At 46.6% G+C, this 141,750-nt stretch overlaps 4 protein-coding genes across 7 annotated transcripts; 1 reads left to right on the top strand and 3 right to left on the bottom strand.

Moving 5' to 3' along the window:
* Positions 1-417: 417 nt before the first annotated feature.
* Positions 418-23,842, bottom strand: FAM83C (family with sequence similarity 83 member C). Its single transcript, XM_032127269.1, has 4 exons — positions 23,009-23,842; positions 15,822-15,989; positions 11,377-11,501; positions 418-1,784 (listed from the first exon to the last, which is right to left on the bottom strand). The coding sequence occupies exons 1-4, from the start codon at positions 23,561-23,563 to the stop codon at positions 854-856; spliced, it is 1,779 nt and encodes a 592-aa protein (XP_031983160.1). The 5' UTR covers positions 23,564-23,842; the 3' UTR covers positions 418-853.
* A 7,583-nt stretch (positions 23,843-31,425) lies between these two features.
* On the bottom strand, positions 31,426-78,708 carry LOC116452385 (ubiquinol-cytochrome-c reductase complex assembly factor 1). 2 transcript variants are annotated; one of them, XM_032126828.1, is made up of 10 exons: positions 78,625-78,708; positions 74,391-74,495; positions 72,729-72,833; positions 67,906-68,013; positions 65,559-65,631; positions 59,777-59,834; positions 53,778-53,886; positions 37,305-37,382; positions 35,823-35,936; positions 31,426-32,716 (listed from the first exon to the last, which is right to left on the bottom strand). In XM_032126828.1, exons 1-10 carry the CDS (start codon positions 78,646-78,648, stop codon positions 32,582-32,584), a joined length of 909 nt encoding a protein of 302 aa, XP_031982719.1. In that variant the 5' UTR covers positions 78,649-78,708; the 3' UTR covers positions 31,426-32,581. The 2 variants fall into 2 exon arrangements, with proteins under 2 accessions (XP_031982719.1, XP_031982721.1); XM_032126830.1 differs by lacking the exon at positions 72,729-72,833.
* A 17,603-nt stretch (positions 78,709-96,311) lies between these two features.
* Positions 96,312-100,977, bottom strand: GDF5 (growth differentiation factor 5). Its single transcript, XM_032127468.1, has 2 exons — positions 99,527-100,977; positions 96,312-97,968 (listed from the first exon to the last, which is right to left on the bottom strand). Exons 1-2 carry the CDS (start codon positions 100,158-100,160, stop codon positions 97,100-97,102), a joined length of 1,503 nt encoding a protein of 500 aa, XP_031983359.1. The 5' UTR covers positions 100,161-100,977; the 3' UTR covers positions 96,312-97,099.
* Positions 100,978-104,352: 3,375 nt separating this feature from the next.
* Positions 104,353-132,108, top strand: CEP250 (centrosomal protein 250). Of its 3 annotated transcripts, none has more exons than XM_032127459.1 (31): positions 104,353-104,481; positions 105,063-105,119; positions 105,803-105,885; positions 106,453-106,618; positions 107,307-107,413; positions 108,688-108,915; positions 109,502-109,598; positions 110,079-110,177; positions 110,928-111,089; positions 111,396-111,574; positions 112,043-112,225; positions 112,355-112,499; positions 112,776-112,922; positions 113,094-113,324; positions 114,764-114,936; positions 115,297-115,424; positions 115,615-115,784; positions 116,520-116,699; positions 117,309-117,443; positions 117,720-117,863; positions 118,320-118,600; positions 121,659-121,818; positions 122,395-122,707; positions 123,101-123,228; positions 123,483-123,603; positions 124,200-124,354; positions 125,303-127,819; positions 129,445-129,600; positions 129,991-130,104; positions 130,269-130,319; positions 131,331-132,108. In XM_032127459.1, exons 1-31 carry the CDS (start codon positions 104,365-104,367, stop codon positions 131,619-131,621), a joined length of 7,218 nt encoding a protein of 2,405 aa, XP_031983350.1. In that variant the 5' UTR covers positions 104,353-104,364; the 3' UTR covers positions 131,622-132,108. The 3 variants fall into 3 exon arrangements, with proteins under 3 accessions (XP_031983350.1, XP_031983351.1, XP_031983352.1); XM_032127460.1 differs by having other exon boundaries at positions 129,448-129,600; XM_032127461.1 differs by lacking the exons at positions 104,353-104,481; positions 105,063-105,119 and having other exon boundaries at positions 105,808-106,011.
* The last annotated feature ends 9,642 nt before the right edge of the window (positions 132,109-141,750 follow it).

Below are 141,750 nucleotides of genomic sequence, written 5' to 3' on the forward strand. Positions count from 1 at the left end.
GGGCCACCCCCATCTGTGAGCAGCCCCAGCCCATGCCCTGGTGCCCCCAGGTGCTGTCCCTGTCCCTGTCCCAGCACGAGCCGTGCCTGGGCATCCCCTCCGTGCTGTCACTCGTGGTGTAGGACAGCAGACGTGTCACCTGTGTGCTGACAGGCCACCCATGACCCAGGTGCCACCTGAGCGCCTCACTCCTTCTACACCAGGGCCACCTGTGTCAGCTGCCACCAGTGTTCAGGTGTGCCCAAGGAGCAGCCCCCATCCGTGTGCTGACACCACTGATGTGCCAATGTCAGCCGTGTGCAGATGCCAAACATGTGCCCAGACACGTCCCTGCCCCTCCTGGCCTGGCACAGCTCAGTATGGCAGGGCCCTGGCCATGCTCAGTGCTCACCCTCCCACCAGGACCCAACACGGCTTTTTCCAGCAGAACAACTCCTTTATTTTTCACATCCCCCTGCCTTTGGCCATTTCATTTTCACCATATGGATAAGAGGAGAGGAATTGCTCAGCATGGAGAGAACCAGGACTCGCCCTGAAGACCTCAGTGGCCAGTTTCTAGCTGTAGCAATGGCTTTGCTGTAAGTTTGAGGGGAAATGGTTCTTTCCCAAATGGGTAAAAAGATTGTGGATTATGTTTATGTGCTTTTCTCCCTCCTGCCACAATCATGTAATTGAAAATTTGAGCTGTTGTGCTAAGCTCGTCTGAATCAGTCATCTACATAGATTAGACACCTTTTAACAGGAACAAGACTAATTTGCCACCCGTGTTTTGATTCCAAGCCCCAGGTGTGATGATTGGGTGGGGAAAAGCACCCCCTGGAAAATCAGACCAGAGGCCAGCTCGAGGCCTAGGTCACAGTTCGAACCGACTGTGTATGTGTTTGGATTTTAGCTTGTTGTACTTGGTGATCAGGTCCAGCTTGCTGTGCCCCAGAGTCATTCTCTTCTCCGCCCCATACGCACTGTTCTTTTCCAGCAGCACGTCCTCCGGGAACTTGTCGTAGCAAGGCACTACGGACTTTTTATCCCGTTTGAGGTGGTTGTATGGGGAGAACAGGTCAAAATGGCCGTGTCCAGGGCTCTGTCTCTTTTCCACCCCATAAAACACATTCTCATTTTCAGCTGGCAGCTCCCCGGAGGTGGCCACAGGCCCTCTCTGCTTCAGGCTTGTCCCATTGCTCCCGGTACCCTCCGACAGGGACTGCAGCAGCTGCCCTGCTCTCGGTGGGGAGCAGTGGCTGCTGTCAGCCTTAGTGTCCCCCTGATAACCAGGTTTATTGGAGGAAGGCTCTGGCTGCAGGAATGTCCTTGCTGTTATGAGGTTTAATTTGGGATACGAGGCTGGGGTGGGTTTATTTGGAGGACTGTTTGCTGAGTCTGGTGGTTCTTCTTGCTGTTTAGGGCAAGTGGGCTTCAGGAATGTGTCTTCCTTCCCCTTTTTATTGCCAGAATCGGAGCTGGAATCTTGCTTTTCCTGGTGTGCACTGCAGCTGGAGTTTTTCATAAAGGGAGACACTTTTATGCTCCTGATGCTCACATTGGAAAGGCTGCTGGAGGGGCTTAGGGTCTCAGTATCATTCCCCTGAGTGGGTTTTAAAAGACAGTTGTCAACTTTTGAGGTATTCCAAGAAGAGAGACATGTCCCGGGATCTGGCACACAGAAGCTGGTCACTGCTCTGGACTCTGCATACAAGTACCGGAATTCCTTGTCAAACTCTGCAACAATTTGCCCACGGAAGTGGGTCACCAGGCCAGTGTGGACTTGGCTGCAAAGCCAGGTGAAACTGCAGGAAAAGAAACAAACACATGTAACTTTAGTTCACAGAGTGCCAAAATGCCTAGCATGGATTTTAACATCCCAGTGATGGATTGCTACCCAATTTGTCGTGTTAAAACTTTCTCTAAGTAGGCAGGTGTGAGACTGCTCATGGAGATGAACATGCTCATCACATAATTACAAAAGAGCAGCCCTAAAGTGGTTGTTTAATTTCAGCTTGGGGCCCCCTCGTCTTGGCAGGAGTCTCATGTCCTGACATCTGCAACACATGATGGGCTTGTAGGAGCTGCTTGGGCAGGCAGGAAGTGAGGAACGGAGCTCCTGGGCACTGCCTTGAGGAATGAAGGTCTCCAGAGACCACAGGAATACCTCAGAACCAGGAAGGCTGGTGATGTTTGCTATAAGCATTGCTGCGGGATTCCCAAATGCAATAGAAGTTCATTCTTGGCTCAACAGTCCCTGCCCTCACAGTTAAGTGTTTTGGGATCTTTTCTGGGAGCTTGTCATATTCTACCTTAAAACCAAAGTGGTTTTGCCCTAGCTGAGGAAAAACTTCCATTAATTGCCACTCTGCAAATTTTCCTTACGTGTTTAACCCTACCTCTTGTTTGTGCCCAAACTGTACCCTATTTAGCTCTTCCCCAGTATAGCTACAGACTGTAACCACATTCTCCTAATCTTCCTTTTCCTGATTAAACAGGGAAGTTCCTTCCAGAGGGGGATCCCCAGGCTTCTGGTCATCCCAGTCATCAGCTGATTTTTTATTCTTCCTGTAGTCAAACCAGACCAGCAGACTAAATGTGTCAAATAAACCAGAATTTTCAGAGGTGGCAGTACCAGCTGAGTGCTGTGTTATCGGCTGCTAAAGCAAGACACTGATTCTGAAGAGCAGGATAAAATGACAGGAGCTCCAGGATAGCAATTGCCATGGGAGATTACATTCTCAAGTAAATGTCATTTCAGGACAAGATACTGGCACTGTGTTTTGGGACCTTGTCAATGTTTAGCTCACAAGACAGCTATTTGGGAACTTGTAGTAGGAAATCCAGCTCTTGAGGCTTGTCCCTGAGCACTCGGCAGTTGTTATAGGTCGGACTGGTGTTGGTTATGTTTACACTCAGCAATCACACCCCAAAGAGAAGCATAAAATGAAAAAAATACTCTGCTGCTTCATATCAAACCAGGTACATTAGGTAAGAATGAAAAAGTAGTAAAAGAATGAAAAGATCTTTGTGGGTGGCATGAAGAGTACTCAGAAATACCATTCTGGAGGCTCAAAGCAAATGCATCCCTTCACAGAGATATTAGGGGAAAAAAACCAAACCAGAAACTAGCTGGGATGGCTAAATGACAGAGAAGAAGCTCCATAGCCCAGAGAGACCATCTTTGAAAAAGGTTGGGTCACACATTGCAAAAGGTGAAAGAAGAAATATTCAGCTCTTTTTGAGGCACATGGTCCGTGTGTAACAGGAGTGTTCAGATAATTCCTCTGCATCCCTTTATTGTACAGGATCTTGGGCTGCCCTGAGCCCCCCTTTGTACAGAACATAAGGGAGGATCAGTCTCCTGTTGAGATCTCTGTAGAAGAGTTTGGAAAACATCAACAGAGCAGATATCAGCCACTGGGCAGGAGTGGTGAACATCAACCCAAGAGCACCAAGGGAATGCCAGGATGCAATAGCTCAGCTCCTAACCAGGCTGTGCTATCTCCCACTTGAAAGGGCTCTGGCTATCAGGAGAATGGGAGGGTGCTAATGTGATATAATGTTTTTAATGTTCCAGACCATTAAGTCTCACAAATTAGATAGATATAAGTTGTGTAGATACAGAAATTACTAGAGACTCTTCTAAAGAATACAATTTATGGCCACATAGGAAACATGAGATAATAGGAAAGACAGCTTTGGCAAAGGAATGTTATCTCTCAAAAAGCCCTGAGAGTTCTTTGAAGAAATGCAGGAGTCCAGACAGGAGAGATTTCATGGATCGACACTGTCAAAGGCATCTGTCCCAGGGCACTTCCTGGCTCCCAAGAGTGCTGGTGGCTCTGGCCACATTGTCACAACATTGTCCCCAGTCCCAGTGCACCCAGCCATCTCCTCTCACCCATGTGAACTGCCCTTCCCCCTGTGAGGGGAGAGCACTTCCCCAGCCTTATGACTGTCCCTGTCCCTGGTGCCTCTTACAGCTCTTGCCCCAGTCCAGGCATTCCTGTGTCCCAGTTTCCCGTGCTGATCCAATGGGGTCCTGCTCACTCTGTGTCATGACAGGCTCTGGAAGGAATCATCCAAGTCCCCTGGTGGCACAGCCCTCCTTGCCACAGGACAGGTTTCCAGGGTGGGACAATGTGGGTCTCACCAGCCATGGCTATTCCCATCACTACAAACTGATAAAGGTCTTTTCTTCCCAGAATGGCCTGGAGGAAATAGCCAGGGAATGATTTCTGGTATAAAAGTGAGGCACTGGCTGAAGTTCACAGGTTACAAATCCAATACAGACAAGAAGAGGTACTTCTTTGCACAACAGAACACCCTCGTGGGCTGTGGAGCTCCTCCTCCTGCAGGCCACCCTGGATGCTAAAACTTCACGGGAGCGTCTGAGAGAGGTTGGATTTTCCTGACATTGTTTTTCCCCTATAAAAAACTGCTTCTCACAGCAGTTCTAGATCACCCTGGGACACAAAGGATTCTGAGAGAGGATGGCTGCAGGATAGGATCCCCTCCTCCCTACCCTGCCTTCGGACTCTCCGGGAGCGGTGCAGCTCAGCCCTTGGCCGGGAGATGGAGGTGCAGCATCACCTCCGGGCCGTGGGGGACCCCGGCCAGTCCTCGCAGCATCCCCTGCCCCGGGGCTCTGGCGTGGGCCGAGCAGGAGTGGGGAGAGCACCTGCGGTATTCCACAAGTCTCTGTCTCAGCAGCATTTTCGACACCCAGATTAGTTCCCTGCGTGCCCCCCTGTAGAGCCGTGCTCTGCTTTGGGGTCACGGTGGCCTTTGCCTTTCCTCAGCTGTTTGTACGGGTGACTCCAGATCTCCACACTCAGCCTCTCTGCTTCAGCTCTTTCCAACAGACGAGATACCAATTTGCAGCAGAAGGTTTTTTGCTTCTTTCAATAGTTTCTCAAACTCATCTTTATTGCTCTTGTGTCACTTGGGCTGTCACAAAGCCATTCTTTTCTTTCCATGTGCCAACACAAACTTCTTTGGGTTTTTTTTTGCTCATGGCTAAATGCATGTACCACATAACACTCATTACTAGATCTTCCATTTCAAGTGACATTTTCTTTGATAAGGTAACAACGACCTGCCTTTATTGCAGCAAGCTCTTTTAGCTTGCTCCCAACACACTTGAAATAATTTCCATTCCTTGATTTTCATCTTCCTTTTGATCCAAACCATGCAATGTATTCAACTAATTTGGGCACCCATGTCTGTTATCTCTTACTTCTTATTCATCCTTCCAGCAGCAGACCTTGTCTCTTTCTCCTGGATTCACTTTTTATTTACACACCTGAGGATTTGCTCCTCCCTGCTTTGGTGTGCCCAGCAAGGCTGTCCATAACTCATCTCCTGGTGATGTCACTGCACTGCTGTGTGTGTCACCTGGGCTTCCCTTGCTGATGCACTGTGCTTCCCACTCCTTACGCACTCACTTCCTGCTTAATTAGAATTTCTTTCTTGAGGTGACTCCTCATCAAGCTAGATCGGGAACTCCCCCTTCAAAGCTCTTTCCTTTTGCTTGGGCCATGGATACCTGCGAGTATAAGCACCTTTCTTTGAAAGAAATTCTAAGCTTCCTCCAGCTTCAAACCCATGTAGTTTATCTGTCCATTGCCAAACACTTCTGTACTTCAGATTTATTTCTCCTGAAGCCACGTGCAGAGCTTTTGTACTCCTGTAAACTTTTGCCTCTCATTTTTCAGTTTCAGCTGCTGTGTCAGCTTCAACCCCAGATCTTGAGTTTCCCACTACAGCAAACACTGAGCTCCTTCCTCTCTGTGCCCATGGCAAGGCACACCCTGATAGCGTGACCATCTTTCATTTTCAGCAGAGAAATTTAATCTCCTCTAAGACAACTCAAACAGCCACATAACTCCCTTTCAGGCTGACAATACCAGCTCTTTTCTCTGTTTCTAGCCTGGCAAGTGTTTACTCTTCTTTTCCTGTTCAAGATCCTGTTTAGCTCTAGCCCCTATTTGCCCTTGGGCTCCTCTCACCTGCTGAAACAGTAAATACCTTAAGTGCTCAAATAAACACCCTATTTCTTCTGGTGCCCAGAATAATCCTAAATAGCTAGATATATAATTACATTTAAGATTTTAGATTATTGCTTTGCCTAGATACCTCAATCTAGTTTTTTTTCCCCTTCATTTAGAAGAAATACAATGTTAAACATTTAATCAATGTACACGTAAGAGTTGAAGGGTCTAAACTAATTTGCCTACATTTGTTTAAGACAAGAGCAGTGAGCTTAGTTTCCATATTTAGAAAATGCTGCAAAAATATGCTTGATCTGTACCAATAGGCAGCAATAGATCAGAATAAGTTAAAGAATCATAGAATCACAGAACATCCTGAGTGGGAAGGGACCCACTGGGATGATCCACTCCAACCCCTGGCCCTGCACAGACATCCCAACAATCCCACCCTGTGCCTGAGAGCATTGTCCAAACGCTCCTGGAGCTCTGGCAGCCTCGGGGCTGTGCCCATTCCCTGGGGAGCCTGGGCAGTGCCCAGCACCCTCTGGGGGAAGAGCCTTTCCCTGATCTCCAGCCTAAACCCCCCTGACACAATTCCATGTTGTTCTTGTAGTATGCACGAATAAAACCTGTGGAAGCAGAAGGACAGTTGAAGTATTCCTGCATATTTGGGTCCTTTTCTTCATTGCTCATCTCCTCGTTGCAGAGCTGCCAGACTGGAGTAACCCAATGGACAGCAGGAAGCAGTGGATTGCTACAGACCAAAGCTGGGACATGTAGAAGGTCACACAGTTTGGGATCACATGCTTCACTTTAAAAATAAATGCAAGAAAACTGTATTCTGATAAAAGGACAGGATGGAAATCAGTGACACTTGGGTAAGGAACTAGAATCAATGGAGAACATCTGAACAAATAAAGCTGTGTTTAGAAAAGTGCACAGTGGCTGTAGTGGGAACTTTGCGAGCAGAGTGCTGCTGATGGTAAATAAGCCACGTTGAGGGGGTGCTGAGAGACTAAGAAGGCAGAAAGCAGAGGGATAAAGGGAGATCCTGCCAGGTTGAATGGGGGCCACTATAAGGAGAGTTGCCGAGACTGCATTTTAGACACTATAAATGACCACTTTTTGGAAAAACGAACCAGAAAGCCAACAGAAGGAGAAATAACATCAACAGTTCAGGGAGTTTCTTTGGGAAGGCCACTCAGCAAAAAATAACCATGACCTACCCATATCAAATATTCTTTCAGGACCAAAATAATCCACAACAGTAATGCTTAACTTCAAAGAGAAAGCAAGGAATGCTATTAAAAAGAAATTTAAAAGAGTAATCGAAAAGGTTAAATGCTTGAGGTGGCATGAAGATTGTTTAAAGATGCTATATTAGATCTCAGAGAAAATGTACCTATCAAAATAAAGACATTTTAAATCATTAAAAAAACTCACCATAGTTAAAAGGTGCATTAACCAAAAATATTAAAGCAAACAGCCTTCAAAAACTGGAAGTCAGCGATTTTCCAATTATGAACCAGGGAACAACCTATCATTTAATATTGAACATAGTAGCAGAGGAATGGAAAGTATTACATGGGAACCTTTTAAAGAGCTTCTGGAAAACTACAAACCAGCCAGTCTTATTTCCATACTGAACAAACTGGTAGAAGCAAATAGGGAGTAAAATGATTAGATGCATAAATAACTATAATCATAATGCTGTAGACTCAGCATGTTTTTGTGGAAGGAAGCCATGCCTCAAAAGCCTCTTACAGATCTTTGTAGGAGGCAGCAAGCACACAGATGTGCTTGATGTATCAAAATTGAACTTTCAAAGAGATTTTGACATGGTCATTCAGCAAAGACCATTTTTGTTGCTAGAAAAATTAAGTGATCATGGAGTACCTACAAAGGAAGGTCCTCTCAAGAAGTAGCAGTTGATTAAAGATACAAACATTTGCAATAGGTTTAATTTAGCCACTGGAAACCCACAGGTTTTGTGCTGGGATCAATGCTGTTCAACATATTGAGGCAAGTCCTAAAAAACTGTAGAAATTGTCCGTGTCAGAGCTCGTGGCAAAATTATTGTGGATCAAAAGAAAACTGGATAAACAGAAGCTACAAGAGGATCTTATTGTAAGGGGGGAATATGTGACAAAATGATGGACAATTAAATGTCAATAAATTCAAACTCTGGATACAAGAAATTACTAAAAAGCCAAGGATACTTCACCTGGAGAAGAGGTGATTCACATGAGGGATTATAATGGGGGAGGGTAAAATCGTGGATGCAGTCAAGAAAGTAAATAGGAAACACTGATTTTCTGTACCCACTGATTTTGTGGGACTTTGGGGACATCAAATATAATTGTCTAGCAGTAGGTCTACTGTAAACACCATGGATCACTTCTTCACACAAAACATAAATTAAACTGCATAAGCCATTGCCAGAGGGTATCATGGAGGCCAGACATGGTGGGAAAGAGTCTCTGATGGTAAACTGAACATAGAGAAGCACGTACAACATAAAACCCCAGAGTTCTGAAACCCCTGATCCTTGCACACTGCATTGGTGAACTGCAAAACCTGCTGCAGGGTAAGGACACTCTTACCCTCATTCCTGTATCCTCCCGAGACACCCCTGGTTCCACCCTGGATCTTTGGCTTTACTCGGTAACTGTTCTTATCCTTTGCATCTGGCTTTCCCATCTGCAGGGACAGTAATTGAAATATCTCCTATACAGGTTGCACTAACTCAGGAGCAGACATCCTGATTTTCTCCTGTGGAAGTGTTTCTGACAACTGTTGAACAAATTCCTTGAGAAGAGACTGTTTCTGTTAGTCCAGAACATCCTGTGCTTACTGGCACACCACAGAATCAGATGTAAGACCCTATTCAACTGAAATACTATCTTCCAGAATTCCAGAAGTTTCAGCTCTGCAGAGATCTATAGAAAGAGAGCACATGACAGCCCCCAGTCCCTGCCCTGAACAGCACGGGGAGGAACTGACCCAGAGAGCTGCACCTGCATTTTCAGCAATACCCTGACTCTGGGCCCCAGGGAAATCAGATATTCCTCCAGCTGTGCAGTTCAATCCAGCTGACACATGCTCAGCTTTAGCCATTCAAAACTGAGTGGTCCAGTTATGTGCTCCCTGCTCCTGCAGCCCATGGAGATGGATAGGGGGTTTAAAAGATGAGTAGATGTGACGTGGGTTAGTTGTGGGCTCAGCAGTGCTGAGGGAATGCTTGGACTCAAGGGTCTTAGAGGCCTTTTCCAACCTAACCAATTCTATGATTCCAGGATCCTGTGTTTCCAGGCAGTGATTCACTCCATTGTTTTTAAGTGTCTTAGGATGGTCAAAATGCTACCAGACACTGCTGTCCATGTTGCTTAGAGATTTGACACAACCATGTTCAACCATGTACTTCCATTTTTCATTCATTTTGCCAGAGTTTGATGAGATGAGACCTCCACTCTTGGAGATGATGAAGTCAACACCAGAGGAGAAAGTGCAGCTTGAAGTTACAGCACTGACAAGGACACTGGTAGCCTGAGGGTCCAGCACATGCTCACAGAGAGATGGAAAGAGAGAGAAAGGGAGAGGGAGAGCAGTGTGCAAGGAGATCCGGTGGAAGGAGAATAAAAGTATTGCCAGGACACCAAATTCACAGAAATATCAGAGCAGGCTGTCCTGAGGAGCTGCACTGTTCATGAAGGATAATATGATGCTCAACAGTGTGAAAATACTGTGGGAGAGATCTGCAGGTGGAAAAGTAACTAAAAAGAGTCTAGTAATAAAAATATAGCACCAGAACAGTAGTCCTGACCCTCTGATCAGAACTGTGATGGAGAACAATGTTAACTGAGATCACAGAGGCTGCAAAATTAGGATGGGCAGCAATAGTGGGAGATTTCACCCACTCATACACATACAGGTTAATGCTTCACTGGGATGAGCCATGGAGAAAACTTTTTGGAAGCAATAAATTATTACATGCTAGAATTAACTAGTCTAAATTGTTTGACCCACAAGAAAAGATGTGATTCAGGATGTGGTCTAGAATGGTGTGTAAGACTTGGTTCCAGAGGCAGAAGTGGAAGAACCCGTTTGTAAGAATGATCACAACACAATTTTAACTCTTTAGTGGAGAGCAAACTAAATAAATGCAGCATGTGGAGGTTCAATTTCAAGAAAGTCAACTATGTAAAAATGCAGCAATAGGTCAAAAAGAGTTGAAAGGGAGCAGACCAAAAATCCCCAGGATGACTGGGGCTGTAGGTTGCTCACAAGTGCTGTACTGGCAGCCAAGGAATCAGTGGGCTCATTTGAGGCCTGGGGGTCAAAAGGGTGATGGCAAGGCCATAGCTGAGAACCTCAATGAACTTCCTGCATCTATCCCTGGTGTCGGTGGCACTGAGATGTGTTTCACTCCTGTGTATCAGCACCACCAGAAAGGCCAAGGGCTGGGAGGTTTCCAGTATGACCACACCTACAGAGAGGCCTCTGAATGTGGTCTTGAGGCCCACACACCACTGGAGCTGCCCTCTACCCTGGGGCATGCAGAGTGTGCTGTGAAGAAAAAGATTCCTGCTAGCATGGAGAAGCACGGACAACAGGGCAAAGGCAAAGGCAAGCCCAGCCTCACGAACCTGCTGGAGCTTGGTGAGGGAACCAGTGAGCACATGGATGCCCTCAGGCATGGAGGGGTGCAGTGAAATCCCCAGGTTTGCAGAAGATGCTCAGTTCCTTCAGGTGGTTGGATACCTCACTGAAGGTGAGCGAATCCAGAAGGACCTCACAGAACTGAGCAAGTGGACAAATATGTGGCAGATGAACTTCAGTAAAGGAAAATGTGGTGTATCCATAGGGGAAAATGGTCTGTATGATGCTGAACCTGGAGCAGCTCAGAAAGGAGCTCGGAATCAGCAGCAGCAGTTGTCTGACATTATCAACTTGGAGTGCAATGGCAACTAAAACATGCAGTGAGTGTTGGCCCCTGCCAGCAAGGGCCGCAATCACAAACCAGAGTCTGGGCACCTTTTACCCCTCTCGAACACCTTGGTGCAGCGTATCAGGGGGACCACATGCAGTTCTGGTCTCTGCACCTCAAGAAGGAGGTAGTGAGGTCAGAGAGAGTGCAGAAAAACAGAATTAAAAAAGCTGAGGGATGCAGCAGCCGCTGTATGAGGAAAGACTGAAAAGTCTGAGGTCTTCAGCTAAGGAAAGGGCAGGGAGGGTGGATAAGATGGAGGCTTGGAAAACTGTGAAAGCACTGCCTGAGGTGAACGCAGGGCAGCTGCTGAACCAACATGCAGCACTAGGAGTTACATCATTCAGTATTTTGGTAAGGAATATTTCCTCAGTGACAACAGTCTCTGCCACAGTAGTTGCTGTATTTTCTTACCTGTATGTACCAGCAAGAACTTGGTCACAATCAACCAGGACAAACTTCTCCAGAACCTGGCCTGCAAATTTCTTGCCTGCTTTGCTGTAGTACGTGTCTCCACTCAGGCATCTTATGCGCATGTTCTGAAACCAAAGCAAGGAGAGTTGGTAAGGGGCCATGTACTGAACTAAACTGAGATGTTCCCTTGTGCATCACTGCTGGACTCCCTCGAGCTCGTGCCAAGAGGTAGAACTCAACAAGGCATTAAGTATTTCTTGGCTCCTACATACCAAATATTTTGTCACACTGCCGGCTTCTACAGGATAAAAACAACGGCAAAAATTAACAAGTTGCACTCAAGTGCAAATTCTAGTTTGAAAAAAACTTGGGAGAATCCTAAGAGCCTACAGATCACTTCTGAAGCATGTAAAACTATGCAATTTCTTCCAGATTATTAATAACATTCAACTCCCCACACTAGCTGATGGCTCTGCATTGAACTAAATTTTGGCCAAAACAGCCTACTAGTTTCTAATCAATAGAATGTCTGCTCTGATTTTATACAATGACAGGCTTAAAACTAAAACATCGCTCAATGAAAAAAAGACTTAGAGAGAGGAATATCTACATTTTAAGGATTTCCTTTTATCAAAATTTTAAATGATATTAACATTTTCAGGTGCTGTACTCAACTGATGCTCCACTGTTTGAAAACTGCAAATACTTGTCTGATACAGCTTTGGCCTGTAAAACCAACTGCCCAGAATAAACTGGGGAATATGGCTCTTGGTATCCATCAGGAGCCTTTTTCATAATGTGAGGTGTTTGCCCATAACGTTACTTGCACCTCGGGTGAGGGAGGCAGAAGAGCAGAACAGTCACCGGAAACTGTTACTGACCTGCTCTGTGTGATACAGTGCCAAACAAAACATCTGGCATGTAAATAAACATCCCTAAGGCTTACACCTACGCGGGGCTGCCAGGTCATCCCTTCCTGTCCTCCAGGCCACTCTTCCTGCCCTCCAGGCCAGCTCCCCTGACACCTGTAGCACCTCTGGAATCCCAGGAGCTGTCACAACCTGTCACCGGCTGCATTTGACCGGCAGATTCCTCTGTGGGCACCTCATCCCTGCGGAGCATCAGCCCAGCGACAGACAAAGCCCTACAGCAGCTGGTTCGGCGTCGGGGCCGATCTGCCCCTGGCAGAGGTGGGCGCTCGGGGAACGTGGCCGTGCCCCTCCGCCAACCCAGCAGATTTCTGGCCCGGCTCAGGCCGGGGACAAGCACCAGCAGCTGGGATTCGCCTGCAGATGTTCCCTGCTGCTCCCCTTCCACCCTTCCCGAGCCGGCCCTGGGCACCCCTGTGCCCCCTTCTCCTGCCCCCCTCGGGGCTCGGGGCAGCCTGGCACCCTCGGGTGAGGAGCAGGAGGCTCCTGGGCAGCGGCTCCCCCCGGGTGGCTTCCCTCTGCCACCTGAGTCCCCGCGGGCAGGAGCTGTGCTTCCCTCCGGGAACACCCGCCAGGTGGGAAAGGCTGGGCTCTCACATTGCAGTGAGGGTCTCCCAGCCCACCCAGGAGCACCATTGCCCTCCAGGGCTGCACAGCAGCAGCAAATCTGCTCCTCCAGACCAGAGCCTACCCAGCTCCCTCTTGCAGTGGGCCATGGCAGCTGGGAAGAGCAGGAAGAGGGCCATCATTTATGATGCTGCCCCTAATACTGCTGCTGCCCCTGTTTTCTGCTCAGGAGATTTCCTGAGCTTCTTGTGGTTTGTCTCAGTGGGAACCCCACCATGATCTCTCCTCCAAGTACTGGTTCAGTCTTCTTTCGAGTTCATGGAAACTTCTAGAAGGGACGGAGCTGAAACTTCACAATTTTCACACTGTGGCTCTCACTTGTTGGCTTTTTCTGTCCCAGAACATACCCTCATCTGCCACCTATGAGCAGGGAGAAACCTTTTCCCTGTAAGGACAGTTGTGCATTGGAACAAGTTATCCAGAGAGACTGTGCAGTCTCCATGCTTGGAGATCTGCAAGACGAGACCAGGTAAGGCCCTGACCTCACAGGCGACGCTGGTTTGAGTGGGAGGCTGGACTTGATGACATCCTAAGGTCCCTGCTGACTTGCATTAACCTGTGATCCTCTGAAATGACACCACAAGTTCCTGAATCAGACCAAGATAACGCTGGATACCTGGGGAGGGGTTCACCTTGTCCTGTGGCCAGTCAACACAGGGATTTTTTTCTTCCAGTGCCAAGGTTTTAGTAATACTGGTTCTCACTGGGAGGAGCTTCCTCCCCCCCTCCTTCCTGGGGAAATTAAAACAACTTCAGGTAAGGGACATTCTATAAATTTGTCACCACAGTATTTCTTCACTCCCTTTATCCCTTCCAAGGCTGGGTGAGTTTCTGATATTTGGTTGATTTTAATCATCCTCTTCTTCCTCTTGTCAACCCAGGCCCTGAATCAACCCAACAAGATGAGAATCCTGCAGTCTTGCAGGACTGCCAGGTACTACTCTTGCTCCATCCAGGCAGTAGTTCCAGATGCAGCAGATGGATGCTTGAAAACTCCAAGTTCAGGCTTCTTCTGTCACCGCTGCCCGATGCTCCACGTGGGATTTTCTGATGCTCAGCACTGGAATTTGCCACCAGCAGACTCACATGTTGTTGTCAGAAGTAAGACGCCAGAGGGGCAATTACCCCAAATTCCCCATTCAACCCCAAATTGTCACCAATTATTCCAAATGGAGATTTACCACCACATCCTGTCACAACTTAGAGGCAGGCATAAAATATGTACCCTCATTCCACTCAGATGTGTATCCAGCCTGTAGGTAATGGACTGCTTAGGTGCATCAGCATAAGAGACACTTCAGATGGAGAGCTGCTAGTGAGTCATGGAATGGGGAGGCAAGTGTTAATTACCCATTCAAGCACAAGACATGACATCAGGCCTAACAAAGACACATAGGCATCTCCATGGATATAAACTCCTTTTAATTTTAATTTTAATTTTAAAAATGGGCACCTCTTGGATAAGAAGCAATAAAATATATTTTGGAGAGATGGAATTCATCTGAACCCACCAGGTCACTTCAGTGAGGAAGCTATTTGTGGAAGCAAACATGCTCCAGCATGGAGCAGTTTTCCCTAAGAGCTGCCATCTCAAGAGGCAGGATGAAATGGGTCTGGCTTGTAAGAAGCAAGACACGACAGAGCTTCCCCAGCACAGTGGAAGAATCACAGAATCATTTAGGTTGGAAAAGATATTCAAGGTCATCAAGTCCAACCTTGTCAACTGGACCATAGCACTGAGTGCTTCTCTAAAGAAGCCTCTCTAAATTAACCTTTGTGTAGACAGGTTAAAAATGAGGGAAAATTAAGACATTTATGACTGCATCTATTTGGAATATGCTGTAAAACATTATTTTTGCATTGTCCCTAGCTTGTTTTTTAGCTAGGAATGCTTTTGAGCTAACTGGAAATTTTTCAACTGTTCCCCACAAAATTGAAGGGAAAACCTATCAAACTGGTGGCTGCAGTAGAGTCAGTGCTCCAGGGAATCCTCACACTCAGGGAAGGAGCATAGCCAGCACTGCTGGCTTTACAGGAATAACAAATGACAACAAAAGAACCAACTTCCATTGATGGGTGGTAGCCAGAAATGGGGAGAGCAGGATACTGGGGTGCATCTATGGGGCTGCAAGTTCCCAAGAGAGCTTGTGGCGCTGTCATGTTCATTTTTACTGTTTATCTGCTCTGGGCCCCACACGCTGGGGGATGGGCACCCACTGAGCAGGAATTGGGTTTTTCACAAATCCCTCATGGACTCACAACTGAATTGCAAAGCCTAAAAGCAGATCTTAATGTGAGATTTTTAACCTGTGGGTTCAGCAGAAGGAAGTGCTGGGGTTTGCAGCAGGACATCTGAGGGGACTCACTGCTTGCCCTCCCAGCTATTGCCCTGCAGCAGCTCTGGGGAGAATTTAAATCCCTGAGCTCAGCGATCTGAACTATGAGCAATTTAATTCTTGGAATTCTATGTCCTAGAGCAGAGGCTGTGCCCTCTCCTCCTGTGTCCAGATGATACAGGTTCACATAAACTAAATTTCCTGGCCTCCCTCTGCATCTCTGCACCAGCCCAGCAAAATGCTCAGCAACTCACTGCATCTCATTGGCCCCAACTTCCCATTCCCTGCATGGAAAACTGAAGTGAGGACCACAAAACATCAATATATGGGACTAGTAGGCTCCTGCACACCTTCCTCTTTATGTCCAGGCAGATCTCAATTTCCTAGAGCAAACAGCCATGGTCTCTTAGCCTGGGACAGTGAGAGAAGGGATAGATCCTAGGGAGAAGGGATGAGTCCTAGGGACCAGGCAGAGGGAACAGAACACAGGGTACATCATTTTTATCAATTCCGAGACCTGTTTATCATATCCAGTGTGTGACTGAAAACTTACTGGGAAGCTGTCCTGAGTAAGAGCCATTTTATTGCACATTTCCACAAAATGCTTCAAGTACTCTTCATCCAGGATCAGGTAAACGGGGATGTGCCGTCTGCTTGAGGCCTCCAGCAGGTCACACAGAATTTCCATGTCTGTAAACAGATCCATCACAATTGCTATCACCTGGCCAGGAGAAAAGAGGTGGGGGGGGTGGGGGGAGGAAAGAAACACAAGAGACTGTTGAAATCTCATGCCCAAGTTAATTGTGCTTTAAACTATGTGCTTTAAACTATTCAAACCTCCTGAGTTACTGAGCCTCTGTGGCCACCTGAGTGGAGATGATTCTGGACCTTTGTGTTTAACAGCTCTTACCCCACTGTGGCAGCTAAAATCAAATTTTAATAATTATGAAGACAATCCCCATCCAGGTACCTCCTGTCTCATCTGTTATTTGCAGAAAGGAAGAGCTGAAAGGGTAACATGTACACAAACTTTGAATGTCAGTGGTGCAACAAGTATGTGTTGCCTTAAGAAAATATGCCAAGAGCAAAGCATATAAACAAGAGCTGAGACTGAGCAAAATCATTGTTCAATCAGCAAGAGTGACTCTACATGACTGGCAGATTAATATGAAAAAGTACAACTTTTTTTCAGGACAGACACACTACCAGGTGAGGGAGAAGGTATCCTGATTAAGTATGCACAAGTCCTCGTTCCAAGATTAGATCCTAAGGGTGCCTAGACAAAATCAGAGAATAATGTGCATGGAAAGGATCCCTTCCCTTTCCCTGCTGGCAGAACTCCTGCTCATGCAGCCAGGGATGCAAGTGATGGGTATGAAACCTGACAGGAGAAAGAAGAAATAACGCTAAGATTATTGAAAAATAAAAATAAAAATAAAAATACATGTATCTCAGTAAAGTTAAGATAAAGTCTCCAAGGAAGGGGTCTTAAAAAGGAAAAGAATTTTAAAGAGAACTGCCAGTTCTTTAAAGAATAAGGTTGAAAAAGGCCATGGCAATCCATCCCACTGAGGAGATGGAGTGGGAGGCAGCAGACTGTCATGGCTACATGAATTATCCAAAAACTGGAATGAAAATACAGAAAACAAAAGGTAGGTCATGACAAGCAGCCACTACAAGTGAGTTGACCCAGGACTAGAAAATTCAAAGTACAGAATGACCTGCAACAAGAATAATGCATCAAGGGAAATCAGCCATAAATAGATTCAGATGGGATTGGAGACCCTGTTGCTCTGTTCCTCATGGAATGAAGTTGCCAGCAGACAATTGAGAGGGCCATTATTTGGATGAGGAAGTGACTGTTGGGATCCATCTGTTGTTGGCTGTCACCACCAGTGGTGGGAATCAGGGGGAAGGAAGGAACAGGCAGGAGAGCACTTGCTGAGCAGGATGATTTGTCACTGCACCTGAGGGTACAGAGCAACCTGGTCACAGATCTTGAACCATCAGCAGTTCACACTGAGAACTCATGAAATATGGGAACACACTGCAGGATGAAAAAATGTAGGGAAGGATTTACCATCAGGCAAACTTCTTTTCAAAAGCTGAAAAAAATAATGGAACTGCCCAAGTACTTTAGTCCCCATCTTTACCATATCATAGTGAATAAGGTAACTGCTGCTTGTAAATTGGGTGTATAACCCTGATTTGTGTTTCTGCACCTATCAGAGAATGCCCAAATACACGACTCAAAACCCACTAAAATTGGGAGTGAAGCTCCAACCGACTATTCTGCTTCTCAGTGTTCATGCCCTGGCACCACACGTGGCACACGAAATGCATCAGTCAGTCAGTCAGTCCTGCTGCCATCATGCCCCCGTGAGGAGGGAGCCTGTTTTCCAGCACCTCCCCTGCCTGTGTTACATGCATGGCCACAAATGCAACTCTCCATAGTTCAAATCACCCCGTGGATCTCACCCCTGCAGGGTGAGCCTTCCTCTGCCGCTGCTGCTCACCTGCTCCTCTTCAAACCATGAGCTAAATGCAGAGGATGGCAGTGAGGTCAGCTTTTACATGTGCAGTGATTCAAGCTTTAAATAGGAACAGGGGAAATTGAAGTCATGGCATGGATCTGATCTGGAATAGCTTCAGAAAAGAGGAGAGGAGCTCCAAGTTTAACTGTCCTTGGATTTCTGCTCCAGACTGCCACACTGGCCCAGACTGCTCAGTGCCCAGTAGCTCTTCTGCTCCGTTTTCATTAATAAACTGCCTCTTTCTAGGCTCACACTCGTGGCCTCAGTGCTGCCACAGGCAGAGCGGGGCCCCTGGGCTTCCCCGTGCTCTCCAGCCCAGTCTTCTGCCTGGGGAGCTGGCTGCTCTCAGACTGCACACGCCATGGAGAGACCTTTGCACAGAGCCACAGCAGAGAGGACAGCAATGGCACAAGGCTGATTCCTGCTCCCTTGGCGATTGAGCCCTTTTGCAGAGGGACAAGATTTCGTGGCTCTGTTTTGTCCCCAACACACTGTCATTGGTCCTCAACATCTTGCAAGAGGCCCGAGGCCCAGCTCACCACAGCAGGGTTTGGGGAAGAACCTTCCCAGGTGATTGTATGATCCCAGACATACACATGGGACACAAGGCAGCTGTCAAGAGCTAAAAATCATTCCTGCTGTCCAGGCCAAAACCACATCTCCACCCTCTCACCCTGGCCCTGGGAGATACAGGCTGCAGAACCTGACTCCCAAGGGCACCTCTTTTTGTAGCCCTTGTCAGTGTTGTCTTCCCAGAAGCCTTACAAGGGTTTGGCAAACTTCTCCCCTCTTGAAACGTGCCCATATCTCATGGAGAGCAGAGTACGCCCTGGAGGAGCTCTGCAAGCACTGAGAATCATCTTCAGCTTCCCAAATTAACGTTGCTGCTGGTCCATCAGCACAAGGTACCACTGAGACCCACAGTGTAAAAGGACTTTGCCACGTCTCTCCACACTGTCCCCCAGCCAAAGGCCAACTGCAATTTAGCCAAATTTCTTTGATGGGTCACACATCCTCTGATGATGAAGCACTGTGAAAAAACTATACCCCGACCTTGTGTAAAGCCTCAGGCAAGTTCCTCTCAGCCAGACTTCGCCTCGCGATATTCGAGCTCATCTCAAGCTTAAGTTTGAGGCAGGCTTTGTCCTGGGGACAATCTAAACTCTGCTTGGGAAGTCAGTGTGACGGAGTCAAGGAAGACCGATGCTCCTTTGTCCCCTGATCCCACATGTTATGGGGCCCTGCCTGCACCCAGGGTGCACAGGAGGTTCACACCATCTTGCTTTCCTCTTCCAGTGCGTGCAGGCTTTGGCAGGGCTGGTTGCCACAATTCAGGGCTGATCCTTGCCCAAAACTGGCACTGCCAGGGCCTCAGTGCTCACTGTGAGAGAGATGGGGCTGAGCAGACAGCAGCACAAGGCACAGTCCCCCGTGGCAGCCGATGCCCAGGCTGGATGCAGGTGGCTCCTGGCAGCCTGGTGGCCGGGCTGCGGCGTCAGCGAGAGCCCCAGGCAGCGGGGCCAGCTTGTGCAAGCTGGGTGGAGCCCTGGTAGTCACACCCAGGCTTTCCAGAGCGGGTCTTTACTTGGTCGGAGGTGGAGCAGGCTGCAGCTCTGCTCACACCTTCCTTCCCAGCGCTCCTGGTGTGCAGCACGGCCGATGCTGGGCAGGAAGGACGGCAGCCCTGTGTGTGCTGCTGTGCCCTCCCTGCACAGGGAGATGCCCGTGCCCGTGCGGGGCTGCTCATTCTAACTGAGGGTATCCATAAGGGCCCTCAGATCAGCACAACCTTTTTGAAAATCAAAGCAGGCAGCTCTTACAATAACATAAGATCAACCCCAAGAAATTTTGGGGGAAGAAGACCCTGGAAGGTTTTCCCCCTCAAACCTCCTAAGAACATATGGTCATTAAAAAACAAAACCAACCCGCTTTGAAGGTCATTCCAAACAGCTCTTTATAGCAGTGGGAGTTGGGTATCCAAGTACCATCTGCAGTTCAGGCTCCTGACAACTCATGTCTCACATTTAAAGCTTTGGGCATTCAAGTCAATTGGACCTCACAAACCTAAACCTGTGTCAGTGCCTCCAGCCCCTCTGTTTCAGTGGTGGGGGCTGCAAGATTGGGGCTGGCTCGGAGCATCCCTGCTCCTCACCATGCTGGTCACGGCCCCTGAGCCCATGGCTTGGCCTTGGGAGGTCAGGATGTTACAGAGACACAGCTGCCCCACAGGCTTTAAAAAAAAATCACACCTTGCCATTGTAGGGTTAAACTATGACATTTCCAAACCCACTTCTGGAAACTCACAATTCAGCAATTACTGGAGTCATCGCTTTAGGAATTACAGCGCTTACCAGAACCCCACTGGGGTTTGCCATCTGTCTGGTTTCTAACCAGCACAGCTGGTTTTACTGGTATTTGCCAATAGCAGTGTGGTTTGGGTCATTACTACAGTGGTGCCATTTGATCTCTTGCTTCCCTGGGGACCATCAGGGACCCTTCTGCCACCAGGTACAGACACGAGCACACGGCCAGAGTCTAAGGTGTACAAGAGGGGTGAAAGAAGCAGCATGGGCAGTTCAAACCAGGTTGGAGCTCATCCAGCAAGAGCAAAATTGTAATAGTATTATCAAATGAAGACAAAGGTGTGGCTGCACTGCATCTTCTTATGTCTGCAAAGAGAAAAGCTCAAATCTGAACATCCGTCTTCAAAGAGAGCTGGTTAAATACAGTGAAGGCGAAAGACCAACTGCACCAGCAAAAGGTGCTAATGAAACAAATGCTGCTTATGCTAATTTGTCTGTACAAATATGCTGTTGCAAGAGATGTCAGCTGGCATTGTTCTGTGTGACTTTACCAGGGAAGAAGCAAACAGCATTTCAAGACACACCTGTCTACAGGATCTGGGAAAAGCAGTTGGGGATCTCAACATCTCAACACTGTATCCCCCACAGGAGGAGAAACACTCTAAAAGAGGGATCTATGACAAAAGCTAAAAGTCTAGTGGCAAAAATATTGGAAATACAGAAACACCAGCTGCAGAGCAAAAAACCAGGTGGTTCTCCAAATGGTTCATACTGGCACTTCAAGCAAAGGAAGTTTTTTACCTCTGGTTGCTGTTTTAAGACACATAAGAAACATCCTTTTGGATGGTTTGTTGAGCAAAATGACTCAGTAAGTACTTAAATATGTGTAACTGGGGTTGTGAATGAGCTGGAATTACCATCAATCATAGAGTTAATCATGGGAAGCACTGGCCAGAGCTGCTAACCCAGAAGCCAGTAGAACACCAGTAATAAATCAGTAAGATACTTAAAAACTCATTCTCACATTTCACACAACAGTAAAACACACAGTGTGAAACCTCCAGCTTGAACATGAAGGGCTGAAGATTGTCAGGGCTTTGTCAACCCAAGCAAAGAAAGCAAAAAGCTCAGAATGTACTGAAAGTACAATAAAGCATCCACTGCCCGGGCAACTTGCCCGCAGCAACTGAGAAGTTCCTGTGAACTGAGGAAGCAGCAAGATGTTTTTCCTGTGGCTTAAAGGATCATAATATCACTGAAAATCTGGGACACGTGCTGGGTGATGGGAGGACATTTTTTGGTAATCATTTACTCTGTGCATTCTGCCATGACTGTGCCTTAATCCCCACTGCTGACAAGGATGGAGTCAATATCACAGAACTTTTCAGATCATTTAAGATACCATAAATCAGCTGTCTGCAAAGACAAACAAAGTTTTTTGTCACTTACTTCCTGGACGAAAACTTCCTGTAATTGCCTATAAGATGCAATAGAAGTTCAGGCATTAAGCAAGGGCTGCTTACGACTGAGCAGCAGCTCGTGTGGCAAAATGCTCTTTTGGGCGAAAGAAAAAAGATCCCCATTCACCTTATATCATGCCCAAACTTCACTGATATGTGGCTCTTTGAGGATGTTTTGATGCTGTGCAGCAATGTGAGCTGCTGGGAATACATAAATTCATTTGCTCCGCTCTGCTGACAGTAATAGAAGATCACATGTGAGTTGCAAACAGAGGTCCAGGTGATTCCTTATCTCCCGCTTTTGCACGGGCAACAATGAATGTAAGGAGTGACTGTAAAGTTAAATAGGAAATTACTGGTGTGATAAGAGAAATTGCCAGAAGCTGACTGGTTAAAGTGAACTTTGCTCTAAATGTTTCCTCAATATCTCAACACAAATACTACAAAAGAAGTTTAATGTGAAACAGCTGAAAAGAACCATAAAGAGGACAAAGACAAAAGCTGAAAATGTGTCTGAGATAGTTGTCTGAGCTGCTTCTTCCACACAGAGTACACTGGCAAAGCAAAAGAAACAACAAGCAGCATAATTGAGTGAATAAATTCATGCCAGCATTGTGCTTGGTAGGCAGGCACTGTAGTCTTCCGGTTTTTATTACATCTGAGGGTTGTAATAACACACCAGAAACTGTGCAATGGGGCAAAATGGGCTGATCTTACTCATCCCCAGAGAGGCACAGACATCAAACCTAGGAGACAGGATTCTAACTTACTTCAAACCACAGGCAGTGATTTTCAGTCCCACAAATTTACTTAGGTCATATGTGGTGAGGTCCTGGCCTAGGCTGCCCAGAGAAGCTGTGGCTGCCCCTGGATCCCTGGAAGTGCCCAAGGCCAGGCTGGACGGGGCTTGGAGCAACCTGGGATAGTGGAAGGTGTCCCTGCCCATGGCAGGGCATGGAATGAGATGGTCTTTAAGGTTCCTTCCAATGCAAACCATTCTGAGATTCTCTCTGTGACAGCAACTCACCAGTGCTATTCTCTTGTCCAGCTTAATGATGTCCAGGGTTGGAGAAGAGCCCCAGCTGTGCAGACTCTCTGGCCAAGGGAGAAGGGCTGACAGGGACACACAGAGCCAAGGACACTGCAGGCCCTGCCACGCACCCACTCCAGGCTCTGGGACTGCTCTGCATCCCTGCAGCCACAGACACAGAGAGCCTGCAAGGGCACTGCTTGGATGACGTGAAATCCCAGGCAAAAAGAAATTACAAGAAAGGAAAGGAGCAGGAACAGCTACAGGGCTGCTGCAGAAGAAGCAATCACATCATGCCAGACATGTAGAGAGCAGCGACAGCGTGGAGCGTGTGGTTACAGGTGTGGGACCAGCCACCGGCCCCGGGCGCTGCGGCACAAGGCTCCCCTCAAGGGACACAGCTCTATACGTACCGTCCGTGCCCGGCTGATCAGAGACCGGACCGAATCCTTAATGCTGTTCGTTTTGTTTCTCTGGAAAATGACAGTAGCTTGAGTCTGGCCAGACACTGTGAGGAGTGGCGTCCCTGGCCACCCCAGCTCCAGCTCCGGAGGGTGCACATCAGACATGAGGGGGAAGTAGGTGCCCGACGTTAGTTCAGAGTTGAGGGAGAACCTGTCTCCAGTGTCCCCATCACCAGGGTCGGCTTCTTTGTCTTTCATTGCACTGGAGTCTGGAAAGCTTTGGTTCCTCTGACGGCTGATATATTCCATGTCCAAGGTGGAAAGAAACGGCAGCTCCCTCTCCTCGGCGATGGCGCTCAGGTAGCCACGCTCCCCCTGCTCAAGAAAGGCGTCGATGACCAGCCTGGCTGTCTCGCTGTGCTGGAGCACCAGCGGGGTGGGCTCCCTCCACCACGGCTTCTTCAGCTGCTCCAGGCGGCTCTTCAGTGGCCCAGACACCCCTTGCTGGCTCCCATAGCTGCGGTGGAGCTGGGGCCTCACCTCGACTGCCAGGTAGTTGAACATGACTGGAGCTGCTGATGCTGAGAGGTGTCTCTCCAGCTGGATTAGTCCTGTGTCCGTATTCACGTCTTTTCTGCCCCTCCTGCACTCCTGAGCTCCTCCCAACAGGTTCCTTCAGGACTCAGCATAAGCTCAACTCCTTAATAACCAGGTACAGCCTCGCACTCGGGGGGGAGGAGCCGGCTTTCCCCGGCTCCCTCACCGGGCTTCCCCCGACACACACCTGATACTCAGTGCCTAGAGTGTCCCTTTTGCAAGGGAGGAGTATCAGCTCCTCAAGCTGTTCCTTCCTTTTCCTTGTAACTGATTAATGTACTGTGCTCCCCTCCCCTTCCCTTCCCTAGAGGTCCCCACCCTTGGCCTAGCAGGCTCTAACCTGTTTTGTCCCTCACTGTGCTTGCAGTGGAAATGCAGATGCTGGAACTTGTTCCTGCTTGAAATTTGTTCCAAATCAAACATGCTGCTTAGTGTCAGTTATAACGAAACACAAATATCCCAAGTGGGTAATCAGACTCGGCAAAGAGACTTACTCATCTCTGAGCCACAGATAATGCTCCTCCTTAGCATTTCTTGGGAGCCTGGCTCTGCTACACCAGCACCTGGAAGGGAAGCCAGAACTCTCTATTTTTTGACACACAGAGTCACAGTGTTTGTAGGAATCACAGCAGGAATCTTGGTCATTAGCTATTGCAGGTGGGAAGAGCAACACCTCACATGCTCTTTTAGCATCTCCCTGGAAATCCTTCAAGGAAAGGACATTCAACCTTAGGAGTCTGGTGCTGTGTGGATGATGATACTGCCCACATGCTGCTTATTGGGGATTAGTTAACTCCAGCTTCCCAAAAGTTTTGGAGGAACAGTACAGGCAGACATTGCTATGTGAGTTAAGGCACTGTGTAGGAACACACACGAGAACACAATGTGTGAAGAACTGCAGAGGAGCAGAGATCAGCTCACCCTGGAGCTACTGAACTCCACACAGGCAACCAAGGAATGAAGAACTGGATGAAGAGTTGATGTAATCAATTGGCCTTTTAGCTACAAAATCCCCTGAGATTAAATTAAATTAAGTAATCTAAAAACTAAATGTGTGCTCTGGAATAACCACGGGGCAATAGTCAATGGGATGGCCATGCCTGAGTGTGAACCAGCACATCCAGACACCAGGCTCTAAGTCAGCTGGGATGAATCATGTACCCAAGGGACTATCACTCTCCAAGCACTACAGCTGAGTGGGATGATTAGTTCAGATTAGTTGTCTAGTCTTTAGATGCCTGAAGTCAGGATGAAGCCTCAGCAGGACTGCAAATGGCAAGAACAGAAGCAAAGCTGCATTAATTGAATCAGAAAACAGAAGTCGGCTGCCAGTTGGCTGTGATGCAGCAAGCAAGGGCAAAGCAGGGATGGGACAAAACTGTAACAAAGCTGCTGGCACAGAAGCGTTACAGGTGAAAATAAATGCTAGAACATCTTAAAGAATAACTTAAAATGTGAAGTGAACAGCCAAACCAGTGTAAGGAGTTTGGGGAAAATAACAAAGGGAAGGAGCTGTAACATGGTGGGTGTTTTTCTGGAGCTGCTTTGCCAGGGTGGTAACATAAAATAAGTGTACCACCACCTTACTGTTTGCCTTCCTAAAGAGCTGAAAAGAGTGTGAATTTTTTAAAAAGTCATCAAATGCATATTTGCTGCTGCTGATTCTGTAAAGGGATTTGCACTGTCTCCAGCTGGTGTTTGGTAATGATCTACTCTCCCTCCAGTAATTTCTCATGGTCCTCAGCACATGAAAGCACACACGATGTAAACACCTCCAGCCCAGCTTGTCAGGCTGGGCTCCTTCAGGGTTGGTGGGGAGAGGCAGAGACTTCTAGGAGTCAGTTACCTCACCCTGCAGACACCTGGAACAGGTCGGATGAAATGCACCTTGGAAGCGCTTATCTCTCCCCACCTGAGCAGCAGGAGCTTGGGCTGCCTAAGTCAGTGACAGAGGTTTACCATGCAGACATCTAAAATTAGATGAGAGGTGTCCTGTCCCTGCTGTCTGGCAAAATGGCTATAATTGGCACTCCAGAGGCTGATTGGCCAACACAGGATGTGAGAATCGCATCAGCTTGGTTTTGCCAGCTAAAAGCAGGGATCTTATCTGGAGTTGTTGTCTACACACCTTCTGCAATCAACAGAGAAAGACAAGGGGAAAATTCCCTCTGGCTGAACACATGCCCCAAGTGCCACTTCCAAGTCAGTGTCCCTGAGCAGCTCTGCTCTGGCTGATACCTGATACCGGAGCTCAGCCAGGATCCAAGCGTTAGGCAATACTTCATTCTTCCATTCCACAGGTGTTCTTGGAGCTTAGCAAACACCAACACCTTGCCTGGCCTTTCCACAGAATGTACCTGCTGCTTCCTCTTCACACACACATGGGAGGCAGCCTGCCAAGCTGTTTCCTGATAGATCTTGGAGAGCACTCACCTGGGAACACGAGAAGCCAATTTGCTTCCCCCCCCCTCTACTTCAGACTGAAACCCAATCTTCCACCTCAAAACATCAGGGTGCTCCTCAGTGCTGTACCAGCATTTGTGGAAGGCGCTGCATAGCAGTGCTCCACTGTGCAGAGTTCACTGGCCAGATGCACGCAGCCAGCACAGCAGGACGAGAAAAGTCCCAGTTTTAGTTCCTGCACTGAGCTCTGTCAGCACTGAACCCACAGAGCAGTGCAAAGTCAAATCTCCCCAAGTTTTGTCCAAGATTCCCAACCATGGTGTTACAGAATCTAAGCACAGTGGCAGCACACAAATTCCGTGTTTCATCTTTTCCATTCATTTGTTAAGACTCTCTCAAATCAGGGGAGAGGCAGCCTCACACCTGCACAGCTGAAGGAGGGCACTGGACACCAGTTGCCAGCCACAGGCCAAATGATCCAACCACGAATGATGTCAGGGGAGGCAGGGCCCCCCCACCCCCTGCTGCCCCTGCCCAGTGGTGGTGCCCAGCACAGAGGTTCTCTTCCATTGCAGCTCCGAGGTCTCCACCACCCCTGTGCCATGCAGGGAAGCCAATGTGTGTCCATGGAGCTGCTGTGGTGGCCCTCTGAGGTCCAGCCTCGAGCTGCTCAGGGAGCTGATGCCCAGCTGTCAGGAGAGGAACCACAGCATGCTGCTTCCCTCAGCTGCTGCCCTGTATGGAACATGGGAAGAAGCACTTCCAGACACCCGTTCTGTGTCTCCCTCCAAAGGGAATCCACAGAGGCAGAACTGGGTGTTGTAACATCACTGGGTCTGGCTACCAGCAGGAAGAGGGTGCACAGGGAAGGATGTGGGACATTGAGTAAATCTGCCTAAGATGCCTGGTTTTGACAGGATGTGGAGCAGCCCAGGAGCTGGCAGGTGGGATGAGGAGCCCAGCTCATTGTGATGTAGTCATTAAAGAAGGCTTTGCATGTGCAGGACTCCTCACTTCTAAAATGAGCATGAGGGAGCTCTCTGGGAGAGATGCAGCAGCTTCCCAACAGGATCCAGGCTCAGCAGCTTGCGCAGGGCCCTCCTACATAAACACATCTGCATGAGACAGCAACAACAGGACAGCAGATGTTGCTGGTTACAGATCTTGCTCTTTACATGACAAGTTAAACTGAGGAAATTTGCCTTGGAAAAAAAAATAACAAAATGCCTTTTTTATACACAGAAGGCTCCCTAAAAGAAGATTTAAAAATTTCAAAGCAGTGTTTGGAAGTGTTTCCACTAACCTGCCCCAGGTCCCTCCATCAGATCTATTGCCACTTGACCTAAACTCCCTGGCTGCTCCCAGCATATCACATCTGGAACAGCCACTGAAGTGTAACAGCAGGAGGTGGAACCACTCTCATGTGAGCTCTGCATTCCCAGTGGAAGCATGAGGCCCAGCCATCTCTCCTGTCCCACAAGTGAGGAGAGAAAGCTGCTCAGCAGGTTGAATGACTGTAAGCAAAACAAGTACTCCCTCAACATGTTCAGCAACTTCAGGAAGAACACATGTAGGATGCACAGGGCAGCCCTGAACACCTGAAGAAGGGGCAGTGGTCAAAAATAAACCTCACCAGAGGAATCTGAGAAGGATCACAAGATTGTTAATATGCACCTGCCCCATCAGGGTGCAGGAGGCTGGGCAGCCCACAGGTGATAGTCCCTCTGCAGGCATAGGAGGGGCAGGCACTGCATAAGCAGCAGAGCCCACTGTTCACTGGTGCTGAGCCTCAGGGTCTTTCCTACATCCTTGCCAAATTTCCCAGGCTCTCACATAAGCTGCTGTCCCCTCCTTGCCTTCTCAGACCTTCAGAATATGGAGCATGCTGAGGGCCTGGCTGTGCAGACACAATGTGCCCAAAAGATGGAAATCCTGTTCCCTGTGGCACAGGAACACCATCACCCAGAGAGCTGGGAGAGGTGTCCATTCAGCCTGGGGTCACCAAAGGCCCAGGAGAGCTGGACACAATGCAGGTCAGTGGGAAGGACAGGACACGGGTTCATCACAGCCTCTTGAAGAGAAAAAAGCAGAGAAACCTTGATTAGAGTTCATTAATCAAGGGGACAACAGAGATCAAAGCAGGGCAGATGTGAAGAGGCAGATGGGGACCGTACAGGGAGGTCTCCACTAGGAAACCTGGAAAATGCTGTCAGGCACAGGGTGGGATTCTTGGGGTCCTGTACAGAGTCAGGAGTTGGACTCAGTGATCCTGATGGGTCCCTCCAGGTCAGGATATTCTATGATTCTAAATTAGCTGCCACCAGCATCACCCAAGAAAAAACCTTGTGTACAAGGCTGTGGCCATGACCAAACCCCTGCACTGGGGCCTGAAATAACCACTGCATTTGTGGTACAACTCTCTTAAGTAGAAGAATTAGAAAGACACATCAGTTTCTAGGTATTAACTTAAATACTTTTAATTCCCTACACTGGGACTTTCCTCTTCCTGGAAGGAAGCAACCAGTTCAGCTTTGGAGCTCAATGCCTCATTCAGCACACCTGTAGAGGGGATCAGCAAACCTCTCCAAGTGCTCAAGCAGTACTGCAGCACATCCCTGGGATGCAGATGACTTTTGGTACGTGCTCAGGATTAAACCATTCTCCAACAAGTGGGAGAATGTGGAAAATACGAGTGGGTCACAGGGTAGGGCATGGCTGCCACAGCTCCTCAGAGCGGTGCCGTGCAGTGGCAGTGGCACATCTCACAGGGACCATGCTTGCAGAACCAGTCCCCTCCCAGCTGATGCTCACCCCCCACCACAGCTTTGCTACTCTTCATCTACTCTACATCCATCTAATTGAAAACTGGTGGAAAAATTTGCTCTTTAGAGTCCAGTTTCTGCTTCCCACATTTACCGAGCCAAGGGCAGGGTAAGGGAGACAGGACAGTGTAAGCTCCGACTCAGGAGCAGCAGTTCTGACCTGAGGGCTTGGTGGGGCAGAGACATGACTGAAAACATCACTTTGTGGAAGCTGAGGACAGGAGTCACAAATCTGGGAAATGGTAACTGCACTTCAACAGGGCTTAAGCACTGGATAGCACAGGAAATGTGAAGATCATCCAGGATGCCTGTGCTCTCAGCACTTCAGCACTTTGAAGGGGAAAACAGTTCAACACCCAAAAGTGGTGTGAGCACAGAAGCCAAGGTGACACAGGAAAACATTTAACCACCTACAATGGAGTGGGCATTGAAGAGTACCAGATGAGTCCCCTGTACTCCAAAACATCTCAAAAATATCAGCCTAAAGCAAGAGACTGCCCAAGTTTGACCCTGTGAGGAAAAACATGCTCCTATTCTCCCATGGTGCAAAACAGAAGAAAGGAAGACACTGAGCACTGACCCTTCTACCCACAGAGAGCAACCCAGGATCCAGCTGAAATCCTGAGTGCTTCCTAGGGGCTTTGTCTCTTCATTTTAAGTGTTGGAAGAGTTGGAAGAGTAAATCCTTTGGAATCCTAAGCCACGTCCAAATGCTGTATATGAGACAGGAGATCAGGCTGGATGATAAAAGTGGATCCTTCCGGAAGAAATTCACATGGATATGTTCATTTAAATACAGTACGTGCCTCCAAACTGATGGTCTGAGACCACTTTCCAAAAACCCAACAGCAAAAACAAAGAACTGTCCATAAGTGAAATACCTTCAATGATTCCCTCTGGAAAACTTTGAAAATAGGAGAACATGGACTTTACAGTATTTGGTTAAACCCCCTCTGTTCTGCTGCCCTCAAGCAGAGATGTGTGCAGGAATCACTCACCTGCCAATCACTGCTGCTGGAACACTGCTGCAGAGGGCAGATTTTGCTACTGGAAATGTATTTTCTTTCCTTCTGGCTGGAGAGATGTCTTATATAAGATACTGGCAATGGCAGCTTTCCAGCTCACCTTTCTTCACCTCTTGAGAGCAATAGGGGTCACGTTTAGAGTCCCAGAATGGTTTGGATTGGAAGGAACTTTAAAGTTCATCTCGTTCCACCCCCTGCCATGGGCAGCGACACCTTCCACTGTCCCAGGTTGCTCCAAGCCCCATCCAACCTGGCCTTGGACACTTCCAGGGATCCAGGGGCAGCCAAAGCTTCTCTGGGCACCCTGTGCCAGGGCCTCCCCACCCTCACAGGGAAGAATTTCTTCCTGATACCCAATCTAATATTGTATGATCCTGTCTCTGGGTAACTAATGACTGGGAAGCAAAGTCTTCCTGGTCCTGTGTAGCCTCCAGTGGATTTTCCCTCTCTAACAAATTACCCTTTTAATTCAGAGACAGTATCTGCCTTGTTTTTCACCAGGCCCCACACACCCAAGCACCACTGCTGGCTCAGCCCTTAGAGCGGGTGGGTGAAGGCATTTCATGGCCCGTGATTACAGGTCTTTATTCTCACCCTAATAAAAGGTGCAAGGGCAGATGCCAATGACTCCAATCTGGCACCATCACTTGTGGAGCCTCCTGCCCATAAACACAGGGGAGGGTTCAGTTTTGACCGCATGCTGTCCCACATTCAGAGCACAAAGGCGTTCTCACCTCCAGGCTGGCCGTTCCAAGAATTCCAGCAGCTCTCCGGCTTCCCTGCAGCCATGCACGGTCCCCGGGCTGGATGGTGGTGTGCTCCCAGCCCCGTGTTCCCATGGCATGGATAACATGAGCCCAGGTTTAAATTACACAGCAGGAAAGGGGTTAAAGTTTAAATAACTGTTTTGTATATGAATTAATGTATGTAGCTTTGAGCCAAAATATCTACCATTAATTTTTCCACCTATTTCAGGAGCAGTAAGATACACAAAGTAAAGTTTATTTTGGTACTTGGTATACTTCACTCTCATTAAAAATAAATTAATCAGCAAATTCCTACACAGCTCAGCCTTCTTTTATGTAAATACAAGCCAGCTGTAATGAATTACAAGGTGTTATTATCTCACACACACTGTATAATACTTCACACATAAGAGGTTTCTCTGCTTAGCTCAGCTTTCAACAAAAGCATCTTAAATAAACTGCAAGCAAGTTGTTTGGGCTGTAATGTTTTCACAGAGAAGGGATACACCTCACACAGAGAGAGGGGCTCTTTACATGACTCATTTTATAACAAGTTAAACTGAGGAAGCTCACCCTGGAAAAAAAAACCAAAATGCCTTTTTTATACACAGAAGGCTCCCTAAAAGAAGATTTAAAAAAACCAAACCCACAAGGCAGTGTTTGGGAGCCTCTAATGCTGCATCCCAGTGCTTTTTACATGGGGAAGGGATGGCAAATATTCCCCAACGCACACACTATGAAGAAAGCAACTTGAGAAGGAAGTACAGTCACAGCCAGGCACAGTTACACTTTCACCAGACTAAGGAGTCAAAATAAAGGATTAAATTCACAAATTAAGGATTATCATCTTCTACTTTTGCTTAATACTTTTATTAGGAATAAATCCTGATTTTATAGGGCTTATTCTTATCAAAAGCACACATGGCACAGAAAACAAACACACTGCAATTTTACCCAGACTGACATTTATTATTGACTCGGATTTTGGACAGGAGAGAAATAAAAACTGTTTTTGTCACTGACCTGGAAACAGCCTGGTGAACCTTCCACCCACACAGAGCACCTTGGCCTCTGCTGGTCTCATCAGTGCAGCTCCTGCTCCCCTAATTACTGTGTTGGCATCATTTGCCTGCACAGCCATAGAACGTTGTCACTGGTGTTGAAGGATCTTGCTAAAAAGCCCTGGACCACTACTCTGGGGGATGGAGGATGGCAGAGTCCTGTCCCAGGGACACAAACAGGGATGTTCTTTTCATAAAGGAGTTCCTAGAGCACAATTCTACAAAGAATGTGGAAGTATCAGCAAGGCAGACTGAAACATCAAGTACTGAGGCAGCATTTAGTGACAGCCCAGCCACAATTGGGGCTTTAATCTCCCTAAGACAGCCAAAGTCACAGAGGATTGCTGGGGACTGTGCATTATTCTTTGCATTCTCTTATCCTTGTGCAACAAAGCAGAGTTCCTAAAAGGGATTTTCACAGAAAACCCTTCAGAATCTGTTAAAGCAATTCTTAACTCCACTAAAGCAAAGATGGACCATTCCATCTTGATATCAGGCATTTAAAATATATACTTAATATCTAAATATGCAAAGCTCAGATTTGCTTTCACAACCATTCAGGGAGCAGAGGACACCACTGTGTCTCTGAGTAGCAGCTCTTTAAACGAGGCAAGGGACAGAAATGTCTTCTTGAGAGAACTCTACATCATGGTGAATACCTGGTTTCCTAAAGGCAGAAGGCAGCTCTGTCCATTTGTCAGCAAGGGCCACTCAGGGCCATAAAAAGGACAGAGGTTCTTAAAACAACGAGCATTTATTTGTGGGTGAAGATTCAGGAGTACGGCTGTCCAGGAGGCTACTGAGGCACCACGGATGGGATAGCTAATGAAACATTTTCCTTCCAACAGCAGACTTTTCTTCCTGACCACACAGCCTCAGCCCAGTCCCCTTGCAGGCATGCTTCCCAAGCTGTTCTGACACGCAGATCTCAGAGTCCTTCATCGTTGTAAACAGGGGACAGGGGCTTGAGGATGCTGCGGGCGTTGCTCTCCACCAGCGGCCGCCAGCTCACCTCGCCCGTGAGCAGCAGGTCCTCCCCGCTCAGCGCGTCCAGGTGCTGCACCTGCAAGCACAGCAAGTCACTGCCACGTGTCCCATCACCCAGGCAGCTCCTTCAGCAGCTACACAAACACCTTTCTTTCCAAAATGCAAGCACAACAGGGAGATTTCAGCCTACTCTGCCAGTTGTGTGAGGTAGACCTAAAAAGATCACTTCCGACTGCGAAGCGTCATGGAAAGGCCAGGATAAGGATCTGCAGATCCTCTGGAGTTACCTGCGTCACTGATGCCTTAGCTAATGCCTCCTCTGAAGGTTTGGCAACAGGGCAAAGAGGAGCCACGCAAAGCTGCCCTGAGTCATTTCATCCTCCTGGTGGTTACTGCAGGGGACACTGCTTGGACCAGCACCCCACGGAGAGCTCCCATCCTTCACACAAATGAGGCTTTAGCTACAGAAAAATGGCCTGATCAGCAGGGAACACCTGGGATTTATCACATAAAAGCACACGAGCTGGAAGAAGTGAACATGCAATGAATGCTCATCCTCACAACAGAAGAACTCCCAGAATGATTTGGGCTGGAAGGGACCTTAAAGCCCACGCAGTCCCACCCCCTGCCATGGGCAGGGACACCTTCCACTGTCCCAGGCTGTTCCAAGCCCTGTCCAGCCTGGCCTTGAACACTTCCAGGGATCCAGGGGCAGCCACAACCTCTCTGGGCAAGATAGGTGGGATCTAATGTAATTTTAAGGTGTGATGTAAGCAAAATTTAAAAAAAAACCCCTCATCATACAGCAGAGGGTCAACTTGCTGCCACTGGTCACCCTAAATATGGGAAATGGGGGGAAAAGAAAAAAGAGAAGTCTCTCAAGGATCAGTCAAAGGCAAACCCACCACCATTAGCTCAGGAAGGCTGGGAGAGCTGACCAGGGCCACAGTACATGTTGTCCTGTCAGTAGATTCTCCTCTGGCATCCACTAATAGCCATTGTTAAAGACAGGAACCACAAGAAACTGTGGGGACAACCTGGTACACAGTGTTATTGGAAACAAAGGATAATTCAACAAGGAGTTTCTCAACAGGGGAATGAATGCACCCACGGCCACAGAGGGTCACACTGGGAAGCCACCTAAGCACAATGTCCTGTTCCTGACAGTCACCACCAGCAGCTTCCCCAGGAGGAGTTAAACACAGCACACAATGCTCTTTTCCTTGTTCATTTTTCCTCCCTTGCAAAATCTGTTAATTCACAGATTTTGAGTCTGAAGTGGTTGTGGATTTAATAGCCCTGGCCAAACTTTTCTTCCATAAACTTTGCCAGTGGCTTTGGAACCCACGTGCAATTGCAGCACCCCAACCAACAGTGGCAACGTTCTGTCCCCACATTCCTGTGTCACTGAACACCCTTCCTTGCTCACCTTTCACATGCCTTTGGGATTTCCCAGAGCTGTCTCCCATTCTTTCTCCCTTTCTTTCTCAGGCAGGGGATTCTTCTCACTGCTAATAAAGGAGCTGTTTCACTGTCACCCTCAGTGCTCCTCTCTGAGCCTTCTTCAGTTAACATTTTATCTGTCCTGATGGTCAGCACCTGAACCAGACACATTATTCCAGCTCATGAGGGTACCGGGGATGTAAAGCTGGTACCACAGCACTATTTTATCCTTTATTCTTTCCCTAGTAGTTCTGAGTATTTGTTTTACATTTTTTTAAACTCTATGGAGTGCTGAGCTGACATTTTGATAATAAAATTGTAATCTCAAGGCCTCATTCCTGCGTGGTAACAGTTCACAGCTCATTGGTACATATGTAAAGCTGGCTATGTTTTCCCCAAGTGCACAACTTATCTGCAGGAATGACCTGTCTGCATAGAACCTGTGCTGATTCCTCCCCAATGTGCCACATTTTCCTGCCTGATCACTCTTTCCTATTCAACTGCTGATTGGCTTCAGACCTATCCTTTGCTTGAATATCCAGAAGTGCAACAAATTCCCCATCTGGCAAGAAATTATTCCAAATTACATGTTTTTTATATGTGTTTGCCCCCAGCAAACTTTTCTACAGCCTCACCATTGAGCATCAGCAACCTCCAGCATTAAATTAAGCCAGTCCCTCCCAAGAACTCTCTGGCATTCCCAAAGTGTCTTCAGTCCCTTAGGAAGCTCAGCCCTTTATTTCCCATTTTCTCAGACACACACTGAAATACTGTCTCTCCATACCTCTATCTGATGCTGAATATAGTATTGGAAACATTACAGAGAATGATGTTGTGAAAGTTCTGGTCTTCAACTTCCTGTCCAACACCCTCCACTTTTCCTCCATAACCTCTCACCCCTTTTCTTTGGTGCCTACATGGACTCTATCCCACCAGCATTTCCCACAGATCTGGTTCACAAACCCCCTCAGGGCTGAGAGGACAAACACTACTCAGTATTGTCTCCTCCAGGTAACAACTGAAAGAAACAGAAAGAATTCTGGAAAACAAACCCTTTTGCTTCTTTTCCTCAAAGTCACCAAGAAATTTTCAAGCTCAATTATGTGCTATTTCACTGTGAAGAGAATCCCAGCTCTCTAACATTGATAATAATTCTACAAGTTGCAGCCTATTTCTGAAACATTTTGTCAAGCCCCTCCATAGCATGGCTCCAGAAATAGATGAGCAGGATTGCTTTCAATATTCCATTTAATTTCTCTGCAGCCATTTGTCATCAAACTGCAGTAATGATCTGTTCTCTCTGGTGACCAGGGACAGGACCTGAGGGAAGGGCTGGAGCTGTGTCAGGGAGGGTTAGGCTGGATATAAGGGTTAGGTTGTTCTTCCCCCAGAGGGTGCTGGGCACTGCCCAGGCTCCCCAGGGAATGGGCATGGCCCTGAGGCTGCCAGAGCTCCAGGAGCGTTTGGACAACGCTCTCAGGCACAGGGTGGGGTTGTTGGGGTGTCAGTGCAGGGCCTGGAGCTGGGCTGGATGATCCCTGAGGGTCCCTTCCAGCTCAGGACATTCCACGACTCTATAATAAATGTCATCCAGTTTTCAGATTTTTACCTTCTTCTCCTTAAAAATGATCACTGAATATTAAAATCAGATTTATTTATGAGAACTGAGCTGCATATGCAAGCAATAAAAGAAAGCACTGCACGTCCTGAAGCAGAGGCTGAGCAGAGTGGGGCTGTACCTGTTTGCGCACATACTCAACAAGCAACTCCAGGTGCCGAGGGTCATCACAGTTCCTGTTAAAAAGGTTTCTCCAAAGAGCTGCTGCCAGAACATGATCATCAGACAAGATTCCCTAAAGGGAAGTACAGAGGGGGATTAAAAACTGCACATGAAGAAGGTTTCAACACAAGACACCCCCATTTGTGTATTTGGCCCCCGGCCACAGCACCTGTCCCAGAGCCCACAGCTGCCATGGGCTCTGCACATGGAAAGGCAGCAACATCACTCTTTCCCAGAATGGAAAAACAACCCTGGCCTTAAATTAATTTACAGAGCACCCTGTAACCAATTTTCTGGCAAGCTAATTTGGAAAAAATCTGGGTCAGGGTATTCCTAACATCGGAGCTGATAACTGCATTTCTATGTTATGAAATCTTTACCATAAAAATGGTGATCTTACAGAGAAGGCAGCAGCACCTCATGGGAATGTGTGAAGCCTGTGATACTTTAAAAAGAAAAATTAAAGGATATTTAATCCAATATTGCAGAACAGTAGTCTGGAGTTTGCTATTTTTCTCTGCTTTTTTACTTTTCATTCTAAATGAGAGAAAAATCTTGCTCATCAAGAACTATCTAGATTTTTCCAGTTAAATCTAGTATTAGCTTTGGTTTATACAAGAACCACATCCATTAATGTTATTTGTCCAAACTCTCTTGAACTTTTATTGTCTTTTTAGATTATGTGGTGTTGTCACCACAGGCTCATAATTCTCATCTTCTGTTGACACATTTGCCAAAGGCAAAAGACTTTAAAATATCCAGTTAGAAATAAAAAAAGGTCCACACATCTTTAATCGAATCAAACATTTTGTTTCCAAAAAGATTGTCAACAAAATACAGGCAGACACATCCTGGCTATACTTAAAACTAGATTAAGCCTTGCATGTGTAGCACTGTCCACAACTCTATGAGGTTACATGTACAGTATATTAATAATGCAAATCACTGCGCAAAAAAATAATACCACAATGTGAATAAGAGCATCTGAAGAGCAACACTCACTAGAGCAAAAAAATGATGTCTTTTCCTCTTGAAAGTCCTGCAGACTCTTGTGCAGAGTGGTGCTTTTGCCTCCCTGTATTATTAGGTACTGCCTATTAATATTCTTGCATAAACTCCCTATAAATACTCTATAAATCCTCTCTTTGCTTTCAAAGTACAGCTGAGTACAACAGGATTCAGAGGGAGGAAATGATTTAGTGATGGCCAAGCAGGGATGGTGAAGCAGCACAAAGAACAGCCCACCTTCCACACCCCATGGTTTAAATCCATATGCTCTGTGCTTTCTGGTTTCCTCCAAGAACTTTCATTCAAGGCTGCTTCCCCAACATAATATTTCTCCAAAGAAATGGACAGTGAATGTTTTACCCATCTGGACTATTCTGTGTTCAGGAATTAGATGGTCTATTTGTTGTACATTCCCTGAAAACAGCCACCTTACCTCATCGTATCCAAACAGAGCTGCATAGAAATTTTCTACCATCCTTTTCAAGTCTTCTTTTAGAACAGCAGAATTAATCTGAAAAACCAGAAAACCATCAGTACAGGCTCTAAGGAAGATGTGAGGAGAAAATATTCCCAGTTTCACTGTGAGTGGACAAAGAACCACCAGTGCCCCAGCCCACCTCACTGAGATTTGGCTGCGAGCAAGTGTCAGTCACTTTGGAAGCCCCTGTGACACAGCTCTGTTAACTCTGACACACCTGAGGTCGGTGTTACTCAGTACACAACTGGCAGGAACATCCCCAGCCAACAGCTCTGCCAACAGCTGCAGGAGTGCAGAGAAAATGCTGCTGGGGGAGCATGAACCAAGGCTGCCCTTGCAGTGGCAGCACAGCCCAAGAGCATGGAGACTCCTCTGTAGTTTAACTATTGAGCAGTTATTCCAGACCTTCATTCATCCATAGAAACTCAAAGGTTTTTCAGCTTTTTTCCCCCAAAGCGCAGACTGCGGGGCTGGATGTTCTTCTACAGAAGAAGTACTGGAATGCTAAAGGCAGAGACACCATCCTGCCACTGCTCCTCCTGTACTGTCCAGACAAACTCTCAGCCAGCAAGAACACGAATTCTGCCTCTCCGGCATCTCTAGCAGCTCAGACTTACAAGTTTTTGACTATAACTAAATTTCTTTCAGTCTGTGATGACCCAGCAACTTTCCCCATGCTCTAAGTGTGACTCAGTCAAAGTTCCACACTGACCTTTAACTAAATTTAATAACTGCTTAAGTATTTGCTGGGTTGGCCTAAGCCACCCATTGGCATGAGAACTGACCCCATGTGAGCCTAAAATGGGACTGACCAACCGCTGGGTGCAGAGGGATGGCTGAAATGCCTCCTGTACATCTCCCTCATCCACACTGTCTGTCCCTCTTGCCTGGACTCGTTACTTCTACCAACAAAGTGATGCAGTTCCTCTCCCAAGGGCCCAGCTACACTTTGGTAAAGCTGCTTCTCTGTAGTGACTGCCAGGAGGGATCCAAGAGACACAAAGCATTTCTTTTCCACAGCTCTCACACGCTCCAGAAGTACAAATGACAAGGTGCATCAGCCCTGCACGCCAGCAGGACACTCAGGTGTGACACTGCACTTTGCAGAGACAGGATTTACACACGAGACGCCAGCCCATCACACCCACCACACTGGGAACCCCTTGTCCTGAATACTCTCTCAGTATCCTTACAAGTATTCACCTTGGCAATTACACAGCAGCTTTTCTATCGAAATATGAGTTAGTTTCTGCCAAGCGAACAAATTTCCAGTTCATATACTCTTCCCTTAAACCACTGTCTTTTTTTATCTGATTTTTATAGAAATGCACATAGTGCAAACACAAGGAAAATTCCTTTTATGTCAGTTACTCATATTTTTCCATTAATATAAACTATTAAAATTCATGCAGATACTTTATAGGCTATCAAGATTTGGAGACTGGTTATTACTGAATGTTTAAAAAAAGAACTAAACATAAGAAATTAGAGGGTTAAATGATGACTGCAACTTCTGTAATGACTTAATTAAATTTTTATTGAGTACATAAACTATGATGTCATTTCTACCCAACCATGCTCAAACCTTCTATGCATGTCAGAGATCGTGGTTTTTCTCAATAGAACATACTTCTAAATAAGCTGCACTTCTACAGCTCTAATAAGGGGGAGCAGGTCTCATGTAACACACTCAATAAATTATCCTTCCATTTTAAACAAACAAATTCCATGAGTTATTATATATTTGCCACGCACTTTTTATGACATAATAAAAATGTTACCTCAAGGATTACTTAACACATACTACAAATGTTACAGCAGGCAACTGCAAGGGGCAAAGAAAACAAATAGTCCCATTACAGAGACAAGTCCTGGACCATACATCCCTGGGGAAGCAGCTTTCCCTACTAAAAACAAAGAGCAGCAGCTTTAAGTTAGCAAGAAACAGATCGATGAAGGAGATAACCAAGTTAAACAAACATGGCAATAAATACATCTTAAAAGACAGTTTCAGATATAAAATCTGAGTTTGGGGATGGAGCTGTATCTTAGGCAATGAAATGAAGGTATATTGCAGTTTCTGAAGAATACAACTGGCATTGGTCAAGTATAAACATTGAAGGAAAAATCCCTTCTTTATAAATCAAGAAAAATGAGCAAATCCAAATCAGTGTTTGCTGGAAGCGCTTCCTCTTTTGAAGCTCGTACAAGTTCTTACCACTGGGCAGTTTCAGGATCTGATTGGTCATGATTCTGCTGACTCTTCCACAGTTTGTTATTAAGAAGAAAAACTGCTAGAGAATTTCAAGTGAGTAATTGCTAATAACAAGGAAAAAATCAGTAACATCTGGAGCTCTTCTTGGGACTTTGCCCCTTTGCCTTCCTTGGAACAGCCCAGTGCAGAGCTGTCACTGGACAGATTTATGTGCTATGGCCTGCAGGACACAGGACTATGTTAGTTCAAAACAAGGAACCCATTTTTGGTACACATCTCACCTTTACAAGACCTCTGAAACAAGGAAATGTACAGCTAACATTATCTTCCTGCTACATGTCACAACTGTTCTCTGAAAGGCTCCATGAGCCCACGTTCTGCCTGGGGGACAACTGCAGCAAGCAGCTGCTGGATTTTCCATGTCACAGTGAAGAAACCGTCTTCAGCCTCAGTGAGTTCATGTGCATCATCCAACAGCCACATGCTGAGGGTGACTGCAGCAGACAAGTGACAGCACCAACTCTCACAGAAGGTTTTGTATTCTAAGAGGATTTCTAGGGAGGTAAGAGCATACTGCTCTCCTGTACTGCTGGACACGTAGCAAAAGACCTAACACGTGGACATGGTATTTAAAGTGAATGCTGCTCTAGAATAAGTCCATATCAGTGTACTGTGATGGATCAAGAGCGTCCTTTGGTAATGAATCTCCTCCTTCTCCCCACTTGCTTTGGCTCATGTGTGCACAGACTGGAAGGTAACAAATGGCAGGACAAGAGGAACGGCCTCAAATTGTGCGAGGAGAGGTTTAGATTGGATATGAGGGAAAAGAAACAACAGAAAGAGTTTTAAAACATTGGCACAGGCTTCCCAGGGCAGTGGTGGGGTCACCATCCCTGGTTCAAAAACGTGTGGGTGTGGCAGTTGAGGACATGGTTTAATGGTGAACATGGGGGCGGTGGTGTTGGATTGACTGATGGTGACCAGATGATCTGAAATGTGTTTCCCCATCTTAACAATTCTATGACTCCATGAGCTCTGATGTGCTCTGCCTGCTCAGAGCCATCAGCCCAGGGATGAGCTCAGGGCCGCCAAGGTGCAGCACACGGGATCCCTGGCAGTGTCACTGCACACCTGTGTCCTGCCAGCGCTGCCCAAGCTGGGATGGCCAACAGGCTGCACTGAGAGCACTGCAACAGGAGTTTCTTTCTGCTTCAGCTTTTGCCAGCATGTGTTGCACCCTTAAGCTACTTTAACACATTAATCCTTCCATAGACTATAAAGCCAGAAGGGGCACTTCTAACTGCCTCATACAAGCACTAGTCATTGAATTCCAGGCAGCAATTCCTCTCTTTAGGCTGTACGTTATGCTTGAACTAGACTTTTTTATGAAGAGATTTCAGCCAGAAGAAATGATTAGATCATAGAACCTGACCCTCTGCATATCACAGACCATTACACTTCACCGAGTTCCCCCTGTACTAAGCTCACTAAGTTGTGTTTGGCTAAAGCATATCACCCTCACAGTTGAACATGTGTATCTCATTTCATATTTGAATTTTCTGGCTTCGGTTTCCACCCCCTCATTCTCATTATACCATTCCTGCTAGAATAAATAGCCTCTTCTGTACAATGTGTTTGCTCCTGTACCTGTACACAACGGATGTGTTGGCACAGTCATCTTTTCAAACTAAGACTAGGCTCTTCCAGGTGCACTGTCACACCACGTCAGCAGCACACTCCTGGAGGGGTCAAAGTTGCAACAGCAAAGTAGTGGTTTATGCTGATACAGTAAAAATTAATCCATCCCTTGTGCAAAACAAGTTCCACAGGTCTGAGTACACTCATGCTGTCATGGCTGAGTCCACTCTGGGGACTTCTGCAGCTCCGCTGCCATAAACATCAACCACTCTCACTGACACTTCTGACTGCTGGAGCAGGAATATCAGCAATCCTGAAGGAGATACAGGACTGATCTTTCATGATAAAAAATGTTATTCCACAAATATTTAGGGTTTTTTATGCCCCTTCTCTCAAGTTGCAATTGGACAGAATTACTTGTAATATGGTTTATGTTATTTATAAATAATACATAAGCACTTATGTATGGGCTTTTTTGAGTGCTTGCTCAAAACACTGTTAAAACACACATGACATTAAGTGGGCAAATGCAGCCCTTTTATTTCATCCTATAACATCACTCCTGCTTGCAGGACAGTAATTTTGAAATTATTGAGACTGTTGCTAGGATCAAAAAGATTAAATTAATAAAACAGATGAGGAAGATTTCTGTAGCAAGGGGCCAGTTCCTTCAGGCACATACTTGTGAAATGACAAAGATATCGAAGAAATTATTTTTCCAATCTTCAATTTTTGAGCTTTTTATTAAATGCTCTGCTACTTTGTCTGCAAAGCATATCACTGCTTGTAATTAGCCACAGCTTGAGTCCTGTATGCTTTAAATAATAACTCTTCTGATAAATTCTCTATTTTTTAAATTTGAAGTAATTTTGTAATACACCTCCATAATCATTAACTTCAGAGAACAATCTTTAAAGCCTTCTTCGGTATTCAGCGATAACCTACTCTAATATTCTTTTAACTTAGACAAAAGCTAAATGTTAGGTCGCAGCAGAACCAGCTCCTGCCAAAATCTTCAATCCACAAAAACAACATGTTAATGGAAAAAGTTGTTCGTGCTCTTCTACCTTCATAACAATTGTGCAATCATCAATAAGGCTCCTCAGAGGAAGTTTATTCCAAGCAGACACAGAAAAGCAAGTTATACAATATTACCTACATCTTTCAGCAAAAGCAAATGCTCACAGCTAACCTATCTGCTACCCAGAAAATGAGCTTTGTTCCTATCTTGCAGTTTATTAATTTGGAAGCTCTGCCATGGTACCAGTTACAGATGCAGAGGAGATCACAGTACAATCTGAACTGTATTCAATGGCTTATTCCAAATTCCTGCTTCCCTACAGAATGTGGCTGGCAGAGCTCACTGACAACCTCTCAAGAGAAGGATCAGGGAAAAGAGGTCAAATTGCTGTGCTCTGTCAAGTTGTGCTGATTCTCTGTAAGGTAAGCAGTTGTCAAGGGATTTTCCTGTAATGCCTCTTGAAAAAACTAGTTGCTACAAGCCTAAAGCTAATCACCAACGTGTTTCTGAACACACCAGAATCAGGAATTCAACCTGAAAAACTGATAAAGGATATTTCACAACCAAGTTTAAAAGAGGCACTTGAAGAAGACAGTAGTAAAGGTAGATAAATCATTAAGTTAAACATGCACCATGAGCACTCACAGAGATCCTGTAAAGCTCCAGCTCCTCACTTAGACAAACCTCAGGGACTGTCATAAAGTGTCACACACCAGGAACACTGATCAGACCAAGGGGCCAGCTACCAGCATATCCTGCCTTCAACAGCAGCCAGAATCCCTGAGAAAGGTCAAACCCTACAAAAGATGGTACCTACTTCCTCCAAGGATTCTCCCAACCAATTTCAGCTCAGGATACCTCCCAACTTTTGCTGCTTGTTTAGAGAGTAACCTCCAAAAGGTCTCTATGTCCAGCGAACTTTCTGCACCCACCATGTGCTTCAGCAAGAAGCACCCTGGTCTGTTCCCCCTGAAACTGGCTCCTGCTGGTTTCATCTGCTGGCCCAGTCCTTCCACAGGATCAGGCAGTGAATACTCATTGCTCCATCACCTTCTCACAGCACTCAGGATTCTGAGAGTCAGAGAAGGATCCCACACTGGTTTGGAATGGAAGGGACCTTCAATCCCATCCATTTCCACCCCCTGCCATGGGTAGGGACACCTTCCACCAGACCAGGTTGCTCCAAGCCCTGTCCAACCTGGCCTTGGACACTCCCAGTCCATCATATTCCAGGTGATATGATCTGCCCACAGTGAAAGGCTTCAGGTAACTTTAAAAAAGTCAGGAGCAACAAAATTCCAGGGATTATTAAGTACTAAACTAAGTAAAACACATTAGCTAACATTAACAGGGCTGCAGAGACAGGAAAGGTGGCATCCATTCTGAAAAGTACTTCAGCAGAAACAGGCAAGTACAAATTAGTAGAAAATACAGTAAATGAAAATAAAAATCACAGATACTTATGACCAGTGATATTCAGTGCTGATAAAGGTACGAGTAGTAGGTGTTAAAAAAAGTAATTCATAAAACCTATTTAACAATGTGCACACATTTGGCAGCTACAGTTTGGAAATGGATCTTTAAAATCCATTTTACTAAATCCATTGAACTAAGTTCAACAATTCAGTAGTGAAGAAAAAGATAAATAAATTTTAGGCATTATAATGAAAGGAATATAAACCAAAAGAGGAACCCTATTCTGCCATAAATCCACAATGTACCTGCATATAAAATGCTGCACATAATTGTTACCTTTTAATCTCAGAACACATCTAAAAGTAGTGGAAACCACAAAGAAAAGTCCATGATGACACAATGAGACATATGAGGAAACACTCGTTATATTCAGGGTGAAATGAAGAAGAAGATGGTGGAGAGGTAAAATCATGAGTGGTATCAAGCAGATAAACAAGGAATTATTGTCCACTGTTTCTCATTAAAAAAGACGTAGAAAGGAATCTGATGAAATGACCAAATAATGCTTCAAAATTTAGGTGCTTTCTCATGCAATGAATTTAAAGAGGCAGAAGTTACTGCCACAGGGCATTAAAGAGCAAAAAATATGGAAGAGGTAACAAAAGGCCTGCACATTCCTGGAGGATTTCTGTCAGTGATCCCGGACATGGCGGTCCCTGTGCAGCTCTCGGGTTACCTGTTAGTAAATGCCAGGAGAATATACCAGAAGGAACTGACCCACAATTCTGTTTCTTATCCTTTATCCCAAATATCTCTGGTCATTGGCAGCCACAGCACACACTGGATCTTCATCTGACAGCGGCAGGAGTTCTGAGCATGTTCAGTTTTGTCCATTTTTTGCTGACCTTTGCAGAGACTGGCTGGTATCTCTCCTGCCTGGGTCTCTATTCTTTCCTGCCCTGACCTCCATCAAGACAGGCACAGCTCATTAGATGATCCTGGACACCAGACATCAGGTCACTTTGCTGACTTGGCAGGAATTTCACCTGAAAAGTGCTAGTGCAATTAAAAAATTGCTGCCTTTACCATAGCCTTTAATACCCTCATGGGAAGAGGCTACATTTTATGTAGTAATATGAGCAAGAATGATCCTGCTCATACCAAATAGGTCATCCACCCCTAGGGGAAAAATAGTAAGAACACAAAAAAACATTCTTTCTCCAAGAATTTGGGACCAGAACAAGCTGCTGTTGGAGGGGAACAGCAAGGCACCCATCTCCTCTCCTAAAAAACCTGTCCAAAAAAATGTTTATTTCATTTCAAATGGAGTGACAATTGCTAGAGTCCATACAATTAGTCAGCAATTGACCAGCCTAATCCTTACTGCTACAACCTTTATCCAGTGACTGAAGCCAGGACAAATGCAAATACTCACAATTAGTATCACCTTTTAAAATTCATTTCTGTAGTGCCTGGCAGACTGGCTGATTTGTGTTTGCTCCATCAGCCTTCCCACTCTCTCCTAGCAGGACCCTGCTCATACGGGACCTGTTTGACATTCTCCCATCAGTTCCACATTTGGGTAAAATTCTAATTTGAAGTCACATTGCTTTCACCTTCTACCAATATTCTGCACCTTCTGGTTTCAATCATAAGCTGAGAAAAACCCGATTTCCCCAAGCATTCCTCCTCCCCAGGGCTTCAAACACACGCAGGCCACAGAACAGTTAACAGTTAAATATTTTCTTGCCAATATTTTAAGAGTGCAGAAGGTTCCAAATTGCTGGTAAAATAAACAATGCCAGACTGTGAAAACTCCTGCCTGCCATATACTCTGATGTTAACAAGAGTTTCTTTATTACTGTAACCTTTCAGAAGAGAACAAAAATTATTTCTCTACCCTACTTCTGCCCTCAAGTAAAAAGCAGAGGAGGAAAGTGAACTATGAAAATGCTGCATGGTAAGATATTGTGAGTTTTCCATCTTACTTCTGCATTTCATTCAGACTCAATGCTGCTGTGAATAAGTAAACTTCCAGAAGATCCTAAAAGCATGGGCAAGGATTTTAAGAAGCCAAGATCTTCCTTACACAGGTTCCTGAATAATGTGGATTAAACCTATATAGTGGTTATCTTCCTTTCTGCAAGGACATCATAAAACAGGAAATACAAATGGGCAAATTCAGGATGCTTTCAAGAAGACACTTTATTTTTAAGCTCCTTGGTACCTGGCTCTGTCCTCTGGGGCTTTAATCGTGTGTTTCCACCAATTACAGGGGCTCTGCCACTTCCCCACTTTTAAAAAATGAAGTCTTCAAACAGCATCTCCAACAGAACTGCTGGTACTCAGCATCAGTGAGAAATTACTCCATAGCTATGGGGACACCCCCTAAAACCACTGCACCAGGCCTGCCTTCTGTTCCCTGCCAGATCCTTCTGGATGCCCAAGCTCTGTGAAAACCCATTTAGACCAGGGTTGCTCATTTCACATTGACCAAGATTGTACTGACCCCATCTCTCACCCACGACATCCCAACCATAAAAATGTCCCTTTTTATGTGCACTTATTCTCCTGGCCCCAAGGCCTCCGGACTAACTTGAAAGTCAACATGATGCACACTTTGCTAGCGACAAAGAGAGATCTCTAAGATTAGATATGCTGGTATTTAGGTCAAAACTTTTAAGTTTTGGCATTATTTCCTGACCTTTGAATGAAATAACAAAATTCAAGCTCTTACAGAAGTGTAATGGTAATTAACTAGTTAATAGAGATAAAGCAAGTGCTGTGTAAGACCAGAAAGAAAAGAGAAAGAGACAACTGAGGACACACAAACTGAGATTCTCAGACCAGGATGGAAAACAGAAAAGCACCTGAGCTTCCCTAGATGTGTACAAAAGTATCCTCTGCTGTTGCTTATACTAGGGTTGTAAAAGAAATCAGAGGAGTGAGCAAGTGTGGAAGCAGGCACTGGGATTACTGAGGGGATTGCACTTGCACTTCCTGATAATTATCTGTGGGAGCAGTTAGCAAAAGCAGTCAAAAAAAAAAAAGGGGTTTCAAAGAGCTGTCAGTTCTGCAAATGGATAAAACGGGCCAGGGAACTCAGAAAATGGAAGCAAAAGCTAAACCAAGCTCTAACAAGAAAACACAAGACTCACTGCTGAAGTGGAAGCAGAAGATGTCAGTGACTTTCTGCAGTGAAAACCACAAGCAACAAGGTGATTAAAATCTATGGGGACAACAGAGAACCTCTCAATGGTTTGTTTGGTTTGATTTAGGACACTGGTCTTGGTATTATTTCTGTTTTTATGAAGGAGCTTAAAAGCACATTCTGGGAGAAGAACCTTTCCCTATATAATGGACATAGAGTAATATAATACTGAAAAAATACGTAATACTGAAAAAAAAGGTACCTCTAGCAAAGGTGCCACAAGGCAGCTTCCAGTGTAATTCCTGCAGGCACTCTAGCAAGGCACAGAACAGGCCAAGGACACCACCTTACAGTAACAGGATCCAACACATCTGGGAAATTTAAATTGATTTTTTTATGCCAGAATTGATTTTTTTATGCCAGAAAACTGGGGCAGGCCAGCTGAAAAGAACCCAAGCATTTATTGTATCTTTATTTCAATACCAGGCATCGTCAGCATGGCCCAAACATTTCACCCAGGTGTGTTGGTTCCACAGATGCTGTCTCTAGAACAACCACATCAAAAGCAACCTGAGAAAGAGACCCCTATTTCAAAACTCCGTGTGCTGGTAAAGCTAAATTTGCATCATTACTGTTTGTTTCAGACATCATCACAGTTGAGATAATTCAAGGTAAAATTCCACATTCATGCACTGTCCTACATATTTAAGTTATTAAGATTTCCAGAATCAAATTTACTCTGGAAAAGTACCTGCTACTATTATTCATTCATGAAATGACAAAGCACTGGAAACTTACTGTGAACTCTCAAGCTCTTTGAGAAAATTTCAAGGGTCGATGAACTTTTTTTGATGATGTTCTTGAAACAGTAACTTCAGCTAATCATACAGTGTCTGGCATCCTATTAAAAAACCCCACAAAAACCATACAGACCAATTTTGTATCTCACTGCTTTGGCAAGGGTTTAGTTTCTTTGCTTTTTATAAAAGGGAACACTAGAAACTGGTGAGATTTTATATCTTCTAAGTGGTTACCAAAAAATATAACATCTTTCTCCTTAAAAAGTCCTAGTAAAGCATTTCAAAAAATATATAGATAATTTAAAACTCAAACTTCTCTTCTTTAGTTTTATAGGTTTTTAAAAACCTTTTTTACCTGTACTGAACACTATCCTCTCCCCAGTCCATTTCCTCAAACAAAATCAGTACCTTCACTGCAATATTTCACTTCAGTATATTCCCTTCATCCCAACTACCCATTCCAGCCCCAAAATACTGCACCCACTTCCCTTCTGCCCCAATCTCTCTCAAAAATGTAGTTTCTCTCCTGTGCATCCAAAATAGACTCCGTGACTTCCCATCAGATTTCAGAGACAGGCCTGGAAAGGACCCCTCAACATCGCAGTACAGCAGCTTCCCACTTCAATTCATACAAAGATCAAGTTCTATTTTAAAATGGTATCAATTTTACACCCTGTCCTCTCATCCTCTAAAGCCCTTCTACAACTTACTGGTCTCACTCCAACCATGCCTTCTGAGTGTTTAGTTACAAGGGTCAAACCTTCTGTTCTCCACAGTAAGAATAACTTAAACAGAATTAAACTGAGTTCAGGATCTGCAGCTACTGTAAAGTAAATTGGCATTATTAATAAACTGAAATATTTTAATTGTGGAAAGAGTATCAAGACAGAAAATGGTGTTCAAGTTCCCAAGCCAATTTCAGCTCTCAGTTACATGTATCGATTCTGATGCTGTTACTTCAGATGTACATGAGTGTAATTGAGAGCAAATTATGGGTCACTGGGTACAAACAGCTCTAGCTAAAAGTGTAACAAAGGCTGTATTGTGCAACACACAGCAGAGCCAATAAATGAATTCAAAAGACACCTAGAAGTGTTCCTGGAAAAAAAAGGGGGTAGGAGTCTAAGTGGTCTGGTGGGAAAACAGGAAAGTGAGATTATGATAAATTAAAACAGGTTGGCACACTGGGCTGGACAGCCCCTCCTAGTCTTATCTCTTTTAGAACATTTATTCATTATAAAATGAATTGTCATTTTGCACCGAAAACAACTTTAATTCTTCAGCAGCAGAATGCCACCACAACACACACGATCAAGGCAGGTGAAGCGAACCTACAACCAGTAACAAGTATTGGAATAAAGCCTGATGGATCTTCCTGAGATACTACAGGATTTGCACCCACAAGTATTAGTGTGGGGTGCTTGGAGGAGGAAGGGGTGTTTGGGTTTTTTTGGTTTGGGATTTTTTGAGTGGTTGAAAGTCTATAATTTATTTATTTAACCCTCATACCTCTTGTCCTGTTATCAGCTGAAATCTCGTTCCAGGGGACACCTACATGTCCTTCTGATCAACTCTGCAGCTTCATCTAAGGGTATTAAAATACACTTAAACTTGTAACAACTTTTAAATCCACAGAGTTACTAAAGCACAGTACTGAGATCAGCCAGGTTAATACTCAGGTGGCTCCAGAACTCCCTTAGGGATAAAATAGCAGCAATGTCTAGTCCTGAGAGAATTCCCTTTCCAAACTGATGAGGCAGCTGCCAGTTTGCACAGTATAAAGCTATTCCCTGCAAGCCACGAGGTGGAGATCTCTGGCAAAGCAGGATCCAAAGGAAGTCTTTTACCCAGCCTAATGTTACTATTAACACTTGGAGCCATTGCATCAAGCCAATTTTTCTGTTTGTTTTTAAAGTTTGATAGAAATGTCACTAGTGGAAAAATTAAGTAAAGAGCACTGGTTAGCCACAGAACTGGACACACCTGGCTGCAAACCCACCAAAAGAGACTGACTTCATTAGTACTAGGGACAGCAGAGTAAAATTTATATCTGAAATATGCCTGCACCAGTAGAATTTGCTGAGGCCACAGGCTCTCCGTGTGTTTTTACAGCTGTGTCAAGTTTGGGTTTCTGACTCTTGCCGACATTCAGGAGTGCTGAAGGAGCTCAGGCTAACAGGTCCCAAAACTTTTTAGCAGAGATTTAAATCTCAGCAGTTTTAACAACCAGGTTTTGAAATAATACAAACTCCATTTGGAGCTGGAGCTGATGTAAATTAGCAGTTAAAATGCTTTACATTCTACCCCTTTTGGCTTCAATGAACCAGTTAAGAGCAGATGGCACATTTCAATAAACCATCAGTATCACTTCAGGAATATAGTGTCCATTTTCTGCATCAAGTGTTGGCATTGTTGCTAGATTGGAAGCAAGCTAAAGAACTGCAACTTTGTATGTCAACAAGTTAAACTAATTGCATCCAGACAGCAATTCCATCCAGGTGCTCTGTCACTTGTACCACAATACAGGAATTGGAGTTAAATCTTGACCTTTGATACACTGCATGAGAGAAAAGGCAAGGAATGGATTTCCTAACCTCCTACGATCTATGCAGATGGTAATTTAGTGCTCTGAACGTATTCAGTAAAGTTTCTTTTCATTTACCTTACTTCTGAAAAAGACTCAGATTCTGAAATTTAAAAGCATTGACAGAGGAACATTAATGTCATCTTCTTTTTATCTACTATTCTTGATGTATTTGACCACCTTCTTTTGGAGCCAGAATATTTACTGACTGCAGGACTACATTACTTGAAAATAAATTGCACACATCCCTCCATCAGGTCACAAATCCTCTGTTATTACCTCAGCTTCAGTTTAAAAAAAATCATTAGGGATAAAGAGATCAAGATTAAGAAAGAGAAAGTAGCACTAGGGAAACTGCCCTTTATTGGTCACTCAAAATTCCTTGCAATTGCTAAAGGTGAGAGGTGAGAAAGACTTCAGTCAGGGTACAGCCCTGTGAAAGGAAGGAAAGTGAGTGGAGAAGAGTGAACAAACATGGAAAAAACAAGAAAAAAATGCAGAGGCATGGGTGAAGTGGGATATGAAGCCAGAATCACTGGCACTGAGGAAGGAAAATAAAGCAGTGATAAGGAACAAGGGAATTGGTAATATCTTCCAACATCAGTGCATAGATAACTTTTATCTAACATACAACAAATACTACCAGAAGAGACTAAGAAGTTTGTTTATCTCAACAAAATCCCATTAGCTTTGGGTTGCAGGGACCTCAAAGCTCACCCCATCCCACCCCTGCCATGGGCAGGGACACCTTCCACTGTCCCAGGCTGCTCCAAGCCCCGTCCAACCTGGCCTTGGACACTGCCAGGGATCCAGGGGCAGCCACAGCTTCTCTGGGCACCCTGTGCCAGGGCCTCAGCACCCTCACAGGGAAGAATTCCTTCTGCATGTCTAACCCAAATTCCCTCCCTTTCAATGTGAAGCCATCCCCCCTTGTCCTGTCACTGCAGTTCCTGAGGAAGGGTCCCTCTCTGGCTTCTCTGTAGCCCCTTCAGATTCTGGAAAGGGACTGTGAGGTCTCCACACAACCTTCTCTTCTCCAGCCTCAACAGCTCCAACATTCTCAGCCTGTCTCCATAGGGGACTGACTACAAATAATAACTAAAAGATCAGGAATAAATAAAAGATTAAAGAAAAGAAAAGAACAAAACAAACCACTGCAAGACTACAGGTGAAGAGAACAGTCCTGATTTCCAAATTTACCCCCAGGGAGTCCACTCTGCTTTCTCACTCCCCCCCAGTGCCTACTCAGGAGTTCACTTCTCACCCAAGGAGGCTCATTAAACCAAGGGGCCTCTGTGCAGCTCAGCTGTACTAAATACACACACAGGTGTAACTACTTTGGAGATTAAGTCCTGAAATGTGCAGGTTCTTCCTCTGAGCATCTGCTGTGGCCACATAAAGGCTGTGTTAGCAGCAGGCCACAGCCTGGTGTATTACAGGAATCACAGTATGCAAGCTAAGCACGCTGGAGATTCCACTGCAGGGTCATTCCTACAAAGACTGCACAATTTAAATTTAAATTCAAGGATAAACTGACTAGATGCCTAACCTGACAAGGCAGGGAATGAATGGCATTCCAGAAACTTCAGAGCTCCTTGCAGTTTCATCACACAGCAACCATGCTGCTGCAAAATGCATGTATAAACACTTCAGGGTACAGACTGGATGAAAACATAACGACACTGGTGGGTTTTTTATACTTTGGGGAATTTTGTGGAGCAACGCAATTGTTTAGTTTGCATAAATGGAAACCCTGTGCATCCCTTTAAAAAGAACTGACTAAGCACTATTTTTTTTCCCCTAAGGTTTACTGTAAAGCTTTCAATACAGGCCTAACCTTCAGCATTCTTCACTTTGGAGTCCTGCATTGCTTGGAAGGGCAGCAAACAGCCAGCTTTGCTCCTCTTTGCTGTCTGCTGCTTCCAACCCTGCACAGAAAACTACAAACCAGCACTCTGTTCATAGAAGACAAAATGAGGGTCAAAAGAAACAGACAAATCATTTTCTGCTCCAAAGGTTCATTTTCTTCATGGAATCAGACAGAAACTTTCAGGTGCTTTGGGAGGTGATGTGTTTGGCCGGGGTTTGTTTTGGGTTTGGGATTTTTTTCGCTTTTCAAGAAGAAGAACCTTAAATTTACACCCAGAGTAAAGATCTGAGCTGTGTGCAGTTCCTAGAGAAAGCAGAATCAACCAGTGGTATGATATGGAAGGCACTGGATAAGGACAAAAATGAAGAAGCTCTTTCATTCAGTCTTTTCCACCAGTACATCTGATTTGTCAGGCTCACTCACACTGCCCTACCAGAAAGAGGAGATTCCCATACTGGAATTTATCTAAGCACATTAATATAGCAAAAAACTCTCAGATGTACGAATCTAGATTTAATTCAAAAGAAGATTAACAGGATATCTTGTCTTTAAAAGCAACGTGTAACGAAGTAAAGCTACGGAATTCCAAACAACTAGGAACAAACTCTGTTTGTTCAAACCCTGCTGATGGAATAACTGAAGTTACACCAGAACCAACACCTTCTAAAACCACATACAAATCAAAGGATCAGAGAGAAACTTCTTGCATTACTAATATGATCGCATCCCAGATCCTAACTCACTGGTTAATTCCCTTGTCTGGCAGCTTCTCCAACAGCTTCCCATCCTGGCAGCTTCTCCAACAGAACTGACAACTAAGGCTTGACAACACACCATTAATTACTGCTATATGAAAACTGTCACTTCTCTAGCAGCATAATTTATTTTACTCATAGACAAACCTCTATTTAATCACTGAACAGTTCTCTTCCTTTTCAACAACACGGGAGATCTTTCCCAGCCCTGTTCTCCCACAGAAGTGCCCTGAACACAGGCAGCCTCACCAGTATCAGGTCTGCTGTCACCTACTTCCACTGCCTCTGCAATGCCTTCTCTTCAGGCAATTACCAACACCCAACTGGAGAAACACGTTTTCAGACTTTAAGGACAGAAATTACCATTACAACCAACTACCATAACTTTCCTCAGAATAAGCCAGAATGATCCAACCCTCCTCTTCCTTGAAACTTGCAAATGAACTCTCCTTAGAACTACTCTCTCCTTAGAACACCTTTTTTGTGATAAAGATCAGGCACAGAGAGAATCCAAAATGAAAAATACACTAAGGACTAATTACAGTCATGTGCAGGAACTTGACAAAAACCCCTTTTTGATTAACTTTCCTTTAACCATTTTAGATACAGAGGAAACTCAAGAGCTCTGCTGGAATTACTGAAGTTGTGGCTGTAGATTTGGCACTAGTCACATTCCCCCCTACCCCAGCTGCTTACTCCTATCCCCATTCTGTTATAGCAGCATCCGTTTCTGCAATCACATGGCAAATCATGTAGGAAATTAATTAATTTCAGACAAATCAAAACCTTTATCCAGGCCATGATACGCTTTCAGGAACAAGGCCGGTGGCTCAATACAGCAGGTACCAGCTGAAGCTGGTAAAGACATCAAACAGGTTGATTCTCAGGCATTTTTCTAAGATACCCAAATCCGCAAAAGCACTAAAAGATGGGAATCTTTCAATTCCAATGGGATTAACACCACCAGAGAGGACTTACCCCCATCACCTTCCCACGCTGCTCGACATCCTCCCACATGCAGTGAACGATGTAGCGACACATGTACTTCCCTGTGCGGCCCTCCTGCCTCAGCCGCACCAGGCACATCCTGCAAGAGCACACACCACAGTCAGAGCTCCTGAGCTTTTTTTAAAAAGGAAAGAGTACATTAAACACATTCCAGCTCATTTAAGATTTTCCTTATGGTATGTGTTTGTGATCAGGAGAAAAACACACAGATTTTTTTTTTTAATAATCTATGACAAGCTTTTCCATTCTGTACTCAGGAGCTGTATCTGCTGGATTTTGGCCAATCCAGCCATGGAAGAGTGACAGTGGACTCTATTCTTGTTGACAGTACTGTAATCTAGTTAAACACTACTGCAACCTAAATTCCTCAGCCTTAAGAACACCTCACCCTCTGGAGCAGGAACACATGGCTTGTCTAATCCCAGGCTCTGAGCCAGCTGTAGCTCAGCTTGGTACACTCAAGTGCTGTAAGAGCCCAACTAGCCAAGCTGGGAAAGCTTAAGCAAGTTACAGTCTTCAACCAATCCACATCAGCAATGTCCTGAATTTCAACTGCAGGGGTCTTTGGATACATGTCCGGGCACCGGGCAAAACCCCCACATGAAAGACCAACTCAGAGGTTTGTAAGCACATTGTGAGATCTTAATGAGAATATCAGGCTGAGTTGTTTTACCTTTTTTTTTTTTTTTTAAAGCATTAAAGCCACTTGAACTTCATTGCTGCTGTTCTGCCTACAAAATAAAATAATCATTTTATTTTGCCTATTATAAAACATCTGTAAAGAGCATGAACCGAAGCCCAGGCTGATTCCTCACTGGGCTGGGACCGGTCCCATTACCTGCCCCATCTTCTCTACCTCATTCAGCAACTCTGCTCCTGTGCTGAAAGACAGAAGTGCCTATCCAGGACTGACTGAGTCACTATAGACGAGGTGATGCTCAAACACTGGAGCTGAGAGAAGTCACTGCTTTTCATAGACATGCTACAGGTAGGAAAATGCTCCCAGTTCCTGTAAAACCAAGACAGCAGAGCTGCTGGAGGCCACTGTGGAGCTGGTACACCCTAACAATGGTGAATGTGCCACAAGAGCTAAAAGGAAAACATGATTATTTATTTTTTAATAGGTTCATTTCTTTAGTGAATTTAAGATCTATAAGCATTACAAGTATTTGGTGACCCATGAGTGCCAGCTCAAACAGGGAAAATCACAAACAGCTGAAGTGTGCTAAGATGACTTGTAAAAGGACAGAGGTCCATCTTTATGATGGGTTCTGTCTTGTGTATGGATTAGTAGAGGAAACATATTTTTTAATATGCAGAAGAAGTAAAACTTACTGCCAGGGACAGTCACAGAGACAAAAACTGAAGGGAGAAAACCCTGCAGCAGTCCTATATTCTTATTGCTAGTTAGAACCACTGTCCCAGCAAACAAATGCAATTAAGATGGTACCAAAACCAAATCCTCACTTTCTCACGGAAGGATGACAAAGCTTTCTGTTCAAACAGTGATCAGAGAACAGCTGTCAGAGAACAGCTGTCCAGGTACCAGACCTTCCACAAAACAAATGCACAAAGGGCTTAAAACTTTCGGTTTACTGCTACCAGTTTCAAAACCTTTGTTTCTCTTGTGCATTTTCATAACTGAACTGTACAAAGAAGTGAATTACTGAATTCAAAATTTTTACTCACTCTTAACAAGTCAAAGAGAAAAAGACTCAGCCTAAAAGACTAATTTTGGGCTAAATAAAGCATTTTTGTACTTCTCTTGCTGAATAGGTGAACTCAGGGGTGAAAAGTTCAGGGGCAAGAAAAGCTCCCCCTGAGCATAAACAGTGTTTCCTATCCTGTGTGCCTTCAGTGGTGGTGAAGCAGGAGAGCAGTGCAGAGACCAACAGGCAACAACTGGTCAATGACGAGCAGGACTGGAGTGGTGTTCAGAAGAAAACCTGCTACTCAATGGAGCCTAGGAGGCAGCTCTGCATTTGGATGCACAGTGCTGTCACACAGCTCTTCTGCAGCACCACGAGTGAGATCATGGAATTTTGCAGCTTATTTGAAAGTTTGGTAGTTTGTTACTGCACCTGCTGTCTGAGGTGCAGACTCTTTAAAGCCTATAGACCTCCTAACTAGATCACCATGGTGTGAAACATTTCATCGTTTCACTGCACAATCTGTTCTGTAGTTTAGACAAATACTGACTCATCTTCATCAAACCCTGAAAGGAAAATTACTCCAAACTATCTTTAGAAAGCTGTCTACCTCACCCTGGTTGGGTTGGATAATTTTTGCTGTATTTAAGTTATGCAGAGAGATTATCTTAGAAGAAAATGATATGGAAGGATGGCTGAAAAGGATCAGGAGCATCTGTAACTCATCTCAGCTGAGATGTTGCAGTTTCTCACAACAGCCTCAGCTACAACTGCTTCTGTCAGTGTTGCCAGAGTGCCAGACTGGCCTAAACACCAGAAGTGGTGGTTAACAACCCCTGATCACTGCTGTGAGGTGCCCTGTACCATGCATCAAGGTGTGATGAGCCATTCAGGGTAAAGCTTACTCGGACTTTCCTGCTGTCCCGTTCCTGGCCACTCATTCCTGCTTCCTCAGTTGCTCCAGAGCAACTATTTCTGCAGCTATGCTATCGTTGCTCAAAGAAATTACTTTGGATAACCAACACAAATATCAACAGCATTTTTGGAAGGCTTTATTCTGTTTAACCCACTCATGAACAGCTACCAGCTTGGGGGACAGCAGGAAGCTCCTGAACCGATTTTTCCATCAGCTCTGTTGTGACATTACACTTCAGTGAATGATGATTACCAGCAGAATTCTGAACAGGTCCTAATTAGGTTTGCATGTTCTCCTGTGCTCCAGCCCGGCCAGCTCCCCACCACTGCTCTATCCAGGTGACAGAACCCAGCCTGGCTGTGCAGTCTCCTCTCCCCTCAGGCCTTTCTTAAGGCTGTTGTAGCCCATTCCCTCATGTTAAGACAGGATCAACTAAATGCTTAAGACATTCCAAATAAGCTAATTCTTAAAATCCCTCTCAAGCAAGACTATTCTGATGCAATTAAGACACAAAACAGAGAGTTTATTCTCTTTCTTCTGAAGTGCTGCATTTCAAAATGGTATTCTGTCCTCAGGCTTCTCTATGCAAATCAGAGAAATCTGAGAAATCTTTTCCTGCAGGAACTGTTTTCTACATACTCGGTGGTTCTCATTCTCCTCTGGACTTCCTCAGGCTGATCAAAACCTTCCTAAGCACAGATTTCCTTAAGAAAAACAATGCTTTGATGAACTTTTGCAACACGTCTCTAAGTCTTTCAGAACAGGAATTGTAACACCACTCTATTTGATCCTAAATACTTCAGAGGTGTCACCATGTTTGGTCTGGTGAAAATATGAAGGGAGCACTAGGTATCTACATGATAAATACTGCACCAAGACATTCCTTAGCAGTCACCGAAGTAATTTCTTTGGCAGTTTGGTAACAGCTCTGGATTCAGCCAATACTCCATTTAGATGCATGGGAAAATGCAAATCCAGCAGAGGAAATAAAGAGCTTTTCTAAAGGTCTGGACTTCAAAATATAAACCAAGAGTCCTCCTGACATCAAAGATGTGAAGTAACACAAACAGCCTATAAAAACATGGCATTCAGGAAAGAAAAATGATGGTTTGGTTTCCTAAATAATATTGATGGGTTGACTTTTTAAAGCATGATTTCAGCACTGCATTGAAAGGCACTGGATTGTTTCTAAAGGAACATTATCTTGAAAGAAGTTTGCAAAAGCAGAGGCTAAACATGAGGGCCTGAATTCCTCTCTTTCTGACCGGGGTCAGTAGGAATACTCTGTTCACAGACAGGAAGAAGTAAGAGCCAGAGATTCAAAGAGAACCCACCAGAATGTGTAACACAACAACATGCCCTGACAAACCCTGCAAGTCTGTAAAAGCTGGGATGCAAAGAATATGCTGACAATGACAACAGTAAGAAACGGAGACAAAGTTTACCGAAGTAGGAAAAATTCCCATCATCTCTGGCTCCAGAAGACACTCTAAATCAGTTGAAACTAAACTGCTGAATAAGAGGGAGTAAGTAAGTACATAAGAAAGTGATGCAGACTGCTCTGCTAGGGGGAACAGGAACAGATGGTGATCAGAATCTCCTGGCAGGTTGTTCGCCACCAGATCAGGAAGATTTCTAGCCCCTGAGGCAAATGGTCCAGCAGGAAAGAGAGAACTGGAGTTTTCAGACAGGAGTAGGATGTCCTTGACCTTGCCAAAGCTACCAGAAGCACTTCTGTTCCCACTTTATCGAGGTCAAACTCCCTAAAGGAAGACAATCCTAGAGAACATAGCAATAAACCTGCCTGGGAAAGCAAAGTATGTCATGGCAGGATGCTGGTCACCCATCTCATCATAAGCAATGCCTACAGCATTTCCCAATGACCCAGGTAGTGAGCAGGCCTGTCACAGGCTTCTCTGTATCCTGGAATATCAAACTGGATCTCTCATTTGTGGTCCAGAATGACAGTGCTCCTTAGGTGAACCTGCCAGGAACACAGAGGAGCCAGGCTCATAAACCCTAGAAAAATTAACCTCTAGTGCTAACCTCCACACCTGAATTTTCACTGCTGTCACAACAAGGCAGAGGGATTTGGTTCTTTCCTGCTTGTGCAGGATATTGCACCTGTCCACCATATCCTACACATAAAGGGTATTTCAGTTCTCCTCAGCAAATCTCTCCATAACATCACCAGCTCAAAGTGCAGCAACTCTCGGCCACCTTCAAAAGAAGCCAATGTTCTTTTGATCTTAGAAACTTCTGCCTATCCTATACCAGTTTCATCTCTGTCATAGTTCCCTTGTTTATTTTTATAATTAATCTTGAATTTGATGCTGTGTATTAATCACAGGATACATTGTCCTGTCAATGAGAAATCAAGATGATGTGAAAAAACTGTGTTCTCTGCAGATTCACCTTCGCTCTCTTAGGTTTTCCCAGATACTTACAAACAGTCTGATTTTTAACATATATTGTACCAATTTTCAAAATACCTATATGAATTATTAGCTTATCAATTCATTTTTAAAGCCTTTTTCCCAAAGGGAACAGTAGGAAATAAATTAACTGCAAATTTCAAGGGTCTTCCTTACTTGATTACACTGATTTCATTAACTGATTATAATTGCAATGATTCCGCTAATTTATTCACTCTTCAGTGTAATGAGCTGCCCCATCTTTCACTATATTGAGGAGTCAGGAAATTAAAAGGGAGGAAGGGAAAAAGGAGGAGGCAAGGAAATAAGGGGCCTTAAGTGCAGCTATTTCAGTACAATCCTCCTTTCAGCCTTTGTACAGCTGAACTCAAGTCTATGGACTTCAGTTCCCTGAAAGATCTGGCACTCAGAAAATTACTGTACTCCCTTGTGCATCCTCTGACCTTTATAAGTATGTAATGCTAGATGAAAACCTGATTTTTTTGGCTACTATTTTCACAAATGAAAAAGGGAAAAAACTTCATGTTTAAGGTGTTAAATATTTTTACATGCAGCCAAGCTGGCATTCACAACCCTGCATGTACCTTTCAGAGGTGAAAGAATAAATGCCAGTGCTATAATTTGTTAAATGCTTCTCATCACCACAAATTCTCCCAATTTAAATGACTTTTACATAAATTTAAACCTTTCCTAAAACATCCAAGTAAGATTTTTCCACATAGCCTGAGCAAGGCTTTTACAAAACTCACAGCAAAGATCACTCCACTAGTGAGGAATTTGCAGATGTAAGAGATGTCAGCTTCTCTATGGGACTTTTTGTTCTTCAGCAGAAAACTGCTGAAATACAATCATCATGACTATAACCTCTATTATCAACCATGGATAGAAGGCTCTACTTTTTCTCACATTAAAGTGCATATAACTCCATTTCCTGAAAATACTTATATTACTATTTTGTTTTTCACTTACCAGACATGAAGCTGGGCTACTAGAAACCATGAATTCAAGGTATCAGGCATTTGGCATCCTTGATGGAAGGGAAAAAAAAAAAAAAAACACACAAAACCAAAACCAAACATTAAAATGAATATAATCACATTTTGTGCTTAACAGAAATTCACTTCACCAAAATCTAAAAGCATTTTAAGTAATTTATTTTCAGTAATAACTGTATATACATACTGGAATCAAACATCATTTACTGTCACGTTTGTGCTTAAACTCTAGAACACGCAGCCACAGGATGCTGTGGATTCTGAAAGATTTCAGGTGTTTAGAGCTCACTTGGATAACATTTACAGGGGGAAAAAATTCCAGGAAAATGGAGAATGAGACAAACATGTGGCTTCTAGCTTGGAGAGCCCCAAAGCAGCAGCGAATAATACAGAGGAATCAATGGATGCTTTGCTCAGTTCTTACACTCTTCCTTCCCATGTGCTGCTGTCTCCTGCCAGGGACAGAATTCTGTTACCTGGGTCTCTGCTCCCACTCCACTGTTTGGATTTCCTCCATGGCTGCACAGCCCACAGCACTCCAAGTGTTCCAGCCAGGCTACATTAGGATTAAACCCATCAACCAACCACAGAAACAATCTGTTTCCTGATTCAGCTCTACTCCCACAGCCACTGGTTTTCCCAGAGATGGCTTGTCCATATGTGTGTTCACATGATGGATTTCCATTTGCTGTTAGGATGCGAGGCTGCAGATTTAGGTCACATGGCACAAAAACCATATTCCTCTTCCTCATGCTTGAAAAAAATGAACCTGTGGGTTCTGTGCATGCCAAATCCTTCAGTTCCTGTCAATCTTAAACCTTCCTCCCGGGCACACTTCTGCATCTGTTTCCTGGAGAAGTTTTTAAGGGAAGTCCCTAATGAGAAGGATCTGAGACAGCCACCTTGCCCTACCCAGCACTTGGTGTCATCTTCTGAGCTGTTCAAACCTACCTGGAAGAAGGCCAGAGAGCCTTCAGAAAGTGACTCTACAGTCCAGTGTGCCCTAGGGAAGTCAACCTCATCTCTTCTGTGTTGAATAGATTCCTTCCTGGCTCCTTTACTTCTTGGCTGTCAAGTATTACCAAGGAGATCCACCTAGATCATGAAGCAATACTTTCACAGTCTCTTTCTTTTTATATGCCAGCTCTGGTCAGAAGAGCCAGACAGATCACCACTATTCCTGCCTCCCCAGAGAGATGACTCCATCAGTCTAGGAGGTGCCAAGCTTCAGCACCAGTGCTCATACATCACCTCTAAGACAGTACAAAGGCACTAACAGTCCATGTTTGGAGATTAAACAAAAATCTCCCTCACCCTTCTACCCTCTTGGCTCTCTCATTCCTATTAGAAATAGTTCCTGTGCCTAGAAATAACTACTTTGAGCTAAAGCCACGCCAAGGCATCTCTAACTAGGGCAGGAGCACACAATGCCTGCATTAACCAAACCATCTCAGTAAATGAAGTCAAGAGTCAAACACTCAGTTCAGACAGAGGTTTCTCCAGTAGGAGTTCCCATGGATCAGTCCCCCACCACAGAAATCACTCTGCAGTGGAAAGCAAAGCTCACACCTCTGCTCCTGGAAATATGGAAAGTTTTTAAAGACCTATTCAGTACCCAGGAGGCAAGAATTTTTTCCCTAACTTTCCAAGAGTTGCAATTCTATTTTTATAAATCATTTTTAACTTCTATATTTGGACTGTCTGCGTGGTAAATTTAAAGGAAGGGTGGCTCCTTTAAGGCAAGAAGCTCACCCTCAGCTATCAGCTTTGTAAAAAGAATGGAATTCTAAAATTTGGGGAGTTGGAACACTTTATTCTAGTAAACTATCTGGGGAGAATAATTCTCTGTTTCATTACAGGATGGACCATTCTCCTCAGAATAAAACTAGATAAAGACAAAAATGTCTGATGATAAAGCTACCTATGAAATTACTGTGATATCAGCTGGGGAATAAACCTGTTCTGTGCACAAACACATCCTGGTCACGTGTCTAGTACTATAAGGGACAGGAATGTTCAGAATTATGAGGACATGTGTTTTCCTGCAGTCATATTCTGCACTTAAAATTCATCAAGTAAGGGATGCAAAACTTGACTGTGGACTTTTTCATGATGGGTCATCTTTGCCACTACCACAACTTTAGGAAGGACACAATGGGATAATATCCCCACATACTGCAAAAAAACAGGTGTGCTGTGGCAGTGTTCCCCGAGTGTGGCAGGCAGCAGCAGGAGCCTGGGATGCAGCTGGTGGGGTATGGGAAACACAAGAATCAGAGTCCTGTAACTTCCAGCCTTTTTGAGCTGCGTTGAGCCCCACAAGGTGCCATCCAAAAGGCTGATTTGGTAGGACGAGCTCTCTACTGCTGCCGCTGCCTGACTTGAGAGAATTAACAGCATTAATAGTTTGAGCTGAAGCCAAGGTTACCCCACAGTCCACATTCATGAGCCAAACTCCAGTTCAGCTCTGAGAATCACCTGCCTGATCCTAAAAATTCTTTTGACCTTTCAAGTCTGAGGTGAGGCATGAAGCTCTCTCCTCACAGGCTGCCTCCTCTGCTGCATCGGAACTACCCAAGCTCTGTGCTAAACCCGGCACCAGCAACTTTGCTATTCCCTCTGCTGCTTCTCTCTTTTCCTTTAAACAAGAAACAGCTGAAGTCCTAAAATAGCTCCACTTTCCACATAAGCAGCACAGTACAGACATTTGGGATATGGGCTCTAAAGGAGAGCTCCCAAACTTTTGTCCATGAGTGATCCAATATCAAGAGACAAAGGGATGGCAAGCATAATAAAATTAACTGCAGTTTCATACTCAAGAGTTTCAATTAAAACACCTTCTTTATATCCTACAGTGACCTCATGACTTGCATATCCACAGTCTGTATTTTGGGAGCTGCTGTTCTAAGGCATATACAGACAGGCAGTTCACAGGGCCCTAATACTGTGCCATGGAAATTCCACTGGGCATCAGCAGGAATGCAGTGAGATAGGAAGAGGGCCCACAAGACATGAAATGCTATCACTGTCCTAGTCCTCACCACCACACTATCCACTCTTTACACTGTCACCTCTGTAAGAGAGCTACCCTACAAACTCCACACACCAATCCAAGCTCCGTAAGGTCACAGTGCAGTTGTTCCTTATGCCACAACATAACCACACCACAAAAGCACATCCAGAAATACTGAAGAGGGTTCTGTGAAGAACTGGTTCTGCTCATGCAGCTTAACGAGCCCACGAGTGGTTTCACACATGAATGGCTGCAGGTTTCCCAGGTCAGCTCAGCAGGTAAACAGGGCTCACACGTGGCCGGGAAGGAGCTAATAAGCTCTCCAGAGAGCAAAGCTGACTCTGAGCAGTTCACTTACATGGATATCAACACCCTCCAGCTAGAGCCAGAAGTGCTGGGGGCAGCAGAGCACAAACATAGCACAGTTCAGCACACGGCTGTGGCTCGGGCAGCACCGTCCCACCCTGGGGCTCCCCGGCCAGCATGGCGTCGGCATCGGGAGGGGTGCAGCACCCACGGAGCACAGGCTCAGGCACTGCCCTGCTGTTGCAGCACCACAGCAGAGTTCACAGGTACTTGCTTCTTTTCCTACCAGTCCCACAGGCTGCTCCTTCAGGAGGGAGCAATGGGCTTAAGCAATGTCCATCTTTAGTTGAAAAAAGGAAAAAACCAGCTCCTGACACAGTTTGATGAAGACATTGTGAACTCAAGTGGAAGTTGGGTATCTTGCTCCATGCCATGTTCCCCTCTCAAGTATGCACTCCTTAGCACCTGCTTTATGCCACAGCTGCTCTCCACCAGACCCTTCCATGTGCCACTTTAGCTCACCAATACAGCAAACTAGGATGCCAGTAAACTGGGCTGCTCTCTTTCAGTGACCTGAACATTCCCCAAGGACCCAACTGCCCAGTCCAGAACAGGGGCACAGGAAGAAGTGAGACTTTTCCCTTTGGCTGCTACTTCAACTCAGTTGCCCATGGAACCACAGCCTAAACACAGCAAAACCATGTTAAAAGCTTCCTGTCCATTCCACACTGCCTTTGTTTTAGGGGAACTACTTTTTAACATGGATCACAAGCCTGTTAAATTTTTGAGCTAATCCCCTAAACAGCTGCATTTCTGTGTAGACAGAAGCAAAAGAAACTTCTTTTACCTGTTTTGATATAAAAATAATGATTTCATTGGAAGCACAAGCACTGATCCCAGCACCACAGGTGCATCATGCACTCCATCAATCCCAGAAAACTGCCTTGTCCCTTAGGCAACAACTGTCTCAGTCCATGCAAACACATCCTACTCTTTAAAATACACATTTTCTTTTTAAGACAGTAAGACAACATCAAAAACACAACTGAAGCTACTTTACTCAGTACTGAGCCTGAAAATCTGTGCCAGTATTTTTTCCACAGATATGTTTTGAACTTCCTTTAAATTTTAAGCCAGGGCAACATTTATAGATCTTGGTACAATTAAACAGGGATAGTGAAACACCAGTTAAAGACAGCAAAGCCCCTGTCTAAGAGATAAATACCACAAACAGAGGAGACTCTATATGAGCAAGCCTGGGAGGGCACACAGCTGGGAGAGGGTGTGCACAGGGAAAACGAGGTTCTCAAGTTTTGATCACTAGTGATGAATCCTACTGCTCACAGAATTCTCACTCCTGCAACTGCCAAAACCATATCACAGGTTCGGAAAACCTTCTGAAAACCACTTGGAAATCTTGCAGTAGCAACACCATGTAACAAACCACCCTCAATAAGCTCTGCACTGGATGAAGGTGTCCCTTCAGCTGATCTCTCAGGAGGCAGCAGCCCCAACCTGTGCTGTAAGAAAGCATCTGGTAGCTCAGGAATCCAGGTGACAGGCCAGATCCAGTAATGGGCTTACTATCAGCTAAATCACAGTGACATGGGAAATGATTCACATAAGAAAAAAATATTATTGTAGCTTACATAAGTCTCAAAAGTACATCTTCCCCCTTAATCAACCAGATTTGAAACTATTCAAAGCTGCAACAGATTTTTTAGTTAATAGTTAAAACACTGTGTACAATGTAAAAAAAACCATCCCAATCCAAGCCACTAATATACCTATATACTTATAGGAGGGACTTGTATCTCTGTTCTAGTCATACTCTCCATCCAGTCAAGAAATGTGTCCTGATTTAATGCTGTCAGGGTCAGTAAAAAATGTAGAAAGTCTCTTAAGTTGTACCCAAACCTGCCCCATCCATGACAGGGAGAGACAGGAGATCCCTGTGATCTAATTGACCTTGTATCATAAAAAAGTTGTGTGTTAGTGGATGGGTGTGATTCCCTTATCTGCATCCCAGTTATACTGGGGATGGCACAGGGCAGGACACAGGCACCATCTGACCACCATAAAAAGGGAAGAGATAGTTGGATTCTTAGTTTATCCCATCCCTGGTAATAAAAAATGGCAAGACCCTTCAAAGTCCAGGATATTCTGAGTTTTACCCATCCCACCCCAGTTCCTGTTCCCCACTGCAGGAGGGAAAATGTAACAATGCCAGACTCCAGAGTCTGCCCTTGTACCTCTGTCACTGCAGAACTTAAGGGAATGCTGCAGTACAGTCACCTTCCAGCTGACTACGCCCTGGTAGGATCTGACAAGTCTTTTTGTTGTTGCCTTTATCGGCATAAATATATCCAGTGATGTAATTCCATCGTAAGTTCTCTTACCAGGACAGCAGTTCAAATACCATCAGTCCCCCACTTACTGTTAAAGAACTCCTCAAAGTCAGTTTTCTCCACACAGCACGTGTACATGCGCAGCGCTGCCACCTTGATCTTCTAAACAAAAAGAAGAGACAACACTTGAAGCATTCATCACCAGAGCTGGTGAACACTACTGGTTTTGTTAAATACACTGCCATTTTCTGAAAACACTTCTTTTGAGAATCACTATCACTTGAGATTTTCAGGAGCACATTATACTATTGTATCTGCCAGTAATGGCATGAGTATAATTAATCTTGCCTTGAAGGAAAAGAAATTATTAAATGTCTTCCTGAATATCCTTCCAAATCTAGTGTGCTATACTACTTGATATAATTTCAGAATATATAAATTAAATGGCCTTACTTACAGAGTCTCCAAAGATCCCAATTCACAACTCCTGGTTTCCTCCAATAACTTTAAGTGATGTATACCACTAAGAGTGTTTTGTGTAATTTAAGTTTTAAATATTAAAGAAGTCACACACCAGACGTGTCCTAAAAATAGCTTTTCTTTTTCCTAGAAAAATGAAACCTGACTGACTACACAAGTGAGAAAGGAATCCCGAATGATCAACAACATGAGGTATTCCCAGGTGCTTTAGCATGTCTCGTTTTGTTCCTGGCCTGCCACTGCACCCAAAACACCTCCAGTGCATCATCTAGAACACAGACATGTGCTGAAGCTTCAAAGAGCACAACAACTAATAGCAAAGATCTTAAAGAGAAGCAGCATTGGGTTTGGATTGCTTTGGTTTAGTTTTTTGTTTTTTCTAGTGATATATACCAGTGATCATCTCAGTGCTCACCACATCGCAGTGATGAGCACCCTGCCTGCTAAATGGCAGTTCAAATCACCAAAGTAATTATTTGTGTCTCCTCCAACCAAAAGGAAAATAAAGAAGTTGCAACTGATTGCTGAGGAAACACAGGACCCCATTATTTTTCTTCATCAGTAATCTCAGGCTTCTGTCAAAAATCGAACATATATCTAAACTTCTTGAAGTAAAATGATTTACATTGCTTACAGGAATTCTGAAGGTTTCCCTTTTAAGCGAAACACTGCCTGGCCTGTGAACAGAGATCTCCCTGGTGAGAGTCACTGCCCCAGAGCAGGCATTACTAGACATTAAAAACATATTGTAAAGAACAGTCCCCACAATCCAGCCCTTAAATAATGCAGGTAACAAAGGAGAAACTGATGAAATTTAATCATGGAAGTTTTAGGGGGTAGAAAAGGTGTGGGGGAAGGGAGAATAAAACAGAAAAAAGCAAGAGAAATATTAAGAAACTTCCCAAAGATCTCCTAGAGAGCACTGGCAAGGCCAAAAATGAACTCAGGTCTCTTGGGCCCTAACCACAAAATAACTCTCTCCCAACCCAGGTTCCCCAGCCAAAAGCAAGCAGTAAAGAGCAGCAATTAAGGAGAACTCTGAAATCAACACTTAGAGCTAACAAGAATCTTTATTACAACAATATGTACACAAGCACATGGGAGAGAAACTACACTCTCAAGAGGTTTAGTATCACCTGATTAAAGCAACTGATTTTAACCAAAATACCTAAGCCTGTTACAGGTCATTTATCTTTGCTTTACACTTTCTGAGGAGCAGCATGCAATCAGCAACAGTTTCAGATCAGTCCCTGAGGAGGTGCCCTCTGCCTTGCAGCTATTCAAAGCACCTTAAAACTTCTATTATTTTTAATCTTTTTATTCAAATAACTGGTTTTAATTCCAACATAATTGGGCTCAGTCCTTCTTTCAAGCTGCCTTTTCCTCTCATTCTTTTGTACTCTTCCTTAGTTCAGAGAAAAGGAATTATGAATTTCATCTTTTTTCTTCTGCATAAGGAACCAAAAGCATCTCTTACAGAGCTGCTCTCACTTGGTCAGTGTTAACAACAATTTTATGAAAGGGCTATTTAAAAAGAAAAGAAGAAAGAGAAGGACCTATTTGTGACTCTGCCCTAGTCAGCTACCACTGAGCAGTGACCTGAACAGCAACCACACCAAATCTCACCACTGACTGCTCAGAAGACACCCTTGTTAAGGCTCTTACTCTGTTCTTTGGTGGACAAATGAAGTGAAAAATCAGATATCTGAAGAAATTCAAGAAGGATTTAGACCCTACAAACCAAATACAGTATTTCTGCATTGTCAATGATGGCAATACATAGATAATGGAGGTTCAAGATATGGATTATTAACTCCTTACTTCAGAAAACAGGAATTTACATTAAAACTTTTCCATTAAGTACTGCTCCTATCGTAAGAAAAAAAAGTGGGGTGTTTTTTGTCTGCTTTTTAGAACTATCAAACAACCAAAAGAATTATTAAATTACTGCTTTACCCATCTGCTGTACTTGAGTGGTCCTGTGAACCCCATTGCTTCTATTATCCTTGTAAAAGCACCCACTTTTTCTTCAGATGGCTGCAAGGAATCTTTTGCAGAAAGATGCTGTAAAATTGAAATAGCATATATTTCAGTCTCAGCAATTAAATCTGACATATTTCAGTTAGCAAAGCTACAAATGTAACAGAGAAATTTAGGGCTTTTTTGTTTGCTTTCTTTGTTCAACAAAACAAAACACTGTTTAGGTCTCCTCTGAAAATATTCCACTGGTTTTCATATATGACATTCCTCTGTTTATGAATACAAACATTGCATAACCATTGTGATTAAAATATCCCACTGAAAGCTCACATTCAAATAGTCTGAACAGAAACCTGCTTTCCAAAATATGGCTGCTATCTTAAGACTCCCATACTCTTTCTAGGTGTCTTTACTTGGGCTTAAGTCTTTTGCAGATAAAATGAGCAAATAAAGCTAACCTTTCACATTTTCTTTCTCTTCCTCTCACAGGCATTCTACAGTAATTATACACTATATAAACCAATCAGCTCTGTTTTAAAACCAATGAAGATATGTGAACCCACCATTCTTACCAGAGCTCCCCCCGACTGTCATTCCCCTTGCAGTTAATGTACAGAGTACTTGTAGAAAATCCAGATCAGCAAAGTACTTATTCAGCAATGATTTGCAGTGTCTGCAAACATGAAGATAAATGTTCTCTTCCAGACTCACTACACACCTTAAACACCCCCGGGCTGATGCTGTGGCTTAAGCCCAGTGGGCAGCTGGGGATAGGGGAGAGCACTGGGAGGGTAAAAGTGAGAAAATTCACGGGTTGAGATAAGAGCAGTTTAATCAGTAAAACAAAAGCCACAGACACAAGCAAAGCAAAAGAAGGAATTCATTTCCCACTTCCCCAAAGCAGGCGGCTGCTCAGCCATCCCCAGGAGGGCCAAGCTCCATCAGAGTAACATCACACCAATGTCACCCCCCTCCTCCTTCTTCCAAGCTTTTTATGTGAGAATGATGCTGGATGGTCTGGAATGTCCCCAGGGTCAGTTGGGATCAGCTGTCCCCACTATGTCCCTGCAACTCCTTGTGCACCCCCAGCTACTCCACTGGTGGAGTGAGGAGCAGGAGAGGCCTTGACCTTCTGTCAGCCCTGCTCAGTAACTAAAACATTCCTGGGTTATCAGAACTGTGTCCAGCACAAATCCAAACCACAGCCCATACCAGCTATTGGGAAGAAAATTTACTCTGCCCCAGTCCAAAGCAGCACAACTGGTAAGAAAACTTCATGGCGTTCTGCCTCTAAGCACCCTGGCAGCAGCCATCAGCCAGCTGTAATCACCACTGGTACTCAAGCAAATAATTTCCATTAATTAAGTATGCAGTACAGACTTTTTGCTATCAAAAAATTACTTTGAACCCATCTATTGCGCATGAATCTCCTACACATACTTGAGGAAATACAGCTGAGAGCCATTAAAATCTGCAAAAGCAATGAGACCAGGATGCTAACTCCAGCAAGGACCAGGAGCAGATCCTTGGGGATGACACAAAAGCAGTGAAATACAGCTCTCAACCCCCAGCCTTCTGGGATGTACCTGTCCAGCTTTTGACAGACATTGCTGCGCAAGAAAATGTATCTATTCACTTTTTTATCAGCTCCAACTGGATACACCTTCAGTATCCCAGCGTTCGTAACACAAAGCTGTGGTAAGTTGGGTTTCAGAGTTTCATAGTGTAAAGGAAAAAAAAAATCCCTTGTGCCTTTTTAAAATCCAACCTTGTAATTTGGACTAGATGATCTTTAAAGATCCCTTCCAACCCAAACTATTCTATGATCCTTGGATGCTCCCAATTTTCCCATAAGAACCTGCGAACAACCATTTCCTATCCCACTTTTCAGTATCTTTTATTACTTTTATAGGCCAGTATAATACATATGCTCCTTAGTACAGAAGGGTTCTAAAATAGGCTATTCTCATATTGAAAGCTTTTCCCATTTCTGATCATTCTCTGCAGCCTTCCTAGCATTAATATAGTAATGAAATGGCATGAATGATAAGTAAATACATATTCAGATACAGATTAAAGTACAGATCCGTACTCTGCACAAGTTGCTATACTTAATTAAAAACTAACTGTAAAGGTGACAGGAATTGGAGCTCTGAGACATAACCCATCCCTGTGCATATCCACACACAAGCCTGAGCATTTGAGATAAAACACTCTGCACTTGTGCACTGTCCATGGATGGCTGCCAGTGGCTCGAATCTTGCCACGCCCAGCACTCAGGTAAACGGGGAGAAACACACCCAGCACTATTTTAATGTCTGTCAACCACCCAGACAGTGTAAACACTGCCCAGGACCTCCTGTGATACTCAGTTCCTCCACTGAATGCTGGTCATTAAACCCATTCACAACGTCCCCTCTTACCAATGTCTGCAGAGGCACATTGCACCATCTGCCACGTGTCACGGACCCACTGATTCCACCGACACGTACATGGGTATTTAAACCAATTTTAGTACCTTCTCCTCAGGATTATGCAATGCAATACTCTCAGCTATACTACAAATGACTCCTAACCCTCCATTATAACTCCATAATCCCCTTCAGCTAGGTAATGATAAGAACTGCTCAAGGCAGAACTTGTGTCCAATAACCACTGCCACACTCACTAAATCAACATTCATCTCCTCCACAGAAATTGAAATCACACGGAATCTCTAGTGAACCCAGGCAGAACTTCATTACATGCCTCTTATCTACAAATGCATTATGAAGTCTTCCTCAGTACAGGTTTTTCATTATGCGTTAAGTTAAAAACAAAAATTATCACAATTAATCTGTTGTTAGCTCGTCACTAAAACAATGGCTAACCAACAAGCAGGTTTTTCTAGGAAATGCCATGTTTCTTGCTTCACTCTTCTGCAACTCAGCCTAAACTAGCTCAGGAGATGGAGAAGGGATTTAAGCAGAGAGTGCTTGGTTCAACCTATGCATAGAGGCCTGCAGCTCATCCTGCCAACGCCAGGGCTGCAGCCAAATGCAATTAAACAATCCTCTGTGCGTCTGTAAAATCAGATCTAGGAAACACTGGGGTGAGGAGGGGGAAAGCTGTGTGGTGCTTAATTGCCAGCTGGGCTAAAACCACGACACAGAGAGAGAGAGAAAACTTCAAAAATGTATTTTACAGCTCACTCAAAACAAGCTCATCAAGACACTGCAAGGGACATAAGCCCACCTCAGGCTGCCTTTCCTGCTCAATACCTGAAATGCAGTGCTTAAAGCAAACAATCATTTTAATTTTGACACCAAACATAAATTGAAACATCTGGAGCTCACCATTAATTCCAAACCACTTTCCCACCAGGAGTGCATAGTCAAGTTCACATTTTAAAGATGAGTAAGTACTTCTCTATTCAAAATAATGAAGTTGCAGTCCAAAAACCCACCTCAAACCTACACTGTTGCAAACTGCTTCCTCTCTGGTCATAAATCCTGCCTGGCTTCTTACACCACGGCTATTTTAACTGGGAAGTTTCCCCATCCATCTTTCAACCCCTGTACCCCTCCCCTTGCCTTTTCCAATATACCAAAAGCAAATCTTGAGTCCTGCCTTGAAGATCTTCATGGCACTCCTGGTTTGTTTGATCTACTGTCTTGTCACCCACTGCTCTCCCAGATCTGCTCTGCAAGTGCTGCCTGTGCAGGTCTCAGAGAGCATTGCAGGCAGGAATGGGGATTAGGGGCATGCACCATGTTTGGGAGCCTGGATTACATCTTTAGCTCTGGCTGTGATAAATTGTGCAACCCCTTTGTATATGCTTCAATCTCCATCTGCAAAATGTTTGGTTTATCTCAACAGCTGAAAAACACTGAAAAATTGACTATAAGAAAGAAACCCTCTAGTTAAGAAGTAAATGCAAAGAGCAGGCATGGGTTCTTCCCTTGTACACTTCTGTTTTTACTTCATTTTTTCTATCCATGTCAAAATAACCAATTTAAAATCCTTCTTAGTATGTACCTCTAACTCCACATCAGCAAAATGCACTATTAGCTAGACAGCAAACCGGGATTATTGTTTTAATGGAAGTTTTACCCATCAGTCCCTAACTCTTTTTCCTTCTGTCCTCTCATTTCTCATGCATGCATTCCATTTTGCCATTTTCCTCACACTGGGTTTACAAGAGCAGGATCAGGATATTTATTAGTTGAGAGATGCTAACACCCTTCGTTTAAGTGGTAAACTGATCTTATGGAGTTGATTCATGCCTCAGAAAACTTCTATTCCAAGACAAAAGATAATATGTGTACAAGACACATAGATGACATATTAACAAAACAGCACAGATGAACAGTAAATTATTACACAATAATTAGCTGCTGTTAGTAGACTGCATGACAATTTGCAGTGTTTAGCAGATAGCAAAACTGTCACCACACGTTATTCCCACACTAAAGAATCAGGAAACATCTTATCACTTCTAATATGTGTGGAAAGAACATCTGCCCCAACACCTTGCCTTAATTTCTTTCCTCATTGGACAGAAGCCCTCAGCCTTGTCAATGGAACCTTCACCCTGATAACCCAACTGTAACTGCACCTTCCTATGCCAGCCCTTCATCTGCTGGAAAGGAACAGAATTCCTTCTCAAATTACCAGACCCATTGTTCACATTATACTAGAACATCTTAGAGAAAAGTTGAATCCTCCCCTACGTGTTCTGAGAAGTGTTTTGCCTCCTGTCTCTGTAGAATCCCTAGCACATGTGCCTTCCAACAATAAAAATACCCAACTCTTCTCACCTTATTTGTATTGTAAAAGGATCTGTTTTGCTGTGTGATGGCTCCATTGGCTTGAATCAATCCACCATAGAATTTAGAAAGTTGGAAGGGGCCAGCCTTGTGTCTCTAGCATAAATGATAAAAGAAAAGAAAAAAAATTAAGAGACCACTGATTTAACTTTACACCAACCACCCGTAGTTTGCTTCCAAGTCAATTAAACCTGGCTAATCCTGAAAAATTCTGTATCACAAAAAGCACAAACTTATTAGAACTGTTACAAACAAAATGGCTGTCCATGCTTAATGCTCCACACCTCATTTTCCAATGTTCCATGAATGTACTGATGGAATGGACTGGCAGAACACTGTACTCAAAAGCCACAGGCTCTCTGACTCTCACACTACTTCTAATTATGGGGTTGGTCTCTTAATAAAGAATAACTGTTTCCTCTGATTTAGCAGACAAACAGCTATTTCTATCTACAACTTTATAGCCTATTCAATTGTCTTTGTGGCCAGGACTTGAGAAACACAAATTGCAGTGTAAAAGCTACCACTACAGCCCCTATAACTTCAGGCACATGAGTTCAATCAGAGCTACTGCGCAACAAAGAAAACTCTCAAACAGGAGCAAGTGGGCTCCCCAGGAAAGAAGCTCCACCTCAACAGAACACTCTCACAGCCTCCCAACACACGCAACATAGCAGTACCTTGTTATCAATTAATTCAAACAAAGTAAATATGCTGTTCAGAGCAGTCATCCCCAGACATGTACTGAATGTACTGGTGGCTCAGAGTAAGCCCAACCTCATTAGTAACTTCACAACTGCTCATTTCCACCTCTAGTCCCAATGGCATGTGCTACTGGTGTGGACTGGTGCTTTCATAGCAGAGTTGTGTCACAAAATCACTGGCAATTTTCCCAGGACTGGAAGATCTCCTCTGAAAAAAAATACTCAAGCCAAAGAGCTTACAGGGGAATTGAAGTCTGTACATCGTGGCTCTATGACACAAGTTGTGATATACAGGAGGACAAAGAAGAGGCTTAACCCCATTTTGCTTCATTAAATGCAGGAAAGAAACTCAAGAAATTCACTCTCATTCTATTCCAAGAGCTGGCATCTATTCCCATTTTCTACACATTTTTCACCCCTTTATCATTAACTGCTATTACACAATGCTTTAGTTGATTTACTCTGGACAGACACGCTGTCTGGCACTACGCTGGCTGTCCCACAACTGGGAGCCAAACTGCAAAGCTTCCACTGGTACAACACTAAATGTGCTGTGCAAGGTAAACACCATCAGTACTAGGAAGTCCAAGGCCACTATACAGTGGAGACACTCTATAAAATAAAGTGCTCTCTAAAATAAAATGCTGGAAACTACATGCAGTCGTGACTAGCTTGTAATAGCTCATTTGGAAAAGTAACACCTCCATTTGGACTTCTGTATTTAATCTTCTCATGACAGATCATTTGGATCTATTAAAAGAGACACCTGTAACAAGAGTAGAAGCTCACTCTTGCAGCAGCAGAGAGCTCTAGACTTGCCTTGATATCTCCACAATACACAGTGAAGACATCACTTTTGGAAGCCTCTTTATTGAAAAACCATGACTTTTTCTTGATAATTTAAGATCACTCAATTTTTTACACACTTAAACATGCTCTGATATCCTACCTGGAAAATACTGCAGAGCATCCGCCTACACCGGCCCGGGACTGCGGCGGTCTGTAGCAATCCACTGCATCCAGCTATCCACTGGGTTACTCCAGTCTGGCAGCTCTGCAACGAGGAGATGAGCAATGAAGAAAAGGACCCAAATATGCAGAAATACTTCAACTGTCCTTCTGCTTCCACATTCATACGACAAGAACAACATGGAGCGGTGTCGGGATGGGGGGAGGGGTTAGGTTGGATATCAGGAAAGGTTCTTCCCCCAAAGGCTGCTGGGCACTGACCAGGCTCCCCGGGGAATGGGCACGGCCCCGAGGCTCCAGGAGCGTTTGGACAGCGCTCTCAGGCACAGGGTGTTGGGGTGTCTGTGCAGGGCTGGGCATTGGACTCAACGATCCTTGCGGGTCCCTTCCAACTCAGGATATTCCACGATTCTAACAATCCTCAGATTCAACTCCCAACTTGTGCTTGACAGGAGTATAAATTTTGATTATAAAAATATTTTGCCTTCCAGTACAAGTATCCAACCCAAGTCTGATAGCAGAAACAGAAGGAAAGGAAATGGTGGGCTGTCTACATCACAAAACCACACCACAACTTCTCTGTCTACACAATAAATTCAAATGCTTAAGAAGCATTCTTCAGTTGACTGAGTGAGCTCTAAAAGCCCTCATCCAACTTAGCTTTTATGCATCTTTGTCTTACATTACTCAGGCACAGTTAAGAATTTTAGTATTCTAAAAGCACATATTGTCCTGATAAAATTCAGTGAAGATAATTATTTTCTGTCATGAAAATGTCAGCAATACAAAGAAGAGGTGGGGCTCTCTTTGCCTGCACTTTCTTTGCACCTTTCACTTTCTGCAATATTCAAGTTAGTACAATATTTGCCTCCTTCATACATGCACTACATTAACACTGGAAATAATATGTATCTTATTAGAATGGAGATGCCTTTTTCTAATAAAAATAGCTTCATTTTTGGTTGGCCACAAAGATGATTAAGAGACTGAAGCATCCAACATATGAGGAGAGGATTAGTTTTCTGAAAAGAAGACTTCAGGGAAATTTTATCAATTTGTATTAATACCTGGTGGGGAGAGCAGTCAGTCTGTCCTTGGTGGTGCCCAGTGGAAGAACAGCCACAAGAGCAGCAGATCTGCCCAGAGGTAAGAGGAACAGACACACACCAACCTGAGTTTCTGTTCTCCTCCTGTGACCTACACAGTCACTGCTGTCCCTCAGGTGTGGCCATTGGCCTCGCAGGCTGTCCCTCAACTCCCCCCAGAGCTGCACTTTGAATTCGTTAAGGGAACTGATTTGGGGTTTTAAAAACTGCAAAGGGAGAGATGCTCTACCATGACAAATGTGATTAGTGTTCACTGCTACTACACCTTCCCACTTCTACTGTAGCAAGACTACTCAGGCTTCTGATCTTTGGATGTAACACCACTGTCAGCAAGTGAAATTATGAAAATGAGACATTTCTATCCAAAAAACTATTTCAGCTGAGTCCCACAAAGTACTTTTTGAGATAATCCAGTGTTCTGACATAAACAGTTTAATAAACACTTCAGTAAGAAAGAAGTAACCTTTTTTTGTGAGCAATTACTACAAGATTCCAAGGATCTGACAGAACTTTTTTGAGGCTTTTTCTCCGTAACATGCATACGTTGGGATATGGCTTAGAGCTTGAATATACTGAGGTTTAGAGCTGTTGAAAAGCACAACTGCAACAGAACTGGACAGATACATATCAAAACAAAAAATAAGCATACACACACTTAAAAGCTGAGATGTGATAAACAATTCCGTAATAAAGAAAACAGACACCAGGAGACAGCAGGGAACACGAGGGGCTAAGGAATTTTCTCTAAGCCAGCATCACTGTTTGCAGAACACAGCCTTCCTTTCAAATTACAAGTGCTACTTTTGCTTCTCCCCTTGGCTGAAAGAAAATGTACCAAGCCTAAACTGAACAGGATTACTCAGGAATAGTCTGCAGTCAGCTGCCTTGTCAAGGCAGAGATGAAAGAATATCACTGGTCTTCTAAATCCTCTTGGCAGCCTTTAGGAAAGTCTTAGGTAGCAGACAAGCTATTTATCAAGGTGTCTTGGGCAAAAGCCAGATTTATCATAATGCCAGTATTAAGGAGTAGAGCTGAAATGTCAGGGCTGTATCATACACCAGGAGCTCGAAGTCAGACAAAAAACCACTTTCCTTATTTCCAGTAGAAGGAAGAAATACAGTAGGTTTGAAGACTCGTTTTCATACAACTAGGCAACCACTAAATTCTAATGCAGAAACAGGTGCTGAGAAATGCCAGGGATGAGCAGTTCTTGAGCTGAAGCTGAGCATACTTCAGATTACAAAAATGGCAGATAACTACCTCATCTCCTCTCTAAAGAGAAACTTTTCTAGTCAGGCTGAAAAATCGAATCAGCTTACTTTGCCACATGAACGCCAGCAGCAGCTGGGTGAGGAGCTGCCCGGGGATAGGTAAGCCCAGGAGGCAAATCCTTCCCCTTCGGAAGCAGGTTTTCATTGCAAACCCTGCCCTGAGGGTGCAGCTCCACAGACAGCTGAGCCCTTCTGGTGCCTCACTGCTTCCCTACTGCTCTCCCTGCTCCCTTCCTGCCTGTCTGCTGACCATTGCCTCTTAAATGCTTTCAAACTGCAGAACCTGTTGCCACTGTTCTGCTGCTCCAGCACTTGGATTACGGGGGCTAAGAAAAAGGCAGGCAACAAAGCAAGGACAAAGCACAGAGAAAGGGCAGGGGTGGGAGAAGAAAGCAGGAACTCAAGATCGCTGCATTTCAGCTGTTCTCGGGCAGGTTTGTGCTTGGCTGCTTTCACCTTGAAGGTGGAAAGGGCAGGGCTCACCGTGCTTGGGGAAACCACGCCCTGAGCCATCGGCTCCGAGCACCTGGGGGACTGATTTCGTAAGTGGATATTGCCCCCTTACCAAAGGCCTTTCCCGTTACTGGGAAGTCTGTCCCTACTTAGCAGCACTGGCCACCCCTGTATTTGTGTGGTGATGTAAGATCACATCCAGGTACAAAATTCCCTTTTCTAGAAAATAGGCTAAAAAGAGGAGCTCTGCTGCAGATGCTTCAAAGGCTAATAGAAAGAAAAAACGCATACAAATGCATGGGAAAGACGAAAGGAGTGGAGTGATCAGAATTCCACACTTTCACAGGAACCCAAACACTTCCAATCTGAATCACAGAACCACTAGGACTGGAAAAGCCCTCTAAGATGATCAAGTCCAACCACTAACCCAGCACTGCTGGGTCCATTACTAAACCATGTCACCAAGTGCTACATCCACATGGTGTTCGAACTCTCCCAGGGATGGTGACTCCACCACTGCCCTGTGGTGGTACCAGAACTGGAATCTTTACACTATCCTTGCTATCAAACAGCTCCGGAGTGAGAGGAGATGCTCCCATAAGGGCAGTGCCCACCCCACGGGACACACACTGAGCCCAGAGGAGTCCCACTGGCAGACACGTGTCTCCAGCCCCCACCAGGAGCCCAAACCCTTACACAACAGAATCAAAGGATCAATTAGGCTGGAAAAGACCTCTGAGATCATCGAGTTCAACCTGTAACCCCAATACCACCACGTCAACTAGACCACGGCACTGAGTCCCTTAAACACCCCCAGGGATGGTGACGCCACCACCTGCCTAGCCAGCCCCTTCCAATGCCTGACCACCCTTTCAGTGTAGAAATTCCTCCTGATGTCCAAGCTGAACCTCCTCTGGCACAGTTTGAAGCTGCTTCCTCTCATCCTGTCCGCTGTTCCCTGGGAACAGAGTCCGAACCCCACCTGGCTGCCCTCTCCTGTCAGGGAGTTGTGCAGAGCCACAAGGTCCCCCCTGAGCCTCCTTTTCTCCAAGCTGAGCCCCTCCCAGCTCCCTCAGCCGCTCCTGGTGCTCCAGCCCTTTCCCCAGCTCCGTTCCCATCCCTGAACACGCTCCAACCCCCCACCAACCCTTCTGCAAACACAAACTCCGCGGGAAACGCTCGACCCGCTGCTCCGCCAGACATGCGGTGCGAGGCCACAGGGCGGGAAGCGGGAGTAGCCCCTGCTGACACCCCTCGGGCTGCAGGGGGAGGCCGCCACAGGGGCGGCGCGGGCACAGCCCCGGCTCCACACGCCGCTCGCCCCCTCACCACCAGCGCTCTCTCCCCTCCTTCCTTCGCTCCGTCCCTCCTCCCTCTACTCACCAGGGCCCGCACCAGCGCCGCCATCAGTCCCCGGCGCCGCTTCCGCCGGCGCGGCCCTGCCCCTTCCGCGGGAAGCGCCGGGCGGCATGGCGGCGTGAGGCGGCGTGAGGCGGGCGTGCGGCGCGGCGCTGGCCCACAGCATCGGGATCCTTCCCCGGCGTGCGACGAGCCGAGAACGACCCGCCCGAGAGAGTAATTATGTAATTGTGTGTCCACGGGAAGGAGAGCACCTTTCCCCAGTGTTTAAAGCGCAGGTTATAGGCTGCCCATGGGTGTCAGTGTTAAGGAAGCTTCCCATTCTGACCATTCTGTGACTCCCTGGCAGTCACGCTGCCAAAGGTCAGAGACTTTCACTGCTGGAACCTGTGATAAATGAGTGAATGATAGATGTTGTCTTTCGCATACAGGATTTTAACATTTATAAGTGATGATGTACTATGTAGAAACAGTGTTAAGGTAAAATGTAGTTAAGTAGAAACCATAATTTTACCATTAGGGTAAATTGTAACTTCGAAATAGTTGTAATATTTTAAGAAATGTATTAATAAACACATGGTAATAAATGTCTTTTGAGTTGAGAAACCACAGAGCCAGGAACCAAGACATCTTAGAGAAACAAAGAAGAAAACCGCATGCATCCCAGGAAGACTGTTCTCGCATCAGAACTCACACCTCCCAAGGGAACTGTCAGCTGCAAAGGAGGCTGGAGACTGCGGAGGCACCGGAGGGGGGTGCCTGCCTTCAGTTCTGAAGCGATCCCGAGCACCGAGGCGGCGGCATGCTGGCGGAAGGGGCAGAGACCGGAGAGGGGGGAAAGGTGAGTGAAGTGTAAACTCCTTTCTGGGCTTAATGAATATGCAACAGTTTAAGAGAGTCCTTAAGCCCACAGTAAAATGAATGGAGGGCGCCTCTGGCAATATTGCCAAGCGCCCCAGGCTGTGATTTGCCTTTGTTATACTAATAAATGTTCAATATTATATTGCTAAAAATTTAGCTCCTGAATCCATTTTTTTCAAACCGAAGCCGCTTCACAGTGGGCGGCTCAAGTGACCCGAAGGGTGCCCCCATTGACTCCCTGCACTCTCCCCACTCTCACACAGTCAGACCAGGCTTCCCATAGCAGAGTCTCACACGTCTCATTCCACAAAACAATTTATTCACGGCGCAGGAACACAGCTCGAGCCAGTGCCTCTGGGAAGGGACCTTGAACCACTGGGCTTTTATCCCTTCACAGTCCAATCACACCAAAGTGTGCTCAGCTCTTCCTCCTGAGTCTTTGGCTCCCGTCGGCCTCTCTGTGTCCATCCACTTCCCTGGCTCCTGCTATGTTTCTCAGTGTTCAGTCACCTGGACCTGTCTTTGTGCCTTTTGTTAACCAAAGGTTGGCAGCTCCTGGCTCCCACCCTGAGCTCAATCTGCATTTCAGTCTTCATCGAAGTCTTCAGTTTGCAGGCCGAGTTATCTGGAGCAGATTTATTCCTCAACAGTAAAAGCCAGCAACAGCTTTCTGACCTCTCACATCTCATGTAGGAGCAATCCCCAGATTTATTCAGTTTTGGAACAAATTTTGCCACCAAATTGAAGAGGTGGGGTCCAGAAAGCACCTTTCCTTGGGAAAGGAAACACCTATTCCTTGTGTTGGTCCTGCAGGTGATCACCTGCCTAGTGGTGGTAAAGGCCATCAAGACTTTTCTGTCCTGGCACCTTTTGTGTGTGAGCAATCCTCAGATGTCTTCAGTATTGGAGATGGTATCATAAATTTTGGTGATGGGCCCCTGAATGGGAATGACAGTGCTTTTCTATGGAAAGGAAAGCAAGTAGCCCCTGTGTTCCAGGTGCAGATGATGGGCTGCCCAACAGGAGGCAAAGGCCAGCAAGACCTTTCTTTCTTGGAACCTGTTGCGTTGTAGCAATCCCTGGACATGTTCAACCTTGGAGCTGAGCTCCTGATGCCAAACTGGGATCTGCATGTGAATGTCACCACCTTTCCTTGAGAAAGGAAGCATCTAGTTCTACTCTTGGTGCTGTGTATGATCGTCTGCCCAATGGAAGTAAAGGTCAGCAAGATTATTTATTTCAGGGTTGTGCAAGCCTGGGTGCTTGGTGATTTTCCAGAAGTCCAGCATGCTCCAGCAGACTTTGAGCAGCATTTTTTAGACACAGAAATTCAGAGTTAGTAACTTCCCAAGTACAGCCCCTCTGTTAGGATTGGTTAGTAGTTTCCATATAAGTTACATAACCCAGGAGTCTTTTTGACATGTAGGCATGATTTTTTAGTGTTACAATGAACATAGTTCACCTATAGGATACATGCACCTTGAGTACTTTGCCAGGTCAGCAGTGTAGACATAGACATATACCAGCATCTTGATTTACGACATCCTTAAAGCTTGTTAGTTACAGGATGTCCATGGGTAGAGGATGTTCCACTGACGGGGTCTCCTTTCTTGACCATTAGGCTTGAAAGTATACAAAGACCTTACACCAAAGAACATCCTAACTTAAGATAATCTTAACATATACCACATTTTGCAACAGTATGGGAGGCTCCAGGTCTGTGCTGGGGTTTGGTTTGGGAGGGGCAGAGGTGGCAGAGCTGTGCCTGCCTGCTGCTGTCAGCCATGTCCTGGGGGATGGTGGCTCTGCCCCGGGGCAGCAGGGAGATTGGCATGGAAGCAGCCATAGATCCCGTGGCTGAGGTTGGTAAGGCCATCCTGGCTGCCCCAAGCATCAATGTGAGCCTGTACAGGTATTAGCACTGGGATAGTACCAGGAGAACATGGCAGAGTCCCTCACCCAGAGTCCCCCAGAGCCAGCACCTTGCTGCCAGGAGCCATCCCGCTGTCCCTGCTACATGCTCCTGCCAGGAGCCACCCTGCCTGTCCCTGCTACATATTCCCTGCCAAGAGACATCCCACCTGTCCCTGTTGCGTGTTCCCTGCTCCTGGCTGCTGCTGGCACCAGCTTTCATGAGGCCTCAGAGTGAGCCTGAGCAGTGACTCGACGGGGTGAACCGAGCTGGCTTGTTTTGCCAGGTTAGACTGAATCTGGATCACATCCACATCACCTCACAAACTCAGTGCTGGTGCAGATGTGAGCAGCAGCAGCTGGGGCAGGGAGCAAGGCTGTGCTGTCGTCAGGAGCGCTGGCTTAGAGGGCTTGGGGAATTATAATATTGTCCTCCTCTCTTTCCCAGCACATTAACTGGGATGTCAGCATCTCAAGAGGGCAGTAGCAGCTGCTTTAATGGCCCTGAAACTTCACAGTAGTCCTTAGAAATCTTTCATATGTTCTTAAATATCAGGCCTCGGAGGACTAATGGAATCACCTGTCTGGACTTCCTATCCACAGGCATCCCAGATCCCTGTGCTTGCAGCAGGTCTTTCCCGAGATGTTCTGACTCCCCACAGCTATCTGCTGAAGGGGGTTTAACTGTGTCTGACAAGGTGTTTAGTGAACAAGTTGTTCTGACACGAGGCAGGATGTTGAACAATGCAGGGAACTGTGGGATCTCTGTTGGGGAAATGCTACATTTCATTTTGTTCTTGTGCCTGTGGCAAATTCCAGGCAGGAAGGTTAAAGCTGGTTTTGTTGCTTTCTATTGGCTAAGCTGCCCTTTGTGCACTACACTCAAAGCAATATTAAATACCATTGTTGACAGCAAATTTTTTATGGGAAGGTGATGGAGGGGAATGATAACACTTTTGTGAACCCTCTTTGCCATTAATAAGTTACAGCCATTAAAAATGACAATGCTCAAGAGGCCCTACAGTGTGTAGTCATGCAGAGAAAAGGCTCTTGCCACCAGCAGTCTCTCAGTGGTGTGACATGGTCTGTCCACCACAGTGGACACTTCCTGACTCAGAGCTGTGTCTGATAAATACTGACACTCACCTGGGTTTGTGTTAGTCCTACCTAATGATGCACAGAAGGATTCTGACACACTTCAGTTGGAGAAAGTTACTGTCCCACCTAAGATTCCTCTGCCTGTCACTGCTCCATGTAGCACCAAGTCCTTTCCTTGTCAGTCTGTCTGAACACAGCTCCCTGAGGGAGCAGAACAGCAAAGCCTCTGATGGGACATGAAGCCAGAACAGTTGGCTGTAGACCTGAATTTCAATTTCAGTTTCAGTTCTGATGGGATTCCCTCAGTCAGAGCACTGGCAATTTATTCCCCATTACATACCCTTTTGCTGTCCTTAAGCTCCTCCACTCAGCTCTGCTCAGTGGGCAGCTCCACAGCTACATGGATCTTATATCTGAGATAATGAATCTTTCATGTGGAAGATTCTCCTCTTCCTGAGAGATTGTCACCTGAGGCCACTAAAGAGGCTGAGAAACTTGCTGTCATCTGCTGAAACATGTTGGGGAACATCAGCAATGGCCTCAGATGTTCATGTGGCTGAACAGAAAAGAAGGATCAAAAAGGATATGATGATGTTTAATGTATATAATAAATTCTAAAATAAATTTCTTATTATTTATAATAATAACTCATTGATTAATACATTATATTTAATGGGCCTCCTGATTTGGCCTCAATCCTGTCTTCTCTCTTACTTGCAAACGTGCCTCTGAGTTTACCATTCCAAGAGGCTGGAGGGAGCAGCTCTTACAGGGAGGAGATAAGGGGCCACAAATCAAGGACTGGGAGAAAGCAGTCCAGAAGAGTTTAAGTGAAGGAGAAATGGAAAACAAAGACGGACAGAAGAACACCCTTCCTTGAAAGTGCTGACGCATGCAGTGGTAAGGCTGGATGTATGTGCATGCAGAGAGTGAGAGGAGACTCATCGGGCACCAGCACATGGAGACAGCAATGAGCACAGACTTCGAGTTTGGCGGGGGGCAGAGGCACTGAAGGGAGGGAGTGAGGAATTGCAGGATCCTATTGCTAACACACACATCTAAGCTGGAATCTCCAGGTTAAATCTTTCGTGGATTTTCCACTTTTCAGGCTTCAGACACAGGCACCTTTATGACCTCTCCTGGTAATTTTTACTTGCCCCAATTTCTCCTCTCCTGCAGGGATGATGTTCCATGCAGACCACTCTGCAATCAGACTGTGTCTAACTCACCAGGAAACCAATTTTTTGTGTGTTTTCGTAATTTAGGTATTTCTGTCCACTATCAAAAGACTTTCCATACACTACACAGAGATCCTTGGACTACTGTGGTCCTGAAATTATGCATTTAACCTCTCCCAGGCTGGTTCACTGGTCATTACTACAACTCTCTTTCCTTTTTGTCCTAATTAACAAGGAATGATAAATAACTTTCAAATGAAGACATTTAAATATTTGATCTTCCTGTCCTCTTCATTCCCCATCAGCGTATAATTTTATTTTGAATGTTATCATAGCACATGCTTTTCCTGTTTTCACATGGAAAAGCAGACTGATCATTTTTATGCAGGCCTGTGCTTTTATATTCTAAAATGTTAACTATGCAGGTTAACTGACCATCTTGCAGTAAAGTCCCATAACAGCCTCTTGTATTTTTCTTTTCTTGGACATATAAGAATCAAAATCATCTTGATAAGGCAGTTGTTAGCCCAACATTTGCTGGGGGGAGCTCACTCCTTCTGAAAAACAAATAGAGCTTTAGACCAGGGCAAAAGTACAAATCTTTCAAATTCGATCTTTCCTCTGCTCATTCTCGAATTCCTGTCTAAGTAAAGATTTTAAATTGTAATAATTTTCCTTCTTGAACACCTGTTCCGGCTTCTGCAGAAGGAAAGTCAAAGGAATCTCATGGCCATGTGAGGAAAGAGGATCTGTCCATGTTACCTGGGACAAGCAGGGCTGGGACATTCCAGCTAACAAGAGGGAAAATAGTCCTTATGGGTATTCCAGGATGCTGTGGAGATCATGATAAAGAGAAACCCAATAGAAAAACTCAGTTCAAGTCCAACAGGTCTTATTAATTCTGGTTCTGTGCCAATAGTGCAGAAGTGCCAGCTGGCCCCCACAACTACGTGAGTGTCTTTCCCAGTGCTCCAGGTTCTGAAAGGGCTTTGTATGTACCACTGGAGCCAGTGTGGATCTGGCACTGTATCCTGTCTCACGCACTCCTTTAGGACTGGAAGTGCAGATCAGTGATAACATATACCTTGGAGCACTGGTATATGTGGATTGACTTCTTCCAGAGCTTTCCTGGATGTGTCTGCACTGCTCTTAGCAGAACTCCGAGTTCCAGCAGTGTGGTGAGGGGCCATCTGACCACACGGGGAAACCTGGGTTCACTGGATTCCTGCCTCTGGCTGTCGCTGAAGGAAAAGGGCATTTCTAAGCTTGAACTGGTAGTTCATAAACAAATTTGTCATACTTCACTCTTGCAAAATTTTTCTCCTTTTCATATGGAGTAAATCTGAACACTTTGAGGCCAAGTCTACCCTTAGGAATACATTACAAACCGAAAAAGGACTTCTAATGGAAGTAAATTATATTTTAGCAATATAAAGGTGCTTAGTCCTCCCCATAAGACTCAGTTTGGGGTGTCAGTGTGCATATGTTTTTCTGTTGCCATTTCCAAGGAAAAATGCTATTTAAAAATATGAAATTAAGATGTATTTTTCATTAAAAGTACAATCCTTACCATTCACTATGTACCTTGAAAGGTTTGGCAAGTATGGAGATCAATTCCATGATCTGGAGGTACTAGAGGTGCAAAGCAGTCCTTGCTCTGGTCTCCAGAAGGGAGTTACCCCTCTTCTTTCACCAGTGCTGCAGGAGGAAAAGCAGACGTGAAGCAGAACAGGCGGCTCAGTGCTGCACCTCGCTGAGTTTGGTGAAGCCTGGCAAGCACAACCTGAACTCCATGGCTAAACTGTTCAGGGGGAGTAGAAATAGGACCTGGTTACTTTTTCCAGGCTTTTATATCCTAGTGGCTGCTGCTACTGTTAAATATGATAAACTCCTTTTTGTTCACGTTAGCCGGCCATCAATACTCCCTGTTTGCTGGGCAAGCCCAGGACGTTCCCCTCCCCACCTGTCAAACCTGGAGTGTGCTTTGGCACCCTGCCACTGCACAGTCTCAACGACTTGAGCAGAAACGAGACATCCCAGTACTTAAGCTGCCTCTGTTTCATGAGCTTTTCTTCCCATCTGTCTGCTTTCAGAAGAAGAAAGTGTTTGCTGGTCAGAGAGGTTTTCCACTTGCGCCTCCTTCAGCTTTCCATTACCTCTCCGAGGTTATATGGGGTGCAGGGCTATACACTGTACTGTACTATATGCAGAGGTGTTCAGACTTAATTTATTCCCTTCTCCTGGATAAAGATTATTGCAGCTGTGTGTTTTGGAAAACTATCAATGAAGGGAGTTCAGCTCATACAACACACTTTCAATAGGGTACTGTACTCTATATTTCCAGGTTCTGTTTTAATTACACTTGCATATTACCTTGGAGGAAGCTGAAATCTGGAAAATGTTTTCTCATATACCATGTCTTAAACCTTCCTGACCTTCTGTTTTATACCAAGTACTTTTATGTTTGTGATGAAAACCATATAATATGGGGCAAGGTCTGGCTATCCGGGATAATCTACCAGAGACACGCTGTCAGTCCTTCCTAGCAAAGACTGAGCAATTCTAACCGAGAAATGGCCCCACCATCCCTCACCCCACCACCTTCCAGCAGTCATTCCTTCTTCCCTCCCTTCACATGGTTCCCAACAAGAGCCCCACGCTTTGAATAGGGCATGCAGTGGCAGGGAGAAGCTTTTGCTGCTCTGAAGAATCTTGAGGGACTGAGCTACAGGATGGCTCATGCAGTGCCAGTGTACTGCCTGTATCCCAGAAGAACAAGGATAAGGCCCAGCTTCATTAGAAGGGCTGTGTCCAGCAGTGCACTCCTACAGCTTCTCGGAGGCTGGTGAGTCACAGCAGCCCAGGAGCCCTTGGGGTGCCTGAACAACTCCTCCTGGCCCAGGGGAGCCAATGTTGCTCTAGGGTGTCTGTACTGGCTGCACTGGGCACCACTGGAGAAAAAAACCAACCACCCAGTGTCCAAAATGTAAACCTCAAGACAGCTGGCACTGTGTTGGGAAAGCATGGCATTGGTGAGAACGCTGGCATGGCATGTGCCCTCTGCCAGGAATAAGTGGCTACAAGCATGTTACAAGCAGGTTGCAAGCAGGTTACAGAGGCGCCGTATGGACTCACAGCAGGAGGTGCAAACCTCCTCCAGCGATCTGAGAGCGTGTGCTTCCCAGGGCTGACAGCAGAACTAAATCTGTAGGAATCAGGCATCTGGTCCAGAGCAGCTGTCAAGCAAACTTTAAGTCCATGCCAAAGAGAGCACATCTTGATCTTCACATCCTTGGGATGTCTGGAGAATGTCCTGGGACAAAGGGTTTTAGCAAATATGTGTGAGCAGCAGAGGGTTTGTCAGTCCCCTGCCCAGCTCTTGAAGCCCAGCACCTCACCATTCCAGACGTACAGAATGCTGCCAGCATCCTTCTTCTACGACTTCTTGAGGAGCTTGCTCCTCCTAGGATGGAGGTGGGATGGTGGTGACCCCTCCAGCCTGGGACCCTGGGCTCTGCTCTGAAGCCTGGCACTGACAGGGCTCATGAGGTTCCACCTTCACTTGTCCCAACACCTCACCCTAAAAAGCAAAGTAACTTTTACTTCATAATGAGTAACAGGAATTACATAAATCATGTCAAGCAGAGACTTTTTAGTGGCACCGAACTGGTTTTTAACTCAGCTGTAAACAAGGATTTTCAACTCTGAGGCAAGAACTTATAAAATGGAAAGCTTTTCATTAGAAAGCAGCGATTATGGAAAAGCAGGGTTGGTTATAATAGAAAGCTGATTCTGAACTCCTAACGTGATGCTGGAGCTGAGAGGGAAAGCTGATCCCCAGACTGTAAAGGTCAAAATCCAGTAAAAGTAGAAAGTTAGTAGTGCCTCTGTGGTGTTGATGAGACTGTTACTGCAACATTAAATGGGTTCTGGTGTTTACATACTAAAAGTATTTGGAGAAGTGAGAGCCTAAAGGAAAACCCCAAGAAAAAAAAATCTGGTAACGAAGGTACACAGTAAAAGCAGAACAAAGTCGATCAACCCCTTCCACAAAAAATAAGAGTAAAACATTCATCACAGTCTGCACAGGTAGAACAATGCCCATGGGAGTAAGTTTTTTCATGCAGCAGACAAAGAAGCCAATTCAGTAATTCAAAGTGGAAACTGGACAGTAAGTAGAAATAGCTGCTTATTAAAAAATGAAGTGCTAATATTCCCAGAATTAGCTTAGAGCTGAATGTGGTGAGCTTTTTAAAACTTTCGGTCTTTAAATCAATCCTGAATCTCTCTTTCCAAATATGTAATACCCATCTATTACATAGCGTCATTTAATTCCACAGAACTTTAAAAATAGGCTTTTAAAAAAAAATAGATGGGAAAAGAGGCACCACATCAGACTGCCATGCTCCTCTAACAGGACACTGGCCAACCCCTGGTAAGTCCTACTGGTTTGAGCCATGATGTCCCATTGTAGCAGTTTACTCTGAGTTTTGGGCTTCATATGGAAGAATGGTTTTGCCAAGTTAGACCATGGATCCCATGGAGCTCATCTCCTATAGGGAACAGCAGATCACTACAAAGAAAATAAAGACAGGACAAATGTGCAGCAAGGTTTTCTTGGCAGAGCTTTTGAACTTCCAGCTACCAGGGGCTTAGAAAGTCCCATGGACTCATTCATGGTCAGCAGCTTTTAATGGATTTTTCTTCCTTTTTTTTTTTTAAACATACATAAATTCTAGCATCCCATCCAGGGTGTGCTCAGGAGTTCTGCAGCTGGGCTACCCTGGGGGAATCAGTGTCTTTCTGCTTGCTTCAAGCCTGTCCTGAGCCACTATTCATTTGGTGCGCTGTGGTTCTTGTTTGAGAGAAAACTTGCTCCCAGTTCACATTCTTAGTCCTCACCACTTTTCCTTTTTGCCCCAGTCACCTTTTCACTGAAGGGCTCCAGTCTAATTACTCCTCTCACAGAAGCTGTTCCAAACTTCCCGTCCTTCTTACTGCCCTTCTCCAGCTCTTTTGTATCCCGAAGTGTTTCAGAGTTGTGTCCAGTGGCTGCATATTGTTTTCTCATTTATTCTCTATTTCCCTCTCAGTCATTCCTAAAGTTGTATTTGCTTCTCTGATTTTTGTGAAAACGGAGCTGACACTTCAGGGACTCAGAAGGAAAATTTTTTACCTGGGGTAAGCAGAGCTCATCGGGCCAAATGATCCTCATTGTTCTTCTTGCCCTTATCACCTGTGAATTAAATTGCCATCCTTCAAACACGTTATTAGATGCAGTATCAACAGCCCCAGAATTTGCTTATAATTGCCAGTTCAGAACAGCCACCCTTTAAAGTACTGAATTAAGCTCCTTTTCTCTTGAGACTCCCAAACCTCTGGAATTTCCCCAAAATCCTAAGATTTATTAAAAACCAGTAGGCTTATTGGTGCAGGTTGAATGTTTTAAAACACTGACAATGCCAGCACATGCTCCTCATCACTTTCTTATCTTACTGGCATGGGGAATATTTCATTACTGTTGCAAGAAGTGAATTATTTGTTATGGCTTTTTCTCTTACCAAAAATATTATAATGTCTTGGGAGACGGATAGTTCCACTGTGTTTTGAGATAAAGAGCAGGTCATTTTTCTAGAATTCCAAAGAATCAAATTGTGTTTAAAGTTTCTATGCCACTGAAAGATTCCATCTTGTATTTTCTTATATTTTCTGGAGTTTACTGATCAAATATTATTATGCTCCTGCCAGTTGCTCAAGTCCTTTCTTTCTCTCCTCTCTCCTTCCTCACACTCAGTGTTTCTTGCCTGTCTATTGATTAATCCAGCAGCTGTTCTCACAATGCTCCTGAACTACCAGGCTGTCTGTAACCAGCTGTAACTTTCTTAGGTAACCTTACCTAAGAACACAGGAAGTAAAAGGAATCAGTAAAATGTGGAAGCATGTACTTTAAGCCCTTCCTCGAGGTCAGATCAGCTGTTCCCCTAAGGGTGTACAGGGGTAGGTGTCTGTCTCAGCCCCGCTTTGCAAGCTGTCCAGCTTCGTATTGTGGGGCACAGGCAGGCGTGTGACTTTCCCAGTAGCAGTGGGAGGCATGGGGTGTTCCCCTCCTGGTGCCCCTAGCCAGGTAGAACTGCAGCAGGGAAAAGGAACTGGGCCCAAGCTCTCATCACCTTGGCAATAAAAAACCCCCAACAAACCCAGAGCCTCTTGTGTTTAACAGGAGCCTCTCCACTCCTTTTTTTCCTGGACAGTAAGATCCTCTCATGCCTGCATCTGAATCCCAGCAGGACAGAGGGACCCAAATACCAGTAGCTGTGCCCAGCCAGGAGGCTTGTTTGGGACGCTGTGCCTGGTGTCAGTCACCAGTACCTGCTCTGCACAGACACTTCAGCTTACTCTCCCAGGGCCTGGCTCTTCCCTCTTGCTCTGGGGGAAGCTGCTTACTTTAGTGCTCTGAATCAGTGGCTGGAGCCAAGGGCTGCTGTGAAAAGCACAAAAATGCCAAAGTTAAGCACTTTGTAAAGTCCAGAGCTACCTTTTAAGCCCAGGCTGCACATGGCTAGGAGAAGACAGACTGCTTGTGCCTGTGGCCCAGCAAAGGCATTTGTGATCCACCTGAAAGTCTCATAAATGAAAGTCCCTCATCATCCAGACTCAGGTTTCTAACCTCTGTTGGTTTGGACTCCCACAACAGCACATAGTCAGTGTCGTGGGAAAGTTACTGCTGTTCTTGGCTGTTCAATGCCACTGTCAGAAATTATTTGCCTCTGCTGAGCTTCTGAAATATTGCACCAGCAAAGGTGTGGCCAGCAGGACCGGGGCAGGGATCATCCTCCAGTGCTGGGCACCTTGAATCCTGGGACTAGTTCTGGGTCCCTCATGACAAGAAAGACATTGAGGGGCTGAAGTGTGTCCAGAGAATGGCAGTGGAGCTGGGGAAGGGTCTGGAGCACAGGTGTGAGGAGAAGAAGCTGAGAGAGCTGGGTGGGCTCAGCCTGGAGAAAAGGATACTGAGGAGAGAAGGAAATTGTCGCCAGGTGGGGGTTGGTCTCTTCACCCAGGTGAACAAGTGGCAGGACAAGAGAAAACAGTCTCAAGTTATGCCAGGGGAGGTTTAGGTTGGATATTAAGGACAATTTTTTCATTGAAAGGGTGGTCAGTCATTGAACAGGCTGCCCATGGCAGTGGTGGAGTCACCATCCCTGGAGGTGTTCAAAAATGTGTGGATGTGGCACATAGGGACATGGGTTAGTGGTAAACCTGGCAATGTTTGGTTAAGGGTTGGACTCCATGATCTTGGAGGTCTTTTCCAACCTTAACAATTGTTTCATCCCATGATCCAGCAGCCTGCTCTTGCTCTAAGCCTTCAGCAGCTCCTGGGCTAGAGCTCTCAGTAAAGCTCTGGAAGCCACTAGCATGGGAAGGACAGGCAAGTGCTAAGAAAGAATTACTTGCACCAAGCCCTCAGAATAAGGGGTTTTTTTCCTGGTAGGTACATTGAGAGAATCACAGAATCATTTAGGTTGGAGAAAACCTCTGAGATCATTTAATCATAAAACCAACCTTTGGCTGATCACCACCTTGTCAACTAGACCACAGCACTGAGTGTCACATCCAGTTGTTTCTTCAACACCTCCAGGAATGGTGACTCCACCACTGCCCTGGGCAGCCCCTGCCAACGCTTGACAACTTTTTCTGTGCAGAAATTCTTCCTGATGGCCAACCTGAACCTCCCCTGGCACACCTTGAGTCTGTGTCCTCTTGTCCTGGTGTTTGTTACCTGGGATATGTCTGTTCCACTGGCAGCATTGACACCCACCCAGCTCATGCATACTTGGAGGTACATCCGCTCTATAGCTGCTCCTGCATTTGCTCCACCTTATTATTCAGTTCTTTTACCCAGTCTCAGCCCCTGCTGTCGTCTCCTGCTGTGGGGGCTGCCTGTCTGCATCCCCCCGAGAGCCACTTGTCCCCAGGTCCTCTCTCCCAAGCCACATTCCCTTAGAGCTCCCTTAGAGCACCTCCTCCTGCTTCTCCCCTCACTGCCTTTAGCCCTTTATCCTCCCTAGCTGGGTTCCTGTAACCTGATCACCAATCCTATGAGTTAACGGCCTCTTTGCTATCTGAAGTTTATGAGTCTTGTTTCACCTTTGCAGAAAAGAGAGCTGAAGGGAAGATATCTATCCCTTTCTCTCAGCATGGGGAGGACCCAAGTTGTGTTTCTCTTCTAGAATTTCTGGGGAAGGATTAATGTTTTGAAGGCATTTGCATGAGCAAACTCAAATGTGTCTGGTTTTATCAGTTAGAGGCTTATTTCTGACTTTTACACAATCAATGGCATTGTGTAAAAACAGGCAGATGGAAACCGGATGTGCAGAAGCAATACCTTCATTTTAATTCAATTTAATTAGTTTAATGGCATTTCTCTGGCAGTATGATGGGCAGAGGCTGATCAGCCTGGATTCCTGAATGGCAAAGTATGGCTTAAGATATTATATCAAAGAGATTCTAAGAGAAAAAACAGTGAAAAGAACATTTTCTGTCCCCTAGCAGAGGGTCAGCCAATTAATCACTGTTATTGTTGACTAAGTCATTTTTTCTTGACAGCTGTGCCCTTCAAAATGACATCAGGGGAAACTGAATCCATTTGCATTACTTCAGCTGGCCAAATCACTGCAGAAAGTTGAAACTAGTTCTGATAAAAAACAACCAGGAAAACAGGGACATCAGTGAACTCAGAATGACGGAATAAATGGGCTATTCTGAGCACTCAGCAAAGTGCATTTAGTGCTCCATATTTACTGTTTTTCAAAAAATGTTAAGATTAATGTTTATTGAATTTGTTGAGAAGCAATGAAATCTCCTGCAATTTTATTTTTAAATATCATTTTACTACCCAACAGCAATAGTAAATCCATAAAATAACACGATTGACCAGGACTATGGAGTAAAAAAAAATATTGTTTGCTTTGTACATTCTTATTAGTCTTGGCTAAGATGTTATAAAAGCAGTATCTTTTAACACCTTTTATTATACAAGGGTCAAGGGGTTTTTATGTTTTTTAAAGAAAGCTTCAAATAGCCCACATAGCGGGTTCCTGCATCTTTCATATGGCTGCTGTATAAACAAGCCCATTTTACACAGGAAATGACATAACCATGTAAAAGTGTACACGGAGTTTAGGCACATATTCAAACACTAATGGGAATGCATTGTTTTCAATGGCATACTTTTATGTTTACCTATTGAGCTTAGTACCCATATTTTAGCCAAACACAACAAAAATTATCCACACATACCTGTCTTATAGTGTACTGTTTATTTGAAATTTGGACCTTCACAAAGACTCTCGTGGGACAGATAATGACCCTAAAAAGTAAATACAAATGAGGCATTTTCAGTGAGAGAGTGAAACCTGCCATCATAAAGGTGGAAAGCTGAACTTTTAACCTGTATTGCTTTACAGCTCAGGTTTCTGCCATCCAGTTGCTCACACCAACTCACCCATGGGAAGAAAGCCGTAATAATAATTTAGGGTGTCCATCTTTGCACGTTATATAATGACCTGGCTAAAGAAAGTAGTGCCAAGATCCTGCAGTCATAGAATCACAGAATCACTCAGGTTGGAAAAGACCTCCACTAAACCACATCACCAAATGTCCCATCTGCTTGTTTGCTGAACACTTCCAGGGATGGTGACTCCACCGCTTCCTTGGCCAATGTCAAGGTTCTGTTTCTCTCCAGTTTCTGTGCTGGGTGTCAACTCCAGGGTGTGCCTTATTCCTAAACCCCTGGGTTTGGAGGGGAATGAAGATTGAGTGAACCCCGCCTGGGTTTTTCTTTTGTGCTCATCTGTGACATATGTGTACCTTGGGAAGTTTCGATGCCTGTTTCTGTTCTCATGCCAGGTAACTGAAACTGCAGATTGCCATGTAAAGTCTTGACAAGATTGGCAACAATTTGTGAGTAGACAGAAGTCTGTGCTAGGGGATTCCAATGCCTCCAACAATGTACCAGTAAAGCACCTATAGGCTAGTACACATTTACACCATGGGGAAAGTCAGCAGAGCATTCCAGAATAAAATAGTGTTGAACCACAATTCCCAGTGTTATCGAACAATTTCCCAATGTAAATGCAAAAGGACATCACCATACTGGTTTATAACTAATGGTATAAACCAAGAATACTCAATTTAAGACCTAAAAGTGAAAAAACCTCCCTTGTTCCTCTGCCCATGATTATAAACTCCTCACTTTGAGCTGAACCAATCTTGAGCAGTGCCAGGGCTGTCCCTTCTGGATGTCACCACATTTGAGAGACCAGCCAAGCAAACTGAATGTCATGTTACCTCCTAACCTGGATACTTGGCCTGAAACTGCTTCTGTTTTGGCCAAACCCAATTTTGAAGCAGTAACAATCCATTATAATTCCAGCATTTTACTGTCTGTAGTTTCAAATTTGTTTGAAGTGATATTACAGACCTACTTGTGGTTTGGTTTTTTGCTTTTTCTTTCTAGGTATAACCAACCAGAATATGGGCTTTTGAATGATTACCAAAGGGCGTTTTTGAATACTTTAGTTTGTCAGTATTTCTTTTAATTTTTCCTCAGATCATACTGTTTGTTTTGGGATAATTGCAAAACCTTGGCATATTTTTCCATTTAGATGCTGATACATACTCAATTTAAATACCATTTACCTGAACCCTTATCTTGCTTTTTTCATGCACTGAAAAAGTCATACAAGGACAGCAAGAAAGAACCTCAGAGTTTTATACCAACTAGGCTTTAGAAACTTTCTATCGTGACCAGACTCACCAGGACTTGCAGGTTGGTCACCAGCTCTGCAGCGTGAACTGAGCAGGAATTTTCCCCCTCAGATTTCCAAACTATCATCATGCCTTGTGTGTACTACCAGTGCTTTTGTCCACCAAAGTTGTTCCAGCACCCGATGAACCCAGGTGGTACTGAAGCAAACTGCCCCATGCAGGCAGTCCTAATCCCAGGAGTTAACTTGTCTTAACTTAGATTTGCTTCAAGTATATTTAAATAGGCAGTATTTGCTATTTTAAACTGATCACCCTGAGCCACTGAGGTACATGCCTGTGTGGTTAATAACTGGCATGGCACAGCTGTGTCTCATACGTCAGAACAGAGATTTCCTTGGGAATGTGCAAACAGCATTCCCAGAGAGTGGGAGCAGCACTTACCTAAGGAAGAAAGGAGACAACCCTTTGTCATGGTCATCTAGCAAACCTCTCCAGGAGATAGCTGGAGCCAGTGCTAGAGGAAGCTGCAAACATACCTGAAAACAGCCAGGAGAAGAAAAAGAACTGCTTGAACAGATTGGGGGAAAAAAGCCTGAGCTGCCCTCCTGGCTGTGGACTTGGCAGGGGAATGTTTTCTCTCCTACAGTAGCAATGGTAAAAATCAGCTTTTAGTAAAGCTTATACTTGAAGTTTTGAAAGATTGGCTGGTGATAAGCAGTTAGTGCTGGGGTTAGTAACTGCTGGGCCCGGCCTAAGGCTCCATCAGGATGAGGAAGAGCAGGACCTGGGAGTGCACACTGAGAGTCCGGAAGGGAGATGGAGCATCCCTGCGGGCAGCCCCGACCCATAAAATGCCCGAATTTCTCATGCACTTGTTACGAAGTAGCTGCAAGCGCTCATTATTCTATGTGCCTGCTGCCCTGCACGCTGGGCATTCACTGTCCGGGCAAGGGCAGCTTTCTGGTCTCCGGGTTTGCAGCAGGCAGGAAAACCAGGCAGTGTCAGCCCCTGCAGGCAGGAATGACAGCGCTGAGCAAATCTCACAGACCAAATCTCCCTGCAGGGCTGTTCTGCATCCCCGAGCTGCAGGTGAGGGCACAGGGCAGGTCACCTGCACAGGGCTTCCCCAGGTGTCTGGCAGCAAGGCTGCTTATCCAGGCATGTTAAGCTGGTTAAAGGCTCAGCTGCCCAGAGAGTGCAGGAGGAAGGGCAGAGCTTTATGTCACTGTTTTTGGCCGTTGACCAGGAATTTAGGATGGTTTGCTGCTGGTGTGAGCTTGAGCATGTCCAGACTGGGGTACTGAGCAAAAGGACCTTGGGGACTGTACTCAGCTCCCTGCCAGTACCCACACCTGTGATGCTGTGCAGAGCCAGGAAATCTTATGGCATGATGGTCTAAGGAAAATCAAACCTTAGCATTTCTATTTTGTACTATTGATAAACCCCTTCAGTAATTTCTGATGGTTCATAGGACCTTGCTGATCCGTCTGTAGTTGAACATTTGGTACTACTTTTGTGGGTGGAAACATACAGGAGCAATACCATTTAAAATCCATGTCTGGAATAGATAAAGGGGATATACAAGCACACAGCCCTTGGAGGGTGGAATAAAAGGATACCAAAGCTCTTTTGCAACCATCTGCATAACTCATTTTTGCCCCAAATACATCAAGTGATAGTGTCATTCCCCACCAGATCAAACCAGGCCTTCCTTTCAGATCTTTCTTTCAATGTTTCCATAGTTTCTCTCTGTGGCAGCAAAATACACAGACATGTTTTGCATACCCCTGGTATTCTGCTGCACAGAAAAGTCCCTTTCACTTGTATTTATTGTACAAAAACATAAAAAAATTTCTTAATTGCGTTATAATTATGCAGAGTTGGACAACTAGGCACAATGCAGCACTGTGTCAATAATTTATTACATCTTATGCAATAATTGAACACTTTTACTATGAGCATTTGAGAACAACTTGGACCTTATACAGAATAATATATTTTGCTACATAATAATGGAAAGGTGGATACTTAAGAAAGATATGTAGCTTGGAGGAAAACATACATGGAAGCAAATACCTCCTGCATCACCTATCTTCATGTAAAACTTAAAACTAAACCAACATATTATATTTAATGACCCCTTTTAATATATGCATAGTTTCAAGAGCTAATCAGAAAGAAATCATATTACAGTGCAACTATTTACACCAAGATGGGGACACACCAGAACACAACTCTTCTCAATATTGGGACTCTTTTCTGACATTTATGAATGGACAAAGCACACGGGAATCAGACAGAAATTCAGTCTCAAGAACAATGTTCAAAGGAACAAACAGGTCATATCCACAGCTCACTGATACCATCTCTATCCACTGCCTCAAGGCTAAAGGCAGGAGATCTCAAGGTGTAGAGATATCATCTTCTCTGTCATGGACTTCACTTAGAGTCAGTCCTGTGTTGCCAGTGGCACAAGGCCTTAAATCCAGCTGAGTGACAGCATCCAAATGCTACTGAAATATGTCCATGGAGAGACATACAGAAACACTGGATTTATTGCTACATCCTTGTAAACATACTTACCCTAGAGGTAAGAAATCTAGTTAACCGTGATTGAGGAGAAGCTATGTCCAATGTGTTGTATTACTTTTCATAACATATTCATGTGAGCAGCTGTTCTGCTACCTACAACCACACGACTCCACCACCATGTCCTCGTACTGCTTGTAGACCACGTTGTTTGCAGAGTCAATGAAAAGGATGCTGATGGGGCTCAGACGGGTTGGGACACAGCAAGTCGGGGGGGTTGATTCCGGGTCCATCGAGTTCATTAATGTCTGGATAACTGCGTGGTTGGTGGGCTCCAGGTGGGATCGGAGGGGGAATTCACAGAGCCCTTCGCAGTGATATGCTTCATACTCCAGAGGGGCTATTATCCAGTCATCCCAGCCCATATCCTTAAAATTCACGTGGAGGGCTTTTCTGCTACACCTCGCCTTCAGATTCTTGGTGGGCCTCTTCCCTTGCCGTGTTGCTAGAGGGGCTCTTCTCTTCCGCCTCTGGTTGAATAAGTACTCATAAACAGTTTTGTCATCTTGGCCGGATCTAGCTTTGATTTCATTGAAGAATAAGTCTCTTTTTTTCGTCCTCCCAAACACCAAGAACAGAGCCTTCTCATTGACCTGTCTTCCCGTTCTATTAAATCCCACACTCCTGAGGTCAACAGCTCTCCCCCTGTCAAAAGTTTCCAGCTCAAAACACAAGTTCACCAAGTTTTTAAAGTTTCTGAAAAGTTTCCAGATGTCAAACACTTCCCACTTGGGTGTATCAGTGATACTGACAGTTCGAGAGTCCAGGAGTGTTGAGGCTTGTCTGTTTGTAGAGCAACTAAATAATTTCACTTGGGAAGTTTTTCCAGAAGAATGAGACTTCCATGTATCAGAAGGTTTTTTTCTCAGTATTCGAAGCTCTGCTCCCAGCAAACCATCTTTTTCTAATGCACTGATGTCAAAAATATATTTTTGTTTTCTTATAGTTGGTGTTCGCTCATCTAAAAAAAGCACACACATTTTTAAATGTATATCAAGCACAGACCAATATCAGTTATTCAATTCTTAATGGTTTTCCTCAAATTTGCTCATAAGCCTGGAATTTAGCCCACTGAACAGAAAGAGCAATTTTTGTCTAAGGGATCAGCTCCATGCAGGGACTCAGAAGAACTCAGGGACTCACTAGGGAAATGAGCTTCTGAGTCTGCCTTGTAGAAATCTCATTTATTTCACCAGTGGCATTTTCTGCCTTCAAAGTTGTGATTAGCCAATTGAAAAATAATGCTTTTTAAGGGCTGAGCACTCACAGGACCTATTCACCACTTATATCTGACTTAAATTACTGAAACAGAGCTTCAGTGGTAGCCAGGCCTCATGCTGGCTCCAAACATGAGCAAATTTACCCTTAGATGATACAATAGTGAATTAGTCCTTTAAAATCAGCATCCCCAGGAACTGCCAGACACAAGGATAATTGCCTAATTAACTAAACCCCACATGATTCACAATTTTTCAAACTGGGCAGAGAAACATTCCTCCCTTTATCCTGACTTTACGTTTGCTTGCTTCAGCTGGTGAGGAATATGGCTGAGCCAGCCTTCCAGTGACGTGCCATTAACAGTGCCTTCCAGTGGCAAGCTGAGAACCTGAAGGCAGCACTTGCGAGCAGTGTATCCCCCCTTCTCAGCAGCTAAGCTATTAATGAAGAGATGGCAAACAAATCCAGTCCTGGTGAGTCTTTCATCACAATTCCTTCACCAGCTGTAGCCTGTGTTGCTTCCTTAAGAGTGTGACAAAATTCTTACAAATGTCACTGGAAGCAACATGGGGCTCCCCAGGCAGAGTGGTGAGGTGAACATCATTCGTTGGGACCTTGGTTATTTCTCCTGTGAAAGCAAACACTAGCCCAAATTTCCAAAAGTGTTTGGAACCGGAATGTTGAGCTGCAGGTTCTGGAGTCCCGGAAGTTATTACCCTTGGTAGTCTGTGCAGAGCTGTGGGCTCCTTGGTGGTACCTGAAAGTTTTGAGCTAGTACAGATACACCCACCCCACAGGATAATGACTCCTGGGTCTGCAGTGTAGCTCCTTACAATTCTACCTTGAACAAACCACACTGGCCCTTTCATACTGCAATTTGTGGGTTTTTTTCACAGAATAACTCCGTTCTTAGCATATATGTTCTTAGGCACGCTACAGTCTAACATTATCCGTTTCCATGAGCTAGTTTCCAGCTAGTCAGAAAGAAAATAAGAAAAAAATGCAAAAGGTTTTTAAACACCTAAGCATGCAAAGACTGATTGATTTTCAACAATATGCATCTAAAATACTTTCTAAATGTTTTCTTTGGCTGCCACACAACCATCTAGTTCTGCCTGTAAATGAGTTTTCCAAGATAAGGGAGGAGGACAAAATCTGCAGCAAAGTCGTGTGATTTCATTTACATTAAAAAGAGCTATTTGACTTTAACAAAGTATGATTATTTTCCAATACTCTCTGCATTTATAAACACACTCAGACATCTCTCTCTGTCCACACTCACACACAAGCTCCTTTCTTACCTTGTCCTTTGTCTATAAAGCTGGTTATTGTATTGGCAAGTCCAGCCTCCAGTTTTACACTTCCATTAACACCCTTTCTTTCTGCATCTGAGAGAGTCCTGTACAAAGAGAGCATGTATTCATGTGGCGTTATCGGGGGATGTCGGAAAGTTTCCTTAGCTTCCCTCTGGGTTACAGGCTCTTTAGTCTTTTTGGTTTTGAAAGAATCAGTGTCAGTACTGCTTGTGCCAGTTTTTTTCAAAGCCACCTTGCTGCTAAGATTTTGAACCTTTGGAGTCACTGTCCTTACTCCAGAAGGTCTGCTGGGGAGATGTCCTACCTTGCCCTCCGTGGCTGCTGTTCTTGAGGGAACCTTCTTTGACTCATCATTCTTGGCCAGCAGAGCTCCAGCCTGAACAGCACTGCTTTTAGTCCTGGCCTTTGAGGTCCCAGCACTGTATCCATGGCTTGCAGTCCTCAGTGTACCTGCCCGTGCGGAGGGATTCCTCTCCTTTCCTTCTGCTTTCAAAAAACCTAGTTTAGATCCTGGGTTACCCTGGCCTGCTTCAGAATTACTCAGCGCTCCAGGAACTAGATCCAGAGACAGCCAAGTCAAATGCCAAAGCAGTAAAGTGAGAAAATGCAGGATTTTCATCCTCTGGTCTTCCTCTGAATGCCACTAAAGAAAAAATCAGAAAAGGTTCCTCCAGTTTGGCAGAAGAAAACATGAAAGAAATGAAAAACCAAAGTTAGCAAAAATGGTTTTCGTTTGAGATTAAAACATTTCAAATATCGTTGTTCAATACTTGTATCCAGTCCCATAGTGGAAATGCTCATGTACTCAGATACGATCTCCCCTGACTTCAGTTAGCAGCTATAAAGAACTTGTTCTTGAAAAGAGAAAGTTTACCACCTCGTTTTCTTCTGTAAAACTGACTGAAAACTTGAAGGAGTCTTGTTTAAATCCAAGGCTTTTTTTTTTTTTCCAAGAAGGAAGAATGGCGTAATGCTGCCTCTGTGTTAAAAGGTTTTTTTAAAGTTTTGAGTTTTGAATCCTTTCCAGTGAAAATATTTCACACACAGAGACCTGCAGGTGCTCAGAAATCTTTTACAAACCTGAACTCTGGAATTGGAAACGGAATTCCAACAAACCTATTTAATTACTCTCTGATGTCATGCTGTCTAAACTAATTTAACTGCGATATATTTCTTTAAAAAAATCTTCTTTACCCTTTTCATTAGCATGAGTCATACTCTGCCTCATGTGAAACAGCTCCACAGGCTCAAAACTCCAGAGGATGCCTTTTCAAGTGGCAGTATGACCTCTGCCTCAGCCCTCGATGAACTTCACGTTTAGACAGGACAAACTGCAAGATCAACAACTGAGACCTGTCACACAGTCCACTGGACACATACATAAACTAATTTAGAAATAATTCATGTATCTCTTTTGCCAGAGAACTGTAACAGTGGCTTCACTTCGTCCCTCTGTGACTGAAGGGCTGCGCTGTAACGCAGGCGCTTAACGAGGGTAACATTTAATTTTACACAAACACAACAGGGCCGTGCCCGCAGTCAGTGTATTTTGGCTTATTTATTGCTGTGCTTAAAAAAAACGGTATCAGCCCAGCTGGAGAAGCAGCTCCTGCCGGAGGGGATGCCCCGTGGGGCGGGCGCGGTGCTGTGGGGCAGCAGTGCACCCTGCAGGCAGCCATCCTCCTCCTCCTCCTCCTTCTTCTCCAGAGCCACTCGGGAGCTGGAGTCAGGCCGAACCCCGTCTTTCCTCCAGAGACTGCTGAACACCAGCGTTTGTTTTAATATTAGATGCAAAACGTCCAAGAGCTGCTGACCCCGGGGCTCCAGGAAGGCTGCAGGTCAAAACCAGCGTTCCTCACGGTCACGACTGTCCTGCGGCTTTCAGCCATCCAGAAGAGAGTGTGGAGCAAGTGTGTCTTTCATAAGCTGCAAAAACTGAACTGTTGATCTAAATGAGCCTTCAAGAAAAGAGGCACTGGGCTGGACTCAACAGGGATTACTGGTACCCATCTCTCATCTTGCACTGATGCTAAACCCAGTCTTTCTCCTGCAATTGCTTTTTCTTTCTGAGTTAAGAAGAAAGGGAAAAGGTACACCACCTTTTAGCTTGTTCTGTGTGTGCTGTAGCATTCCCCACGCACCCTGACTAGTATCAGAAACACTGAACTACCTTCATAAATAACAACCTGCATGACATGAGGAGCTCTGAATGCTTCACTGGTTTTGATGGAGGAACTGAAGGATAGAAGAGTTCAGTGATTTTGCAGATGTCACAAATAAGGTAAATTCAAATCATGATCCTCCCGATTTTGATCTAATGGCCCTTCCTCTGGTGTCAGTTGTGCTTTTGATATTTCCCTACAAAATAAAGCAGCTTCTCCTGGGATTTACCTCTGGTAAAACCATTCCTCAGCAGTTACTCCACACCATCCCATGGCCCTCCCAGCCATGCCATCATTTTGTCCTTCCCATATTGCCCACCTTTCTGCTGGGTGGTGTGCTGTGTCTGGTTCTGTGCCATGGTGGTATTGATCAGCTTGCCAGTAAGCCACAAAAGTAGCTAAATGTTGAGTTTCCACTTTTAATCTATCCAGCTTCCAGCTTTCACAATGCTTGTCAGAATTTAATATCTTTAAAAGGTCATTTGCTCTATCAAACTTGGCTGAGATTTGCAAACAGATTTACAAACAATTTAAGAGATGGACATGAAAGAGCAGGAGGTAGGACAATGTGATTACATGGGTCTTGTCTTAGTAAATCAGATTAAAAGCATAATTTTTCATATGTTCAAAGAATATTTACATGTCTGAGATTAAAATATCTTAGTGGGCTGGATAGAGCTAGACAGAAAGAGAAAGGAAAAGCAAGCAAAACAAGCTGTGCAAACTAATCTCTCTCTTTAAAAGCGGCTCTCTTGAAGCAAACTGCATCTCAGTGCTTGGATCCATGGGAGCACAGATGCTGTAGAGTGCACCGAGCCCCACAGCCCCCAGAGTGGAATGCTGACCATGAACAAGACCCACAGACTGGGGGGTTCCTATGAACCCTACACCAAAGTGGAGTTATTCCAGCTGGCTAAACTCAAACTCCACTGGTATCTTCAGTATGTAGCTAGGAACTCTCCTGCTGGTGAGGCTTTGCATCAGATACAGGACACAGTGGAAGCGGTGTTCCGAGCCTCAAAATGCTCACCACCAGCCAAATTCCTGTGCACCATCAAGTGGCTGGGCTCGTATCGCCCACCTGTCCTTCTTGGCCCGTTCTGTGACAGCAGATCCTCCCTCACACAGTGTGAGTAGGGATTTGAAAAGGGAGGACCACCCGGGTCCCTGCTCCGTGGGAGTGCACTCCCTGCTGTTCTCCATATCCCCAGATTATGCCTACATGAGCTGTGACACCTTCTCAGGCAATCTCAACGAGCCCTTCTGGATGTCCAGCATGGTCTAGAGGAAAGGATCACTCTGGGGAGCCAGAGGAAGATTTCATAGTGTTGAAAACATCGCCATTCCCTGAGGATAAGCAGCTCCGTTGGATACGCGATGCCAAGAGTTAGAATTTGTTCACTGCTGCAAACTTGCAGTTGAAGCTACACGTGGAGATCTTTATTCTAGTCATCTATGAGGAATTTCAGTGTCCTTTCCCAGGTGAACTAATTTCCAGAAAGGACTTACAGGATTGAGTTAACTCCATATTAGGCCATTTGCTGTCACACTGTTTTTGCTTATTGAAACTAATTAACATTCTACTTCTGTGAGGATTTTAGACCTCTGCACCTTAGCTCTTGGGGAACTGTTTTTTAGAAGTATGAAGTTATAATTTTAGGAAGGAACTTAACAGCTCTGTGCTTTTCAAAAGGAAAAAATTGCACAAAACTCACAGATGTTTTACTTAAAACTTGCTTGTATTGGGCCAGAGCAAAATAAATGTAATGGTTTCCACTTCCATGTGAAGGTGGCATAATTTTAAAACACTGTGCTACACTGTTGTGATTTTAAATAAAAAATTGGAAGTCCAAAGAAATAATTGTGTCATTAGTTATCAAGAAACTTGGCCACATCTTCGAACAGTAATGAACTACAAGGCACAGAATCATAGAATCATGGAATATCCTGAGTGGGAGTCTTACTTTTGTTTCTTGATTCCACAGATGTACCTAACTCCCCCAGCTCTGAATTAAGAGGAAATTTTTTTTTTCGTAATTTTTGGTATCTCTGCCTGTTATCAGTTAGAGAAATACAGGGTTTATTTCAAGCTCCTTGAAGCCTATTTACTTAGAGTCCCCCCCATTTGGTATACAATGTTAATTAGCCTGAGTCGCCTTCTATAGCTATTGTTCATCTTTGCAATAGACGCCCGTTTAAAAGATACAAGATTTGAGAGAGAGATTCAGAGATCCCAAGTTAGCTGACCAAAGAGAATTTCGGTGGCAATTAATTTGTTCTACCTCTTTAAAAAACCAGAATGTCAGTGATGAAGCATTCACAGTCACAGGAAAAAGCAGGGACCGAAAACGAGTCGGTGTCATTCAGCAGCCAAATACAAAATGAAACATATTTTTAGCAACGAGCTTTTCTAACTCCCAGAACAATTCCCGATGAAAGCGGAGGGTTCGCTACCACTGTTTTTTCTAATTGCATTCCCAGCCCGCTCAGCGGAGCGCAAGCGCCGTGAGGGGCCCGCCACGAGAAGGCCCCGCCGCCCCTCACGGAGCCTGCGCTGCCTCCGGGCGGGCCGGGGGAGCCGCTCCGCCCGCGGCCGGCGGGGCGGGACCCTCGGGGCGGGCGGGGCAGAGCCCCGGGCGGAGCGGCCGGGCCGGGCTGGCCATGGCGGGCAGTGCGGGGCACGGGGAGCTCAGCCCGGGCTCGCTGCGGCGGCGGCTGCGGAGCGCGGAGGAGGCGCAGCAGCGCCAGGCGGGGCTGGTGCGGCAGCTGCAGGACGAGGTGAGGAGCGGGGCGGCAGCCGCCCGTGCTGCCCGGGGGCACTTGGCGGGAGCCCGCGGGGCCTCCCTGGGCGGGCGGCGCCGAGCTCGGGGCTCGGGGCGGGGAGGCCCCGGCACCGCCCGTCCCTCCGCGGTCTCGCTGCCGAGCCCCTCCTGAGCTCGGTGCCTGCAGCATCGCTGCTGTTCGCCCCCGTGAGCAGGGTTTGTCCCGGGCAGGAGTCGGGCCGGTTTGCTTGCAAAGCAAGTTTGAAAACTCATTTCGATCGCTTCAGGGACCCCCTTGAACAGCCACAGGTTGGCTGGGGGTACGTGGGGGCCGTAGGTCAGGCAGAGCTGCCTGCACCTGTCCCATCGTTCCGCTTGCTGTCTGTCTCAGGTGAGCCGACAGCGCTCAGTGTAAAAGAAGCCCCGCCTCAATCTCTGTCATATTAAAGTGAAGCTTCCCTATATTGCATTGACTTCTTGTTAAGTGTATCAGCATCACTGTGCTTGGGTTGTACAGACTCAGTGAAAAGTTAATGCACGGGGAGCAGAGTCTATTACAAGCTGCTTCTCTCATCTTTGTTCTCTGTATCCATTCAGGTACTCCAGTACCAGACCTGGTGTCGAGAGTTGGAGCAGCAAGTGAAAGCTGGAGGGGTGAGTGTGCAGGTTGTGAACTAAAGAGAGTGTATCTACTGTTCCCAAATGCAGACCAATAAAACCCCTCCACAAGCCAATGACGGGAAAGCAGATTTTTGCCATCTGAGGGTTTAGAGAAGCGCTATGAGTTTTTCATCAGTGTTTTGTCCAGTTGCCATTCTTAGAACAGTCAGTAGTCCCAGAAATGCCAGTCCAGAAAACCCACTTGAGGATTTTGATTTTGTGAAAGAGTGCTTTATTGGAGTTACATTTGTCCTGGGTCTCGGGAGAGGAGTGTGCTGCGTGTTACATGATGCAGCTGTCCTGGAGAAATAACCAGTTGAAACAGCATTTTGGAAGACAGGAAGGCTGGTGTTCAATATACAGAACTGGCTCTATGCTTTTCTTTCTGCTTCATGGCTAAAGTAAACCTAGAAACGAAAGAGTAGGAGAATAGGAGAGCATTCCCAGGCTTCAAGTCAAAGTCAACACTTGAGGTCATCAACTGAGGATACGTAGCAGTGGGAGAGTGAGGAGACCTGCTTAGACTGAGTAACACCCTTCCCATCCCTTCTTCCCTGTAGTCACAACACTGTTACACCTGGAAGAAGCCGTGAGCTCCTGAGATACCCGGAAAATGGTGGATGCAGACAGTGGTGAAGGAAACACCAGCATTTGACTAAACATTTCCTTTCTTAAAGGGATCCCTTCCAGGCAGGTGGGAAGCCACAGCAGACCACAGCCTGGAGAAAGCACTGCTTCAGGTGGAAGAGGAGCAGCAAAGGTACAAGGAAGAAGCATTTCTTCATACTTGGTATCCTGGATGCTCGTGGAAGTGAGGGAAAACCTGTCGATGCTACCTGGTCTCCCCAAGGGAAGCGGTTGGGCAAGCTGCTTTGACAGGAGAAAGGTCCACAATCTGCTTTCTGTGGTGCAGTAATAGTGCTGTGTGCTGAATGGCTCTGCTTTGAGTGGGGAGGCGGTGTGTGTATTCCGGGTGAAAGGTCCCTTTCCAGCCTAAATTATTCTGTGGTTCAGTAGATGAACAAGTCTGGACAGTGCTAGAGAAAGGTGATATATCCAGTGACCATCAGCATGAAGAGGGGGCAAGTTGTTACCTGTGGGCATCGTCAAGGTTGAAGGGGAAACCAAAATCATAGATGGAAATTGAAAGCTTAAAGCACAGAGAAACAAATGAGGTTTTCATCACAAAGAAATGTTAGTTAACCCTAGAAAGTGCTTTTACTGCCTCTCAGACAACAAAGTCAGTGTTGAGGGAGCTGGAAAATCACAGGGATGCTGAAGAGCTGTTTGTTCAGTGATCTCCTTGCTGTTTCTCTCTCTTTCCAAGGTGTGAGAATCTGGCAGAAGTGAACACTCTCCTGCGGGAGCACCTTGATAAAGCCAGCGAGGTTAATTCCGCCCTCAGAGAAGATGTTGGAAAGCTGACGGTGGATTGGATGAAGGCCCGGGAGGAGCTGGAGTTGAAGGAGAGTGAATGGCGCAGTGAACGTGAGGTGAGGGTGAGCTACGGGAATGGCAGCCGTGATGCCAGAGGGGAATGGGAATGCGTTCTGCTGCTGGCATAGAGAACTTGCTGTGTGGAAGTTGTGGCTCTGCCGAGGATGTACTGGTGCTGGACAGGGGTGTGGGAGGGAGGAGTGTCAGCAGATGGTGCTCGGGGTTGATGCCCACCTGCTGTGACTGCACTGCTCGGTCGTGAAGACAGAGCTGGGCACTGTCTTCTGTAGGGCAGTCACAGGAATGCTTGTCTCCTTAATACTTCCTAAATCCTTGTTTTGACCAAGGGAGACCAGTCTGTGTTTGTTCAGATCCAAAGTGGCCAACAGAAGAACAAGACAGGTGTCCTGTACTGACTGGCTGTTGTAAGCCAGCCTGACACTTGGCTTGGAGGGGCTTGTGTTTGTCTTCCTCTGCCGAGACTTTGAGACACCTCTGCAAGGCAAGGTGATGAATCATGATCAGCTTGCTTTGCTGCTACCCACTGCTACAGGAGAAGTATGGATGTTCCCTTCTTGGCAGGTCTGCTGTGAGCCTCTGTGGTACCTCTTCAGTCCCTGATGCCCCTGGTGCAGTAGTTACTAAAGGGCACCTGGTGATGATGTTTTACTTTCTCCTATCTGAGAGATGTTACAGTGACAGTGAAGGCTGAATTGGCTTTTCTTTTTGTCTTTGCATGTTTAGCTTTATGACAACTACTTAAGGGGGGAACATAACCGTCTGCTCAGCCTGTGGCGTCAGGTGGTGACCTTCCGCCGCCATTTCCTGGAAATGAAGACTGCCACAGACCGGTGAGTGGAAGCTAAGGCGAGATCTTCTGCTGAAAAAATGTGGCTTGCTTGCTTTTAGGTCCTGCTTTTTGACCCACGATGTTGCATTAGTTACAGCAAGAGGTAAGGCACCTTTGGCAGTCAGAAGCAATGCCATTCAGCATGCTTTGGGCTGTTCTTAGAAGAGTTATTTGCTGCTGGTTTTCAAATAAACTTGAAGGGCTTGGGCCATGAGAGGCCCTGAGCAGGTGATGACTGTGGTGATGTGTGGGCATATGAACACAGGCACTGGAATGTGTGGACACCTGGGAAGAGACTCCCTGAAGCTGTGCATGCAGCATACAGAGTGGTCCCTTTCATAAAATTATGAAAACCTGCCTTTAAAAAATCTTAACAGGTTTCTTTTCCCACTGCTCCTAAGAGAAAGATCATTAATGCATATTTTTTCCCTTTTCTTTTCCAGCATACATTTATTCTGGTCAATCTGTATCTACTTACTCCTCTTCCAGCATTGTTGAGAGAAAGAATAGCTTCTCTACTCTGTTACTGCATTTGGCCAATTTATTTTCCTTAGTTTGATACCTCTTTTTATGATTGTTTTGTTGTTCTTGGGCTCTCTGAGGTTCTTTTCTCCCATTTGCTTTCTACACCAAGAAAAATAGTGTAGCCATAATAGTACCTTCTTCTGGTGTCAGCACGCAATTTCAAGCTCTGGGTTACTGTCAGCCATTTGTCTTATTTGATTATAAGTCTTCCATATTGTGTAGTGCCCGTCTGACCTGCTACTTAGTCCTTGTGTTGTTTGTGCTTTTATGTTACAGCATTTCAGGCTGATTCTTACACCACCTTCCTGAAATGTTTTATTATATAGTATAATATAATATACTATAGTATAGTCTTGAGCCTCTTAGCAGTCCAAGTGGGAGTGGTAACAGAGCACTTAAGAGCACAGTGTATAAAAGCTGGGGATCTTGGTAAAATTCCTGATATCTATTAATGATAATTAGAGTATGTTAATAAGAGTAATTAGAGGTGCTTGAGGCCTTCTGGCCTGTGTCATATCTTACTTCTTATATCTGAGGAGAAAACAGACTCCTCACTTGATTACCTGGTAAAGTCATTGCTCAGCTGTCAAGATGTGTCCTGGTCCCCAAGTGTCAAGTGAATGACTTGTCACCAATGAAGATATCACCTTGACTGCCAGCTCTTCCTGATGCCTGATTGCATGCTTCAGAAGTGAGTCAGCTGATAAAGATGGTGGAGTGAACGGTGGCTCTTTCTTGGTTCCTTTTCAGAGATTTGTCAGAGCTGAAGGCGGAACAAATGAGGCTTTCTGGGTCTATTCTTGTAAACTGCTCCCGCCTGAACTCCTGTGTGCAGCTCAGGGAGTCCATCACTCCGGGTAAACCTGTCCTGAAGGATCAGGCAGAGCAGCAAGTGGAACCAAAAATAAACCAGACAGCTCAGGAAGTGATAGCCTTACAAGTCAGGTGGGACATGGAAAAGAAAGAGCTTCAGGACAGGTAAAGGTGTTCTAACTTTGCTATTACCAACCTTATCTTTTGTGGCAGCTTCTTGGATTCACGGCTGGGCTGTGCTCACATTTAGAACATACCCCTTCTGCACAGCCCTGCTTCTGTCCCCAGTCAAACTCTTGCCTTCAACAAAAAGGATGGAAAAAAGTATCTGCCTGACAGAAGTTCTTCCAAGTAAGGCAAGACTGGAAGAGAGATGGCCTCTGATAGTGCTTTTGCTGTTAACTGATTCTTGGTGAAAAACTTAGTTCAACATAAAGAGGGTTGTTTCTTGTACAACCCTTTTACTACTCAGGGCTGTGCTGATGGATCTGGGAGGAATTTGCCTGGGGCTGTCATGAGCACTGTAGCACCTTGGTGCTGACAATTCCTTGCAAGACTGAGTGCAGAGGCCTTGGGGGCAAGAAGTGCAATTTTGCAGCATCAAGCCTATTAACCTCTAGAGATGAATGCTGCCTTTGCTGTGTTTCCTGGGTTGAACTTTTCTCTGCTATGCTTTGGGGACCTGCTTGGCTCTTTAACAGGTGCTGGTGTGCAAAGCTTTTGGAATGGCACATAGACCTTCTCTTCTCAGGGTGATGGAGCTCTCAGCCTTGCTTGTACAGTCTCAGAAGCAGAACGAGGAGAAGGAGAAGACCATGAAAACACTTAACGACACAGTGGAGATTCTAGTATGTTTTATCTTTACCTGGGAGATAGCCCAGTCTTTGCTCTCCAGCCTGAACACAGAGGTGTGGCTTCCTCAGGAAAAACAGTGGTGAAGATGCCCAGTGTATGGGAACATCAGGCACCTTGCCAAAGTGCTCCTTCTATGTTTGGCAGATGTGGAATCAGTCCAGGTGCAGGCAGTGGCAGAGGAACTGCCGACAGTTCAGGTGTCTTCCTCTGAGAGGTGGCACCAATGCTTTTGTGCCTGGACTTCAGGTCTCTGGGGATGAGAGTTCCTTGGAACTGACAGTTTAATAGCAGTCTATAAAAACTAGCTGTTGGTCCTCTTACTTTTAGCAAAGAAGAAGTGGAATAGTTATGGGCAGGAATAAACTGGAATCACTAGACCTGAGACTTAGCAGTGTGACAATGCTACTGAGGATGGCAACGCTGCAGATGGGAGCAGCTCTTCCCTGCCCACCCTTTCTTTATTCTGTTCTCAGGAATCAGGTTGGATAGAGAAAGAATTTGCAGCTTCATTGACTAACAGTGCCAAAGAAGAGAATCTTTTCCTTCAAAAGCTCATAAAAAATATCACTGAGGTGAGTACAGAGTTGGTACAGAGACCACATCCCTGTAAATTTGATTTTAAAGTACTTGAGCAGGGCAACAGACTGGCCCAAGGACTAGAGTTAGTACACAACATGTATCTGTGTTAACTGCCATTGCCTGTGTAATTTTTAGACCACTTTTCTGACACAGAACCTGTTACAGCTTGTGAGTTTGCTGTCCTGTGACAATTCAGCTGAGTCACTAGAAGTTTCAGTAACTTTGCCTTCACCACCCCACTTAGGTCTCTCTTAGACTGTGTTTTCCTGACATTTGTATTCCAGTGTTTCTTGGGCAATTCCCCCACCCTCTTTGAGCAATGACTCTGTTGTTCTTCAGACCTTTATGAAAGGTCACTTTCTCAGTCGATACATTTGCTAACTCTACTCTTTCCCTCTGTGTTCACTGACCGTTATAATCTCCCCAGAATCACAACTTTCAGGGGTAACCTTAACTTAGTCCTAAAGTTCTCTTAATAGAGAAGGGTTTAATTGTCAGCTCTTCTACACAGCTGCAAGAAAGTGAGTGTTCGGGCAGCCTCCAGCCCCTTCACACTTGTGAAGAGTAGCTGTATTCAGGAATCCCTGGAGTACTTGTAGCCACAGGGACAAACCTTTGTGGACCGAAGAAATGAGAGAATTGAGTTTTTGATGACTCCAGGATAAAATGGGAGGAAAAGGAGAACAAGATAAAGAAACTCAAGTAAAAGGAGCAAAGACTAACAGCTGGATGTGGGCTTTCAGATGGTGTTAGACGACAGTGACAGCATGGTCAGCATTATCTGCACTGACAGTTCCCTGCATGCAGACTCTGGAGACATCTTCTCAGCTCCAAGATCTATTGATACAGGGCATGCCTTTGGATTGGTTCTGGAAGCACTGGCAAGGATGCGAGGGGCAACACGGGTGAGAACTTCTGTGTCTTCCCCAGTGGCCACAGGCTCAGTGCTGAGGCCTTGCTCAGCTCGACACCTTTCCATTCCCTCAGCCACCTGAGGCGCTTTCTCTCACCTTCATACTCATGGTCCTGCACTGCCTTGCTGGTCTCCCCAGCTCTGTGTTCTACTGCTTTTCTCTCCTTGATGCCCACTCCCTCAGCACAGCTTTTGCCTTCAGGGGAGCTGTCTCTGCTAGCTGCTTCTTCCAGCTCTCTGGAGCACCTTCCCTGCTCCTTATTGTTCATTTGTGCTCTTTCCCTGCTCATTCCTGCAGGCCCTGAGAGAAGAGCTTTCTGCTAGGCAGGACTCAAACAATTTCCTGCTGCAGCAGCAGAGACATCAGGAAGAGAAGTGCAGGGAGGTGCAGCAAAGGCTTGAGCAACTGGAGGAGAATTGCAAGAAGTCCAGCAGCCACCAACAGCACCTTCAGTCTTTAGTAGAAACACTCAGAAGGTGAGTGTTTCTTCCTCCTCCTCCTCCTCCTCGTCCTGCGTTCCAGAGGCAATCTGCGTCCAGGTCTGGGCGTTCAGAGGTGTTCTGGGCGAAGAACTCACCTGCCCTACCATGTGTAGGCCTCAGTGTGGCTCTCGAGCATCGTCCTGTCAGGGCTTTTCATGCTCTACTGTGACTCCCAAGGCTGCCTGGGAGATGCACAGCGATGTTGGAGTAGAATACTCCTTCCTCTCACTGTGCTGCTTCCCTGAATTCTGTTCTTTGGGTGCCCCTGTCCAGCCACTGCTTCTCACTGAAGGAAGGCAAAATCCTGCCTTCCTTTCCCTTTGCCTCTGGAGGATTTCCTTGGGAAAGAAAGAGCAAGGTCTTCCTTAGCCCACTGCCCCCAGCTCCATCGTGGAGGGCTGAAAATGGGATCGATGGCTCTTCAGGCCTCTTCCTTCTTCTGACTGAGCCTTGTCTCTGCAGTGACTGTGAAAACCTTGAGAAAACTAGGGAGGACCTACAGCAACAGCTTGGAATAATGGAGCGAGAAGCCTCATGTCTGCGTCAGAGTAACACCGAGCTGCAGCTGAAGGAAGAGGCAGCCCAGGCAGAAAAGGCAGAGCAGCAGGAGAGGATGAAGAGAGCGCGCCGTGAGCAGGAGCTTCTGTGAGTATTAAAGCTTTCTCTGGGCAGTGCTGGGCTTGAGGAGGCCCAGTGTAAAGGAATGAATGGTGCCTGCTCCTCTCTTGTAGCATAGACTGTTTTTCTATAAAAACCTCTTTCCCCTCCTCACAGAGTGAAGGACTTGGCTGCACTTGAGAAAAAACACTCATTACTGCAGAGTGAGTTGGTAGTCAAGAGACAGACACTGGAGAAATTGCAGCTTCAGAAGGATCTGCTGGAGCAAGAGAAGGATGAGTTTGCTGTGGCTCTGGAGAAGGTATGGACACCTTATTCCTAGGCAGCACCTGTGGGAGAGGGAGTTGTACCAGGCAGATAAGCCCAGATGCTGTTTCTGGCAGTAGAAGAGAGGGACACTGTTGTTGTTCTTGAAAAATGGTGATCCAACCAGACAGGCTCTTTGGGGTCATTGGTCCCCATGAGCTTATTGGGAGCTCCGCCCTGGCAGTAAGTCAGAGACAGGGGAGGTGGAGTTGCTGCCTGCAGTCTGGGATTTTGCTGCTCTTGTTGTCCCATTGTTCTTTTGCCTCTCCAGGCAGAACGGTCAGTGGCAGAGCTGACAGGAGCTCAGAACAAGCTGAATGCTGAAAAAACTGATCTACAGGCTGCAGCAGCAAAGATGAGCAGCATCAATGAAGCTCTTGCACTGGACAAAGTGCAGCTGAACAAACATGTGTGGCAGGTGAGTGAGAGATACTGCCAGGTGTTCGTCTCCAGCTGCAGCTGTTTCTCAGCCTTCTTGCCTTGGGACAGTCTGACCAACTGACTGTGGCAGTGTTCCTTTTGTGTCTGAGCCAATCTTTCATAGTAATTCTCCCTGTACTTTATTTCCTCTGTGCTTCTGTGACTGTAGCTGGAGCAAGAGAAGGAAGTTTTGTCTGCTAAAGTGGACGAGATGGAGAGAGAAAAGATCTCTGAGCAGGAGAAGCTGAACTTCTGTGAAAGAGCAAATGAAGAGCTCTGCATAGAGAAAGCCCGGCTAGAGCAGCTGCTGAAGGAAGCAGAGGAGCAACAGGAGCAGCTATGGATGGAGCTGAGGACACTGGGAGAAGAGAAAGCAGAAACCCAGGAGAAATTCCATCAGGTGAGACTAAAAATGTAGTGCATCCATGTGGACATTTGGCTGCTTGGATGAGGAAAGCTTTACCTGTTGGATTCTGCAGTGGTTTTGTTGAGAGGACACATGGTAGTACTAGAAGTCACTTTGTTTGCTCGTTTTTGAAAATGTATGGGTGCCTTGCAGAGCTGTTCTGCAGTTCTCGGAGTTGTCCCCTGCTTCTACAGAGTCTTCTAGTTCACCTTTGTTGGCCTCTTTTTTGGCTCTTGATCAGCTGCAAGGAGATGATTGTGTTGTCCATGAATCTGAGTGGGTGGCAAAAGATGTGGCAAAAGAATCAAACTGTGTAGCTCTGAATCCTTTTTCTGAAACAAAAAAACAGGTCTGCATGTTTCTGTTGATGCTTTTTGTCATGAAGTTGGAGCGTGTCCAGAGAAGGGACTGGAGCTGGGGAAGGGTCTGGAGCACAGGTGTGACAAGGAGCGGCTGAGGGAGCTGGGGGGCGCTGAGCCTGGAGAAAAGGAGGCTCAGGGGGCACCTTCTCGCTCTCTCCAAATCCCTGTGACAGGAAGGTGCAGCCAGGTGAGGGTTGGTCTGTGCTCCCAGGGAGCAAGGGACAGGACAAGAGGAAACGGCCCCAAGTGTGCCAGGGGAGGTTTGGATTGGGTGTTACAGGAGAGCTGTGAGAGAAGGGTTTGTTTCTGATGGTCTCTGTCAGACAGTCTCAGTTCTGGAGTATGTGGTAGGTTTGGCAAATACACAGCAGAGGTTTTGCTTTTGAAGACAAAAGCTCAAAACCACAGTGTAGTCTTCAGGCTTGAATACCAGCAAGGGCCATGAGACACCTTCTTTGTGTAAGACATGTAAATGGTATTGTTGGTGTGAACTGCTGCACAAATAGAGTCTGCTTTGGCCACATCAGCCAGACTGCCATCAGTCACTAAAGGACTGCTCACCACAAGAGCCGTTTCCCTGCCAGGCATGCCCTCGTTGCAGAGAGCTGCTTTGCACACTGGAGGAGGGGACACTTTGCTGTGGGTTTTGTCCGAGAAGGAGAAACCCTGTGAATTTTCACTTGCTTCAGCAAGCAAAATTGCTTTCCTCAACCACCCTGGAAATGTCCAACACTGGAATAGATCCTGATAGACATTTTGTTTGCCAAGTGGCAGTTGTGGAAGATGCAGTATTTTTGGGTGACAACACGGAATTTGGGGCAGGGATGTTTTTTGGGAAGGAGCAATCTGGTGCCAGGCAAGCCAGCAGGGCCTGACACAGCACTTCCAAGGAAACAGTGCCAGAGGCTTTTGGCAGCCCAGGGTATGGGAGCTGCAGAGGGCAGATGCTGTGAAACTTTGAGCCCAGAGCACAGGAGCTCCCTGTCCTCTGGCTGCCTGCGAGGTGGCACTGGCTGGCTCTGCACAGGGCTCCTGAGGAAGGGCTTGAGCTGTACCTTGTCCTGCTTCCAGGTTTCCCAGGAGCAAGAGTCATTGAGCAGGGCTCTGGAGCAGCTGCACCAGGAACTGGCCCAGGTGTGCAGAGAGAAGGAGCTGCTGGGCCAGGAGAAGGCTGCCCTTGAGGGCCGACTGGCAGCCATGGAGCGTCACAAACAAGACCTTTCCAAGCAGCTGGCAGAGACCAGGTAAAGGCAGGGAGGAGACCCTGGGGGGGACAGGGCTGAAGGGCTGTAATGATAAAGGTGATAAGCACTGCACAGGGGTTTATTTTATCGTCTGTGCTTTTCAGATGTAGACTTGGCTGTTGAGGTCACGTTGGGCTGGGCTGTCTGTGCTGTGCCAGGCCATAAGGAAGGCCTGGGCACTCCCTCAGAGGGCCCTGCTTTGCTATTGAAATGGCACAAATGGGCCTTCTCTGTACAAGTTTCCATGCGAGCCATTTGGCATTCTCAGGCCTGGGGACCTTGAGCCACGTTGTCCTGGAATAACTGCCTGGGAGTGTCAGGAGCGAGCAGCTCATGTCTCTCCGTATTTGCAACCTGTAGGTCAGCGAAGGAGAGCCTGGAATCCAGCCTGTTTGCTGCTCAGCAGCAGATATCTCAGCTGGAGATCACCAGCAACCATCTGGAGGCTCAAGTGCTCACAGTCACACAGGCCAAGGAGGCGCTACAAGGTGAGAACCTCGTGTGCTTTGTTTGTGGTGCCGCCCCTGCCTAGAGAAGCTGCTGTAAAGCCTCCTCTGTCTGCAGGGCTTCTGAGGAGCGGTGGGGCTGGAGGCAGGGCCCTCCTACGCCGACACTGGAAGGGCCTGAGTCAGTAAAGGCAGTAAAGACTCTGAATCTTGCTGTTGGTCATGTTTGCAGGAGAAGTGCAGTGCCTCCAACGTGAGCTGGAAGCAGAGAGAGCTCTCAGGAAGCAGGAGCAGGAAGACACAGCGCAACAGCTCTTGCAGGCAGAGCAGCAGCGTCAGGAAAGCCTCAGGCTTCAGGGAACTGCTCAGCAGGTGGAAATAAACAAGCTCCTGCAAGACCTGGTAGGTGACAATAGGCTTCTGAATTGTCCAAGCCGGCCCTGGGGGCTGGTTTAGCACCAGCAGAGCCTGAGGGTGTGAAAGGGCAGCAATCCTCTGCCAGAGGCCTCCCGCTGCTGGGCCGGGCAGGAGAGGCGGCGGCTCGGACTCGGAGGCACGTGAAGACCCCCAGGATGGTGCTGGGCCACTAAATGCAGCCACGGCTTCCGTGAGGGCGTAAGACGAGTTCCAGAGCAGCTTGGGCAGTGCCCACCCAAAGCGTGGCAGCCCAGGGCAGGATCTTCCCCGAGTCCCACCTGCCACGGAGCAGATGCCAGCGTGGAGCAGATGCCAACAGTGCTGCTGGCTGCAGGCGTGGGAACTCGGTTCCTGTCTTGCTGTGCTCCCACGGTGGACAGAGGGATTAGCTTTGGGCTGGAAGCAAATGGAACAGGCCCCGGTCCTTCAGTCCTTGTGACTGGGGCATCAGGGTGCCAGAAGGTGACACCTCCTTTTCTGAATGGTTGGACTCAATGCTGGTGCAGGTCTTTCCCAACAGAAATGATTCCATGGTTCTGTGATTCTTGCACCTGCTGAGCCTCCTTTTAAATTCCCTGACAGGACACGGTTTCTGGAGAGCAGAGAGCCAGTGCTGTTGTCTTTTCAGGTTGGGGTTTGTGGGAGGGATGAAGCTTCACGTTTCTCAGCGAGGAGCTTGCCTGGGGACTGCAACTTGAAGATTTTTCCTCCCTTCCGCAGGCAAGTGAGCGGGAAAGGCACCATGCAGAGATGCAGGAGACGCTGCAGCAATGGGGAAAAGAGAAGGCAGAGAGAGAGCAGGAGCACGAGAAGGTGCTGTTTGAGATGAGGCGGAAAGTTGCCACCCTGCAGGCTCAAAGAGAAGAGGAACAAACTAGATTTGAAAATGCCAAGCGAGAGGTAATGATTGTGCAAGGAGAATTGGTGTGATTTTTTGCAAGGCTGGAGCTGTGGGAGATGGCAGGCTATGGGGCTGTGTGGAGCATGCCCTCCATGTCTTCTCCATTGAATTTGGGGAGGTGAAAGGTGAACAGGGCTATCTTTGGGCCCAGGAATGAGCCCTCTCCTAGGAAGCCAGGCAGAAACATCAGCTTTCCGTTGGGATTTTTGTGCTGCTCTTGTGCTCTGTTTTTCCAAGACTTACCTCGGAGGATCTGCACTGTTCTCTTACGGGTCCTCTTTTGGTGTGTACTGGTCGGTGTCCATAGCCAAACGGAGTTTGTAGGACTTTTCTTTTGTGGGCACAGGGAGGGCGCAGCAGGAACGCTGACAAGAGAAAAATCTTTTTAAAGACTCGCCTGGAGTATTTCTGAACAGCAACCCAGAGATGTCTCCTGGGCTGTGTTCTAAGTCACTTCCTGGGAAGCTGTGTCCCCCCCAGGGCAGACAGTGGCCCAGGGGAGCAGCAGCCGAGTGCTCTGAGAGCGCGTGAGCCCATCAGTCTTTGCCTCTTGCCACACAGAGTTTGCAGGGCAAGTGTCAAGCCCTCTGCTCTTTCCTTCTGTGCAGGTCCTGCTGGAAAAGCAGAAGGAGAAGAATTCTTTATCAGAGACACTGCTCCAAACTCGGGGACAGCTAAGCCGAGCCTGCCAGCAGGTGCAGCAGCTCAGGCAGGAGGTGAAAGAGCAGCAAGAGAAGGGGCAGGTAAGTCTGAGCAGGCAGGGAACAGAGTGCAGGGCAGTGGCAGGGGCACAAAAGGCAGGTGCTGGGAGTGAGGAGGCAAGGGCTGCTTCAGGCCCTGGCAGCACAGAGCCTGGCAAGCTCCAGAGCTCAGGCCCGGGAAGGAAGGCTTGCAATGGAAGCAGAGCTGGGTAGAGAAGCCAAAAGAAGTCGCTGAAGGAATGGGATTTTGAGACAGCAAGTGGGAAAAGCTGAGCCTGAGGGCAGGTCCCAGGAAGTTGCTCTGCATTTTGTTGCCAGACCATCGAGGCAAAGCTGCAAGCTGAGCTGCAGGAAGCTCGGAGGGAAATCCAGGCAGCGCAGAAGAGGCACGAGGAAGAACTACGAGGCATCAAAGAGGAAATGAATGTCCTCCTCGAGCAGAGGGAGGCTCTACAAAAGCAGGTGAGTGAAACAGCAGTGGCACTGCAGCATCCAGCAGGGGGTCTGTGCCCTTCTTGCTTTTCCATGGCAGAGCAGCAGCTGCTGGGGTGGTCCCTGGGGCTGCCTCGTGCTCTGGGCTCCTTGGCAGCTGCTCTGCAGGACCCTCAGTGCTCTGCTGAATCTCAGCTGCTGCCCTGGACAGCTGGGCTAGTCCTCTGGGCTGTTGGCCAGCAACCATCAGCATGGATTCCTGCTGGCCTCTTCTTGCTAGCCTTGGTGTGGGAGGTGCTTTTTCAGGTGCCCTTGGTGGGCCACGTAGAGATTGAAACAAGTTGTGTGTATGCATTGTGAATCTGGTGCTCTGAGGACAGGGAGAAATGGAAAGTTGGCCTTTGCCTTTTCTCACAGCCTCTGCTGTGGCTGGCAGTGACAGGCTGTGGCTGTAGCCTCTGACTGCTTTGTTCTGTTTGACTGGAGGTGGGAGAGTTGACATCTCAGCTGGCAGCCTCCAGAGAGTCCCAGGCAACGATTGTTCAGAGAGCCCAGCAAGATGTGAGTGAGGCCCAGGAACAGTCAAGGCAGAAGCTGTTGGAGGTTGAGCACCTCCAGAAGATGCTGGAGGAGGCAGAACATCAGAACAAGGAGCTGCAAGTGCACCTGAAGAACTTGGAGCTGGAAGGGAGTCAATGGGAAGAAGTGGCACGCCAGAATTCAGAATTTCAGGCTTCCTTGGACGCCCTAGAGAAGGAAAAAGCCAGGTAAATGAAAGGCTGTGGGACTCTGCCTTGTGGGAATGGATTCCCTCTTTGCCATTTTTGCACCTGCCAGGGGCTCTGGCAGCATCTCCTACGTGGCAGAGTTCTGAACTCTCCGTGCAGATGCGTCTCGTTGTCTGGATGTTGTGTTTCATTTTCTTTTCTTTCAAGCCTTCAGTTAGAGTTTTTCTGAAGACAAAGGCTTTTGGAGTAGCTCTTTCCCTCTGGGGGTGTGTTCTGTTGTGAGGTGGGTGTGCTAACACTGCCCAAGCTGCAGTGTAAGGAGCTGGACACATCCAGCAGCTCTGCCTTGGGTCCTGTAACTTGAAGCCTTTGGCATCTGGATCAGCCTGGCATCCTGATGCCTTTTGTTGGCATAAGACACGTTAAACCCATGATTTGTTATCTAAGCTGGGTGAACCGAATCACAGAATGTGTAAGGTTGGAGGGACCACAGTGGCTCATCCGGTCCCACCTCCGTCCCTCAAGCAGGGTCATCCCAGAGCACGTGGAACAGGATTGTGTCCAGACAGTTCTGGAATATCACTAGTGAGGGAGACTTCGCACCCTCCCTGGGCAGCCTGTTCAGTGCTCAGTCACTGCACAGGAAAGAATTTCTTCCTCATGTCCAGGTAGAACTTCCTGGGCTCAGGCCCTGCCCGGTGCTCTGGTGCCGCTGCTGGGCCCCGGAGCAGAGCCCGGGCCCTGCCCTGAGCCCTCCCTGCAGCCAGGGACACCCAGGGCTGAGGGCCCCTCTCAGCTGGGGCTCCTCTTGAGGCTGAGCAGCCCCGGCTCCCTCAGCCTTTCCTCATCAGAAAGATGCTTCTGTCCCTTCCTTATCTCCGCAGCCTCTGCTGGCCCCGCTCCAGGAGCTCCCTGTCCCTCCTGTCCAGAAGAACCCAGAACTGGACACAGTACTCCAGAGGTGCCTCACAGGGCTGAGGAGAGGGGCAGGATCCCCTCCCTGACCTGCTGGCAATGCTTTTCCCAGTGCTTTCCAGGATCCCAGTGGCCACCTTGGCCACAAGGACACACTGCTGGCTCATGGGGAGTTTCTTGTCCACCAGGGCCCCCAGGTCCTTCTCCACAAAGCTGCTTCCCAGCAGGTTGGCTCCAGCTTGTGCAGGTGCCGGGGCTGTCCCTCCCCAGGTGCAGGACCCTTGTTGAGTTTCAGAAGGTTCCTCTCTGCCCATCTCTCCAACCTGCTGAGATCCCTCTGAGGGGATGCACAGTGACCCTGATGGGGAGCCATTGGCCGCCTCATCCAAGTCATTGATGAACAAGTTCAACAACAGTGGGCCCAGGAGTGAACCCTGGGGGACACCACTAATGACAGGCCTCTAACGAGGCCCTGTGCCAGTGATTACAACCCTCTGCCTTCCACCTTTCTGCCAGTTCTCAGTCCAGCCCATTGTCTACTTCTCCAGCCCCCACTGCCTGAGTTTCCCCAGGAGGATGTTGTGAGAGACAGTGTCAAAAGCCTTGCTGAAATCAAGGTAGACAATATCCACTGCTCTCCCTTCATCCACGCAGGTAGTTGTTTCATTGTAGAAGGCAATCAGCTTGGTCAGGCATGATTTACCTTTAGTGAATCCATGCTGACCATTCCTGACCATCTTCTTGTCCTTCCATGTGGGTAGAGGTGGCCTCCAGAATGAGGTGCTCCATCACCTTTCCAGGGATTGAGATGAGCCTGACAGGCCCATAGTTCCCTGGGTCCTCCTCCATGCCCTTTTTGAAGACCAGAATGACATTTGCTTCCTTCCAGCTTCCAGGCACCTCTCCTGATCTCCATGACCTTTCAAAGATAATGGGGAGTGGCCTCTCTCTGGTGTCCACAAGCTCCCTCAGCACTCGTGGACACATCATGTCAGGGCCCATGGACTTGTGGGTGTCAAGTTTGCCAAGGCAGTCGCTAACCCAGTCCTCCTTGAAAGGAAAGTCTTGCCAAGGGATAGTCTTCCTTCCAACAGGCCTTTAGCCTGGTTTCCTGGGCCAGAGATCCCTGAGGGCTGGTCTTGTTCAGTACAGACCAATGCAAAGAAAGGCACTCAGGAACTCTGCCTTCTCTGCATCCTCTGTTACCAGGGTCTCTGCTCCATTTAGGAACAGACACACATGATCCTTGTGTGTTTTCCTTTTGTTATTGTTGTATTTTAAAAAGCTCTTCTTGTTGTCCTTGACATCCTTGCCCAGACTTAGTTTCAGGTGGGCCTTGGCCTTCCTTGTCTCATTTCTACTTACTCTGACTATCTGTCTATATTCATTCCAAGTGGCCTGAGCTTCCTGCTTGCGCTTGAGGAACGACAGGAGTTCTTTGCTTATCCACACAGATCTCTTGCCCTCTTTGCCCAGTTTGTTGCTCACTAGGATGCTGTGTTGTTGAGCCTGGAGGAAATGATTCTCGAATATCAACTTAGACCCCTTTACCCTGCAGGGCCTGTTCCCATGTGCTTCTTTCACGAAGATCCCTGGAGAGGCTAAAGTTAGTTCTCCTGAGGTCCATGGTTGTAATCTTGCTTGCTGCCCTGCTTTGTCCTCCCCCCCAGCTGAACACCACAATCTCATTCATAGGCAGTGCAGCCAAGGCTGACCCCAAGCTTCACATGTCCAACACGGCCTTCCCTGATTGTTAGGGTAAGGTTGAGCAGCATGCTGTTCCTTGGGGGATCCTCCACTGCCCATGACAGCAAGTTGTCATCGATGCTTTCCGGGAACATCCCACACTGTGTTGCTTCTCTAGCTGATGGCAGGGAAGCTGAAGTCCTGCACAAGAACCAGGGCCTGTGACTTTGAGGTTGCTTTATGTTGCCTGTAGAAAGCCTCATCCACTTCTCCTCCTGTTCAGGTGGCCTCTAGCAGACACCCATAGCAATGTCACCCTTACTTGTCTGTCCTTTTATCCTGACTCGTAAGCTCTGGACTCGCTCATCATCTACCCCAAGACAGGGCTTGACACGTTCCAAGTGTTGCCTCACATAGTGGTCAACTCCACCACCCACTCTGAGGCACCCAAGGGACATGAATGTCTCTCATGGCCATCTGTTGCCTCGCTCCACAGGCTGACTCTGTCTCTGGAAGAGAAGGATCTGAGCCTCAGAACCCTGGAAGAAAAGAACCTGGCCCAGATCAATCAGGCATCTCAGCTTCGTTCTGCTCTTCACCAGGCTGAGGAGCTCCACTCAGAACATAGAAGAGAACTGCTGGATCTCAACACCCAGGTAATCTGTGCCCTGGCATCCTCTTCTCCTGGGACACACATCATCACCTTTGGCTTGGAGGCCCCAACTGCTTTCCCCTCCCAGCAGCATCCACTGCTGCCGTGTTCTGCCCCGGGGTGCTGCTGCACCCACAGGCCAAGGCTGGATCTGGTGTCTGCTGCCGATGTTTCCCCCTGTTCTCTCCCGGGTCCCAGCAGGAAATGTGGGAGGAGAAGCAGCAGCAGACTCCTTTGGAGCTTCTCCATCCCTCTGTTAGCAGTGTTGTCCCAGATGGAGTTGGTGCCTGTGCTGGGCACCGAGCAATGTGGGCACACAGACGTGGCTATGGCAGGCTGGGGAGGGCACTTCCACCGCAGCCAGTTCAGCTGGTGTTCAGAGCTGCAGCCTCAAGGATGCCCATTGGCTCCCTTTCCCTGTTTTCAGGACATTTGTTTCCATTGGAATCCTTGGCTCTGTGCCTTCTGTTTTGGGCATGGTTTTGCCTGAAGTCATTTCTCCTTTGTTGCTTGCTCTACTGCCTGCTCTGCTGCCTCAGGAGCAGCCCTGTCCCTGAGGCTCTGTGCATCTATCTTCCAGATGTGGGCCCTGCAGGAGGCAGTGCTGGAGATGGAGGCTACCCAGGCAACTCGAGAGAAGCAGCTGCTGCAGGAGCTGGAGGAGTCCCGAGCAGGAGAACGGAGCTTGAGGGACTCTGTGCAGGTGCTGGAGGCTGAGGTGTCTGAGCTGCGTGTGAGGCTCCAGAGCTCTGAGAACAGAGCAGAGGCCTTGGCCACAAAGTGTCAACAGGCCAGTGGTGCTCACCAGGAAACTCAATCCCAGCTGGACAAACTGCTCCTGGTTCTCCACCACATGATCAGGGACAGCAGAGACTTGGTTACCTGGAGCTCAGGCAAGTGTGGGAGGCTGGGAGAGCAGGTGGAGCGAGGGGGTGGTTCCTGGGTCATCCTGGTATGACACACTCACCCTGTCAGTTCAGGCTGACTCAGGCCTTGGGAAGTCTTGTCTCCCTGCAGAGACACAAGTCCATGTTTGTATGTAGAGAAATGATCAGAGTCAGAAGGGAGAAGGGCCCAAGTCCTGTCAAGCCACAGGGCCCATGCAGTTGTCTTTGGGGCAGTGCTGACATTAGTGGTCATCAAAATAACGTCAGCCTGTGACACACATCCTGCTGCAAGGCGAGCTCTAGGACAATGACAAAGGCACCTCCTCCTAGGTAGAAAGAGGCCTTGTTTGTTGGAGACCACTGGATTAAATCTTGAAACAGAATGTCTTCTCTTTTCAGAAAAGGGTCATGTCTTGGGCCTAAGTGCTTCTCAGGATGGCGATGTCCCCGCAGAGCTCACAGTGGACAGAGTGGCAGCAGCTCTGCAAGACCTGCAGCAGCACCTGGAGCATTCCCAGAAAGATCTGGTAATATGCACCCAGAAATCCTGTCCTGCTGCTGGGATGCTGGACAAGCAGAGTGCCAAGGCCAGGATGGGTGGCAGTCCTTGTAGGGGGGTTGTCTCACTGGCATGGGGAGGAAGGAGGATCACGATCACATCTACCAGTACGGTCCAGCTGCCCTCTCCCACCTGGGCTATTTCTGCTTTAGTGTTTGTAGCCCTTTGTCTCCTGCCAGCAGTGGCACTGACAGGTGATTCTGCTCCTCTTCCCTCTTCCAGAATGATGCAAGGAAGAAGATACAGGCCTTGGAGCTGGAGCTGGGCACGGGGCAGGCTGAGAGGGACAATCTCAGAGCCAGCAATCAGGAGCTGCTGAAACAGTTGGATGAAATTCGAGCAGGTACAGCTTCTCTTCTCGCACCCACTGCTCCATCCTGTCTCACCAGCAGGGATCTCTGATCCCATGCAGAGGAAAAGTGCCCAGAGATGGCAGAGGGGAAGAACAACCAGCAGGAGATTTATCCATCCAGTGCCAGTGAAAGCGTTTTCTCGAGAAAGATGCCGTGGCTGGCAGTGCCATCTGGCTGTGCTATGGCTGATCCCGTGCACAGGTGGTGCCTTTCAGGTGCTGTGTCTGTGCTGAGGAGCTGTAGCTGGATGCCTCAGCTCGATTCCCCCCAACTCCAGGCCCTGCCAGAGCCTCCAGGCTATTGGCCTCTCTGGAGCAGGGCTGCACAGGCATCCCCGCTCCTTTGTCTCTCTTGGATTGCTCACTCTGCACAAGCCCAAGAGCAAAGACACTTTCCTGTTCCTCTGAACCTTACCCCTTTGATTCCTGCTTTTTTCTCCTTCATTTCTGTCAGCTTTGGAAGCCCTTGTGGCCTTAGGGCCTGCAAACACAGGCAGGCCGAGAAGACAGTGCTGTTGTCCCTGCAGGATGCACATCAGTTTGCCTTTGCTTTGCTGTTCTCATTCTCCTTCTCCTTCCTGCTGCAGCGATGTGGAGGGCAGAACACCAGAAGACCTCTCGAGAAACTGCCCTGGAGAAAGAGGCCATTGCCCTGAAGGAAGAGGCTGTGACTCTTCATCAGGAGGTGGCATCTCTGCAGAGGAAACTGGAGAGCCTGGAGAAGGAAAGGAAGGATGTGCTGGTGAGAAGGGCAGATGCCATGAAGGGCCATTTCCTAGCTATGTTTGGCCCTTGTGTTAATAGTTCTAAGGAGCACCTCTTTGCAGTTGAACTTGTCAAATTGCATTCTTCTGAATAAGGAGGAAAAGATGTCGTAGTCATGTCAAAGCCAGTTAGTGCTGAGGCTGCTGGTTTTCCTCCATGCTGGAGTTTTGTGCCCTACAAGCTGTAGTTCTCAATGTCCACACTGGCTCTATGGACATTGCATGGGTTGGGCAATTCCTCGTGTCCAAACCCACGTTCAGATTTCAAATACCTGGACCTGGAACGAGGGGTGAGAAGGGCAAGTTTGCTGTTAATAGAAAGGTGTTTGGCCTTGGCCATCAGAGAGCAGCCAGTGGGGAGAAAAGAGAGAAAAGCAAAGTGCTGATGCCGATAAGGAAGTGTGCCTACAAGGGGAGAACTCGTCCTGAGTGGCAGCAGAGAATGACAGACTGATGTGGCCATTGCTGCTCCAAGAGAGGGCAGTGGGGCTCTTGGGGATGGTGCCATGGAAACTCTACACAGGAGAGCTCAAAAACCACTCCTGTCAGCCCAACTGCAGGGAATGAATTGCTGGGGGTGTTTGCTCTTCCCTTTCTCCCTGATGGAGAGCACATCCTCATTTAGGCACTGCCTAAATCCTGCTTAGCATGGGCTTGGAATCCTGGCTGCAGTTCTGGCAGCTGCTCCCCAAAGGAACACTCGAGTGGAGCTGCAAGAGGTCGGGGAAGGGCAGAAAGGGAGCTGGGACGGGCTGAGTGAGCTGGGAAAGACTCAGCGTCAAGGGTGGCCCCAGCAAAGGTCTGAGGCATCCCGAGAGGCAGAGAGAGAGGGGCAGCCTTTGCCTGCCTGTGGCAGGAGTCCCGATCTGGTATGAAAAGCAAACCCAGAGAGGGAATGAGTGACCCTTTTTCTCCCTGTTTTGCAGCATGAACAGGACAGGCTGCAGGCAGATAAAGAAAAGCTAGAGTGTGAGATAAAACTTCTGGAGGAATCAGTCACAGCTTCTGAAACCCGGGCAAATACAGCAATAGACAGGAATCACTCCCTTGAACAAGAACTCCAAAATGCACTGTCCATGTTAAAAATTAAAAATGAGGAATTGCAAAACCAGGGGAAGAAAATGGAGATTCTTCAGAAAGAGGCAGCAGAGACCAAAGCTTTGCAGGAGCATCTCACTCGTGTGACTGACATCCTGTCAGAGAGGGAGGGAGAAATTAAGTTGTACCAAGAGCAGATGAGAATGCTGGAAAAGCAGAAAGAAATGCATAAAACTGCTCTTAATCAGGTTATTAAGGACATAACAGAGAAAGAACAGAAGACAGAATCTCAACAGGAACAGATACAAGAGCTGGAGAAGCAGCAAGAAAAGCAAAGGATTGTTTTAAGCAAAATGACCCAAGAGCTGGAAGAGAAGGATCGGGAGATCAGATCCCAGCAAGAACTGATAAGGGAGCTGGAGAAGCAGTTGGAATTGCAGAACTCTGCTGTCAGCAGGATGAACAAAGAGCTGGAGGAGAGACACCTTGAGATCAAATTCCAGGAGGAGAAAATAATGATTCTAGAACAGCATGGTGCAGTACAAGTCAGAAATCTGCTTGTGGATCTTGATGATATGAAAGGAAACCTGAAGGAGAAAAGGCTGGAGCTTCTTTCTCTGACTCAGCAGATTCAAGAACTGGAAAAGGAGAGAGAAGATGTGAAATCTCTAAATGCTAGCCTTGAACACCTGAGGGCTGTTCTTAAGGACAGAGAGAGTGAGTGTGACACTCAAAGGGAAGAGTTAAGGCTCTTGCAGCAGCAAAAGGAACAGCAAGATGGGCATCTGGAAGAGCTTCTTGGTAAAGTAGAAATCATGACACTTTCTTTATCTAAAAAAGATCAAGAGCTTGAGTCACAACAAAAGCAAATGCAGGAAGTTGAAGAAGTCATGGAAATGCAGTTAAGGACTGTGCGTGACCAACTGGAGCAGACTTTAGCAACGTTGAAAGAGAAAGACAGACTTACGGACATCCAAAAGCAACAAACAAGGAGCTACGAGGAAAAAACAGAAGAACAGATGAATGTCTTGCACAGAGACTTAGAATACTCTAAGACAATACTGAAAGAAAAGGATTTAATGATTGAATCTCAGAAGGAACTGATTGAGACCTTCCAAAAAGAAAAGCAAGACTCTGAACAGCAGAAGCAAATTCTGCAGCATCTTCAAGTGGAACTAAAGGAAAAAGAGCAGGAAATTTTGTCCCTTAGAAAGCAATGTGAGGCATGCAAGGAAAAGGAGGAAAAGCATGAAGCTGAGCAAAGAAATTTCCAAGCAACAACACTGACTCTGAAAGAAAAAGAGGAAAAGATTTGGGTTCTGGAGGAGGCCATCACAAAGCTTCAACAGCAGAAGGAAGAGACAGCAGTGCAGACTAAAGCCATACTGCATAAACTAGAATATGCTGAATCTTCTCTTGAAGCTAGAGATCAAGAGATAGTGTCTTTGCAAGAGCATCTCCAGGACCTTCGAGAGCAGAAGGAGGTGGCAGGCAAGCAGGCCAGAAGTCTAGAGCAGGATCTAGACAAAGTGAGCCAGATGTTGCAGAAGAACCATTTGGAGTTCCTCAAGCAGACAGAGCAAATGAACACATTCCAGCTTCGTGAAGAAAGCGTGAAAGTAGCACTAACATCATGCCAGAAGCAAGTGACTCTGCTTGAGGAACTGGTGAGGAAGAAAGATGAAGACAATGACACTCTTAGGCAAAAACTCCAGCACCTTGAAGAAGAACTGAAGACTTTGCAGAATCTCCAGCTTAGGCTAACTGAGAAGAATGAAGAGGTTAGACATGGTGGAGAGCAAGAGCTCCTGAAAGAAGCCTTCCCTGAGAGAGAAGGAGAGATCAAGGCTCAAAGTGAGCAAAAGCAGTTAGAAGAGGAAATAAGAGGTCTTCGGGAAGATCTCCAGCATGTTCAGCAGACTCTGACAAAGAAGGATAAAGAGATCAAGTACCAGACAGACAGAATCAAGTATTTAAAGAAGACTCTGATAGAGAGAGAACAAGAACTTAGGAAGCAGAGTGAACTCCTGAAAGAATTAACATTGGCTTTGCGATGGAAAGGTGAAGGGGAAACCCTAAAAAAACAAATCCAAGAACTCCAAAAATGGGAGGAAGAGGAAGTAGAGAAGAGGAAAATTCTCCAGGAGAGAGACCATCTCTTGCAAAGGCAGAAGGAAATACCCCAACAGTTGGAAGCTGAGAGGGAAGCCAGTGGTGAAGAGTTGGAGTGTGTGGCTGCTGCTTTGAATCAGAGAGAAAGCAGAGAACATGAATGGAGAGAGAACGCTCAAGTCCTGAGCGCTGCCCTTAGCAAAAGTGAAATGGCCAATGGGAATCTGAAGAAAGAAATAACCATCCTGCAGAGAATGGTTTCAGAGAGAGACACAGGCCGATTTCATCAACAGGTAGGCACTGGCATTGATCTTCAGTCTACTCAAACATCCCTGAAGGATTCCAATAAAGTTTCCCATGAAGAGGTGGGATTCTAGATCCCTGTCAGTCTAGGCCTGCTTGGGCAAAGCAGCCCGGGCTGCAGCAGGCAGCCTTGTGTGTCTGCCTGGCTCCAGCCAGAGACCATTGGCTGCCAGATTGTTTGCTGGCACGCCTGGAACGACTGATGCAGCTCTGGAGCTGCTGTTCAAATCAGCTCCAGGCCAAAAGCTGGGCATGGGGAATTGCTTCTCCTGTGCCCAGGCAAGGGGAGGCAACAGGTGGGGGTTGGATTTGGTGTGGAAAGGAATGGAGCAGGTGAGCAGAGTGATGGACTGAAGTGAGCAGAGTTCTGTAGTGAGGGCTGAAGAGCACCTGCGCTGCTGGAGCTTTGAGGATGCTTCCTGAGATGGAGATTTCTTTTTCAGCATATTAAAAGAATGGGATTTCTATCATTGCCTGGTCAGGTTAAATGCTTAATTATGCATTCAGGACATTGTTTGTACTGCCATCCAAAAATCATGGGAGGCAAATTTGTGTGTATTTCTCCAAAGTGAACTGATTCAGGTCCTGCTAGTGGAACAGCTGCAATGGCCTGTGCTGCAGCTTTGCCAAGAATTTGCTTATATTCTAGTATTCATTAGTATATTGGCATGTTAAAAGTGCACTAAGAAAACACTGTATTTATGCATTATACATTTACTTATGACTTGGGAAATACTACTTGCAGCCTGATCAGGATGCTGACAAGTATTGTGATGTGTTGATGGGAAGTAAAGAAGTGACAAGGGTAAGAAATGTGAAAAGAGCAGGAGATTTTAGTTACATCCATGTAGGTCAGGTATGCAAGAGCATTCAGTCAGGTAATGCAGTTGCATACACAGATTGGTTTAGTGCTGATACCAAGACTACATTTATAGGTGCTCCAAGGAGCAGTTCATGAAGAAAAGCACAAAGGGGGAGTTGGCTCCTGACTAGGTTCAGAGCAGTGCATATAGCCTGATTGATAACATGATATTTTCAATGAGCAGATCTGTATGAGGATGTAACAGGTAACGAGAATAGAGAACAGAACCATAGTTTTATCACTGCAGAAGTACATGCTTCACCCACATCTTGCACATGGTTGGTTGCCTAAGGACAGAGAGTAGAACTGTAGGTAAGAGAATTTACAGTGATGGTCAAAGAGGATGACCAAAGATGGTAAATAACTTCCCTGAGAGGAAGATGTAAATGTGTAAGTCTTCACAACCAACAAGAAATGGCTGAGAGAGAGGGAGGTGGAGACACAAGAGAACTTTGTAAAACCATGAAGTGGCTGAATAGGAAATCAGTGCTTCCAGTGTCTCAAAACCAGAATGGGGAACACTGAACAAAACTATCGGGAAGCAGATCCAGAACAAACTACTCAATTCCCCAACGGGAGTTGAAGGAGGGCCCCTAGAGTGTGTTGTTTTGGCCTGTGGACAAGGAGGAGAAGAAGGACCTAAGAAGAAGGACCAGTCCATTCTTGTGGTCACTCTCCCCGATGTATTGATTATAACACCCTTCTAACCTTTACGTAGCATCAGCTCATGGAATCTCCTCTCTGAATGCCCAGCAGGCTGTTGCTGAAGGGGAGCAGCTGTCATGCCTCTCTGAGAAGAGACTCATGTTGCAGAGCCTCGAATGTCTGCAGCGAGCAGTTGCAAGGCTGGAAGATGAAAAGGTGGAGCTCAAGCAACAAAACACTGAACTCAGGGGGACTCTCGAGCAGGTAAAGTGGGCTTTCGCTGCCTCTGCAGAGCCTCAGGCTCCTCTGGAGCATGACACGTGTGCCCAGGCAGTGCTCTGGAGTCCTCTGCTTGTTTCCTTGCCTCTCCCTGTCCCTGCTGTGGGCGCACCCTTTTGTTTGTTCTCTCTGTTGTGGCAGCCCATGGCTTTCACAAAGGCACCTTCACTCTGCTGCCTCCCTCCCTGGCCCCGTGTCCCCGGACACACACTGGCCTCTCCTGCACAGCCCCCAGCGAGAGCTCTTTGCCCCCAGTGTTGTCTGGTGCAATTGAGGGTCTCTGAGCAGAGATCTCCTCGCCTTGATGTCCAGAGGTCCTTTTGCCCCATGTTTGCTGACAGGTTTCTGTGACCCTTTCTCCCATCCAACGTGCAGGTGGAACACGAACGGAGGAAACTGAAGAGATGTTTTAGGGGTCGATTACTCCCCAATACCTGTGGATTTTCTCTCTTTGAGTCTGAGCAGCACAAGTTGCCCACTTCTGGACAGGTGAGAACAGCATTTTCTTTGGTGTGAGGAGGCTTTGGTCATACAGAGGAATGATGGGAAATCCCAGTGGCAGCAGCCCTACAGTAGAGACCTAATAGAAGTTGAATATCGCCCGTGGCCGTGACCAAACAGACTGAAAAACCATCCTTTCGTTTTCTTCACAGGAGGAGTCTCATGCTCACTGCAGTCAGCGCTTAGCTGAGTTACAGAACCAGGTGAGGAGTAGGAAAACTCCCATCAAAGGCTGCTGTGGCTGTACTAATGGGCACAACTGTGCCCATTAGTACAACCCAAGTTGGGTTTGGCTGTCAGGAAGTGAGTACAGCAGGTATCGTCAGTCATGCACCTGTTGGCAACAACCAAACAGCATCCTTTGCCTTGGTCTTATCTCTGACTTGTCTAAAGATCAGGCAGTGGGGGAGAGGGATAGGATGAAATTCAGAACACTGGAAATCATCTGAAAATACCAGAATCATAGAATCATAAAATGCTTAAGATTGGAAAAGCCCTCTGAGATCATCTAGTCCAACTATTAAGACAGCATTGTCAATCCCAACACTAAACTGTGGCCCGAAGCCCCACAGCTACTTGTTTTCTGAACCCTTCCCTGGGCAGTCTGGGCCAGGATGTTCTCCTTTGTTGCCTGTTTCCATTTTCTCTTGACTCCGTAACAGTGGAGCTTGCATTTTAGCAGAGATCCAGGGATCTGAGGCAATGCCAGAGGCTTATTATTCCACTGGGGCTTTGTTGCCCACATTGTGCTCTGCTCCTGTGTGGAATACTCTAAAGTTTGAGAGAGGGAGAGTTTGCTCCCTGTTCCTCAGCTGCCTGTCCAGGAGCTCAAGTAGGAGAGTCCTCCAGTAGCTCAGGGGAGCCGCAGCCCTCGTGCTGAGGCACAGCCCGTGGAGAAAGGGGTCAGTGACCCGAATGCGTGCTTTGGGAATCAGAGCTGGGTTCCTAAATCCTGTTGGAACTCTCTCTCCCAGACCTGTGGTGGCTGAGGGTTGTAGGAGGGAAGGGTTTGCCAGCCGTGAACTGGACTTGTTGATCATCTGAGCTCCGTTCAGGGGCAGTGTGGGAGCCTGTTCCTTTCCCCTTCCCCAGGGGCAGAGTGTTGGTGAGGGCTGGAGTTGGAGGCTGTGTCTGCCCCCACAGCTGGTACCGTGGGGCTGCGGATGCTCCTGCCCGTGTGGGCTTGACTGAGCTGGGCTTTCTGCCTCTTTCAGGTGTCCTTGCTGCAGTCACAGCTGGCCCAAGACCAACAGCACCGGCAGAACTACATTGAGAGGTGTGCAAGGACCAGCCAGGAGCTGTCAGACCTTCACCGGGAGCTGTCCTGCTCCTTTGCAGCTGTGCTCAAGGAGCCCAAAGCTGCTGTTCTGGAAGCAGAGACTCGGAAGCTGGATCAGTCTCTGAGCCTTAACTCTGCACAGACATCCCTGGGCCATCAGTCTCTGGAGAGACATCCCAAGCATCCAAGAGCCAGACCTGCCAGAAGCGATGATGACCTGAGGTAGCAGCACCTCTGGTCTCCATTTGAATGGAAGGATTTCTGCTAAGACAAAGAGCTCATGGATATGAGAAATGGGATCAACTCCTCAGGGCAGGGCTACTCCCTGCCTTTTACATCTGTTCATCTCACATTCAGCTGGTGTTGTCAAACCTCACCTTATGTTGAGGATTAGGATCTATGAAGCATTATTTCGTGAAGCAGATGATTTCTGGGGACAAACTGTGAATATGTGAGAACAAAGACATAGGTAAGGAGAGAGAATGATGTTTGGAGAAGGAAGCCCAAACAAGAAATGCATAATCCCTCAACAGTAAGACTTGTGAGTGCATCTGTCTGAGGGCAGCTACTCAAAAGGACACAAAGACTGCGCTACAAACAATTAACATAACAGTGTTTGTGGTGTTTGCATTTGCAAGCATCTCCTAGAGCCAGACATTTTAAATTTTTTTTTAATAAAATTTTTTTCAGAAGAAAATTATTTTTCACTGGCACAGTGAGGCTATTGCAAGCTCTTATACAATTTCCCTTCTTGAGGCCAGAGGTATTCCCTGCAATATGTAATGGGAATTTGAGGTGTTATCAAACAAAGGGGTGGAGAGTGCACAGCAGGAATCAAGGTTCAGTGAGAAATGGCGCTTCCCCTTCTTCCTTTTCTTCCCTTTTTCCCTTCAAATCTCTGGTGGCTTTGCCCCAACAGCTGCCCTGAGGGACAGCTCAGCTGCTCTCCACTGGCTGTCAGTGCCCAGCTCCATCCCTGCCACAGCCTGAGGCCATGGATGCCGTGGGAAGGGTGTCCTGGGCAGGTGGAGCAGCTGTCCACCATCGGCTGAATCCCCTCCCTCCCGTGCTGCCCACGTTGCTGGGGATGCAGCCCAGGACAGGGGTGCTTTCTGGGCTGGTGCAGGGAGAGGTGTCCTCTGACTCTTATCCCCACCTGTCAGCCCAGCAATCCTGTATCTGTAGGGTCTGTAGGTCATCTCTAGGCTCCCTGAGGAGCTGGCCAGCTCAAACAGAGCTGAAGGAAGCTGGAACCCTCTGCTTGGACCCCTCTTACAGCTGCTTTCCTGCCCTAAATCCTCTTTTCTAGTTCCCCCAGGATGTGACAGATTGCAGGGAGGAAGAGTAGAGCAGGATGTGGCTGGGGGATGTCTCACCTCTCACCACCAAGTCCAGGGTCCTGCTGACAGCAGACCATTCTCTCGAAGCATTGATGGCGTAGCACTGGCAGCTGTAGCGGCCGCCGTCACCTTTCTGCACGTGGGAGAGGTTGTAGTCACCTTGTTCCCTTGGGAGCAGCTGGGCTCGGATCTGGCCCTCCAGGTACAGGTAACAGCCGGTGCTGGGGTGGGTGGGGGTGCAGCGCAGCATCACGTCAGCTCCCACAGTCACCTTGTGCCCAGGCAGGACAGAGAGGTCGGGTCTGGGGAGACGGAGCTCTGTGGGGACAGGACAGGGAATGAGAAGGTGTAGAGGGCTTTGACATGGTGCCAGGAGCACCAGGATCTCTGTGAAGCCACCAGCTGGCTCAGGCGGAGGTGAAGATGGTCCCCACCTCCAGGGCAAGAAGAACCCTACCCATCATGTGGACATGGAAGCCAAGTGGCTGCATTCATCCCAGTGTGCCCCTGGATCATATGACCCCATGAGAAGGGAAAACAGCACATCCCTCACCTGCATACCCCCACCATGGCCATACTCCTATTGCCAGGTAGCCCTCACAGCCACATCCCCATGGCTATGGCCTGATGGCCCTGGGCCTGTAACTGTATCCCCATGTCCCAGCACCATAGTCATGGTCCCCTCACCCTCCATGCATGTCTTTCTGCTCCTCTGTGGCTGCTGTTTCTGAGATTAAAAGCTACATTTCCTGTGTGTGCAGCAGGGAATAGAAACTTGTGCCAAGAGGGGCCAAGGCTGCAGTGCAGGGCGGCGGAACAGAGCACCAAGCACTGGGCAGCGGCAGCAGGCACCGGGCAGCAGCAGCAGCTCCAGGCAGGGGTCTCCCCGCAGTGCCCATCATGGCCCTCAAGCAGCCAAAGGAGTGAGTGGGTCTAGGGGGTGTCACTGGGGGTTTGCGGGGGGACACAGGGCATGGCTGGAGCATTCCGGGGTCATGGGGAGCTGTTGGTGGGGCGGGGGCTCAAGGGGTGGTGGGGAGAGCTGAAGGGTGACTGAGGGAGGTGGGGACAGCGGCAGTCAGGGCTCACAGGAATGGAGTTTCAGGGGTTGCTGGATGTCTTGGTTTTGACTGGGAGAGAGAATTTTCTCCCCAGAAGCTGGTCCAGCCCAGTGTTTGGGATTCAGAGTGAGAACAACATTGGTAACGCATGAGTTGGAGCCCAGTCGCGCTCACTCCAAGTCAAGGACTTTTTGGTGCCCCGTGCTCTGCCAGCGAGGGGGGAGCATGGCCAGGAGAGCTGACCCCAACTGGCCAGAGGGATATTCCGGACCACAGAACCTCCTGCCCAGTACAGACACTGGGAGGGGGTTGGCCGGGAGCCGCCGATCGCTGCTGGGGAAGGGGCTGGGCATTGGTCACTGGGCGACGAGCAACTCTTGGGCACTGCTGGTTTCTCTTGGGTTTTCTTTCTTTCTCTCTCCTTTTCACTGGTCAAAGTAGAAGTAGTACTAGCAGTAATATAAATATATTTAGTTGTGTTTCAGTTATTAAGCTGTTCTTGTGTCAACCCTTGGGTTTTACCTTTTCCTAAATCTCCCCCCCATCTCACCAGAGCAGAGAGTGGCTGCGTGGGACTGAGTTCCTGGCTGGGATTAAACCACAACAGACTGGGGTTAAACCACAACAGTCCTTACTGGTGCTCAACCTGGGGCACAGAGTTGAGATAACAATAGATCTGAACAGAGTGTGTTGAAACAAAATGTTGTAAGCATCTCTTGTATTTATTTAATAGCTGTGGGTCACAGTTTGCTCTCGGAGTTCCTGCCCGTGTGCTCACAGGTGCATTTTATAAAACCCTTCCTGGCGTATGTGTTCCCGTGGGAATGTTCATCCTCCCTGGCTCTGGGCTAAGGTTATCACTGTTGTGGTTGGTAACACTGGGCTGTGGTACGAGAACGGCTGGAGCTGAATCGAGTGTGCCGGCTGCGCTCAGCATTGCCGTCCCCGCTGGGCTTCGGGAGCCATCCAGTGGAATTGTCAGTAATTACACCTTTGGCCTTTTCTCCTGCGACAGCCAAGCCATGAGACAAATCTTCCGGCGTGTCCTTGCCTTTCGCCTTGCCCTGCCTTGCCCTCCCTTTCCCAATGCTCTGCGCCTACCCCAATCCCGAAGTGAAGTCCAAGAGGACGGGCACGCAGACACAGGGGTCTGACAAAACTGTGGGGGTGCGGTTTCACTTGTTCCTTTTCCTTTTCTGCCTACCTGCCTTCCCCTGCCCAGGGCACTCTGCTGCACCTTGCCTGGTTTCTTACAGGCAGAGCCCAGCAGGTGCACGGTCTGGGCTCTGCTCCAGCTCTCAGGCAGCTCTCTCGTTAAGGAAACTTCCCTGAGCATCCCGGAGGAACTCTGGCAGTCACACTCCCACCACCAGACTGTTCCTGCTGGCACCAAATTCCCTTCACAGTGGGCAGCTCAAGTGAGCAAAAGAGTGCCCCCATTGACTCCCTGCACTCTCCCCACTCTCACACAGTCAGACCAGGCTTCCCATAGCAGAGTCTCACACGTCTCATTCCACAAAACAATTTATTCATGGTGCAGGAACATAGCTCGAGCCAGTGCCTCTGGGAAGGGACCTTGAACCACTGGGCTTTTATCCCTTCACAGCCCAATCACACCAAAGTGTGCTCAGCTCTTCCTCCTGAGTCAGGCATCTGCCCTGTCTCTGAGTGTCCACTGACCTGGCTGTGCTACAGGTCCCTGGGCCCTTTGGGTCCTGCCAAGGTCAGCAGGTCATGGGATCTTGCCTCAGGCTCCCACCAGCCAGAGCTCAGCCTGGAGCTGGCACTGCAGCTGCACCCTGAGCTCCCTGCACCAGGTGTATTCCTCAGCACCTGTGCTTTGCAGCTGCCAAGGAACTGCACACAGGGCCTCCTGCTCAGCCTCCCGGGACCGCACGCTGGAGCTGCCGGAGCTGCCTGAGCACTGCCCGAGGTGAGGATGTGTATGAACACACTGCGGGGCTCACGGCCCTTGTGGCTGGGCAGGACATGTGGCACAGGGAAGCTGGGGCGCAGCCGATGCTACTCCTCCACCTGGCGAGCTGGAGAAGAGCTGCAGCTGGAGCGTGCCAGAAACTGCGTTGTGAGGAGAGGACACCATCCCTGGGCTGTGCCCCTCGCTGTTTCCCAAGAGACCCGTGGTAATCACTGCACTTCCAACAGATTGCTCTGCCTGTCTCTTGCCTTTGTGCAAGGAGCGAGGCTGGCAGGACTCTGCAGTGCAAAAGCTGCCCCAAGGAACCAGACGGGCTGGAGGAACAGGCACTGGAGACGTCACCAAATGCAGCCAAGAAGGGGTAGGAAGTGAGAGTGTCACCAAACGGGACAAAATAAACTTACCCAACACCAATTTTATGTGAATATGCAGACACTTCTTTATTCAGGCGGGGAACATGGGGGATAACTCCTCCAGAAACATGTTCCACTTAAAACCCATCCATTTTATATATTCTTCTGCTGAATCATTGTTATGTACGTTCTTTTACATACTGTGCATACTATGCCCGCTCTTAAATTCAACCTTTACATTGAATGGTTCTAATACTTTATAACATGATCAATATTCTTATCCTAAAACAATCATTGGCCATCTCTCCTGAGGTCTACTGATTGGAATCCTTAATATTAAAAGCAAGATGGGAAGGGTAGTGGGTTTCCAAGCAGCATAACTGGTGAGCATGACCGAAATAGAAAGGTCTAGTAACTTCCTCGGGAGGTTTCTACAGTTACACATTCCAAACACAGCACTCCTGATATTTCTGTACCTTATACTTCCCAATTTTGTACTTAAAATCATAGCTAACCCTTTTATATGATTTAATGGATTATTTGATCAAAATATGCATAACAAGAGAAGACAGGAGCAGTGGAAGCCAGGGCAGGGGAGACTGGGAAGGCAGCAGAGGGGTGTCTGGGCTGAAGGGGAACCTGAGGAAAGGGGAGGAGAGGGCTTTCCCTTAGCCTGTGCTTCTCTTCTGTTTCTCAAGATGTGACCCAGGAAATAGATGTTGCCAGGGATGGGCCAAATATCCAGTTTACTGAAATTTCCCCAGTTGTGGCTGCTTGGTCACGACAGGTGTCATGGGTTAGCTAGCATAGTCTCAGAAGTGATGTTCTCGCAAAGGAGTGCTTACAGCTTTCCCCATGACCTGACAGAACCTATCAGCTGGCCAGTTTGAATATGGACAATGTGAGAAATGAGACAACTCTTTAAAAGATTAATTTATTGAAAACAGAAAAATTGAAAAATTACAGAAATCAGAAAAATATAAAAATTTGGGATCCTATGGCTCAGTAGATGGTATGCCCCAGGAGCGCAGGGATGTGAGATCTTCTGGCTGAGACAGCACTAGACGTCAGGTAGAGAAAAAGAACTCGCAGTGCTGGGTTGACTTTAAAAAAATTACTAAAAGCCCCTTAAAAGGGGTAAGGCTTTGAATGCCCCAGCACCGACATCTCCCACAGCTACTCTGGAGAGAGCAAGAGGGGAAAAGAGAGCCCGCCTCGCCACTTCGTCCTTTTTATAGTTTTTGCTCCGCCCCCAGCCCACCCACAGCCCACCCACAGCCCGCCCCTTCGGTCCAAAGCGATTGGTGCTTTCCCTTTGATGGATCATCTCCGTCCACCAATGGCTCATCGTTGTCGGGGGGGGGGGTGGTATCAGTTGAGATAAAGGAATACAATGCCTTCATTAAAATTCAGGTATTCAGGTTGCCATGGAACATGCCTGCAGAGTAATGGCTCTGTAGCTAAAAATAGCTGCTGGCTATTAAGACTGGGTGGGGTTTTGGCCTTGGAATCAGAATGCAAGTCCAACACATCTCAAAACACTTGTAAAAGTATACAGTAAACACAGGAAAGGTAACTCTTATGATGTATAGGTGGTTTGAAGTTTGAGAAGGGGCAAGTTTGTGATTTTTAACTGGGAAAATTTTAACTGGGAAGGGTGCAACTCTCTTAATAAACTACTTTAAACAAATGAAAACACTGATAATGGAACTGGATTTTTGTACTTGGGCTGATGGGTTAATTGTAACATTCAATTTAAAAATAATTAACTCAAAATTAATTAATTAAAGCACTTAATATGCAAAGACCAAGCACAAATAGGGATTTCATGTATGACAGACAATTCTTTGAACCACTTAAAATTGTGACTGCCTCTGTGATCCACACTTAAGAATAGAAAAACTCCCCCCCAAGCTCTCTCTCGTCTCCGGTGCTGGGACAGGTGGCTGTGGGCCCCGTGTGGGGGCCAGCGGGCCCGGCCAGGCCCTGCTCAGGCCAGGCCGGGCCGGGCCACGGCCATCCTGGAGCCGATGGACCTGTTCCAGCCATGGAACCCCCCCCCCACTGCCTTGCCGTGGGCAGCCGGAGCCCCCCCCCCCCTCCACTTTGATAAGCCACATTCCAGCTGCAAGGCCTAGGTGAGATTAACCCTTTTAGTGCTCTGAAGAGCTGAAAACCTGAGGGAAGAGAGAGAGGAGATGCTTAAAGCTGAAATTCTGTTGTGAAGCTATGATACATCAGAGTACCTGTTGTAATTTCATGAAGATCTGGGGGGTGGAGTGTTCAACTCCTGAGCAAAAGCACCTGCGCTGAGATAGGCAGATGCTGACGCAGCTGTAATTTCATGAGAAGTTTGGACAGGGAGAGATGGAAGTGATAAGGACTTTGGCTCCAAATGGGAAAGGAGAAAACCTCAGTTCCTAGAGATGCTCCCAGAGATAGTCCTAGAGATGAAGATGAGGAGGACCTTTTGCTCCCAGGGAAGGAGAAGGGCCTCTGTTCTTAGAGATGAAATGCTCCCAGCGATGGGTGAAGAGAACTTTTGTTTCTGAACGGCTCAACCTTAAAACTGTACCCCAAAAAGCTTCAAGAGTGGACCCTCGAAAGCAGTTGTGGGAAAAGCTGCAAGTTGGGGGAAGGGACTCACATGTGAGCAGAGAGACTCCTCTTCCTAAATGGACTGAACAAAGTCATTTGGAAGTGGGCGGCTGTCTCGTTGTGATAATGTGTTCATAGCATGAGCAAGAGACTCTTCTTCCTAAATGGACTGAACAAGGTTATTATGGCAGTGGTAAACAGACTGAACATCTCAAGGGTTGTCTTTTTACATTGTCAGTGGGAGAAGGGAGGAAGGTGGGGGGAGGAGAAGAGTTCTGAAGGTGTGGTGTATTTTTTTTCCTCCTTTTAGGTCTGTTAATAAACTTCTTTATATTCATTCAAGTTTGGTGCCTGCTTTGTGTTTCTCCTAATTCCTATCTCACAGAAGGTAAACAGTAATGAGTATTTTGGACCAAACCACTACACTAAATTGATGTTTCTGCCCAGTTACAAACCTAACCCACTACAATAGGTAAGAAGGTCTAAAAATGGAAAGGAGGAAAAGCAGAGCCCAAACCGGGCATCTCTGGTGTGGCAATTCCTCCCATTCCTTCCTGCTGTCAAGGACACTTTGCCTCACAGAATGACAGGACAGGGGAGGGGGGAAGGGGCCTGTGAACAGGAGCTCTCACAGCCGGGTCACATGGAGGGGGTGGCCCACAGGGCTGTCCAAAGGGGCCTCCAGGAGGTCACCCCTCCCCCCCGGGTGTGATGGGCAGTTTCTGTGTGACGCAGTGCCAGCGCAGTGATGTGACAATGCGGTGATGTGACATCACCGTGATGTAACAATGCCCCATCGCTGGGAGACCTCTGGAGCATGAGGAGTCGGCTAGGGATTGCAGCACCACGAGAGCTCTTGGAATGAGCTGTGGAGCTCCATCTCACTGCTGGTGTCCTGCCAAAAGGCAGAGGCACTGCTGACTGCACTGGGAATTAGGGGGGAGGAGAGCAGGGCTGATAGAGGGGGCTCAGCCGGTGAGCCTGGGGCTCAGGGGGCTGCTCTAGGGCCTCAGGACCTGTGCTCTCTTGCACCTGCAGTGCAGGATGCTTCTTGAGCTACTGCCTGAGTGTCTGTATCCTCCCAGCTCGGCCCCAGAACACCACACCCAGGAAACTGAACCACTGGGTTGATGGATTCTTTCCTGCTGGACCTGCCACTTGGAGTCAAGATCCATGTGCAACCCAGACCCAAGCCTGTGTTCTGCAGGGGCAAGCTGGGAGAAGAGGTAAAGGAAGTAAAAGAGGGTAGAAAAGCTCTCCCCTTTCATGGGGTCCCCATCATGCACAGAAGTTCTTGTGGCCACCGAAGCTGCAACCCTTCAGTCAGGCAGGGCTGGGCAGCAGAGGGAAGCTCCAGGCTCCCTGAACACAGAGAAGCACTTGTCAGTCTCCTCACTGGTTTCTGGCACCAGGCATGTGTGTGGCCAGGCCCCTGCCTGCAGCAGGCGGCTGTGTGTGTCTGGGTGCCAGGGCAATGAGCCCCTCCAGCTCATCTCACAATGTCGAGCCAGGTTCTGGTGCACCTTTGAGGGAAACTCCAACCTTTTCCTGCTTATTCTGTTGGCATATTTGGAAGAGCCTGGATTTCCCTGGCTGGGGAATGCACACACTATCTTCCTCCTCCAGCTTGCACTGCACCTTCCCAAGGCAGAGACTTGCTGGAGGCAAAGGCAGAGGCAGCTGGCACAGCCCTTGGGCCTGCCTAGCCCAAGGAGACTGGTTTCATCCATTCTACATTGAAGCACTGGGCTTGACCGTTTCAGTTGGAAGGTTCATTTCCGGGTGGGTCAGCAGTTCTTCCTGGTGGCCTAAGAGGTCTATTTACTGGTGGGGTTGCTACTGGGGTTTGTCTTCTCTCCCTCAGCCCATCCCATCACAGCCCAGCCTGGCCCAGCATGGCCTGGCAGTCTTTCCTTGAGGGCCTCTGTGCCTTCAGGAGGATGGAGAAGAGTGTTGGTCTTCAAAGTACCTTGCTATTTTCACAAGTACCACATGGCACCACTTTGCTGCTCTCTCCTGCCTCCTTCACACTCCCAAAACTTGCTCTTACAGCTTCATGCGCCAGGTCTTTCTTTCAATCTGGACGATCCCTACTTGCACCAATTCAACTGGCTGAAATACAACTGCCTGCATGACCCCCACCTTCGGGACTACCACAAGCGCAAGGACATCCTGCGGATGCTGAAGAGACAGGGCTTCGTCACCTGTGACAACAAGGTAGGTTTGGATATCAGGCTGATCAAGAACAGCCCTCTTCAAGTGGGGCTCACACAGCCCTTGCTGCAGCTGCCTGCTGCTGCCAGAGGGCAGGGCCGTGTGCTGGTGTCCCTGAGAGCAGAAGCAGCAACAACATCCCCCTGGCAAGTCCCAGAGCTGGGGTGAGGAGCCCTGCTCAGCCCTGGCTGGGGGAACATCAGGGGCCCTGACACCGGGGCAGGGGGGAGGGCTTGGGGGCAGCTTCCCTCCCACTGGGGCCGGGCTGTTTTGGGGATGGCCATCTGCATGGCTTGACAGTGCTTGGGGGATTCTGCCCTCGTCCCTCCACAGGTGGTTTGCACTGTGAAGGACTTCAATGAGTACAGGCAGTACCTGACCAGGCTCAAGCTGGAGGCAGAACAGATCTTGGGGCAGCAAGAGGTAGGCAGAGTGGGGTGTTCAGGGGCACGGGATGGCGGTGCCCAGGGCTGGGGCGTTCCTTGAGGGGGACGTGGTCAGTGCAGAAGAGAGGAGGGCTGTGCTGCTGGGCCGGGCGCAGTGGTGGGGAAAGGACTCAGCGGCTGGGAGCTGAGCCAGCGCAGGGCGCTGGGCTGGGCAAGGGGAACAGGGCCACGTGCAGGCACGTGCAGGGATGAGGGAAGCCTTTCTCTCCTGCCCTCGTGGCCTGGCTGAAGCAGAGTGCTGGCCTGGGCCCACGGGAAGCCTCAGCACGCAGGGGCCGAGCGCTTGTCCAGACAACATGAGCCACAGCCTGGTGTCATCTTTCAGGAATGGCTTCTGCCACTTCTGGCCAAATTAAAGGTTGGCCCCAAACTGCCAGGAACCACTGACACTTCCTGCCAGGCAGAGC

The sequence above is a fragment of the Corvus moneduloides genome, chromosome 17 (assembly GCF_009650955.1).
Source record: "Corvus moneduloides isolate bCorMon1 chromosome 17, bCorMon1.pri, whole genome shotgun sequence".
In the NCBI taxonomy this organism is placed as follows: Eukaryota; Metazoa; Chordata; class Aves; order Passeriformes; family Corvidae; genus Corvus; species Corvus moneduloides.

Bases quoted from the DNA above. Each gene is read 5' to 3' on its own strand.
- CEP250 (XM_032127459.1), top strand. From the start codon at position 104,365: ATGGCGGGCAGTGCGGGGCACGGGGAGCTCAGCCCGGGCTCGCTGCGG. The intron at 112,923-113,093 runs GTGAGTGAGAGA...CTGTGACTGTAG, and splicing joins TGAACAAACATGTGTGGCAG to CTGGAGCAAGAGAAGGAAGT. The intron at 118,601-121,658 runs GTAAATGAAAGG...CTCGCTCCACAG, and splicing joins CTAGAGAAGGAAAAAGCCAG to GCTGACTCTGTCTCTGGAAG.
- FAM83C (XM_032127269.1), bottom strand. From the start codon at position 23,563: ATGTTCAACTACCTGGCAGTCGAGGTGAGGCCCCAGCTCCACCGCAGC. The intron at 15,990-23,008 runs GTACGTATAGAG...TCTCCTGGCCAG, and splicing joins TGATCAGCCGGGCACGGACG to GTGATAGCAATTGTGATGGA. The intron at 11,502-15,821 runs GTAAGTTTTCAG...CTTTGGTTTCAG, and splicing joins TTACTCAGGACAGCTTCCCA to AACATGCGCATAAGATGCCT.
- GDF5 (XM_032127468.1), bottom strand. From the start codon at position 100,160: ATGAAAATCCTGCATTTTCTCACTTTACTGCTTTGGCATTTGACTTGG. The intron at 97,969-99,526 runs GTAAGAAAGGAG...TGCTTTTTTTAG, and splicing joins CTTTATAGACAAAGGACAAG to ATGAGCGAACACCAACTATA.
- LOC116452385 (XM_032126828.1), bottom strand. From the start codon at position 78,648: ATGGCGGCGCTGGTGCGGGCCCTG. The intron at 74,496-78,624 runs GTGAGTAGAGGG...TCCTCGTTGCAG, and splicing joins CGGCGCTGGTGCGGGCCCTG to AGCTGCCAGACTGGAGTAAC. The intron at 59,835-65,558 runs GTAAGTGGGGGA...CCTTCCATCAAG, and splicing joins CTTTGAGGAGTTCTTTAACA to GATGCCAAATGCCTGATACC.